The 122,759-nt window shown below is 38.0% G+C and overlaps 1 protein-coding gene across 3 annotated transcripts; it reads right to left on the bottom strand.

Moving 5' to 3' along the window:
- Positions 1-1,274: 1,274 nt before the first annotated feature.
- Positions 1,275-110,479, bottom strand: RASSF8 (Ras association domain family member 8). Of its 3 annotated transcripts, none has more exons than XM_017507032.2 (6): positions 110,370-110,479; positions 75,330-75,423; positions 16,933-17,143; positions 8,816-9,705; positions 6,510-6,654; positions 1,275-5,471 (listed from the first exon to the last, which is right to left on the bottom strand). In XM_017507032.2, exons 3-6 carry the CDS (start codon positions 17,033-17,035, stop codon positions 5,350-5,352), a joined length of 1,260 nt encoding a protein of 419 aa, XP_017362521.1. In that variant the 5' UTR covers positions 17,036-17,143; positions 75,330-75,423; positions 110,370-110,479; the 3' UTR covers positions 1,275-5,349. The 3 variants fall into 3 exon arrangements, with proteins under 3 accessions (XP_017362521.1, XP_017362522.1, XP_017362523.1); XM_017507033.2 differs by lacking the exon at positions 110,370-110,479 and adding an exon at positions 79,503-79,595; XM_017507034.2 differs by lacking the exon at positions 75,330-75,423 and having other exon boundaries at positions 110,370-110,455.
- Between the last annotated feature and the right edge of the window lie 12,280 nt (positions 110,480-122,759).

The following is a 122,759-nucleotide window of genomic DNA, read 5'->3' as shown; positions in this document are numbered from 1 at the left end:
AAAAAAAAAAAAAAAAAGAAAGAAAGACTGTAAACCACCTTGAGGTAGAAAACAAATATACACATCTCAGTCCAGTGTCCGGACAAAAATAGGAGCTCACTAAATGTCTGTGGAAAGCATAAATGCGCCCGGCATATTTATGCCCATTTTATAGGACGCCACTGGTCTTTCCTAATGGACATAGCACACATATGTGGAGTGGGCGGTGAGTGAAGACTTAACAGTAGTTCCTATTTCTTGTGCTGCCATTAACAAAACATGATTTTAGAGGAGGACAGGATAAATAATTAAAATTTTAAAAGTCCCCCAAACTGGGACATATAATTGGTATTTTGAATGACTTTATCATTTTATCTTTGCTTTTATAACGTAATACTATTCCCATGCATAATTTTTTTTTCTTTTTTTGAGAGAGAGTCTCTCGTCGCCCAGGCTGGAGTGCAGTGGCACGATCTCAGCTCACTGCCACCTCCGCCTCCGGGTTCAAGCGATTCTCTTACCCCAGCCTTCTGAGTAGCTAGGATAACAGGTGCACCACCATGCCCAGCTAATTTTTGTACTTTTAGTAGAGACTGTGTTTCACCATGTTAGCCAGGCTGGTCTTGAACTCCTGATCTCAGATGATCTGTCTGCCTGGGCCTCTCAAAGTGCTGGGATTACAGGCGTGAACCACCATGCCTGGCCTCCATGTATAATTTCTAAGTAAAGGTTTAACTTCTTATAAAAATATTCCTATAAATATGACAATTTATATACTTCCACATTAAAAAGTGGTTAAAATGCAGAAACTGGCACTGTAAAGCTCATGCATCTCCACCATGGAATACAGTACCATGGAATACAGAAAAGTGTCCTGAGGTCTGAAAGATCTAAGTGCAAATGCTGTGTCAGCTACTTAGGAGTTGCGTGATTTGGGAGCAGTTCCTTGGATGGCTATGAATGTTTAAAGTGTGATAAGTACCCCATATTGCACTTGGCACACAGTAGGGACTAAAAGGTTAGTTTTCTTCCTCTCACTTATGGTTTTAGGGAGATCTGGGAATACAGAGATTCATTAAGATGTTTTTCTTTCACTTTTGAAATAAAAGGCATAGTTTCTTAATTGTTTTACTTTGATGAAGCTACCTTTTAAGCAATAGATGATTCTTTAAGTACACATGAAAAATGTAATTTTGTGTAGTGATATGTGCCCCTATTCTCTCTGACATCTTTTAAAGGAAATAAAATTGTATTTAAAAATATAAAGGATGTAAAAAACAAACTGACAACTGTAATGCCCCAATGAAGCCTGAAAATTTATTATCTGGGAGAATAACCAATATTGATTCTTTGTTTTACAGCTCATAATAATCAGAAAATACACATTTAAAATGAAAGTCAAAGAAAAGAATAATTACATATAATATATATTACAGATTTATTTGTACATAAGCAAAGCAGTACTAAAAGCATATTTATGTGCTCACAATTAGTGAACATGGCAATTTTCTGTTTAAAGCTGCAGCAACTCAAATCCTCCTAGGGTCAATAAAGAAAAACATGTTGAGAAATACATTTAGGGCTATCACCATGTCTGGCTGTAAATCTATTTTTAATCTTCCCCCTCCCCCCATATATATGTATATACTTTATTGCCTTTATATTTTTGCTGGTTTAATATAATTAGTATACTAAATAGTTTTCTACATTTATTTGGTTTCTAAAAATATATAAAATGCATTGAAAAGAGCTCCTGCAGCTTTCAGGCAGTCACTGTCCTGGCATCGAAAGCTTATTCTGGAGATGTAAAGCAGCAATACTGAATAAATAGTGATTGTTTTGTCTTTTTGATACAGCTGATGGCCTTCACCCCAAACTTCAAAATACTGTAGCAAATAGTATAAACATGCAACTTAAAAAAATGAACATAATATAAAAGTAATACTTATGAGCTAATTTTAATACAATATGAAACAATAAAGACAACTTTACATAGAAGAGGGATGTGAACACAGCATTGTTATTTACATATAAATTAAGGCTCAATTTATAAAAGGCAATGCACAACGGGAACTGTCCATCTGCCCACACACTTGGCATGCCTGAAATCAAAAGTTTTTGTCTTTTCTGTGTTATTTCCTCAATCAATTACAGTTCTATCTTGGAAGATGTTCACAGAAATGGCTTCAAATGAACAGTTTGTTTCTCTAAAAACCATTTTGCTCTTATTCACAGAGAAAATTATCCTTTAATGCAGGTGTAAATTACATTTATGCTGTGGAAGCAAGTGCTTACATGTTCTTGTTACATATTGCTATACTTCACATTTCACACCAGAAATTGTTTTGTTTTGTTTTGTTTTTTTACTGTATTTATATAGTTTTTACTCTGTCAGTCTTGCTGTAGCTCTTGATTATGACTAATTTGAAGGAATTGACTATAGGAATTGATGATTGCTCATCGATGACTGGGAGAATTCAGTGGGTAACTCCTATTAATACCAGTTGAAGTCTCATATTATAAAAAGCCCCTGTGCATCAAGACAAAAAACCAAATGTTATCAAACCCAAATATCTCAGAAGGACAACAAAAGGACTATGGATACTATGTCCATAGGCAACACACTATGGGCCATTCTCTGAAGATGATAGACACTCAAAAAGTCAAATATACCAATGCTATTCTAAATTATTTCTTGGTAAGATAAAAAGATCTTTAAATGTATCTAATAATTGTAGAAAATCACAATAAAACAAGTTGCATTATGATTTTTTTTTAAAAAAACACAAAACATTGTAATCTAATTTAGTATTTAGAACCTGAATATTCCTCCAGAGGAAAATTTTGTATTTGGTATTTTTGTATACCATTGCCCACTACCCCTCCAAAATGTATCCAAGATATGGCACTTATTAACTCATTTGTATCTGCAATAGATAAAAATGATCATAAATATACTAAAATATCTTCAGATGTTTCTATGAAAATGAGTTTTTTCCCTCTGAGACTTAGAAAATATTCCTTAGATATGTGCTTCCAGAAGTAATATAACGAATTAAAAAGTATAGCTTATTAATGTACTCATCATATTCACATTTCTATACTTTCCTCATCTAGGAAATTATTTTTAACTTGTAATTATGTCTATGAAGATTATTTGGCAGCTTGGAAATTCTAATGAAGTTGTCAGAGAAGCTAACTGTGATACTATGCTGGGAACCCAGGACTACTACAAGTTGCTAGGATGCTGCTTGTCCTTCTTTAAAGTTATTAGGTTAATTCTGATAACAATTCATAATTAGTCAGATATTGACTGTGTTTTTCATGGTATGCCAAGGCATCTCTGCAATTTCTAATTACAAAGTTTAATACTGTCTCCAGTTTAACATTTTGATTTAAATAAAATATGATCAATTTATAAAATGTTTTTCTTTGTGAATAAGATCTCGATTTCTCTGAACAACAACAAAATTACTTCATATAGAATGACTTTTTAAAAAATAAGGCATATATTGAGCATATGTAAATCATTACTGTCACAAAAGCTATAAATCATTTTAATTTTTAATTATCCTAATTTTAAATATAGGTAGATAGAAAATAACTATTATAACTTGTGAACAAATGTGTACAGGTTGTAGTTATTTGGGTAAGAATCATTTACTTCTTATTTGCAAAGTAATATAATGGCAAGATAAATTTGATAACTCCAAGAACCCAAAGAAAATCGTATCTTCAGTTGAGGTCCGCCGCTAAGCTGCACTAGAAAGGCAACTCTGCATTATTACTTTCAGTTCTCTAGAAGCTTCTATACAGTCTCATAGTCATTCTTAAAATTTTTCATAAGAAACCTAAGTAGAGCAGCATTCTCAGCATTCACTAAACCAAAAATAAGTCAAATGTGTTAAAACATCCAAAGTTGCCTTCATGCATAAGACATATCTCTATTGTTACCAAGCATCACCATATCAATCCACTTTTATTTTGTTGCATGTAAATAATATAGAGGATGTAATTTCTTCAGAATTAAAACTACTTTAAATTTCAGATTAAAGTCTTAATTATACTGTACCAAATCTGAACAGAGGGAATGTAAGAATGGCTAAGTGGTGTCTGAATCAATCTGTCTAAATATTACTTGTAAATCTTAAGTCACTACTCATGAAAAAGGTGTTGATTCATTTTTGGTTTTACAAATAAAACAACATATGTACAAATGGAGATTAGTGTCTGGTAAAAGTCAAGCCTAAAAATAAAAACATATACTGAATTTGACTTTATTTCCTTGCTAAAACGTACCTAAGTTTAATCTCCTATCCATCTAAGTGACTGGAAGAAACCACAATGGTCCATAATATACATAGTAAATTATGTGTGAGGAATAACTTACCCATGGTGTGTACACCAATAGATCATACATATGAAGCGGGTTATTTTAAAATACATCACTTAAAAAGCAATGTTCCTGAAGTGGACCAATCCAGCCCTCAGATATCTATAACTTACATGCTAAATCAGTTCTGAAGATCCAGGAGTGTAAATGATAAGGCAGGGCAGAAACAAAAGACGTAATGTATCAGGAAACCCCATGCTTGTATGGATACATACTTAACAATTACATTTTTGTTCAACAGTGTCTGAAATATTGCAAATGTTTTATACATACAATTTACCTCATGAAAAATTTCTGTTATGCTATGTGGCCACACATATATTTAGAAATATTGTAATGGAAAGACTAAATTCCAGATTTTAAAAACCCCTGAATTATTTCACCTAATTAAGCAATGGCTAGGACAGTTTCACAAAATGAATGCAAGTGGGTTCTTCTGGAGTTAGTTTCGATGGTGGAGCACCCTAGGACACTTGTGTAGTGTAAATCAGCAATGCATGGATGGAGTCTGGCAACATGCACATAGTCATAATCACATAATATGTAACATAAGTCTGTCACAGAATAAGTCTTAATAAAAAATATTAAAACATCGACATTCATACATCAATTGATTCCATGAAATAAATTAACTAAGCCAGTCACAAATTTCTCTTCATTCTTACTTAAGTCAACGGTTTATTTACGTACACACTATATAATACTTTCCTAAAGCTCTCAAAATGCTACAAAAAAGGAAGGCTTTGCATTACAGCTGCTGGACAAAAATATCAACACTGTTGATGTGTCAAAACACAGTTTCTTTGTTCTTTAGCATCAGTGCACAGGGTATGGCTCCAAATGGTATGCAATTTAGAAGAGAAAAAACATACAGCGGCTTGTGGGATAGATCCTCTGTTCATCATTGGCACAAATCAAAAAGGAAGTTTACTGTCCTTGGTACCTCTGTTGGGTCTCCCCCCTAAAGACAGGTAATGTCATACATATATGCCTTCAGGATTAAAACCAGATGAGATAGGATTCTGCAGAATGCGGAGATTACTGGGGAGCTGCCGAGATGAACCAGGTCGCTTCAGGGACCCAGACTGGAATGTTGCCTCTAAACAGGAAACAAAGAAAGCCACTTGATGAGCTCGTCAACTTGGAGTACTTAGCAATATAAAAAATTAGACTCCTTCCTGCCCCGAAGAACCCGAAAGAGAAAACCACATACAGCAATAACTGCAACCCTCTGTGTGCCCTGGGCTGGGAGGAAAGGCTAAAACCCTCTCAAGTTGAAGTCTATTTGATAAATTAGTTTTTGATGATTTGAACAGTGAAATGATCTCTACATAAGGTGAATATTTTTGCTTCTTTTTCTTGGTTGTTCACACCATATGCATATACAGATTTGGAACTGTCTTTTAAATAACAGCACAAATTAATAATAACTTTTAAAAGAAATGGAAGGAAAGAAGGGGCATAAGGAACATAGAGAGGGAAGCAAAAATTCAAATTAACAGACTATGACTCATATATACTTCAGAAAAAAAATTTTTAATAAAGCAGTTTAAAACTAATGATATGACATCTGGTGATTACATGCTCACCTAAGTAAACAAATAACCTAAATGTACTGGTTTTCCTCCCAAAATGGGAAATATGAAAAAAAAAAAAAAAAAAAAAAAAAAAAAAGAATGTTTAAGTGTCCCACTTAAAAATTATCTATAAATGCTGGGGTAATATTTTAACTGAATACAAGCAGTTTATTCAAAGTTAAGCAGATGGCCAGGGATGCTGGTTCATGCCCGTGATTCCAGGACTTTGGGAAGCTGAGGGAGGCAGATCGCTTGAGCTCAGGAATTTGAGACCAGTCTGGGCAACATGGTGAAACCCCATTTCTACAAAAAATACAAGAAAAGAAAATCAGCCAAGTGTGGTGGCATGCACCTGTAGCCCTGGCTTCTCAGGAGGCTGAGGTAGGAGGATCACCTGAGCCCAGGAGTCTGAGGCTGCAGTAAGCTGTGGTTATACCACTGGCATTCCAGCCTGGGCGACAGAGTGAGACACTGTCTCAAAAAACAAAAAACAAAACAAAAACAAAAAAATTAAGCAGTGAGAATAAAGGGAAAATAAACCATATTTAGCAACATCTCACCCCTTTCAATGTCTGCATGTGAGGCCTCTATTTCAATGGGCTCCGCTGGCAAAACAGTAACTTTTGTCCCTGTCTGCTGGATGAATTGCTGGAGATTGACTTGCCGCAGCTCCTTAGTCAACTGCTCCAGTTCTTGTTCTTTGTCCTAGATGGAAATTATTATTATTTTAAATTTGAGGATTCACTATTGGACAGTGCAAGACAGTGACAATCTATCTGCTACAGGGGTTAAATGTGAGATATCTGCTTTCATAAAAGCACATTTAACAAATCTGGTTTATATTGATACAATGGGCTAAAGAGGTCACTTTCACTCTGTGGTATAGGCCAAGAAATAAGCTAAGGGAAAACAATAGTTTCTTTAGCCTGTCCTCTTAAATGTGATGCTTTCCTCTGGGAAACCATTATGCACCCTTATGAAATAAATATATTTCTATAAACTTTCATTAAAAACAAAAACAAAAACCAGTTTCTCAGCCTATAAACTCATTGTTAGAACATAAAACGAAAAAAACCCCACAGGTTTTTTACCCATCTCTGTGTTACAGCAATCTTGCTAAAGTGATCATAAATTTACATATTAATCAGTTCATATTAACATATGACTACAAAGTTAATTGTAATTTGGTCCATGGATTTAGAATTCTGGTTTTTTGTAAGCTGTTTCAATTTTCTTGGATACATTATTGAGATTTATCTTATATCATGAGGAAAGCAAGATTCCCACAAGATTCTTACTATGGGATTTTTAATCCTTGACAAAGATCTTAGAACCACAGAGCCCTAAAGGAGGAGATCAAGTTTGGACAGTTGAAAAGCTGTAAAAGCAAGGAAGGGCATTCTATTATTTAAACAGTTTTCATTTCTTTCTTTCCTCTACTGTATATAAAAGTATCCTGGCTCTACCCAGGCTGGGTGGGTCTCAAGGATTTGGTAGGGGTTGGGAAGAGATTAGAAGTGAACAGTTGTTTTCTTCACTTATTTGGGTGTAGGGGGTCCTTGGGGATATATCAATATTTGATTATCAGACATTTTTCAGTGGGTAGAGGGATTTACTAGTAATGACTGTGATAAGTTGGTGTTTCCTGTAAGTGACATCAAAAGCAACACAGCTTCCACTTGTACCTTTGTTAAAGGTTAAAATGAATCCCAACAGTAAAATACTGACAAATCAGAGGCTGACAACCTTCTATGGCATGAGAAATTCTTGATCTTCAAAATTTTGGTGGTAGTTTTATCTCTTACTACAGATAGTGACAGAGAAGGGAGATCACATCAGTTCTTCCTAAGACCTCAGCTTTCTCTGATTGTGGAACTGCTGATGTTCTAAAGCAGCTCTTCTCAAACCTCACTGTACACAGGTACTGCTTCGGCATCTTGTTTCAATGTAGGTTCTGAATTTCTTACAAGTGTACACTGAAGCTGCCTGGCATGGACTACACTTTGAATAGTAAGCTCTAAACCAGCACAGTCCAACAGAACTTCCTCTAATGGTGGAAATCTTCTGTGTCTACATGGCCAGCAGAGCAGCCAGATGTGCTACAGGGCACTTGAAATGTGACCATGTTTGACTAAAAACAGAATTTTAAATTACTTAATATTTTTAATTACCTTATTAATCATAATTTAAATATAAACGGCCATATTATAATCAATTATATGTCTTTCTCATCTCATCTGATTGATACATCTTTGCAATTTCTGCAACACAATCACAGGGTTTCAAAAATGGGCAAAGAAATGTAAGTTGAGTAGTTACGTGGCAAAATAGAAATTTTCTTGTACGTGAATTAGAAAGGAGGAAAATCAGAGAAATCTCTGTGCCCCTCTCAGGAAAGCAAAGGAGAGTACTGTGGAGAGGGGAGAAGGGCTGGGGTCAGTTTACGTGTCAGGAAAGAAGCTGGGATTGGCTGGCAACATGGAGAAGTGATAGGTAAGCAGTCAGCTAGCCACAACTATCCTGGCCAACCAATCAGTGGACAGCTCTTTTGGCTCTGGTTTCCCTATCTCTGAAAGGAGAAAGTGAGATTTACTATCTCTTCATTAGTGTCCATTACATCCCATTATCTAATGCTACAACAGCCACAGTTAAGAAAAAGCTCATCCATGGAGAAGGATCCGTGTGGCTATTGCTCTCATTTTTATTCTGATCTTACATCTAAGCTCACTCAGATACAAGTCACAAGAATTCAACAAAACTTTTAAACAAGGCTGGGTTTCTAATTCTTTGAATATAAGGAAAAATGGACAATTACGAAAAGGAGATTCCAAGAAGATATTCTTTTAAATGGGCCAAGTGTCCTTACCTGTAAGCGTCTGGTGGCTTGTCCAAGAGATCTTTCCACAGCTTTAATGCCATTCTCCAACCTCAGACTCTGCTGGCCTTGAATGTCAATTTCCCCTTTGACCTTACCGATCTTTCCTTTAACCTCTTCCTCATTGACCTGTGCCTCCTGAACTTCCCGTTGCAATTTTTCTGCTTCCAGACCACTTTCCATAGTCTGGATCTGTGCCAAATAGTCCTTTAATTTGTTTTCACATTCTGTTATTTTCTGTCTTATTTCTTGAAGTTGATCCTTCAGCTGTTTTTCATTTTCCTGTTCAATCTGTAATTCATTTTCCCAAAATTCTTCCTCCTCAATTTCTACATCGTTTCTTTTGATCTTTTGCTCTAGACGGACAATTTCCTCTTCAAGGTTGGAATTATACTTTTGCTCCCAAAATCGTATTTCTATTTCATTAGATTCCAGCTGTTTCTCAATGGACTGAAGCTTCTCTGTCTGCAGACGGATCAGCTTCTTCAACTCATCTGCTGTTGTTTTGCAGTTATTCAGCACCTTTTGCTTAAACTCAGTTTCTTTACCTTTTCCAAAAATGTCCATTAATCCTTTGGCACCTCCTGTAAATGTTAATGATTTCCTTTTAGGCTCTCTCCTTTTGATTGATTTGTCAATTTGAGGCCTCAGTTTAGCTAACGGGGGCAGACTCTGCCTGTATAAAGTTCTTTCAGGAATTCGAGCCACACTGTCTGAAGTGGGTCGCTCACTGAGAGATGGCCCGGTTCGTCGTAGAATGAGCTGCACATCACTAGCATATTGCCCCCATTTGTTTAAGGATATGATAGGATTTTCATGAGGTGCTAAGTGTCTTTCAGTATCTCTCCATTTCTCTATAAGGGTGTACCTTCCAGTTCGACCTAGATAAAAAAGGTAAGGATAAATTCTCAAAATGGGATACTGGGACAGTGAAAAAATGGAGTAAGAACACCATTTGATGATTGTGTATTTTTTATTAGCATCAGAGGGTCAAGTTTTATAGTCTAGTCCAGGTTGCCTTTAAATCCTTCACTTGAAGATACCAAGCCCCTCAAGACATGGAACAACACAAAATCAGAAGATGTGTATTGCACATACTCTTCAAACTTGCTTAGAAATTCAACTTTATATTTTAAACCTTGCCAAATACCTGACTGCCTAGAACTTCTCATTTGGGGCAAGACTGAACAAAGTTTATTCTCCAGCTGAAACAAAGGACAACAGAATCGCCATGTGAAGTATGAGGAGCTGGCCCTGGAAGTAAGTGGAACTTCAAAACTCAGATACACTTCCACTGTACAAATCCCTCAGCTATTTTTTCTGTATCAGAACTTGGGAGGGCTGGAGGCCCCATTTCTTCTCCTACAAGGAGACATGGGGACCAGTGGAGAACCTGTGACTCAGCCACAGGAGCTGCCTAGGCCTCCTCTCCGTCTCCACTTGAGTGCTCTGCCAACCCATTGCTCACACAGCTGGCATCTTCCTGGACACACATGGCAAATAAAAAATCAGCTCAATGAAAAAAACCCTTCAAAACACATTCATATAAAAAGAGGGGCTGGAAGAGAAGACTTGTTCAGTTTTGATAATAATATGATAGTATCAAAGATTCTTCTTAAAAAAAACTCAAAGCAAAATATTATTAAAAACAAACCAGTGGGCTGGGTGCAGTGCTCATGCCTGTAATCCCAGTGTTTTGGGAGGCAAGGTGGGCAGATTTCTTGAGCCCAGGAGTTCGAGACCAGCCTGGGAAACATGGCGAAATCCTGTCTCTACAAATAAAATATGAAAAAATTAGCCAGGCATAGTAGTGCACATCTTGAGAGTGGCAACTTCCAACTGTGTAAAGCTAGACAGAGTAGACAGGACAAGGGTTCTGGAGTAGAAAGGTTTGGGTCCAAATGTGGCTCTGGTACCTACTGTGCTTACATGATCTAAACAAATTAAATTAGCCTCAGTTTCCTCATCTGTTAAGAGTAGCATTTCCTTATCTGACAAGGTTGTTCTGAGAGTCAAGTGAGAATGTAAAATATAAAATGTTTGTGAAATTGAAAAGTACTATGCAATACTAGTTATGTTTATAAAAATGCCCAGGCTAATAAGGAGGATGAAAACAAAAAACAAAAAAAAAACTTAGCACATTAGATTAGCTTCTTGAAATAAAAAATGTTTCCAGTGATGTTGGGGTTAAAAATTACTCTAATTGCCCCCAAAGAAAAACCATATCACACATCTGCAATGTTAAAACTGTCCCATGCATACAAACTGCTTCCAAGGTCACAGCATTTTGTGCTTTTGGCTCTGCTGCCTATCAACGGCTTTTAGAAATCTTACTCTTCTCTAAACCTCTGTGTCTTCCTTCAGCAATAGGAGGGGTTAGCTAAACCGGCAGAGTCCTTTCCAATTCTATCAGGCCAATGAGTATCTTTAAAAGAAAAACTGAATCATCACATTATATGAACTAAACAAAAAATTTTAAAGGCCCAAATGTATTCATGATTAAAAATAAATCTGATTTTCCAGTGCTTAATGGAGCTGCTGCCCTCTGAGAATGTCTTGGTAGAAAATTATTTAGAATTGCTTTTACTGCCAGTATTTGTTTTTTGTTAAATAATGCACATTTAGTACTATTAGGCCAAAAAAAATCCATTTAGCAATATAAAAAAAGCCTTTAAAAAAAGGTAAATGAATTAATAGATTTGATTTTATTATACAAATTGGGTTTAAAATATTTTATATAGGAATTAAATTCCATAATCACTGTTTCTAATCCTTATAGCTTGGCAGCACTCTACAGATCTTCTTTCTTTCATTAACACAGATTCTGATTCCCCCTGCAAAACTCCTTTTAGTGTATTTGACTACATGGATATATTTAGTTATACTTTGTGTGCTATTTTGATATAATCTTAAAATGAATACAAAGGAATATCTATCTATCTATCTATCTACCTATCTATCTTCTATGGAATTTGGCACTGTAGGACTGTATGACATTGTCAAATAATTTTGATCCAATTTAGTGAGGTAAAAAAATATTAATTATGGCCAGCTGTGGTGGCTCAGGCTTGTATTCCTAGCACTTTGGGAGGCCGAGATGGGCAGATCATCTGAAGTCAGAAGTTTGAGACCAGCCTGGCCAACATGGTGAAACCCCATCTCTACAAAAAACACAAAAATTAGCCAGGTATGGTGGCAGGTGCTTGTAATCCCAGCTACTCGGGAGGCTGAGATGGGAGAATCACTTGAACCCAGGAGGCAGAGCTGCAGCAAGCAGAGATCCCACCACTGCACAACCACCTGGGCAACAAACAACAAAACTCCGTCACAAAAAAAAAAATTAATTATACTTTTAAATATTGAAGCAATTGAGACTAACCCCAAGAATCATTAAATTTCTATACTGAAGAAACTGACATACAGATTTTAATGCATTATTGAAATCTTATTGAATGACTGACTGCCATAAATTAAAAGAAAACAGGATAACAGCTTACTTTCATTTAAGAAAGCAGAATATACAACTATGAAGTAATATAAAATTTTTTAAAATACACACGAAAACTCGAACATGAGTCACCCAGAAATTTATGCCCTGAATTCAATCATTTTTTAATACTCCAACAATTTTTTATAATTTTAGGAAATTTCTCCTTACAGTCATAAATCAAAATCATGATTTAAGAGTTATATCTTATTATTTAGTTGACAAATGTATACTGAATACCATATATTTGTCAGAAACAGTGCCAGGCTGTAGAGATACAGATTCTACTAAACACCTTCATCACCAATCCTCTTCCTAAGTTTTCATTTTAACTGACATTTGATGCTCTCATCAGTATCAAATCCTCCTCACGCCAAAGATGCATACTGGACATTATTCAAAAGAACATGACAAAGAAGTGGCATATATTTTCAAGTTTCTGGACATATGAGAAATGATGCCCGTAACACCTGACTTATTCTTTATCCATGTAGGATAAGCTATCCAATAGCACCGAATTTTTCCGATAGTAGATGCTTTGCTTCTTGGGCTGTAAACATTTTCATGAAAATTTTGTAAAATATATTATACAGTCCAGGATGCTTATGCAAACTCTAGTAAATACAACTAACTTTTTCCATAATGACTTAGAATTCTTACAGTAAGTGTTGATCTCTGTAACAGAACTTATACTTTATTATCTTATAGCCTGTAAAATGCTTTTGATGCTTTTATGTATATAATCTTACTTAGTTCTGTGAGTTAAGCAGTATAGATATTACATCTTCATCTTATCAGTGAAGAAATAAAGAACTTAAAGAATTTAAAGTAATTTTCTGATGACATTTATTTTTTATTACATTATTTAAGTTCTGAGTGAAACTACTAAAATGACTCTTACCCTATAGTATTTCTCAGAATGACAGTGATACAATAAAAAATTACCTCTGAATATACCTGTCAGCCAGTTGTGCATTCAACCCATAGTTACATCATCCACAGTATATTTTCCCAGTGTGTTGATAAGGATATCATGTCAAATTACTGTCTACTTAGAATTATATAAGCTCGCTCCTACTAACCATAATAAAAACAGTAACAGAGTACCTATGATTTACTGGGCATTGTGCTGGTTACTTTAAAAAAATACAAACCAAAATAATAGAAAACACTTATCACTACAAACCAGAAGATTCTGAAAACTGTTCGCTGATGCAGCACAATCTAACCCATCTTGACTGATGCATTGCAATGAATTAACATGTATTCACGTTCATTAAAATAATATTTTACAGATGTGGAAAATACAGAAGCTCATTAAAACAAAAAATAATTAGACTATTGTTATAAATATTAAAATTGTAAATTAATATGTGGAAAATTAATTCACAATACAATAAATGAAATATGAGACAATGAGTCTCAAAACTACAAAGACCATATGAAGAGTATAATTTTTTAAAAGCTCATCTATGGGTACACAAAAAACATTGTTTATTGCTAGGAAGTAGAATCATGAGTGATTATCTTACCTTCTGTTTTCTAAATTTCAAGATAATCTACAATAAATAATACCACTTTGTAAACATAGAAAATCTATTCTTAAATTTCTAAAATTGATATTTTAAATGTGAAACTAAGAGTTGAGTGTGATGATATAAAATATATATTCCTTCCCTTGTCTTCTCAATGACACCAGGTATCAAAGTATTATGGATCAGAAATCCCTTCCCTCAATTTCCTTGATTTCTTTCTTTTCCTTTTTTCCTCTCTCATGTTTTGTTAGCTAGACTTTTATTTCTGTGTTAAGCTCTAAGCTACCTGAGGGCAGAAATACATCCTTGTCATATTTTTGGTTTGATATATTATAAAAGCAAATGCATTTTCTCCACTATTTGAGATAGATGATCTGTCAAAAGCTTTCTATTTCACTTAGATTTGAGAAGCAGTTTAGACCCTGAAAAAAAATGCATTTCTGAGCTATTTTACAGGGGAAACAAAGTAGAACATTTAAATTTGGAATGTTTCAGAAAGTTCAGAAGGTACAATGACAAACTCCCAGTGCACTCTTGCAGGGTAGTTTAACCACTTCATGCCAAGAAGAGGTTTCAACTAAAGTTTCACTTTTAGTTATTCTGTCATAATTTGAGCAAGTATCCTATATCCCTCAGCTAAATCTAATCTGTAAAGGTGGTCAAAGATTAGTGTAGAAAAGATTTCTTCCTACAGTATTAGATACATTCAACATCTTTCATCAAACTATCTTGTTTTTAGCTCTTTTCCAATTCAATTTGATTGATTAGTAGCACAAAGAAAACATTAGCTGTCATATATATATTTACAGGTTGACAACTTGTGTGCATGTTTTCATAGTAAGTCATTTTGATAGTTTCTACAGTTTCCTAAAAATAATTTTGACTACCCAGAAATACCCAGCAACTCCTAATCAAGAATACAGTGTGTGTGTGTGTGTGTAGTGCCCCCATGAGGCAAAGAGATGCACTTAAACCTAAGAAACCAGGCTACAACTTGCTTCACTATACATTCTTGACAGCCACCTGTGGTTCCATTCATCAGTCCATGCTCTACTAATAATCTAGATAGCCATTTACTGTGTTAGGCCTTGAAAGTTCTGGGGTTACTTTTCAAAGCGGCATTTTTCTCTAATTAATAAACTCTCACCACAGAAACCAGGATCCACAGCTCTTGGCTACTTGCCAGCGGAGTCATCTTTAGATGAATTCTGAATTCAAAGTATTTACGATACAGAAAGAGTTGTTTAGCCAAGTTTGGAGGAATATCATAAAACATTTATATTTGTTGACTTTTCAAAACAGCTCTTGAATTGAGTTATTGTGAAAGTAAAAATGAAAGGACAGATTTAGTTAAAATGTCTTTTTGGCTGGTTCATAAATAAATATACTCTGTAGTCCAAGTGGGCAAACACACACGTGGAACCTCTGGGCATTTTCCCTTGAAATTCTGTGTAAAAAGTGTGATTATGGACAGATGCAGCTTATAGCATTACTCAACTACTTTGACTTTTGTAAAAACTACTTTTTTTTTTTTTTTTTTTTTTTTTTTAAGGCACTGTCTATGGCTTAATTCTCAGAAAGCCTTTGACAAACAAGGATAGCTAAGTTTGACAATTAATAAACCTGTTCTTCACTAAGAAAAAAAAAGCTGTATATTTTAATTCAAATAAATTATGTGAGACTCTTAGGAGGGACAATTACTAAATAAGCTAGTAAAAAATATGAAAAGATTAAATGCCTTAAATTTCTCCTCTTCAATAATTAAACTTAAGTCTATGTGTATATTATTCCCAAATGCAAAAAAGTTTCATTGGATGTGAAAGCCCAGAATTTTCAGCATTGCTACAATATATTAGTGTGCTATAGTGTTTAAGGAAAAATCAAAAGATGTCAATATTAAAAGAAAGTCTTGCATAGGGCACTGTCAACCTCTAACAGTGCATCTGCCACATCACAGGTGGCACAATCATCTCTACCAAATGCGAAAGTGCCTTGGCAACAGTATGACTCATTTCAATGCTGGGCTAATTGACATGTTTCCAATATAAGCTGGCAAGACATAAAATCAACTTTTGATAAGGAGCTCAAAGACAAAGACACCCTGAGCACCTAGCATGGTGCTGGCCAAACAGCTTCCTCTTAATACATGTTTGTTAAATGAAAGATTTAAGACACAAACATAAACTTTGAACCACATTACTGCTTTTACTGATTGAGGTGTTTACGCCCTCATCATTTAAGGCAACTAAACATACATAAACTATGATGAAGATAAGCTCAAAATAAATAAGAAGAAAAGGTACAACACGGTAGGAGAATAAGATGAAGCCAAGAGCTGTGCTTCATCTTCACTGTATAATAAGATTTTATTTATTTATTTAGACTGAGTTTCGCTCTGTCACCCAAGCTGGAGTGCAGTGGCATGATCTTGGCTCACTGCAATCTCCGTCTCCTGGGTTCAAGCAATTCTCTTTCCTCAGCCTCCATAGTAGCTGGGATTGCAGGTGTGCACCACCATGCCCAGCTAATTTTTGTAGTTTTATTAAAGATGGGATTGCCAGGCTGGTCTCAAACTCCTGACCTCAAGTGATCTACCCGCCTCGGCCTCCCAAAGTGCTGGGATTATAGGTGTGAGGCACCATGCCCAGCCAATAATAAGATTTTGAAAGTATACGTTATCCTTCGAGTGAAGAATGATGTTACTTCATTTGTTGTATTTTCCAAAAGTATAGAGAAATAAACAATTGGTGGGATTTTTCCTAATGAGGGATTCTGGGAACTAAGAATCTAGATTTTGGCTCAAGAAAACATCATTAGTTTCGGAAGTCATTGTGTAGGCTGAACAACAGGAGAGGAGAAGGCGGTGCAGATGCTAACTCAGAGTTAGTAAAATCTGGGGGTGTCAGAGAACAAGCATCATCACAGATTTACCTAAACACAGACAAACTATAATAAGTACAAGTGTGCCTGTGATACTTATTATGGAATCAAATGAACAAAATCCATTAGAAACCTGTATTTAAAACAAACACATACAACGAAAGGAAGCATAATGTACTTTCCTCAGATACCCAGAGTTCACCTACCTATTGCCTGAGCTAAGGCTATGACAACCTCCTGGCAAGTTGTGACTTCAGTGACTCCACAAACAATCCTCTGAACTCCATCCACCCATACTTTAAGTTCCATGGTGCACCAACCAGTCACCTAAGGGCCCTGAGAGTGGTCATCAGGGTGTTAGGTCATGTCTCTAGCTGCAGGAACACGGAGTGGACAAGGCTGAGTCTGTGTAGTTAGCTAAAAAAAAAAGGACAAAAAAATCACTTTTAATAAAATGAATCAACATTTCTTCTAGTATTACACGAAACAAATTTTAATATATCATAATCTTACTACAGTACACAGGCCTACTTACTTTACAGAAATGAATTAAGCAACACAAATGCAACTATAGTCACCTATCATGACACTCTTTCATGTTACCACTATTTATATACTAATTTTAATTATGATCTCATGCTCCATTAGGTTAAAAATTCTTATTTACTTACCAAGCCCTATTCAATATATGAACTGTTTTTCTGTCCTGTTTTTTATTTTGAATTATTTCATTAGGATAATATCTGGAGTTAAAATAAAGAAAATGTTTGTCATTGTAGAAATTATCAATAAAATTGAACCAATGTGCAATGCTTTGCCAATATTGAGTATTAACAATTTTTAAGAACAATTGTCAAGGTATTTTACTCAGTTCACATTCCTGATAAAACAAAAACAAAAACAAAAACAAAAACAAAGCTGCTACTTGCCTGCCTAATAAAGTTTTTCCTTTATTAGTTCACTCTCTCTTCTCATTCTCTCACAGGAATGCAAACTAAGTTAGTTAGATGTCTTGACAACTGTTTTTAATGTGTCCCTTGCCTCCCTCTCCCCACAGGATGGAGAGTGTCTGCCCTGTTGAAATGCCAACACCAGGCACAGCATGAGAACAGGTGGGCAAAAAAATCTTAGTTGAATGAAATAATTCATTTGATGACCAAAAATTTCCTGATGTATAAACTTCTGATCCTTTTCTCATTTAACGGGTTTGCTAGTTTTCTTAAATTATGAGAGTTATTCAAAAAAGGTAACTTTTGTTCTACTTGCTGTGTTTACCCAGTGTTTGATTTTGTATTTGGCTGCATTATATGCCAAGCAGAAATTTTTATTTTATTATATAGTCAAATCAAATATTCTTTATTTCTTATATTGATAAGAATGTTATTAGCCTGCTAAAAATGATCACAATTCTTTTCCCTGTGGGCTTTAAAAAAACCTCAACTCTTCCTATGTAAATTCTCCAAACAATATATGATTTTTTTGTTTGTCCATTGTTTTGTGGTTTTCCCACGTACGTATTTGTTGTTTTAACAAACGGATGTCAAAATTCATGAGATGTAATAAACATTGATTTAGTTAAGAGAACATTTGGATATGTTTTTAGGTTTACAGCGGCACTGGTATTTCAGAATTAATAGCTTATTTAAAAGCTTATTTTTAAAACACTAATAAACTTTTCTTGTAAAATAGTAGTTACTACAAACAGTGGCTTAGTCCCTTGCACATTCTCTTAAAAGACCTAAGACAGTTCTAGGCCAGCTGGTCACCTAGGTAGATGAGTCAGGTGACCTCTCACGCAAGAGGAAGGAGAATAAACCTAATTACTTTCTCCAGAGAAGGTACACACATCCTTTTTGTCATCCTAAAAACAAGAAAAGCCTGGCTGAACATTAATCTCATAGCATGTTGCTTTAGTGCTCTGTCTACGAAGCAGTATAGGTTTCATTACCCTTTGTATGAAGAAAGAAGGGGTCACCTTGGCAATGACAAGCTGATTCCATAACTGTGCTCCTCAGTTATGAGGGCCTGTCAGATATTAAAGTTCCTGGGAATAAAAGTCTTCTAAAGTTAAAGAAATGTAAGAAAGCCAGTAAATAAAGTTTAAAAAGTTCCTTTACAGCTGGACTTCTCTGAGACTTTAATAGGCTGGTGTGGACTCTAAATTTCAGAGGAGAATTTTATATGCTGCCCAATCTAGAGCACATTTAAGGAAAGAAGACAGAAAAGTTCTGGCTTGTTTCCTCTTCTGCAAGGCACCCTATTTACTGAAAATAGAACATGTTTTGTTCTTTCTTGGGATAAAATTAAGATATCATAAATGGCCAAACATTAATATACTGCATTATTACATTTTTAAAGCTGGATTAAAGTCTATTTAAAGTATCTCATTAGTCATTAAAAGATCTTAAACTTGGAAAATCAAGCAAGAAAGCGTACAGATCTCATTAAAGCCCCCTGTCACCAAGAAACCCGTCATTTAAAAGAATCCTATGGAACATTATTTTTTTTTTTCAATTGTGGAAGAATACTTAAGATCTATCCTTTTAGCACATTTTTAATGACATGATACAGTATTATTAACTACAGGCACCATGTTGGACAGCAGATCTCTAGAACTTACTCATTCTGTGTAACTGAAACTTTACAGTCCTTCAACAACCAACTGCCTGTTTTGCCTGTCTGCAGCCCCCGACAACTTCCATTTGAATCTCTGTTTCTATAAATCTGACTACATTAGATATCTCGCAGAAGTTCTGTATTCCTTTTTAGACTTTAGCATACTGCCACATATTTTCCTATCTGAATTATCACTGGTTCACTTTGAACTTTTAATCATGAAATGAATACAAACAAACATACAACACATGTACATCTGTTAAAATATTACAGGACACAGGAATCTTATGAGAAAACACTGAACATAAATACAATTTCTTAGAAATATAAACGTGCAGAATATTTATCTTGTCAATCAGGCTTCCCACCATGTATGGCTCATCACACAAAGAAGACGGGTATTTGCATTTTTGTTTTAATACCACTAATAATACCTTTCAAACTGAAACTTTAAGGAGGGTAAGAAATGCCTTAATGGATCAGATCAATGGACCATCATGCCCCCAATTTTACGTCTACGAGAACATGGCTTCCATCAGGTTTTGGCCTGTACTGACAATCATCCCTTGCTTTGCTAAAAATCATGACATTCAGCATCATTCTGATACCAAAACCTGGCAGAGATTCAATATAAAAAGAAAACTTCAGGTCAATATCCCTGATGTTCATCCATGTAAAAATCCTCAATAAAATACTGGCAAACCAAATCCAGCAGCACTTCAAAAATGTATCCACCACAATCAAGTTAGCTTTACCCCAGGATGCAAGGTTGGTTCAACACAGGCAAATCAATAATGTGATTCATCACATAAACAGAACTGAAGACAAAAACCATGACTATCTCAATAAACACAGAAAAGGCCTTCGATAAAATTCAACATCCTTCATGTTAAAAACTCTCAATAAACTAGGTACTGAAGGAACATACCTCAAAATAGCAACAGCCATCTATGACAAACCCACAGCCAATATCATAGTGAATGGACAAAAGATGGAGGCATTCCCGTTAAAAATGAGTGTAAGACAAGGATACTCTCTCTCACCACTTCCATTTTATTCTCTGTCTCTATAAATCTGACTATGTTAGATATTTCATAGAAGTTCTATATTCCTTTTTAGGCTTTGGCATACTGCCACATATTTTCCTATCTGAATTATCATTGTTTCACTTTGAACTTTTAATCATATGTTGAATCATTAATTCAACATAGTATTGGAAGTTCAGGCCAGGGCAATCAGGCAAGAGAAAGAAGTAAAGGATATTCAAATAGGAAGAGAGGAAGTCAAATTGTCTTTGTTTGCAGATGACATGGTCCAATATCTTGGGGATCAAAACCCCATCATCTCAGCCCAAAAGCTTCCTAAGCTGATAAGCAACTTCAGCTAAGTCTCAGAATACAAAATTTATGTGCAAAAATTAACAGCATTCCTATATACCAACAACAGGCAAGCAGAGAGCCAAATCATGAACGAATTCCCATTCACAATTGTTACAAAGAGAATAAAATACCCAGGAATACAGCTAACAAGAGAAGTGAAGGAAAGAGGAATGACAAGCCATTGTTAAAGAAAATCAAAGAGGACACAAACAAATGGAAAAACGTTCCATGTTCATGAATAGGAAGAATCAATAGCATGAAAATGGCCATACTGCCCAAAGTAATTTATAGATTTAGTGCTATTCCCATTAAACTACCATTGACATTCTTCACAAAACTAGAATAAACTATTTAAAAATTCATAAAGAACCAAAAAACAGCCCAAATAGCCAAGAAAATCCTAAGCAAAAAAGAACAAAGTTGGAGGTACCATGCTACCCAACTTCAAACTATACTACAAGGCTACAGTAACCAAAACAGTATGGTACTGATACAAATACAGACACATAGACCAATTAGAACAGAATAGAGAACTCAGAAATGAGACCACACACCTACAACCAATTGATCTTCAACAAACGTGACAAAAACAAGCAATGGGGAAAGGATTCCCTATTTAATAAATGGTGCTGGGTGAACTGGCTAGCCATATGCAGAAAACTGAAACTGGACCCCTTCCTTACACCTTATACAAAAATTAAATCAAGATGGATTAAAGACTTAAATGTAAACCCCAAAACTATAAAAGCCCTAGAAGAAAATCTAGGCAATATCATTGAGGACATGGACACGGGCAAAGACTTCATGACAAAAATGTTAAAAATCAGTTGCAATGAAAGCAAAAAATGACAAATGGGATCCAACGAGACTAAAGAGCCTCTGCACAGCAAAAGAAACTATCATCAGAGTCAAAAGACAACCTAAGGAATGGGAGAAAATTTTGCAATCTATCCATCTGACAAAGGTCTAATATCCAGAGTCTATGAGGAGTTTAAACAAATTTACAAGAACAAAAAACATTAAAAGTGAATAAAGTACATGAAGAAACACTTCTCAAAAGACATACATGCAGTCAACAAACATATGAAAAAAAAGCTCAACATCACTGATCATTATAGAAATGTAAATCCAAACCACAATGAGATATTAAAAAGTCTAGAAACAACAGATGCTGGCAAGGTTGTGGAGAAAAAGAAACACTTTTACACTGTTGGTGAGAGTGTAAATTAGCTCAACTATTGTGGAAGGCAGTGTGGCAATTCCTCAAAGATCTAGATGTGGAAATACCATTTGACCCAGCAATCCCATTACTGGGTATACACCCAAAGGAATATAAATCATTCTATTATAAAGACACACACACATGTATGCTCATTGCAGCACTATTCACAATAGCAAAGACATGGAATCAACCCAAATGTCCATCAATGATAGACTGGATAAAGAAAATGTGGTACATGTATACCATGGAATACTATGCAGCCATAAAAAAGAAAACAAGATCATGTCCTTTGCAAAGACATGGATGGAGCTAGAAGCCATTATCCTGAGCAAACTAATACAGAAACAGAAAACCAAATAACTCATGCTCTCACTTATAAGTGGGAGCTGAACACAGGGGTAGGGGGCAACACACACTAGGGCTTGTTGTGGGGTGGGGAGAAAGAGTAACAGGAAGAATAGCTAGTGGTTGCTGAGCTTAATACCTAGGTGATGGGTTCATCTGTGTAGCAAACCACCATGGCACACATTTACCTAGGTAACAAACCTGCACATCCTGCACATATAACCCAGAACTTAAAGTTTGAAAAAAAAAAAAAAGAAAAGTAAAAAAGCAAGTTTAAACGACGAAAAAAAATCACAGCATTATTCACGAAGTCATCTGAAGACAGCCTATCTCTCCATCTTCCCAGCAGAAGCCCCCAGGGGTTGTAACCCTGATCTTTCCTTTGTATCAACTCCAACAGTTCAATGTCCAGCCCCAGAACCAGACTAGAGGGGAAAATGAAAGTCCTACACTGTAGGTGCACGTGATGGATAGTTCATCATTTAGATTAAAGATCTGGGAAGCAAACGACATTCCAACTGGAATTTGGAATAAATTTTTCCATGGAAACAGTGATACAGATAGAAGAAAGGCTCTACTGCAAAGGTTTTAATATAGTTATCGCTTTCATTATGAAGTTTCCATCTGCAAGTCACTATTATTTTAATTAATTTTTACAATGAAGCACGAAGCTTATTCACTAACATGCTACTAGGGCACAAGTATTCTTTAGCTAAGAACTATTTATTGTCATAATGTCCTCCTGGAATTGAGCATCTGCATTTGTAGAAATATTAACTCAAGATCAATGCTTTCTTAAAGGATTTAGAGCCAATCTTTATTGTTTGCAGATTCTAGATTTGTGAATCTGCCTACTTGCTAAAAATTTGTTTGTAATCCCAAAAATCAGTATTTGTGGTACTTTCAGAGTTATTTGTAGATATGCACAGAGTGTGAAAAAGTTTTGAGCTGCCTGACACACATGCTCCCAGCGGAGACTGAACAAGGTGACACTGCTTTTGTGTTTCAGCTCTCAGACTGTCAACATGCGTCTTTTCTCAGTCTACGTGGTGCCATATTTTCGGCAAGTTTTGTTGGTGGGATTTCACCATTTAAAATGGCCCCCAAGCATAGGTGCTGAAGTGCTGTTCAGGGTTTCTGAGGCAAGAAGGCTGTGATGTGACTCATGGGGAAAAATATGTAAGCTTTGTTTAGGCACAAGTTATAGTGCTGTTGGGGTGGGTTCAATGTTATTGAATCAATAAGCACTCAGTTGAGTTTCTTATTCAAAGCCCATCTCCAGATAGTTTATTGACAATTATATTTTTCTCAACCATATACAATGTTAAAGCTCTTTGACTTTGAAATAGAGACTTCTTTCATACCTAGAAGTATTAATCAACAATGCATAAAACAGCATTGGAAATCTTTTGGGAGTACAGTATTTTGCAGAATAACTAAAGAATAGCACTGATTTCTGAATTAATAATTTGGGTAAGTTTTGGCCTGTCAATATTTACATTTACTGTACACTAAATATAAATATAAATGTTCATATTTAATATATATTAAATAAGTTATCTTTAAACAGAAAAAAACACATAAAGCAAGGATATATATTAGTGAGTTACCAAAGATGTTGTGACCAGAAGCTTCCCCAAAACTAATAGGAATATTCTTTATTAAATTGAGTAAGTCCATGCTCTTTCTTCTACTTTTCATTACTCTCAAGTGGCAGCATTCAAACATGCCCAACGATTTAACACTCAAATATTACACACTTAAGTATTCAGCAACTATGGCAATAAATGGCACAAGTACTTATATGCTAAGCACCATGTACCATGTTTCATTTCTTCCTCACAACATAATTCATCAAGTTAGATATGATTAGCCTCATTTCAATATGAGAAAAGTGAGTATCAGAGAGCTTAAATAACTTTTCCAGTGTCAAAAATCTAGTAATTTAGGAACACATATTTGAAATTTAGCTGAATACAGAAACTAAAGAATAAATAAGGCTAGGATTCTCCAAAAGGATTCACCATACCCAAATAAATGTTTTTTTTAAAATGTCACGAGCCACCCTAAGAAATCTTACCTTAAATTACCTGGAAATTGACTTTTGTTAGTAAACAATGATCAGATAACGTATACAAACTTGCCATTTCAAAAGAAAGAAAAGAGGTGCTAAATCATGCTAAGAAATGGCAAATAATTAATTAATTCAAAGAATCTATGAAAAACACAGGCCAGGAAAATGAGCATCTGATACTCTGGTTCCTTTTTCAGCATCAATGAATTATTCCTTCAGTTTTGGAAAATCACATCCAGCTTTCTACAGAATCCTAAATAAAATATCTCTGAACATACACATTAATTTTAACTCCTGTCTTAAATACAAAGCAAAATTTCTTAGAGATTTCCTGCATTTTTGTTACATTCACACTATTAAAATATACTTTCTGGAATAAGCCATTTTGTTTGAGGCAAAGTTGATTAGTAGAAACAAGATGCACCAAGGTTCAAATCCCAAGTCTACTACTTCCTGTGTGATTTAAGTCAAGATGCATATTTTTCCAAGTGGCATTTGTAAGAAATTGAATGAAATAATATCTTTTCAAACTGTACCTTACCTAGCACAGAGCTTGGCACACAGTTTGAGTTCAAGAGTTAGGTCTGGGTATGAAAGTGAAAGTTCTAACTTAAAAAGTGTAAACTTAATTTTTATGGAAGAACAAATCAATAGCAAAGCAAATTGTCAGAAACACTTATATTAGTAGGAACATCTGAAAATAAAGACATTTTAGGTTTTTAATCCATGTACCTAAGAGCAGCAGCACATTCAAAAATTTTAAGTGAACATTAGAAATGCTAATTCATATTTTAAAATTTCAGTCACATCTAGTAAAAAACATGCTATGAATCAAGTTAAAATTCTTGGTATGAGAATACTGATCCTTTATTAAGAATTAGGTCTTTTCCTTAGGATAAACTTTTTAAATGAATATAACTAGTAACTTTAGTTTTTCATTTAGCATCAAATTTAACCTGAGTGCTACAAGGGCGCTCGGTTGAGCTTCTTACTCAAAGTCCATCTCCAGATAGCTTATTGACAATTATATTTTTCTTAACTATATACAATGTTAAAGCTCTATTACTTTGAAATAGAGACTTCTCTCATACCCAGCAGGGTTAATCAATAGTGCATAAAACAGCATTGGAAATCTTTTGGGAGTACAATATTCTGCAGAATAAGTAAAGGATGGCATTTACTTCTAAATTAACAATTTGAGTAAATTTTGGCCTGTCAAAGTTCACAGTAGGAATACAAGACTTTTATGTAATAATTGTAATTCAAGAAAAAGCAAAATCTTTATGTAAAATTACCTGTTTTAGAAAACCAAGAGATATGTTTTCAATAATCAAGGCTCATCTCAAAAATTACCCCAGATTCAGAATAATCTCGACACCACTAACAAGTCATTTCTTCCAAGTTATGTTTTGTAAAATCATTCTAATGCCCCATGGAAACATAAGAACATGCTTATTAGACTGAATTCTTCTTTGATGTCTATCTGACAGAAGAGCACTTACAAGGCAAGTATTTAGCTTGGGATTTTAAGCCTAGAACATCATACCTTAAAAAAGGTAAGGGAGGAAGAAGGCACAGAGAGGCTGGAGAGCCATGAGTGGCATGAGAAAATGACCACTTGGGAGGTATAAAAAATGGAAATAATGAAAAGGAATGGAAAGCAACATACAGAAATGTATAACTGGCCCCGTAGCCCTCATTACAAGCCAATTCCTGATGGGCCCAATCTCTCCAGTAGCAGCAGCCCTGAGTTAACTCTAGCTGGAATGCCACCATTCCACACAAATGCCATTATTATCAGCATATGCATCTTTCTTCTCTTTTCTTCCCTCCTCTCTACCACTCCAGCCTTGCTATATTCTTCTTCCCAGGTCATAACCCTACCAACAACATTAAAAAATACATTTGCTTCTACCTGGTGAAGGCTCTAAAGAAGCTGTTACTTCTCATGCCTAGAGATGCCAGGGACGGGCACATGACAGCACTTTCTCCAGGCATGGAAAAGGTTACTCATTTTAGAGTTCACAATAACCAAATGGATCAGCACAGTGCACAGTGAGTGCTTTTAAGTTTATGCTGCCTCAGCATCCATTTTAAAATATAAGTAAACCTGGCTCAGTTGCCCTTGATACCGTTTCCAATACGACAGCCTACCCAAATGGTTCCAGCCAGTAGCCAGAGATAAAAACTTGGGAAGCATCTCCCCACCTCATGGATCGGGCTTCCCACTTTCCAGCAGCTTCCTTGCTTCCTTCAAATGGACCGTGCAGGCACCTGCCTGTAACTCACATTTTATTGCCCAAAATAGAATGCTACTTACCAGCTCCTTTTCTCTCTCTACCTGCTTGCCACCTGACCTTCCTACATGTGGCCTCCAGGCATGCTGTGTACCCTCCAGGGTCTGTAAGTATTACAAACTCTTAAAGCTTTCACAGTATGGCTGTGTCTTTGAAGCCATGCCTACAATCTGACCCCTGATGGCAGGGTAGCCCTGAAGGGACCCAGGCAGGTGGATCCCCTGCCGGTACTCTTTTGTCCAGGCCTCTCTGCTGCTGGAGATGGTAGTTACCAGCTAAGGCAACGTAGTTTCATTCAAAACAATACATCTCACCTTTCACAGCTGGCAGACCACTGGCCATCAACTAGTATATTGAACACAGAAGGCTGAAGCCTGAGCAGGTTATACACGGGATCAAGGTCCAATGCACAGGTGACAGCAGAGCCGATCTTTGTATAAAACTGATTTAGATTATTCAGAAAACTGAAATTAAATGATTAAGTTTTACACATATTTAAATAAATGAAGTGCCCAGTACAGAAGATGTTGAGGGAGCTGCCCCTCTCAAGAATTCTAGTTAAAACAGACCATAAAATCAGTTATTAATGACATAAGAACATTAGCAAAAAAACCTATGTGTAGTCTGTTCTTGCTAATTTTCTTAAATGTTTATGGAAGGTGGAATAATATGGTACCTTACAATTTGACTTTACTGGCACAAAATCTCATAAATAAGAAACATAAAAGTAATATACCATTGGGCTCCATTTCTTGCTGCAGTATTATTAAAAAAGGAACATAAAAAGCCATCTGTTTTGCAATTATACTTTCTGTTAGGGTCCTAGACTACTTTGCAACCCTCCAGAGATAGTTTCACACATGTGTGTGGTGCCAAGTTCTATGATGGTTTAACTCCTGTTAAAGGTTTCAGAACCGGGATTAGAGACTACACTCTCAAAGTCTTAACGTGAAAATACCTGAAATCTGGCATCAGTGAAATCATGCTTTCTACTACATTTGCTATTTCATGGCTTTCTTTCACGAATCATGAGAAAACTGGCAGTGAGTATAACAATACACTCCTACAGAAAAACAGAATTAGTGAAAACAGTGATATTTTATAAGGTAGATTTAAGTATAAATACATCTGTGATATTTCTCCTTAAGTAGGCATACTTTGGTACCTTCATTGAAAACCAACTAGCCAAATGGTAACACCTTGCTTTTACTGAGTGTAGCAACAAGAATTCTTACTATGTGAAAGATGCAATGGTAACGTTTTAAATACATACTTTTTTTTTTTTTTTTTTTTTAAGAGATGGGGTCTCCTTATGTTGCCCAGCTGGTCTTAAACTTCTGGCCTCAAGTGATCTTCCTACCTCAACCTCCCAAAGTGTTAGGATTATAACCATAAGCCACCATGCCCAGCCACTCTTTTATTTAATCCTTTAAATATTTTTTAAAAATCTTTTTGGCTGTCACCATAGGAGAACAGATATTTAATCCTTTCAATACTTATCTGTTGCTCTATGTGACATAAATTATTAAACAAATGAGGAAATGGAGACATAATCAGTAACTTACTCAGGGTTACCCACACAGTAAGTGGCAGATGCAAATCTGACAACACTCATAACCACATACAGTTACTTCTATCTATGAAATAAAGTTATTAGCAAAGTTCGCAAGGGCATTTGTAATCACTAACTCTGGCTTAGGGGAGAAAGTAATCAAGTAAATGTGACCATGGGAGTTATAATTTCTAACACTAGTAAACCAAATGATACAAATTTAGTCAAATTATTGCCATGGAAATGAGGAGAAGCAAAGAGCTGGTGTTCAATAACCAAATCAGACTTAGGAACATACAACCCCTGAGGTTCCTGGTGAAAACTGCTCCTTCCAGCCTCTCTCAGCTCAGTAAAGCAGGAATAGAGGTCTGGTCTGAATCCAGATGTCATCTGGTCGCCCAAATTTATGTCCTTCCCATTAAAAGCTGTCTGCCAAAAATAGAATCACTTTTCTTCTGCACAACTGAATAGGTATGGGCCACCTGATTAGGGACTTTTTTCTATTTAAGAGATGGTAAATTAGGTTCATTATCTGCTAGTCACCATTCAGGTATAATGACTCTAATTCCTAAATTTAACATTTAAAAATCAAATTGCTTGAATTATTTACATATTTAATATTTAACATTTTGCAATGAAATCCACCATTTTACTTAATGGGGGATAAAAAGACATTTATTTTTTTACCTGTAAAGCCAAGATGACCATGGACTTCTCATTTATGGTATTGTAAATATTAAGCACATAAATTCTGACAAACAAGTACATTTCTATAATTACAATAAAGTAAATGTGAAAACTTTTCAACAAAACATTATCCATTGTTAGGACTACAGTGGTGGCTTTGAAGAGCCAAACCTCACATATCAAAGCATATTCCTCTCCAGGTATATGTTTCTAAAGCTAAGTTGGTATAGAAATACTTCAAAGACAAAATTTAAAAATTTTGTGATGTAATGGTAATAAAACAGATATATAGGGTTAAGGAAAATCTGAGCCCCTGACTCATGAGTCAGAATGGCTGCTAGACTATAAAACTTCTACTGGACTTCAATGGTAAAATTTAATGAGCACAGTGGGCAAAGCAGAAAAATTTTATGTTTCTTAAAATTTCTTTACTATACTTGTTCAGTTGATAAAGTACTAAATGCTTTAAGAGAATAGAAGCCAAAAAGAGTATCTGGCAAAACTAACCATGCATGATCCCGATGAGTCTTTGCTAAATTAAGGCTATTTCAGTTCATAGACAACAACAACAAAAAAGTGTCCATTCAAACAATTTGAAAAGGCAGTTTTTCCTTAATCTCTAAGGTTCAAGAATAATTCTGATTGTTCTATTTGTTTTCTGAAGAAAATCTAAGCCAATTAAATAATTAAGTCCCCACATGATATGCATAAATGGGTGCATCCTTTGGTGATCTTTCAAAGTAACAGGTATCTTTCACTGTGGCAAAATTTCAAGACAGGCTAATTATTCAATGTAATAAAACAAATAATGCTATTGTTCCAAACAGCCATACTTTATTCTTCTTATTCTCTATAGTCGTCATTCTGTTGAAAGAGATACTGTGTGCTGCTCCACAATTAGTTGGGAAAGATTTGGGCTTCAAACAATCTAGGAGGTGCTGTGCTGTTTAACAAGCATTTCATACTACTGGAGAAGACAGATACTAAATTTAAGATGTGCATCGTGAAATTCCAGAGCAAAAGACCTGATATTTATTGTAAATATCAGTGATAGTGATACTGATTAAAGTGGTACTCTATTTTACAATATTCTACTTATGGAATCGAGTTTAGGCCTGGTCCTTGCCCTTTATTGAAAGTATGTCATCAGGTGTAGATGAATGTGACACAGTCATCAGCAGTCAGAATGAATGAACTATATGCCTAACCTAGAGCACATGAATAATATAAATAGCTCAACTGCAGGGTACAGCTACTGAATCAACTGTATACAATTCTAACATACTTTCCAAAATAAATTGCGAGCTTAAGGCGGGAAAAAGCCCTGGTTTTTACTATGGTTAAATATATTTGCATTTCATTAGTATATCTGACTTCCACTAAGTGTTTATGTTCAAGTCCTACATTTTCAGAGTAAAAACCAAAACTCAAGCACTGCTATAGCAGTCACCCTGGCAGAGATTTCTTGCAGAAGTATCAACCCATGGAATGAAATGGGTTAAGCAAACTGGCAAAGATCACTGCAGCACTCACAAAAACTTCCAGCCTGCCTCAGTGAGCTGCAAAGTGGGAGGAAGTAGCAGCACGGCAATAGTGACTATTAAGATAGAAGAGGGCTGGGAATAGTATTGGGACAGTGTTCATGCCTAGCAGTGAAGAAAACTGGCTGGAATTTTAAAGAAACGTTTTAATTGCAATATAACACACAGAAAAATTCAGCAATTCTAAGTGTTACCAATTTTCACAAAGTGAAACACACTCGTCTAATCACCTCCAAGATTAACAAAAACCCCTCTCCTAGTCCCAATGCCCTCCCTTAAAGGCAACTATTATCTTTATCATCACATACATATTATTATGATCTTTATCATCACAGGCAAAACTACTTTTGGACTCTATACGTAAATGGACTGCATCATATGTAATGGTGCCTGGCTTCTTTGGCTTAACATTATATTTGCTGAACTTCATCTGCATAGCAATTGTTCATTCTTTTTCTCTGCAATTGAGATTTTGATTGTATAAACAAACTACAATTTATTCATCTATTCTACTGCTGATAGGCAAATGAGTTTCCAGTTTTTTGGGTATTACAAATAATGCTGCTTTGAGCACCTGAATCTAGGAATGAAACTGCTGCATTTTGCAATTGCCTGCTAACTGATCTCCCTACCTTCCCATCCTGTCTCCCTCCTTGCACATCTACTTTGCACATTACTGCTAGAGGAAAATGCTTTTCAAATACAAATTGGATTCCATTCTCCTGGTCAGAATCCTCCAATGGTTCTCCACTGCTTCGGGATAAAATCCAAACTCTGTACAGGTTACTGATGTACTTACCCCTTGTTCATCTTGCAACTCTCCCAGTTCCCCTCTACCCTTATGTCAAGACATTTCTGTTCTCTCAATCTAACACTCAAGTATCTCTGAGCTCCATATGCTGCTCTCCTTCCTTGGTAAATGCTTTGCATTCTTCTCTACTAATGTTTCTTAAATTTTCTTTGGTATACTTATTTTAGTTGATAAAGTACTAAATGCCTTAATGATATAGAAGCTGGCCGGGCATACTGGTTCACGCCTGTAATCCAAGCACTTTGGAGGCCAAGGCGGGCGGATCACCTTGCGATCGGGAGTTCAAGACCAGCCTGACCAACATGGTGAAATCCATCTTAAAAAAAAAAAAAAAAAGAGTATAGAAGCCAAAAAGAATATCTGGCAAAACTAACCATACATGATCCCTATGAATCTTTGTTAAATTAAGGCTATTTCAGTTCATAGAGAACAACAAAAGTGTCCATTCAAACAATTTGAAAAGGCAGTTCGTTTTTCCTTAATCTCTAAGGGCCAAGAATAATTCTGATTGTTCTATTTGTCTTCTGAAGAAAATCTAAGCCAATTGAATAATTAAGTCCCTAGATGATATGCAGAAACAGGTGCATTCTTTGGTGATATATCAAAGTAACAGGCATCTTTCACTGTAGCAAAATTTCAAGAGGCATCCTTCAACAGGCAGCTTTCCCCAGTTTTTTGGTCTGGAGGTGGCCACTCTCCCTGTGCTTCCAAAGCATTAGGTGGTTTTGTTTCATATGGTGACCCCCAGAGGTGCTTCTCTGGCTGCTCCTCTGATTCTCCTACTACCTCTGGAACCCCTCAGCATAACAGCTGGCACAGAAAGGGTGATCCATGTGTATTTCTCGAATAATATAGGCATGAATTGTACAAGACAGAAACAGAGTTTATGCTTAACTGGGAGGAGGGGGGTAAGGCACAATACTAACGAGAAAATGTCAGTGTGATCCCAGGGGCAATAAAATTGGCATTCAAGTATTTTAAGTAGACATTCAAGTATTTTAAGCAATACTGCAGTAAAGCCCTTCAGTATTGATTTAAACTCCTGAAGTAAATGTTAAATCTTAACACTAATTGATGCTACTGTGAATATTATACCACACTGTAAAACTCTTAAATATATCCCAATGCACTATCTCAAGAAAAAATGCTATTGTTCTAAACTACAATTTGTGATTTCCATATGATCTTAAATGAAACAGTTTATTGAAGAAATTTATAAATATTTTAAAAACAGTGACAGGAAATGCTCAAGTAAATCATATTTACAGAGGTAGAAAAGTAATTACAAAAATATCTAATAGAGGTTGGAAATGAAAAAAAAATCAGTACAGAATAAAATCGTCCTGACACGTTTCTTAATACCTTATCACTTAAGCAAAGCCTTTTCCTTCCTAAAAGCGAATTAATCAAAATAGACTGAATGCTACCAGGAAAGAAGACATGCTCCACCCTACACACTCAGAAGGTTTTAATAAAAAGAAAGTGGGCTTGTTAAACAATGCAGACTTTTCAAGCCATTTTCAGATTCTGGTTTATAAATTATCTATCTGAATAACTTGTCTTAGATTATGAAAAACAAAAAACAAAAACGCCCAGACCCATAGATAGGCCTAGACAGGCTGTGATTAATATTATCTCCCACTCCTAGGCTTGGGACGTATGGAGTGAACACAGCACAGCAGGTGCTCTCTTCCTAACCCTTCCTTCCAACGTCTTGTTTTCTCAGTTGACAAAATCTTAAATTGCTATGCTCCCCCTTTAACTGGAGAAATGATAAACCAACCTTTCTAATTTATAACTACATTTTGGAAAAGAATTATATTAAACATATACCTTGTTTCCTTTCTAAAATCAGACTGAAAATTCCAAAACATTTACAATGACTAGCAATTCATTCTCTCAGTATGATTCTGCCATAAGTAAGAACAGTTGTCAAGTTTTCGGTATTCTGAATTTGTAAGGACAATACATATTTCTGTAGAGCTATCCAGCAAACTTTAAAATTTGCATCTAGAATTAAGACAGATACAATATATTAAATTATCAGAGATGTGATATAAAGCTATAAAACTCATTTAAGTATACTCTATACCTTAGCATCTCCTTAGCATTATTATACAGATTCATGTCATATTGTCCTATGCTTCCACTTTAAGACTGATATAGGCTTGAAATTTAGTATTTTACTGTGTGTGTGTGTGTGTATACATAAAAATATATAGACTTACGTATGTAGATATATATGTGTATGTATACACACATACACACACACACACACACACACACCCACACACACACACACCACTGTTTATCTATCATTTAAGCTAGAAATCAGAGTTTCCCCCACTTCTTCACAATTCCTAATCTTGTGAACATAGTGCATACTCATTAAATTAACTGTATTATCCAGTTGACAAAACTGAACTCAAATAAAAACAAACTGAACTGAAATATTCATGTTAGTCCTATATGAATATATTCAATGTCCAGAAAACAGGAAAAAGCCACGGTCCAAGAAAGGGTAAGCAGTTACCTTGCTAATAAAATGGGAAGGGGCCGGGCGCGGTGGCTCACGCCTGTAATCCCAGCACTTTGGGTGGCCGAGGCGGGTGGATCACGAGGTCAAGAGATCGAGACCATCCTGGTCAACATGGTGAAACCCCGTCTCTATTAAAAATACAAAAATTCAGCTGGACATGGTGGCGCGTGCCTGTAATCCCAGCTACTCAGGAGGCTGAGGCTCGTGAATTGCCTGAACCCAGGAGGCGGAGGTTGCGGTGAGCCGAGATCGCGCCATTGCACTCCAGCCTGGGTAACGAGAGCGAAACTCCGTCTCAAAAAAAAGAAAAGAAAAAAAAAATGGGAAGGAAGTATTCAAGGACTAAGTAAGTTACTAATGAGGAGGCCAGGTGAAGTGGGGTGTTAGGAAAGATGTCAGCCCTGGGGCATGGGACAGATGCTTTCCCATCAGTCAAGAGATATCTCTCTATAAGTATTCAACTGAAGCACTACCAGGAGCTGCAGATTCTACTGACCTGGTTCTCAAACTCTGTGGCACAAGCCCATCAGAAAAAAACACTTCCTACCCTTTCCTTGCCTCTTCCAAACTTTAGATCAAATTACTTTTCCTCCTCCAGGTAAGATGCCACTTCATTACTCCCCTTGGCCACTATTACCCCTCAATAACCTTTACTGCATATCCCACCTCACTGACATTAGCCTACTTTGCAAGTTTTTCCACTGCTCAAAATTTACTTACTAATGGCAGAATGATAAGGGAATGAAATTGGGAAATTTTTTTTGGTTCAAATCCAAGGAGCCAATTATTTGTGTTTAGCTATCAAACTAAAAATCTTACGTTAAAGAGATAATTTCCTAATTTCTTCTTTAAAAGTCAAGAACACAAATATATTTCAAGTTATGATTCAACAATTAAAAAGGCAAAAAACAGATTACAAAAAGTAAAACAAAAGAGCCACAGTTTAAGTGAATCTTAAGGCTCAAATAAATGGTGCTGAGAGAATAAAGTCAAGAAAATGAAGTCATAATTTTAAATATGTGATTCATAAGCTCTATGTTAATTACAGTACTACCAGGGTCAGACATACAGAAACATAGATGATTATGTAGAAAAGTCACAAATTACAAATATTATTTATCTTTCTAAAGTTATTTATTTATTAAATCCAGGCAAATCAATTTGTTTACAGTAAGCCATTAGTTATATTTATTTAAATAGCTCCATTCAAGTAAATAACAAGTAAAAGCAAAAGTTTTCTCCTCAACTCCCAGGTCACAGGGTGATTCTTTCAAAAGTAACAAGTTAATAACATTGAATAAAAATTCATACTATTAGAGAAATCAATGGAAGATGACATAGGAATCACCAACTACTGGCACTGTTAACATACCACGAAGTTTATGCAACAGGCAATAGTTTAATAACAGCTCTGAGATAACACCTTCCGGGTTTTTTTCCTCTGAAAAATTCAAATAGTGTTGACAAGTGTTAGGTAATTTACATAAAGCTAGGCAAGGCATTTAACACTGTCATTTTGTAATACCCACTCCTTGCTCGAAAACAACAAACAGCTGAGATTAACTAATCTACCCAAGAGTTAAGTTATAAGAGCTGAATAAAGAAGTCCCAAATCCTCCATCCTCTAACACCCAGCCTCAATGGGAATCTACCACTGAAATCAGAACTCTGCCCATCTAGACCCCCTTTTATTCCCCACAGAGTCACAAGGAAACTATGAGCAGCAGACAAACAGAGACGTCACATTCCACCTGCCTAAGAAAAAAACAGGGAATGAAGACTGTCCTATCTACTTAGCAAAGTTAATTCTTTTGGCAATGCTGTGAAAGGTACCTTAAGAATTCGCCTTCTGGGCCTGACCTGAGCAGTATGCCAAATTTCATAGGAGAAGCATCCCCAATGAAACTCACTGCTGTGGACCGTTCCTTTCCCAATCACAAGGAACATCCATGATGTCCCTTCCAGTTCTGTGATTCTAACGCTTCACACTGTGGAACTATTAAAATAACTTTTTAAAAAAAGACAATTCAAAAGCAAACTTTAAAAATATAAGCATTTCTAGAAAAAAGGGAAAATGTCCTACAGTTATGTAGAAAGAATAAACATCTGTGAATGTACCACAAAGCTCTAAGTAGAAAAGGCTGATACAGACCTGAATGATAGGAAGGATTTGTCTTTGAAAACAAAGGAGTAATTTATTAGGGCTATAAAATTCATTGTGAGGACACTAAAGTCAAATTAAATAAAACCAACAAGAGACAAAACAATGTCCTAGCTTTGTGCATTGGGAGCTAAGGCTTCACTAAGCACTAATTATATCTGTTGGAAACCAAGCAAATTAAATATGTTCCCTTTTAAACGTGGGGTGTGTGTGTGTGTGTGTGTGTGTGTGTGTGTGTGTGTGTTAACAAGAACATTTCAAAGAACAAAGCATTTGAGTTATTTTCCCAAATTAATCTTGGGAATTAAAGAGTAGGTTATATAAGGTTTTTGGATTTTTTTCAAATGTACCCTGGGTAACAGTGTTGAATATGTATGCTGAAGATACATTTAAAAGCCAAATATCAAGTTTTGTAGTTTTGGGCTCTCCAGTATGCCTTAGAACCTAAGGTTCTTAACACAAAGAATGAAAACACATAAGCAAATTTGCAGGATCTAAGGCGTTCATAACTGAGAATGCAAAATACTTTCAAAGAAACAGTAGAAACCAGTTTTTATTTATTTTTGTGGTCTTCATTGTATTTCATCCAGTCAGCTCTATTTCCAAAAGTACTGAGGTTCTTTGAGTCTTTGATCTTGAAACAAGGCTTCATTCTAAGAATAAAGGAACAAAACAGTATGGAAGACCCTATTCTGAGAGCAAAGTATTTGAACACAGTGCCATTAGTTCACCCAAAGCATACACATCACGTGTAACCTGTATGTTGACTCCGGAAGTTTATAATTCCAACTCGACATGACTGTGATGGGGGTGTGTACAGGGTAGAAAGACAACACATTAAAGAGGAGGGGATGCCACGCAGGTACACACAGCACAGGAACTCAGCCCAGTCCCAGAACTGAGTCGGCCTTGGTTAATATATACCTGCTTTTCTCCCTTTCTCCACCTTTAAATTGTTTCACACTCAGGCTGGCTGGCTAGGGCACGATTTTGCTTCAGTCTCTGACTAAGAAAACAAGTTTGCTGTGTTGACCTTTTTGGGGAAGCTCTTGATTTCAGGACACAGCCACTCCTCGGAAGTTCTTCTCACTGCATCCCATACAAGTATCTCTTTAGCACCCACCTCCCAACAAAAGCTAGAGGGGCCCACGGAAGTAGTCATGAAGGCCCACCAGCCACATAAAGACTATCAATGCAACAATGAAATATATATGCTTGTGAAAATAACTACCTGAATTCACCCTTGTTGTTTCTATGCCAATCTGATTGCTAGTTATAAACATCTAATAATAAAACCAAAAACATTAACTAAACACAATTTGGTAATAAAATGTTTAAAAATGGAATGAAGATTTTGGTACAACTATAATAAAATGGGATCTTGGTAGTAAAATAATTATAAATTCTACCCTCTTTCTAAATATGCCCTAAAAAGCATACAAAATACAAAAACTACATGAAATAACTTGTGTGAAAATTTAAACTAATTTGTATAGAGTTTACTTTTTAAAGAGTATACCAAAGGGAGTGAGGGTGGTGTTTGGCAGTGGCAAAGATCTACGGAGGAGACAAAAGAGCATCCTATCACTGATCCTGTTTAAAATGTCTGGACTGGCCAGGCCTGGTGGCTTACACCTGTAATCCCAGCTACTAGGAAGGCTGAGACAGGAAAATCCCTTGAACCTGGGAAGCGGAGGTTGCAGTGAGCCGAGATTGCGCCACTGTACTTCAGCCTGGGCAACAGAGGGAGACTTCAACTCAAAAAAAGAAAAAAAATTCTGGACCATGGTGCTAAGGAAAGTAAGCTTTTAGGACTCTTAATTATTGTTAGGACTCTTTATTATTGTTTTCAAATTCTCCACAGACACTGCTGCCCTCCTTCCTCCTACTGCCCACCCCCCCCACCCCCCCAACCCCCGCCAAGGCCTCAGTACAGTACTGTCACGGGTTATCTGAATTTAATCTTTATGGCCTTTATATTCACTGTGTAGACTTTTTCATACAATAAAAGAAGGGAATTTCAAACAAATTATTAGGCAACCAAGCAATACTGTTAATAGTAAAATTAGATAAACTCTGAGATATAAAAGGAAAACAACAACTTCCTATCACTTAGATACTACTTTACCACAGACAGTGTAATAGACATACACTTTTTTTTTTTTTTTTTTTTTTTTGGTGATGGAGTCTTGCTCTTTCACCCAGGCTGGAGTCCAGTGGTACGATCTCAGCTCACTGCAACCTCTGCCTCCCAGGTTGAAGTGATTCTCCTCCCTCAGCCTCCCTAGCAGCTGGGATTGCAGGCGTAAGCCTGCAAGCCTGGCTAATTTTTGTAATTTTTTTTAATAGAGATGGGGTTTCACTATGTTGGCTAGGTTAGTCTCAAACTCCTGGCCTCAGGTGATCCACCCACCTCAGCCTCCCAAAGTGTTGGGATTACAGGTGTGAGCCACCATGCTTGGCCAGACATACACTTAAAAAAAAAAAAATCAAGTTACCAGTCATCTGGGCTATACTAAATATGAGTTTAAATATTAGTCTCACAGTCATCTTGGCTCTTTTAAAATAAAAAATAGTACACTTTACATTAAAATTTTAAAAATGAAACTGTTCCAAATAGGCTATATATAAAAATAACTTTCTAAAACATAATATTAAAATAAATACTAAACTTTTAAGAATAGCTTAATTTAAATTTTTGTGATATACCTTTCTATTTATTCCTCAGTAAGAATTTTTCAGTTCAAGAAACAGAAGACTTCTCTTTTTCTTGAAGGGATGAAGCAAAACAAAACAAAAAGAAGTCACTGATTTCCCCGGACTTGCCCTCCAATTATAAAGATACGATTCACAAAGAATATTCAGAGCGTCTCTGCCATTGCTGATCTTATCCTGAAGTTAATGAGGAACATGGATTTAAGCAAGAGAGGCTCAGATGTAGGTTAACATTAAAGAGATGAATGAGTGATCACTGGGAGTAAACTAGGTTGTTCTTGGATGGATTTGGGCTAAAGGAAAAAGCTAAAATGAAGACGCTATCATGGTATCTGCCCTTTAGACTGAGTTTGGGCCCTTGTGCTCAGAGGAGTGAAGTCACACAAAGAAACAGTTTTCATCTCCACAAAGAAACAGTTTTCATCTCCAAAAAGAAATACTCCATTAAAAAAATTTCAATACATGACTCTTTATGTTTCTTTCTAGAAGGCAGATACTATTGATGTTCATCTTATGTGTCTATCATTAAAAAAAAAAAAAAAAAACCAATAGTGTTTGCAGAATTTCTTTTTCCCTCTAAAATAACAATTTAGATAATATTAATATCATTTTTCTAGAGAAGCCATTTACATTCTAGAAAATGTTAATGTGCTTTCCTTGAAAGAATGAAAATAATACCTAAGCTTTAACACAAATAGAGTGGAAAAAATACAAAAAGATGTGGAATATCTCACTATTCTTGTCATTTTATATTGTGAAAACAAAAATACACTATAAAACAATGTGTGGCTTTTCTGTTATGACCTGAAAGATCACATTTCTTACTTAGTGCTTCAATACATACATGAGAAAATACCAAATTCGTTTGCTCAAAGGAGCTTCACCTTGTACAATACCTTGTAATGGCCTGAGAGCTGAGCCTCAGTTTTGGTAAGAATGTGGTCTCCCACTGATCAACTTGATCCCGTTTGGTCTCATTACAGAGTATTCATGGGTTCGGCTGAACCATTTAGCTACATTTAAAGCATCCTTAGTATTTACCTCAGGGGAAAAGACACATTTCAAGGATAGCTGACGAATCTAATATATTTAGTTGCTACTCTAAAGCAGACAGGCCTGCTTGAAAATAAGATCACAGCATACATTGCTCTCTGCAGGACCTCTGTGGGTAGGAAGCTCTTTCTTTTAACTGATTATGTAATATTTTAGCTTTGATAGTAAAAGATTCCAGATGTTTACTCTAACAGCTTTGTACACACATGGGGATTGATGTTAGACACATAATCACTGGTTTTGGAGCAGGGCCAATTGTGTACATATGCTGTTTAATTATGTCGACACTCCAGGCATTTCAAACATCAACAGAATTTCTCGGCTCATATTCCCATTATAATTTCTGCTTTAAATGATTATAGAGGGGTGTGGAAACTGGGCATTACACATGCTAATGAAATCTATCTAAATCTTTTTACTTTTAATAGATTTGGAGGTTTCATGGGTTAAAACTCTCTTAGGCTATAAATAGCAGGTAAATATAATACAAAAACTGCCAGGAAACATTTCCCTCAGAATTTTTTGCTGCACGCTAATGTAGCAATTTCAAAAGAAATTCTTTGTCATTGTTCTCCTTCCTAAAAATTCACATTTCACAAGGGAACCTTTGATTCAGTCACGAAACAGTCCTGAGTCCTACAACTTGACTTTGGGATATACTTCTGTATACAAACAGTGCTAGAAGTTCGTTTTGTATAAACATTCCAAAGTTCCTTACCTAGATGATTCTGAACAACCTGCTATGAGTACAAAAAAAAAAAAAAATACTCAGAATTTTGATTTATATTAATGGCTCAAATTACTCCCAATTCCTTTTGGGAAAAATGAAGCAGTGACATACACAATATTCCCTCAAACTTTCTAAAAGACATTTCAAAGTCTTATATGTGAAATTGCAAAATAAGTAGCTCATCACAAGAAAGGATAAACTGGGCTAAGAAACTGCTACAAACTGAAGGACTTTTTCAAAAAAGCAAGCTCAATGGAAAAATCCCTGATTGGTAAATTTTCCAGATACAAAATTTCCAAGCATCTCAAGACTATACTTATCCTAAGTCACTACTTCTCCTGGGATATGGGAAGTTTCCTTCATGTACTATAGGCTACTGACATCATGCACATAAATTTAAACTAAATACATACACCGAAACATATATTTCATCAAAGTAACTAACACAATGATGAGAAACAGGATATTTTCATAAATTTATTTGGGACATATTTATAGGCAAAACATACAGGTCAGATCAACCCCTTGAAGCATCTCCTCAGATTTTTCAGATTACTCTAAATAAGAAATATTTTCAAAAATGATGGAAATACTTGTAGTTTTACATGTGTGGCTGCTACTGAAATCCCTATTAAACATTTTTCTTTCAAGTTTTCCCATTCCCACTCTGATCCCTCAGAACCTACCTAACAAGAGGCTTTAGAAACAGGCAGGCATTTTCCAGTCCTTTACTTTAAAGTCTCTCAGACCACCAACAATTTACCATTCTTACTCCCAACAGCATTAGTTCAAAACCTTTATCATCTCTGTTCCTCATAATTTTATAGCTGCTTTTACCTCTCTGTGATCCACCTAGCACACTGCCACCAAATCCAACCCTGGCCTCAGCTGGGCTCAAATCCTGTTGGTACCTCTACTGTGCATCTGGCAGAAGTTTACAGAGTTCAAGAAGTCTACACTGACTTCACACCATCACAACGAGGACAGATGGGTCTCAAGGGTAATGAAGAACCAAAATATACTTGGAAAATCCAAGTTAAAGGATAGTGTTAAAAACAAATAAGCCAAAAAAATCTCAAACAATCTAGCATCTTGGGATGTTGGAATTTAAAAGTTTGGTGTGTGGCAATTGGCAAAATCAAAGTAATTCAGAACTCTAGCACATGTACTGGCAGAGATCATAAACTCCTATAATACCTGAAAAAGACTGGGGAGGGGAGGAGAGGAGAGTCTACAAGTTAATTTGGCACCAAGTTACTAGTTGTAAAAGAAATCTTATTGGATTGTTGTCTCAGATATTATATAACTGTAAAGAATCTTCATTTATACTGAAAGCTGCAGAAGTGACGCTGGTCAGAAATCAGACATATTTAAGAGGAAATCTTGTATTGCCTACCATTTCAACTCACTGTTCCTATGACCATTGTGAAGGGGTCTGCAACTTATGGCCTGCTGCCTGGTTTTGTAAATAAAGTTTCATAGAAGTCAGGTTCATTCATTTATGTACTGTCTATGACAGCTCATGTGCTACAGTGAAGTTGAATAGTAACAAGAGACCATATTGCCTGCAAAGCCTAAAATATTTATTTACCTGGCCCTTCACATAAAAAGTGTGCAGGCCCCTGACTAAGTGACAATATGGAAGAAGGTAACCCTCCTGGTCCTGGACCTACAGCTGATAACACCTGGCTACACATCTAGTCAGAAGTGTAGCCATTGGAGGCGGGAAAGCAAATAAGTAATTTTTCCTCTTTTGTTAATGAGCACAGATTTTCTAATGGTATCTTTTAATAGCAAATATTTTAATAAGGATAGAAACCAGTAGTGATGAAAATACTACAGTTATTTTTTAAATTTTAGTATTTCGATGTCTGTTTTCTGCATACTCTGTAATATTCATATTATAAACAAGATTTGTATTTTATAGATCATCTCTATGGTTTTGTAAAAACATACTTGTAAATATTGAGTGATTAGCACATTCTGTAATCAACTATAGAATATCTGTGTTGTTTACTATAGGACACTGAAATACTATTTCTATAGAAAATAACATTAAAATCGTGAAAATATTTCTATTAACTGATTTATGAAACAAAGATCTCTTAAGTTATCAAGTGAATTGGTGGTTTAGTCCAGGAAGGTAATAATTAAGCACAGTCTGGCCTTTAACTGCATTGCTTTGTGCCATGGTTGGAATATATTTTCTGATGCCTAAGTAACCCAAAAACCAGCCAATTGTCTGATACAGTATGGGTGAGGAAATACTTTTTGAACCTAACTTTGTCCTAGAAGTTAATATAGGATGCTTATCTACTAAAATCCAAGTTTAGGAAAAAAAGATAAATTCAGGCATGTCTATTTGGTTTGTAAAAGAAAGAAATTAAACATTATTCACTCGACTAAAATGTATTTCTACACGGAAATTTCTGTTGCACTGCAGCATCTCAGCATTTTGACAATGGCATTAGCAATAGCACTGCAGAGAATCACAGGCTGTAAAAACATTTCCGTGTGTGATAGACAAAAACTTAATATTGGATTAAAAGGAACAGAATCCATCTTACCAGGATAAGTGGTTTTAAAAAGTCATCCTACAGAGCCCTGCAGAGCTTTCATTGAAAACAAGCATAATAACATGGAATAAATTCATTTCTGCTTACAGTCCCTCTACCTGGGTTTACAAACCATCAGAAAGAATGAAGATTTACACTGTCACAGAAAATACTTAAAAACCACGGCTTTTAAACAAAACACGGTTTTATTTTCTCCTGAATAAAACATTCTTTGGATCATGGGGGAAAAAACTAAGAATTATTTTATCATTAAGTGTAACTAATAAAAGTGACAATGTTTATCAATTATATATTAGAAAACGAATGAATTGAAATCAACTTTGAGGCAATTTAGACATATGGTATCATAATCAAAATCCCAAGATACTTTATCCTTTTGCCTCATTTTTATTTCAAAATTTATTTTTACCCAAAATAAATTCACACAATAGCATGCTTCTTTGTAAGCTGCCTTAAACTCTTTTTAAATAAAGTGAGGCACAAATAAGCAAACCAGCAAAGATTAAACAAAACTGATGATTTGGCTGCCATTTACTGACAGACTAAACAAGTTAAGAACAAACATCTCTGAGGAAACAACCTAATTAAATGTTGGTTAGATGGCTGATTCAAAGATAAATAGTAACCAGGAGTATAACTCGGACGTCAGAGTTTAAGATTGATTTATTTTTTCCTTAACCAGTGGGTAAAACTGTTTTTCTATTATGAACCAACAGAGAACTTTTAAGTTTTAATAACAAAAGAGTGCCAAGGAGAAGGTTTTGTTCATCAGAACAAAAAATAATCTGTTAAGGAAGTATTTTGGATCTTCAATTAAGGCCAATCATGAGTACAGAGCACAGCTGATGATGAACAGAAGATGCAGCATTTAAACACGGTGGTAGAACATACTGATTTACTTCTAATGAATACATGGTACATTATAAATAGTGATAAAAATGAACATATTTAAACAACAGTAAAAGAAACCCTTTTGTTTCTTGAAATTGGGGCTTATGGTTTTAGCCACCAGAGGTCACCCTTCCCCAGAGAGATTAAAAATCAGGGCTTCTGAAGCACTGTCACTTATTGTGTATTTGTTAAAGGGATACAATGAAAAAATAACATGGGTTGGCAATATTCTTCTTTCCCCAGCTAAAACATATTTGAGGCTGGGCCTGCCCCACACTTCTCCTTAATGCAGACATGCTGGTAATGGAGAATAGGAGAGCTACAAACAGCCTGAGAGGCTAAAGTAGTCTACATGATAGACTTGAAACAGATTACTAAGGAGTGCAGGACAGGAAGTGCAGTTCTCTGGAAGAAGAGAGACTTGTGAAACAGCACCATGCTAATGAGGGATAATGGAGAGAACTGGAAGAGGTTTCCAGAGTTCTTATTGTATTGTAAACACAACCATTCCTGGACATCCTTCAGCTAACACTGCAGTAAAATTTTATATGGCTTTTTTCAATTAGTTTTGCATGTCAAAACTAATTATTGCATACCAAATTTGGCTTTTTTAAAAAAACAAATTAACCTTCAGAATTCAACACATACTTTCGAAATCGAATTGGAGAAAAAGAGATATTTAATCTCTCATGGAGCCTTGTATAAAATATACCCAGTACACTCTTCCTCATGCACCCCTCCTTACATATAATACAAGAAGGAGCAGACAACCCAAAGTTTCAACCTCTTTTGTTTCAATTGTATTAGTTAAGAGGGCCCAGTTTTCTCTATTTATTGTCACTTACTGTAGTTGCAAGAAGTAAAATTCAAAGGTTAGTGTGCTTTTTAATAGTTTCATGTACGTGGCCAAGGAACATACAGACGTTTATGATTATAACCTTCCAAAGCACAGTACTTATTCCATGTAGTACCAAAGGAAATCCCAAAGAAAATGTACTTAGTAGCCCAGAAGAATCCTTAGCAGTTTCTTTATGAAATACTTGGTTCGAATTCATTGTTTCACATTCCAACATACTAGCAAATAAGGTTATCACATATCATTGTATCTTTTGATACCTAACAACTTTTTCCCCCAACTACACAGGAAGAGTATGCTCATTAAAAAATATTCCAAAAATAAAAAAGGCTCTCAGAAAATAAAATCACCTATAATCCCACAAAATGCCGGGAAAGAAAATAAAGTTCTGAGTGAAACATATTTTTAAAACACAAATTAAATTTATACACAGTCTCAAATTCTTTTAATTATAATTCATCTACATTATCCCCAAATCAACTATAATCTGCTCCCACTTTACCAATGACATAGTTCTGACAGGTTCATCAAGAACCTGATGCTGCATGGGCTTTCTTCATATTGTTTCCTATTTCCTTGCACCTTCTTTGATGTCCCCAGAGCATCTGCATAGTTGACATTCCTCACAGACACTCTTCTGTCCTGACTTCTACATCCCATTTTCCATGGCTTCTCCCACCCATCTGGTCATGCCCCTCTGTCTTCTTCTGGGCTGTTCTTTTTCAGGCTCACATTACTAAATTTCTGGCCCAGTCCTCTATGCTTCTTATTCTATCCCCTCTCTCCCTAGGTGAAGAAAGCCATCCTTGTGTTATCAACTACTAAAACTACATGTTGAGGTGCCTAACACATAATAGATGCTTAATAAATGTTTAATTTTATTAATGGCTTAATGATTAACTATTTTCCAATCTAATCTCCAGGAAATCCTCGGCTTCAAGGCCACAACCACACCGCAGAAGCCTCTTACCACAGTTGAGACTGGTAACTGGCTGGTTAATCATAAAATCAGGTTAAAGCAGTGAATCATGAAGACATAAAAGTATTTTTACATTTAACTTTAACCAGACAAATGCCCATTCATCTGCCAGTAATTTTAGAGTCAAGGCCATCTCTTAAGTGAGGGCCTGCTGACCCTTTAGTGTCTTTCTGGTCTAAATCATAACCATGGTGAATTCTCGGTGCTATCCAGATTCTGTTTGTTTATTTAAACAACAGCTTTACTGAGATATCATTAACATGCCATACAATTCACCTATTTAAAGCATACAGCTTTGATAGTTTTAAATGTGTTCACAAAATTATGGAACCATCACCAATCACTTTTGGGACATTCTCATTACCCAAAAAAGAACCCACATATCCACTGGCATTCACTGCCCATTTCCCATCAAATCTCCAGCCATAGGCGATCATTTACTTCCTTTCTGTCTCTATGGATTTGGCTACTCCGGATATTTCACATAAATAAAATCACACATGTGGTCCAGACTCAGCCATATTGTAGTAAATATCTGTAATTCACTCCTTTTTATTGCCAAATAATATTTCATTGTATCATTATATCACATTAATTCAGATCACTTGAGTTGTTTCAATTTTGGGGCTATAATGAATAATGCTGCTAAGAACATTCATGTACAATGTTCTGCATGAACATGTATATTAACTTCACTTGGGTATGTAATTAGGAGCAGAATTGCTGGATCATATTATAACTCTATGTGTAACACTTTGAAAAACTGCCAGACTCTTTTTCAAGGTGGCTGTAACATTTTACATTCCACCAACAGTGTATGAGGGTTCCAATACTTTACAATCTCACTCACACTCCTCATCTGCCTTTTAAAATTAATATTACACCTGTAATCCCAGTACTTCGGGAGGCCAAGGTGGGCAAATCATTTGAGGTCAGGAGTTTGAGACCAGCCTGGTTAACATGGTAAAACCCTGTTTCTACTAAAAATAAAAAAATTAGCCAGGTATGGTGGTATGTGCTTGTAATCCCAGCTACTTGGGAGGCTGAGGCAGGAGAATTATTTCAACCCAGGAGGCAGAGGTTGCAGTAAGCTGAGATCACACCACTGCACTCCAGCCTGAGTGACAAAGTGAGACTCCATCTCCAAAAATAAAATAAAATAACTAATTAATATTACAGCCAACTTAGTATGAAGGGATATCCCATTTTCATTTTGATTTCCATTTCCCTGAAGGCTAATAATGCCAAGCATCTTTTATTTGCTTCTTAGCCATTTGTATATAGACATTTGTCTATTCAGATACTTTGTCTATTTTGTAATTGGGCTATTTGTCTTTTTTACAATGAAGTTCTTATATACTATAGAAAACAAGCTGTTTATCAAATTATTTGCAAATAATTGCCGATAAAGTTCGCATTTCACTTTTTGATGGCGTCATGTGAAACACAAACATTTAATTTTCATAGGGTTCTTTTTACCTATCTTTTCTTCTGTTGTTTGCATATTTGGTGTCATATCTAAGCAACTGCTATTTAATTCAGAATCAAGAGGATTTATGCCTAAGTTTAGTCTAAGAGTTTTACAATTTTACTTCTTACATTTAAGTCTTTGATCTACTTAATTTTTACATATGGTGTAAGATGGGGGCTAACTTCATTCTTTTGCATGTGGATCTCCAACAGATCCATGAACATGGGATATCTCTTATTTTGGTCTTCTTTAATTTCTTTCAACAATGTATTATAGTTTTCAGTGTATAACTTTTGAAATTTTTGTGAAATTTATTCCTAAGCATTTTATGTTTTGATATTATAGAGATATTTTCTAAATTTCATTTTTCAATTGTTTACTAATAATATTTAGAAATGCAATTGAATTTTGCATACTGATCTTGTATCCAGCAATCTTGAATAGTTGAAGTTTTTAATGGATTCCTCAAGATTTTTCCATATGCAAGGTTGTATTCTCTGCAAACAGAGGTAGTTCTACTTTTTCCTTTAAAATCTGAATGCCTCTTATCTCATGTTCTTTCCTAAATGTCCTGCCTAAAACCTCCAGAGCACAATGTTGAATAGAAGTGGTAAGCGTGAAACTCCTTGTCTTTTTTCTGATCTTAAGGAGAAAGCATTCAGTCTTTTACCATTAAGTATGATGTTGGCTCTGTGTGTGTGTGTATGTGTGTGTGTGTGTGTGTGTGTGAGTGTGTGTGTGTGTGTTAGATGCCATTTGCTAGACAAAGTTGCCTTCTATTCCTAGTTTGTTGAATGTTTTTATCACAAAGAGGGTTGAATTTTGTTAAATGCTTTTTTTTGAAATAATCATGTAGTTTTTGTTCTTTATTCTATTGATGCAGTATATTAAATTGACTTATATTTTGTGTGTTTAACCAACCCTCACATTCCTAGGAAAAAAATCCCACTTGGTCACAGTGTACAGTCATTTTTACATGCTGTTGAATTTAGTTTGCAAGCGTTTTTTGGAAATTTTTGAATCTATATTTATTAAAAACGTTGCTGTACAGTTTTCTTGTAAAGTTTTGTCTGGTCTTGGTATCAGGGTAATTCTCGCCTCACAGAATAAGCTGGGACATGTTCTTTCCTATTTTTGGAAGAGTACACAACGAATTGGTATTAACTCTTGCTAAAATGTTTGGTAGAACTGACCAGTGAAGCCATTATGAGATCTTTATTCCAATGAGATATAGAAATGTTACTCCAGGCTGGGTGTGGTGGCTCATGCCTGTAATTTTAGCATTTTGGGAGGCTGAGGTGGGAAAATTGCTTGAGGCCAGGAGTTCAAGGCTGGCCTGGGCAACAGAGCAAAACCTCATCTCAATTTAAAATTTAAGAAAATGAAAATAAAGAACTACTACTCCAGTACAAGTATTTCCTCTTCCCAGTTTTTGTGTCCTTATTGTGATACTTACTATGTAAGGCAGTGTCTACGGACCTTACAGGCCCCAAAATAAACCATCACACTTATTACTCTGCAGAATTCTTTTACTATTAAATAAGCTGAAGTAAGTAAGAATGGCAAGAGCGAACTTGCTATGTTAATCTTATTTACCATTCCTCATTCATTTCTTCCTGTGGATTTATCAACTCGTATAATTTCCTTATTCCAATATGTCTTTGCATCACCAGTCATCTCCTTTGTGTTGGCATTATGACATATATTATATTTCCATCTTCTGTTGAGCTTTTTGAGTGTATGTTTTCTATCAAATCTCAGAAGTTTTCAGCTACTTCTTTTCATGTTTTTTTTTTTTTTTGGTTCCTTTTTCTTCCCTCTCTCCTTCTAGTACTCCCATTATAAGGTCAGTGCCCTTAATGACATCTCATATTTTTCTCTAAGGCCATGTTCATTTTTCATCATTTGTTTTTATATTTTTTGAATTGCATAATCTCTAGTGATCTATCTTCAGGCTCATTAGGTTTTCTTCTGTCAGCTAAAATCTACTGTGGAGCCCCTTTAGTAGATTTTTTTCATTATTATACTTGTTACTCTAGAATTTCTATTTTTTAAAATATATATAATCTCCCTTTGTAAAGTATTTTCTCTTATGGTTGGGTTATTTTATAGTTATATTCTATTTTTACATTTGTTTCATTACAAAGTGTAGTACTTTCCTGGAGATGCAATAGCAAATTACCATACACTGGGGGAACATAAAACAACAAATATGTTCCTCTCACAGTTCTGGGGGCCAGAAGCCCAAAATCATTTTCACTGAGCTGAAATCAAAGTGCCAGCTGGGCCAGGGTCCTTCCAAAGGTTCCAGGAGAGAATCCTTTCCTTGTTCTTCAAGGTTTTGGTGGCTTCAGGTGTTCCTTGGCTTGTGACCATGTCACTCCAATATATGCCTCCACAGTCCAACTGCCTCATCATTTTCTGTCTTTAAAACTCCCTCTACCACTCTCCTATAAGGACCCACCAAGATAATGCAGGATAAGTCCCTCTTCTCAAGATCTTTCACTGATTTATTTTGTTATATACAGTAATATTCACTATTTTGCCATATAAGGTGACAAGAATACACGAGATATACACCAAACGTGATCCTTATATTCATTTTCTTCCTGTTACATCTTAGACAAATGCCATAAAGCTGCAAATTTTAAGCTGAGCTCTGAGTCACCTCAGAGACACATCGTTTGAAAATCATTATCAACCAATCAATACCCAGAAAAATTAGTTCCCCCTTATAAGAAAATTGTGTAAGTCACAGTTTAAAATATGCCATTAAAATCTTAGTAGTATGTTTTTGCCTAATCCAAACATTTCTTAAAAGGAAAAATAAATCCTACTGGTGATACAATATGACATAATAAAAAACAGTAATAATTTTTTAAAATAGCATTGTACCCTTCTGCAAAATGATAAATCTTTTTCTACAACCAGGAATCCTTTTAAATTTCAAGATTTCTTTTAAGTCAATTTAGTTACACACACACACACACACACACACACACACATGCACACACACACACACACACACACACATACACACACAGTGTGTGCACCCAAACTTCCACACAAGCCTATGCCTGAAGAACATTTATGTTTTTTAGTCTGTTCTGGGAGCCATAAGAAAGTTTAGATTTTGTTGCACCAAAGTTATTTACAAGAATTAATAGCTGTAATGTAATGAGATTACATTTTTATTTAATATATAATTTCATGCATGCAGATGGGTGCTGTACCTATTAAGGTGGGCAATTTGGGAAATACATTCTTTTTAATTTTTTGCTCCTTCTCAAAATATATTTGAACTCCCCTTTTAGAAATTTCTTCTATATTATTTTTTATGGTCACATGGTCTTTAAAAACAGCATTCCTAAACTCACTCATGAGCAAAACTTACCCCATGTGACATGTTTTTGCTATTACTAAGATTATTTTGAAAGAATATACCACAATAGAGTATATTCTATACTACTCATACTGCAGACACTCTCCAAGGGACAATTATCATCACTCCATAATAACCTGAGCCAACTAACTCCTCAGTCTCCTTTGTGCAATCCATCCCCATGCCACCTATGACCCAAAGACTTCCTCTAAATGCCTGTTTGCTTAAAAGACAGCATATCACACCACTTTACCACTGTGGCTAAACCAAACCAGGTGGAAGTCAATAATCTTACTGAGCCATGATGCATGGGAGGACCAGATTTACCAGAATTTAGACCAGTTCTTGAGAAAAGCTTACTGGGCAAGTTTGGATGCATCAACTCAAGCCACTCATGAAGTAGTTATTCTAAATAATTTATCTGATTGCCAAAAGGTCAACACCAGACATTGGGTTTGGGGCCATATCAAGTTTGCCAGTGTACTTCCTCACTGTAATGACTCCTGTGTTGAGTAGGTGACTATCCCTGGTTTGACCCAGTACTTATCTTCTTTCCTCTGGGAGCAGCATGGGGTACAATAAGAACATAGAGTCACTTACACCCCCTGTCTGCTGGTTCTCGAAACTATGTAATTTCTGGTTAGTGATTCCAAGCTGTAAGTGTTGTTTACTTACAACTTTATCATCCTCTAAGAAATTAAAATCACATTCTGCGGCTACTAATGCTGAGATCCATGTTTGGTTTTATAAAAATTCCTATTTTTAGTTTAGTTTTTTAGTGAATGAACTTTGTTGTCAATAAGAAATGTTAAAGTGACATGTTAGAAAATTTCAGTCTAGTTATATAATGTAAAGAATTTTTAAATTTAAAAAATTGATTTACTAAAAAAATAAATAACAAGGTTCTAGACCTATTTCCAAAAATATTTTAAGCAAGAATAAAATCTTCATAGGCAGCTCCAAATTTGCTAAATTCACTACACAAATTTAAATGACTTGTGTAGCATTTAAATTTATATCCTAATGGATATAGTTAAGAAACATGATTAAATTAAGTAATCCTTTAAAAAACGTAAACCAAAACTGGCTTTTACAGTGGCAAAGAAATTCTCAAAGATTCATCTCAAGAAGACAGATATCCTCCAATGAACAATATTAATGTTATTAGAAGTTGGATAAATCAATATGTCTAACAATCCATTTAACTCTTATAGACATTTCAGTAGAAACGAAATCATGTGATCTCAAACTATCATCGCCAATGGGAAAGGCAAAGTGGTTTTCACCATGAAAGATATTTCCGGTTATGTGGGCTATAAATGATTGCCTCTCGTCCAATTTCATCCTTTTTGCTTGTTTTATGAAAATGTATCTGGACCCTTAATTACTTTTTCTTAGTCACTCCACGTGAAGTTTTGCCAAGAGAGGGTACTAGTGAGACACGGGAAGGGCAAGAGGAGAGGCTTTTGCTCTCTGGGGTCCTCCTGTGGCATGGGGGCTTCCCCAGTGTGCAGGTCCTGCAGCAAATGCAGTTTCTCCTGTGCCCAGGTCCTATGGTGTACAAGAGAGAGCAGCAATCAGCAGGTTCCCTCAACACTCACCTTGGGTGGGTTTTTGGTAGAGTGCCCCTGGCAAGACACCTCCCTAGTAAGGTGGATTGCTGATAAATTCCATCAACAAGATAACTTCCCTACGACTTCCCTGCTTCCACTGAACCGGAGGCAGGCCCTCTCCAACATGATATGGATTTCAGTCCCAGGGGGCCTCTTCTTTGGGAATTCTATCTCAGCCTTAGAAGTAGTAGCTCTTAAGTTCATACTACATAATATTGTATCTGCTAGTCCTATATTCCTTAGAATTGTCTTTACCTCCTATTTATCAAACTCTAACTTCCAATCCCTGAGTATATTTATAGTCCTTTATATTAAACTTTCTCTATTCAAGTTATCATGCAGTTTCTCTCTCCTGATTGGATAAAGATTGATATCTGATTCTAGCAAATGAATGCAACAGAAAGCACTGTTTTCTAATTCTTCCTTGTGTACCTCAGGATAAATATTCCTACTTATAATTAACCATGATATAAAGACAAAAAGCAATCAAAATTTTTTTGTAAAAATATCTCATTTACTAAATAGCTTTTTACTCCCATATGAAAAATCAAAGAAAACCAAGTAAAAATGTTTCCTCATTTAATATTATTCATCCATAGGGAAAAAAAATTCCAGTGGAAAGTACTAAAAACATGAAGCAAATAAATTTGTGGAAAAAAATATTCGTCTAGTTTGTGCACAGCAGATAAATGAAAGAATTATGTCAATTTTACAACCACTAGAAATGAAAAGATAAAGATCTCAACTAGTGAATGAGCTTCAGATGTTATTTTTGTTAATGTGAGTAGAAAATTATGTAAATAACAGGACTGATACAAATCAAGTAACTTTAGGCAAGAAAGAGAGGAAGAAGAAAACATTTTCACACCTTATGAAATGGACTGACGTGGATAACTGTCAGCAAACTATAATTTTATAAGGAACTTAAACTCTGAAAGCAGTCTTTGATGATTTTTAGAAATTTTATATTTTATATTTAGAATTACCTAAAAATTAGTTTGCCCACTCAATATAAAATTTGCAATTTATAAAGCTCTTTCTCATAGATTCGTACATGTATCAACAAAAAAGGTCACTCCTCTTCCCATACCCCAGATCCCAAATTGTGAACTTCTAGAACAGACAGCAAAAATGTGCCTATTAATTAGGGCAACATGGCAAGAAAAAATCTGGACATGAGGGCTACAGTTAAAGATTACTGGGAAGATCTTAAAATCTCAGGCCAAGGGAGAAGCTAATTCTTTATTTAAAGGACCACTATATCCAAAGAAAAAGCAGCAAAGCAAAAGCACTGGTTACTAGACTTTAAAACCAGGAAGATCCATTATATATTCCAGAAGCAAAACAGAAAACCAACCAAAAAACACATTTTTTAAAAAATAGCCCTTAATAACTTCCAGGTTTTTTAATGTTTAAAACAAACAAAAATGAATGAATTTCCCATGCATTTTAAGGGAAAATCAGCCCTTCCTGCCTCTAAACAGCTCTTCCTGCCTCTAGTTAAACAAACTCTTTAGTTGAAGGTTCTGAGTCTCCAATTTTAGAAATTATGGCTGCTTGACAGGCAAAATACAGGTTAAAAATAAAGATAATTAGTGATTTGGTAACAAATTATAAACTCCAAATGGCCACAAGCACTTGAAAGTAACCATGAGTCAGAGTTAGTGGGGTCTGTGATCATGTGATCAGAGTTATAGAGATGTGCGGCCTTCTGTTCTTAAAGTATGCACAGCTAGGTCCTTATCAATAAGGAAAAAAGAGAAATGGTTAGTATGACAGGTTAGATTATTGGGGAAAAGAGAAATGGTATCACTGAACAAGTAAAGTAAAACTGAAAAAAAAATTATTAATGAGTTATTTCCTTTAATTTCATTTATTTTTCCACAGCACATTCAAATCAGCACTTCTTACAACACAACGATAGAGCTGCTAACTCTAGGTATTCTGTTTTCTTTTCCTAACAACAACACTACAAAAATAAGTAGGTATAATTTCTGTTTCTTTGAAAACTGAGATAAGTAACTTAAAGTATAATCTTACTTAACTTTAAAGACATACACAAAACATAAATAGTTTCCATGGCCTCACACATCAATTTGGATTAAACTTCACCTCAATTGCTTTGCTTGTCAGGTAACCTATCAACGGAAAAATATTTTGACATAAATTATTTCTATTTCTCAGTTCTCTGTTTCCGATTTTAGAGGAGCAAACTGAAGAGAGCATTTTCTAGAAATGTAAACACTAAGCAGTAGGCAGGAATGACAAATTGATTAGTCAGTTTTAGTGGTCTTTGGCTCAAACTTTCCAACCCTGATCTCCGTGACAAAGTACTTCTCAATAATTTTGCAGTAGGTGTAGCATCTTTTATCAAAGGATCAGTAGAGAGCCTAAAATACCTTTTGACCATACACAAAATTATTTTTTTGGGGGATGGGGTCTCATTCTGTTGCCCAGGCTGGAGTGCAGTGGCACGATCTTGGCTCACTGCAGCCTCGACTTCCCAGGCCAAAGTGATCCTCCCACCTCCGTCTCCTAAGTAGCTGGGACTACAAGTGTGTGCCATAATGCCTAATTTTTTTTTTATTATGTTTATTTTTAGAGACAGGGTCTAACTACATTGCCCAGGCTGGTCTCAAACTCCTGGGCTCAAGTGATTCTCCCACCTCGGCCTCCCAAAGTGCTGGGATTATAGGCATGAGCCACCACGCCCAGCCTGTATGGAGTATTTTTTTAATGCTGTTTTCAACTAAAGTAGATGGTAGCTTGTGGTCCCAACTACATGGGAGGCTGAGACAGAAGGACTGCTGTAGTCCAGGAGGTCGAGGCTCCAGTGAGCTATGTTTACATCACTGCAATCCAGCCTGGGCAACAGAGTGAGACCTTATCACCCCACCCCCCAAAAAAAAGAAAGAAAGAAAAGAGGACTCACATGGAAGGAACGTCATGCCCAAGAAAAAACAAATCTGGGTACTAATCATAGGCCTGCGTATTTTAAAAATTCAACTCACATAATTAGCAATGATATAAATAATATATGGATATAGTTATGTTTAGGTGTCACGAGTGATATACTGGTATGAGGCTGAATGGGAATATGATGTCTAATCCTCCCTTTTCAGAAACACAGGAAGCTGTTTATAGCCACTGAAAAAAGGCTAAATAATGACAGTTCACACAACCAACACTCAAATATTCACTGCCAGTTACACTGCTATTTGAGGAAAAAGAGGAAATTTGGTTTTCTCACTTTTTAAACATTAAATGCCTGACAGCTTTTGTTCTATCTGTTAAATTCTTACCATATGCTAGGAGATGTTCTGTTTTGAATGTTCTGTTTTAAATGCAACAATTTATTTTTCATAATAATCTCATAAGGTAGGTATGATTATTGTTTCTGCTTTTCAGAGGAGGAATTCAGCACAGAGTAGTTATAAAACTTGCCCAAGATCACACACCTCATTAGAGGAAAAGCCAAGACTTCAATCCAGGCATTGTGGAACCAGAACTTTAATTAATACTCCACTGCCTAATAAGATAAAGAAAAAGAATATACATTGCACCTAATTGCTTCAAAAAACATTTACCACAGGCCTATTATGTGCCATGCATATGTTATTACATATTATACATATATCATAGATATGATATGCATAAAGTAACAAAGCTTTAAAGACACTAGATTTAAACTGAAGTTCAGTGTCTTAGTCCCTTTGTGCTGATACAGTAAAATACCATACACTGGGTGGCTTACAAACAACACAGATTTTCTTCTCACAGTTCTGGAAGCTGTCAGACTCAGCGTCTAGTGAGGGCCTGCTTTCTGGTGGACAGATGGTGATGGTGCCCTCTAGCTGTCTCCTCCCATGGAGGAAGGGGCAAGACAGCTCCCTGGGGCCTCTTTTATGAAGGCACTAACCCCATTTATGATGGCCCTACTTTCATGACTCCTCATGACCTAATCACCTCCCAAAGGTCACAACTCTTAACACCATCACATTGGTGATTAGGTTTCAATATGAATGGTGGGCGGGGGGAGATGCACAAACATTTCAACCACAGCACTCAGTCTCAATTAATTAATAATGTCAAGTCATAATATTTACTTGACTCAGGTGTTTGTGGGACTGGAGGCAGAGAGGAAGCAAGGCCTAGAAGAGTAATCCACCACTATTAAAAATAATATTGCTCAACAAGAAGAGGAAAGTTCTTTTGGGAAACATCTGGCTAATCTTTTTGGAAAATAGGTTCTGAGGAAATTCTTAAAGAGGCCTGATTATGCAATTCTGGCTACAGTCAGTACCTACTATTTTCAATGGGGATTTCTTTCCATGGACACATGACTGACTCAGTTCTTAGGCATAACTGGGGCTAACACAAACCGAAATAGCCACAGGCCTCATCCCAAAGAAACTGCAATATAAACTTATGTCTCAAGAATTATTTTCCAGATGCTGTAGATGTTCCTGTAAGGGTTCCTTTGGTTTCTAAGGTACAAAGATGGACAATACCTCAGATGGCCTCAGGAGACTGCTCTTTGATCTGCCCTGGGCAGAACCCTGGAATTAACAAGGTGAGTGATATCTAGCACTTTTGGATTCCAAGGAAGGAAAGACATAATAGTATGAGGGCTCTTACAACACTGAAATATGACAAGGGTACTTAGGTGGAGAGGAGCTGTTTTTTTCTGGTCTTGGTGACCAGGATTGCCCTCATTTATCTCCTTTCTATCCCCCAGTTCCCCCTGGCCTACATCTTAGGTATCCAGAAGTCTCTCATGTTGTCCCTTGGTTGTGCAAAGGCACAGAATCAATCATTCCCTGCCCTCTCCTATTGCCAACAATAGAACTGTTCAGCCCAGAAGCATTTCTTTCCTATTCACCACGTCCTCCTCCTATTCCTTAAAGTGCCTAAAGTCAACTAAATACATAGAGTGAGGCTAGGCACTCACACCTGTAATCCCAGCACTTTGGAAGGCTGAGGTAGGTGGATCACAAGGTCAGGAGTTCAAGACCAGTCTGACCAACATGGTGAAATCCTGTCTCTATTAAAAATACAGAAGTTAGCCAGGCACGTGGTGGCACATGCCTGTCATCTCAGCTACTCGGGAGGCTGAGGCAGGAGAATCACTTGAACCCAGGAGGCGGAGGTTGCAGTGAGCAGAGATCGAGCCACTGCACTCCAGCCTGGGCGGCAAAGCAAGACTCTGTCTCAAAAAAAACGGGGGGTGGGAAAGGAAATATCAGATTAAAGTAAAGCACGTTCAGTTAATCTATAGTTGGTAACATGAGAAGAGGTAATTAGGGAAAGACCTTTCCTACTGTTTCTCTTAAACCACAGTGCCCTTCCCAGGGCTAGGGTCATCAGGCAGGTTAGGCAGTTGGGGCATAAATGTATGGAAGTGCCACTCTCATGTGCTGGCGCTGTGCCTGCATGACCCTGAACGATGCCTCTTTCTACTTTGTGCCCTCCTGCATGACTCACTTGCTTTCTTCTACAGGCTCTGTGCCATCTTGGTAAAGATGGTCTTAGGGGACAAGAAGGAAAAACTTCAGCTGCTGTCAAGCCATTGCTTACAAAGAAGAACCCATTGGTTCTATCTTTCCTTCTAGTTTATCACTAATTTCTAATTTAATTTCTGACTTAAAGCCCAAACTCTTTGCTGGTGTCTGACCAACTCTCCCACAGAAAGAGGAACAAATGTTGGACAGTAAGGGAGCCTTCTGGCCCCAAGGCCCCAGAAAGGATTAGGCATCTGTTAGTCATTCCAGGGCCATGGCACACAGCGGGCCTGGGCGCCGGTACTACTGCAGACACAGGACCCTGTGGGCATCAGGAATCCACCCACTTGCCCTCACTCCAGGACCAACACTCTCTCCATCAGTTTTTCTTTTGGATCAAAGAATAAGTAAGTGGATATTTTACCCATCTTAAACAAAACACCCCTCTTCTGATCCCTTTCCTCCCACTGATTATCTTCTTTTGCAGCAGAACTCCTTTCAAGAATTGTCTACACTCGCTTTCATTTTCTCACCTTCCATTCTCTATCAAGTTCATTCCTGCCAGGCTTTGGCCCCCACCATCCACCCAAACTACTGTTATTGAGATCACCAATCACCTTGCCAAATGCAAGGGTCAGTTTGTCACTCCTTTCTCCTGATCTACTTTCTTCACTCCCTTCCAGGACACAGCACTTTCTCGGTTTTCTCCTGTTTCACTAGGGTGCCTTCTCAGTCTCCTCTGCTCTAGGAATTTTTAATGTTTGAGTATCCCAGGTCTCAATTATTAGTCCTCTCCTTTTCTCTATTTCTATCCACTCCCTTGGTGATCTTGTACAATCTCATAACTTGGAAGTACCATATGCTTGACAAATCTCTATTTACATTTTTCTAGGTCAGACTCCTCCCTCACATCCAGATGCCTACTCAACATTGTCAATGCAACATCCACTAGCATCTCAGAATGAGCAAGTCTAAAGAACTCTTAATCTCAGTCCCCTAACCTGTGGTACCCACACCTTCTCATCTCAGTTCAAAACAACTAGAGTGCAACCCTTTAGTTGGTCAGGCCAAACGCATACAGTTATCCTTGACACCTCTCTCTCACAGCCCATATCCAATCTGTCAGGAAATTCTGTTGGCTCTACCTCTATCCACCCTAGTATTATCTTTTGGGAGTTACTGCAACAGCTTCCTAACAGGTCTTTCTGCTTCTACCCTTGTGCTACCCCCTCCCCCACATAGTCTAATTTCAATAAAGAAGCCAGAAAGAAAAGAAAAATGCTACAAGTGGCATTGCTGCCTGCAACATGGTTTTCCAAATTGGGGAACAACTCTTGTTCAAGTTCTGAATAAAAGACAATTTTTGCCTAATTTATATAATAGTTATATTACTAGAAAATTCATTACTATTAAGTCTATCCAGAAATACTTTGTGTATACATGGAAAAATTATGTTCAGTTGTGCATTTCTCATTAGGAAAGCAAAGTGGCTCATTTGAAAGTCATTATGTGGAACAGTACGGTGCACTATCGGATGCCCAGCATCTCTGCCACCACCCATCCACTAAATGCCAGTAACAGCCTTCCAATGATTGCGACAACCAAAAATTCCCTCACAAATTTCCCAAACACCCCTGATGGCAGAATCATTCCTGCTTAGAAACACTACTCTAGAAATAAGGTCTATGCTTCTGCAGGTATAGCTTTATTCTATGGCTTGGTCATAAGAAGTGTTAACAACATATTGAAAAGCACAAAATTCCATCTTGAGTGTGGAATTAAAATTTATTCAAGAATATCCTCATATATCCTTGGTTCTCAGCCCAGATAGTCCCTTATCCTAACACGTCAGTGAGCTTGGATTTCTTGTGAGAAAAGGATGGTGTTATGATAGCCGGCAGCTAAGCATCACATTACTTGAAACTTGGGAATGCTGCTATAGAAATCCATTTTGTGGTAGGAAAAAAGATGGGGAACTACCAGTGTGCAAGAAAAAAACACTGGGCTGACTTGGAAGTCAAAAGATCTGGGTTGTAATTCAGGCTCTGTGAATATACAGATATATGTGCTCATTCGACAGAGCTTTATCTACTGGCTATGCACCAAGACCACCAAGATGAATAAAAGAGTGACTTGACCTAGAAAAGAAGGCTACAGGGAACATGTCAGTCTCCAACAGTGTGTCTTGGTTTCTTCAACCTCAAATCTGAATCTCCAAAGTACCTTCCAAGTAAAAAACAAAATTAAGATTCTATGTAGATGCTTGCAATATGCCTTAGTACAGCATACGGAAAACACGAACAGAAGCAGACACTATGGTACCAGACAGCTGACTTCAAGCCACCTATATGACATTATTTTATGTTCAAATGAGAACAGAAATATTACTATATGAAATTACTATGTTATTAATGTAAAAATCACTGTATTTCTACTTCTTAAGATTGAGAATATACACTCAAATGATTCTTTGGAGCAAAATGGAATAGAAATGACAGTATCAGCCTGCTTTTCTGAAGGCATTATTTGTTGCACCCAAAATAGTATGATCTTTAATCACTGTATCCCTTACACAATTCCCACTCCAACAAGGCAAATTTGCAAAGAATTTACACAGTAAAATTGTTTAGTAGCTACAGCAGCTCACAGGAGAACATGCTAAAGGGAATGGAACAATATTACATCAACTGGCTAGAAATGGTATAGCTTTTAATATTATCTATCTGTATCTAACATTTAAGTGAGAACATTTTAATGTAATACCCTTTGAAGAATGAGGATGTATTAAATATTTAATTTCTTGAGATGATAAAGAAATGATCAGGAATTTAAAAATGTAAATTTTTCTACTTACAGAGATGTGAGGTTTAGGTTACTCCAAACTGTTAATACTTCTGCTTATCCTCCAACTAGAGCTTCATGTACTTGTATAAATAATTTTGATCCTTTCAATTACCATATGGCCCAGTGCCACTAAGAGGATGTTTCTATTAAACTAGAACAAGAATGCTGCTTTTAAGTCAGCCGTCCCCTGGCCACACTTGGCTGTACTTGCTTTTTCCCAAACACACTTATGCCCCTGTGCCTTTCTGGGCTTTACAGAGGCCACTTCCTGTGAGAGTAAGCCTCTCTAAAAAACCTACTCACCTTTACAAACTCAGCTATACTGACATCAAAGAAGCAGCCCTCCTTCATCTCTGCACAGTTGAAGGAGCTCCTTACGTGTTTCCATTCTGCTCTTGCACTACATATAACATGACTATTAATTACCTGCCTGTCCTTCCAGTAGATGCTGTAAGCCTCAAGTCTAGGTAATACCAGGTTTGAGTAAGGATTTGCTACTGAAGAGAACAACTTTGAAAGATAATGGTGAAAAAGCTTTGTTCCTTTTACAAAAGATCCAAATTTTGAGGCCTATTACTTCCTCCAGTCTAATGTTATGCTGAAATTTGATCCCCAGTGTGGCAGAGTTGGGAGGTGTAGCCTAGTGGGAGGTGTCACGGTCATGGGGGCAGAGTCTTCATGAATAGATAAATGCCCTCCCCTGATGGTGAGTAAGTTCTCACTGTTAGCTCTGCCAGAGCTGGTTGCTGAAAAGAGCCTGGCACCTCCTCCCTCCCGCCAACCCCTCACTCATCAACCCCCACAGCACATGCTGGCTTGCCTGCACTTTCCACCATGAGTGGAAGCAGCCTGAGGCCCTCACCAGATGCCCTCACCAGATGCCCAATCTTGAACTTTTTGAGACATCAGAATTGTGAGCTAAATAAACCTTTTTTCTTTACAAACTACCTAGTCTCAGGTATTCCTTTACAGCAACACAAAATGAACTAAGTATTGTTAAACTCCATTTAATAAGTAAGAACTAAAGCTCAGAAAGGTGAATGTGACCTCATTTTGTCCCATCTTCCACTATTCCCACACTGTCCCACTCAATGGACAAGGGCTCTTGCTCTCTGAGCGCACACTGAGTCAGAAACGAGGCGTGTATCTAGGGTGACTGTGGGTCCTGGCTGGAACGGAAACAGTTTAAACTGTTATTCTGGTGTAACCATCAACAGTGTCCTGGTTCACTCTCCAAAGAGTGGTTTAAACAACTGCCCGTAAGTATAAAAGACTGAAAGTCCACTTATACAGACAACTTATATGTAGTCTATGCCTTGAACAAAACGAGCATTTGGGAAAAACAGTACTATTTAAATAAAAAGGATGAGAGTTATCATTCACTGAATTGTTTATATGCTAAGTCCCTTACATATATAATTTAATCTTCAAACATCCAATAAAGCAGGTATCATTATATCCAATATTCAAGTAAGGAGACTGGAGGTCTTAGAGACCTAAAAGAGATCTTAGAGAAACCAAGTCCTCCAGGGCACACAACTAATTAGCATGAGAAGCTGACTTGCACCCAGATTAATCATTCCAGAGGATACCTGGCAATTTCTGAAACTACAGAACACAGACACAGTTCCTTGAGACATCCTGAAAGGAAGAAGAAAAAGATGAAAGATAAGGATGAAGTCAGGGACCAGGAAGAAATCAAGGCTGCGTGTGTGTGTATGTGCGCATGTGTGTGTGCGTGCGTGCACATATGTACCCACATTTGTCTTAATAGAAACCAATGAAAGAAAAAAGTTTTAACATTTAAAGCTTTAAAGGGCAAAATCGAAGACCATACATTGAAATAGGTGACAAAAGCAAATGAAAAACTATTCAACTGATACAGAACTCTGGTCTTAGGAAGACCACTGGGAAACTGTCACAAGTATTTTGAAACTGGAGGTTCAAGACAAGTTTCCCTACAATTTCGAAGGAGCAAGTATAGCCTAGCTGAAATCTGGGAGAAAGTAAAAGAAAGTAGGTGAGAGAGAGTCAGGGCATTAGTTGATATAATACGGTATTATGTGGCAATAAAAGCTGTATTTTTCCCATCTGATATGAACCTTAATATGGTGAGACTACATGTTCCTCAAAGGCAGAAACAATGGATTTCATCCTATTCCAATATAACTTTCACAAAGCTCACTTCAGATAAAAGAAATTGCCTTTACAAAATTATTTTAGTAGAGCTTAAAAAAAAAGATTTTATGTTCTAACCTTGTCTTATTTTTATATATTTCTCTACTGCATTCAGGTCGATATAGGCACAGTCTCAATATCCAGGTATTAAAACCAGTTCATAGAGAATGACTTGACTAAGATGATAGTCACCAGTACAACGAAGAGTAGAATCAGTTGCACTCTCACACCTATCAGGTAATTATATACTGACCCCATTTTTACAAACTCAGACAAATGAAAGAATGCAAGTCAAAAATAAATGGTCACCAAACTCTCACCAATTCAACCTGCAATCTAATAATCTTATCTGCCTTTAAGATTATTCTGGCAATTAAAGAAATCAATCTGTAAAACAAAATAAAAACCTAGCATAAAGCACACACACACAATATCCGTAAAAATTTAAAAAGATATAAATACACACCTTATATGTACACATTTCCTTTTTCTGCAGAGAAACCCAAGAAATTGCTAATACTGATTACCTTTAGATAGAGGAAAAACAATGAGAAAGGAGGAAATCTTATTTTTCATTTCATAACTTCCATTTTTTTTTTTTTTTCACTTTTTGTAGAGACAGGGTCTCCCTTTGTTGCCCATACTGGCCTCAAACCCAGGTGATCCTGCTGTTTTGGCCTCCCAAAGTGCTGGGATTATAAGCATGAGCCACCTCATTTTATACCTTTCATTTATTGTATTACTTTTTCAATGAACAATTTAAATATACAATGAATAGTACTTTGATTTTGCTAAAAACCTATTTTCCAGAGCTTCAGAAAAATAAAAGGTACCAGACATGTCATGTCAGAAGAGCAATTTTCTTCAGTAATCCATCCTTGCCTTTTAAGGAGGGAATTAAAGCTGAAAACTTTTTCAATAATATAAAATCAAATTTTATTTGAACTTAAAAGTGGTTCATTTGTCATTAACTACAACTCTTTCAAAAGCAGACCAGGATGCCCCTTGTTGCTGGGAATTGTCTGATCATGTTCCCTGGGTGACCTGTGTCTCATGATAAGACAGGTCCAAGGCTGCGCCATAGCAATACAGTCTGACCTTTCCAGAATCTTGAGTGCCACAGAGACCAAAGTTAATCCTAGTCACGAAAGGGTTGTGGAAGCCCACAAATTCATATATACTGCTAGAAAGAAAAAAAGTCCACCATAAGAACTGTGTTCAGGAAGAACAGCACAAAAACAAAGTAGTACTTAGTCTTCAAAGGCACAGTATCTCACCCAGGGCAATTTTCCCAACTGCTAATCAAAACAATAGTATCCAGGGGGAGGAGGTGGAGGAGCAAATAACAAATCAAAATGGCTGTGGAATTAAAATAGCTGTCCTAATTATCCCATTTAAGACTTGAGTAAATTTGATTCAATGTCACTGACAATCAGTATTTGAACATTTAAACTGCAGTGGCACGGGATACGATAAGCATGCGGGAAGGGGATGAGATTTAAGCGTAGGGACTGTCATGGTTTGAATGTGTGCTCCCCACAAAACTCATGTTGAAATTTAATTCTCATTGTAAAAGTATTAAGAGGTGGGACCTTTCAGAGGTGATTAGGCTGTGAAGCTCTGTCTTCATGAATAATCACATTATCTTGGGAGCGGGTTCATTATAAGAGAGTGAGTTTGATCCTCTCTTTGTCTTCCCCTCTCCCCCAACCCCTTCCTCTCTTACCCTCTCCCCCTCACTGTTTACCATGTAATAACACAACAAAAAGGCCCTCACCAGATGCCAGCATTTTGCTGTTGGTCTTCCCAGCCTCCAGTGAATTTCTGTTCATTAGGTATTCTGTTATAGCAACACAAAATACAGCTGACCCTTGAACAATACAGGTTTGAACTGTGCAGGCCCACCTATACATGGATTTTCTTCAGCCTCTGCCAACCCCGAGAAAGCGAGACAAAGCACTCCTCTTCCTCCTACTCCTCTTCCTCAACCTATTCAACATGAAGACCTTTCTGATGATTCATTTCCACTTACTGTATAGTAAATATGTTTTCCTTATGATTTTCTCAAACTATCTTTTCTCTAACTTACTTTGTTGTACGAATACACTATATAATATATAAAACATACAAAATATGTGTTAATTGACTGAGTATGTTATTGGTAAGCCTTTTGGTCAACAACAGCAGTTAAATTCTGGGGTAGTCAAGAGTTATATGCAGAATTTTGAATGCACAGGAGACTGGCGCTCCCTAACCCTTATGTTGTTCAAGGGTCAACTGCAGACTAAGACAGGAACACACTGTTCTTTCTCATTCCCAGAGATGCTGATCACTGCACCTCCAGGAAGCATGGTACTGATAATCCAGGCATACATCTCAGTCAAATCATTCATTAATAATAGTGCAGAAGTTCAGTATATTCAGCCCTGCCTAGAAACTGTGATATGCCCCTTGTTATTCAATTCTGTGTACAGTCCAGTCTCAAGAAGTTTTGTTTTGTGTGTGTGTGTTTGAGACAGGGTCTCCTTCTGTCAACCAGGCTGGAGGGCAGTGGCACAATCACAGCTCACTGCAGCCTTGACCTCCCAGGCTCAAGCAATCCTTTCACCTCAGCCTCCCCAGTAGCTGAGACTATAGGCATATGCCACCACACCTGGCTAATTTTTGTATTTTATGTAGAGGTAGGGTTTCACCATGTTGCTCAGGCTGGCCTCAAACTCCTGGGCTCAAGTGATCCTCCCACCTCAGCCTCCTAAAATGTTGGGATTACAGGCATGAGGCACTACACCTGGTTCCTCAATACATTTATCCTTATGGTAAGTGTATTTTTTACTGTAAATACATATGTATTTTAAAAGGCATATAATGAAATCATAGACAACAGGTCAACCTTAGACTTTAAAAAATATAACCTATATTAAATTTTCTGATTATTAATATAGTACATACTTGATTTACATAATCTATGTTTTAAATGAACACAGCAATTATTTTCCTGTAGTTTTGCCACTTGGAGAAAAATCATCATTAACACTTTACTGTGTTTCCACCCAGGATTTTATTCCCCCATCTAGTTTTTTTTTCTAAAGGTTATATTATGTCCTGATATTGTCACTTTCCAGGTTATCACTTTTTTTTTTTTTAAAGAAAAGCAAGCAGATACTTCAGATTATCATTATTCCATTTCATTAAAGAGTTAAAAAAATCTATAGATAGGTAAACTCTTTTAGTGGCTGCATAATAATTTGCCTTCTAGTTGTACTATATGAGCATTCTTATCTTACTTCTCTCACTGCCAGAATTAGGAATGACAAAAGTCTTCAATACCCCTGATGAACAGATGCAAAAGTCCTCAACAAAACATGTGCCAACTGAACTCAATAGCACATCAAAAAGATGATCCATCACAATCAAATGGGTTTTATACCAGGCATGCAAGGATGGTTCAACATAAGCAAATAAATGTGACACATCACCAAAGCAGAATCAAGGATGAAAACCATATGATCATCTCAATAGACAGAAACAGCCTTTGATAAAATTCAATATCCCTTCATGATAAAAACACTCAACAAACTAGGCAAAGATGGAACATAACTCAAAATAATAAAGGTCATATACTATAAACCCACAACTAACATCATACTAAATGAGGAAAATGGAAAGCATTTCCTCCAAGAAGTGGAACAAGACAAGGTTTCACCACTCCTATTCAACACAGTACTGGAGGTCCCAGCCAGAGAAATAAGGCAAGAGAAAGAAATAAAGGATATCCAAAGGTGTGCATGGTGGCTCACGCCTGTAATCCCAGCACTTTGGGAAGCCAAGGCTGGTGGATTGCTTGAGCTCAAGAGTTTGAGACTAGCTGGGTAACATGGTAGAACCTTATCTCTGCAAAAAATACAAAAATTAGCCAGGTGTGGTGGCATACCCTCGTGGTCCCAGCTACTCAGGAGGCTGAGGCAGGAGGACTGCTTGAGCCCCGGAGGTCAAGGCTGCAATAAGCTTTAAGTGTGTCACTGCACTGTAGCCTGGCTGATAGAGCAAGGCCCTGTCTCAAAAAATATGAGGGCCAAATTAAAAAATTAAAAAATAGGAAGTCAATTTATTTTTATTCGCCGATCTGATCTATATCTAGAAAAACCTAAAGACTCCACCAAAAACCTCTTAGATTTGATAAATGAATTCATAAAGTTACAGATACAAAATCAATGTACAAAATCCAAGAGTGTTTCTACACATCAACAATGATAGAGCTGAGGAAGAAATCAAGGCAAATCCCATTTACTATAGCTACCAAGAAAACAAAATACATAGAAATAAATGTAACTGAGTTGATGAAAGCTCTCTATTAGGAAAACCATAAAAATTGAGGATGGCCCAAACAAAAACATCTTATGCTCATGTATGAGAATAATTAATATTACTAAAATGATCATACTGCCCAAAGCAATCTACAGAGTCAATGCAATCCCTATAAAAATACCAACATAATTTTTCACAGAACTAGAGAAAACAATCCTAAAACTCATATGCAACCAAGAAAGAGCTTAAATAGCCAAAGCAATCCTCAGTAAAAATAACAAAGCTGAAGGTAGCACATCGCCTGACTTCAAAATATACTATAAGACTATAGTAACCAAAACAGCATAGTACTGGTATAAAACCACACACAGATCAATGGAACAGAACAGAGAACCCAGAAGTAAAGCCACATATTTGTACCCAACTAATCTTTGACAAAGCCAACAAGGACATACACAGGGCAAGATACCCTCTTCAATATATGGTGCTAGGAAATTAAATAGTCAAATGTAGATGAATGAAACTGGACCCCTATCTGTCACCATATATACAAATCAACTCTAGCTGAATGAGTTACGTTTATGTATAGGTTATTTATATGTGTGTCATAGATATGTTTTTGAATCTTCAATATTATAATGTGCTAAATATATTTCTTTGTTAAGTATTAAAACTGAACAAATCTTTAAGCCTACATTGGTGTGTATTCTCTCTTAAAAGGTCCACTAAGGGCCACAAGCAAATTGTTTTAATTAAGTACTGATTTTTTTTTTCTGACTTGAAATATTTTTTTACATAACACAGGTATTAACTCTATTTGGGTTTTTTGTTTGTTTGTTGAGGAGTTTTGCTCTTTTACCCAGGCTGGAGTGCAGTGGCATAATCTCTGCTCACTGTTACCTCCACTCCCTAGGTTCAAGTGATTCTCCTGCCTCAGCTTCCTAAGTAGCTGGGATTATAGGTGCCCGCCACCACACCCAACTAATATTGTATTTTTAGTAGAGACAGGATTTTGTCACGTTGGCCAGGCTGGTCTCAAACTCCTGACCTCAGGTGATCCGCCCAACTTGGTCTCCTAAAGTGCTAAGATTACAGGTGTGAGCAACTGTACCCAGCCAACTCTATTTGTTATATATTGTAATTAAATAATACAATGTCATACAGGCATGTACTGCCTAATAATGTTTTAGTCAATGATGTACCATATATACTCCTGTTAGATTACACTGGATCTGAAAAATTCCTATTGCATAGTGACAGTGTAGCCATCATAACATTGTAGTACAATGCATTCATTACTCAAGTGTCAGTGGTAATGCTGGTGTAAGCAAACTCCTTGCACTGCCAGTCTTAGAAAAGTACAGCACTTATAATTATTTACAATACATAATATTTGACAATGATAATAAATGACTATGTTATCAGTTTGTGTAGTTACTATACTTTGTATCTGTACTTTAGAGGGTATTCCTACTTATTTTTTTTAAAAAAGTTAACTGTAAAGCAGCCTGAGGCAGGTCCTTCAGGAGGCATTCCAGAAGGCATTTTATTGCCCCTGAAGACCTTCCAGCATGACAAGACGTGGAGGTGAAAAGTGATTTTGGTAATCTTGACCCTGTGTAGGTGTAGGCTAAAATGTGTGTTTGTGTCTTAATTTTTAACAAAAAATTTTGAACACAAATAATTTTAAAAATAGAAAAAACTTTATAGAATAGAAATATAAATAAAACATATTTGCACAGCTGTACAATGTATTTGTATTTTAAGCTAAGTTTTATTACAAAAGAATCAAAATATTAAAATCTAAAACTTCATAAAGTAAAAAGATTATAAAGTGAGCTACGATTAATTTCATATTGAAGTACAAAAATTATTAACAGTCTGGGCACAGTGGCTAAAGATTTTTCATTTTTAAAAATTAAAAATAGGCCTGTAATCCCAGCTCTTTGGGAGGCTGAGGTGGTAGACTGCTTGAGCCCAGGAATTCAATACCAGCTGGGCAACATAGTAAGACCTTGTCTCTACCAAAAAAACTTAAAAATTAGCTGGGTATGGTAGCATGCACTTTAAAAAAATTAAAAATTAGCTGGGTGTGGTGAAATGAACTTGTAGTCCCAGATACTCGATAAGCAAAGCGGGAGGGGCACTTGAGCCCAGGAAGTCCAAGCTGCAGTGAGCTGTGATAATGCCACTGCACTCCAGCCTGGGTGACAAAAACTCTAGTCTAAAAAAAAAACAAAAGGTAAACTTTTAAAGTAAAATTTAAAATAAATGTGCAGCTTAAGTGCACAGTGTTTATAAAGGCTACAGTAGAGTGCAGTAATCTCCTAGGCCCTAACAGTCACAAAACTCTCTCACTGACTCACCCAGAGCAACTTACACACCTGCAAGCTCCATTAAAAATATTGTATAAAAGTGGTACACCTGCATGGGGTAATACCCGCTTTTATGCAGTATTTTTACCCTACTTTTCTATGTTTAGATACACAAATACCTACCACTGTATTACAATGGCGTACAGTATTCAGTACAGTCACATGCTGTACAGCTTTGGAGCCATGGGCCATCACATACAGCTTGGGTGTGTAGGAGGCTATATCATCTAGGTTTGTAGAAGTATACTCTGTAATGGTCACATCTCAACAACAAGCACTTAAAGGCACATTTCTCAACATGAATTCCTGTTAAGTGACAGACGATTGTACATTACCAATGTAATATTATAATGTGATTATATGCTATGTAAAGAAAAAAATTTGAATGCGACTTGAATATTTTCCCCAGATGTCTACCTTTTTATGATCTGATATAAGCAAAATTAAATTATTTTAATTTTTAACATCATTACACATACGAATTATTCAGTAATTTTAACCTTTGTTTCTGTTTTAATACATTCTTTCTCCCAAACCCAAGACCAGATATTCGAATACACTCTTTTCTGATAAATGTATTCTATATTTACATTCATTATTTGCAGTGGCACCTTTATCAATACAACGTTCTTCTGTACTTTCCATTCTGCTCCAAGTATTTGCCTATTTTATTAACATCACACAACTTTCAAATTAATATATAGCATTACAACTCTCCATTATTCTTCTTTACTGTATAAACATTTATTGGCTCTTGTTTATTCTATAAAAATGTAAAATAATTCAAAATCACTGATATGTGAGAAATTCCTGAGATTTTGATTGGAATTATATTAAACTTACAAATCAATATAAAATATTAGAAGTAACTAAAGAATTGTCTTTGTATCCAGAAACAGAGTCTCGTCATCATCCTCAGAGCAAAGTTTACTAACTTCCTTTCTACAGGCGATTCGCATTTCTTACCAAGTTTAATCCCTAGCATATATCTTGCTGCTACTATCAATGGGCTTTTTTCTCTATTTTTAAACTGGTTATTATTACTATACGCAAAAGATCATGATATTTACATGATTTATAGTGGAATCCTACCAAATTCCATTTTAGTTTATTATCCTGGGAACCTTCTATTATCTACAAATAATTTTTATTTTCCCTTTCAATGGTTCTCTGTCTCTGTCACCCAGCGGGGAGTGCAGTGGTGTGATCCTCCCACCTCAGCCTCCCGAGTAGCTGGAACTACAGGTTGCAATACTGTGCCCACTAATTTTTAAAAAATTTTTTGTAGAAATGAGGTCTTGAACTCCTAAACTCAAGTGATTCTCCTCCCTCGGCCTCCCAAAATGCTGGAATTACAGGTATGAGCCACCATTCCTGGCCCATCAGTGTTATTTTAGACAGTACTGATAACAGCAACTATGTTGCTAATTTTAATAAAATTTTAGATCAAATTCACCATTTTCGTATCTTGGCTGCTGACAGCTTGACCTCAATGTTGTTTACAAAATTATAGATACTTCCCATAAAATGTTAACAGTAAATAACTCTAAATATTGAGAGAAGCGATGTTATTTTCCTTCACATTTTCCCAGTAAACACATTTCTGATTTTTTTTATTAGTTAGACTAGCCATGAACTCTCCCTATTTATTTTCCAAGTTTCCTTAAATGAATAGACACACATCGTGCTCATATACATTCATCCTTTTCACTTTATTTCTCCTAGTGTTCTTTGTTTCAGAATTTTTAACTTCAAATAATTTTGATTAGCAGTCAATATCTTGCAGAAGGAAAGAGAATCAAACCTTAAAAAAAGCTTTCTCTTCAGAAACAACATTCTATAGTGAAATATAGGATATCTAAAAATGATGTCTGGATACACACTTCTCAAAGTAAGCTTACTTCACTAATAAAAATGATGTCTCATCCTTTTTACTAAAATACATTTTTACCCAATTAAGACTGCAGTATGAGACGCCATAAAATAAAAATATTAGCAAACTGATAATAGGGAAGTCATAACATTCTCAAGTCAGAGCTCTATGAAAACCAAATTCCAATATTCTTAATATTAGACTTGCACGTTAACCAATGAATACGGCAATTTCTTCAATCCTTATCAAATCCTGTTTCTTTCGCATTTCATTAAGTAAGCATCACACCAAACCTATCTCAAAATCTGAAATAACTGGTTTGTGATACATTATCAGAAAATGTCAATCTCAAATATAAACAGCTGAACTTTTCATTTTTATTCTACTAGGGAAGTTTCAAAGTGCTGAAACATGCAAACCGTTACTCATCTTCTAAAAACAGAAATAAAATAATTAGATCACAATGGATGGCTCCTTTCTTGGCCAAAAAAAGGACAATGAATGCAACTGGAATGTTTATTGTCACTGAAATTCTTCAGGCCTGGATTCCAAGTATGCGTCCTGATGCAGGTTACTATGACAACTTAAAGAAAATTTGTCCCCCTCGTACCAAGTAGTTTTCTCTGCGAGATCATTTCAAGCCTTCTAAAACTTACATGCACATATTATCTGTAACAACAATGAACAACTCATTACAAGTTTTATTCAAAAATGCCCCATCTAAACCCGTACAAACGGGTGTAAGCATATAAAAATAATTCCATTAAACCTACACGGGATAGAAAAAATAACCTGAAAACACACACACACTCACACATACACACACCCTTTAAAATATAAAACATTGAGAGTATTTTTAAACTACTTTCCATTACCAGAGGCACAGTACATTACTACCATATGTTTCATTCCAGAAACTATGGAAAATTACTGGCAGTTTTGAACTATTACAGAACTAAGCCCTGTTTATCATTATTTTCCCCTCACTAACACATTTTATGGGAAGGTACCAGAAAGAGGAAATAAGGGAAGACTGTAGTCCTATCTAGAACAGAAAGAGAAGCAAATAAATAATCTGTAAAATTTATTGTTTTACCCAATCTGTCTATTTACACAAAATATGAGCTTTAAAGCTTCTTTTCACACAGCCTAACAAAGGTGTCTTGTGATAAACTTGTGAATTATTCTCTAACATCACATGCTCTAAAAGAAAAACGGCTCAAGAGAAACAGCATCATTATGGAAAAAATGTGATTTAGTAGATATGCTGATTGCAAGAAATTAATTTTTTTTTTTTTTTTGAGATGGATTCTTGCTCTGTCACCCAGGCTGGAGTGCAGTGGCGCGATCTCACCTCCTCCTCCCAGGTTCAAGTGATTCTCCTGCCTCAGCCTCCTGAGTAGCTGGGACTACAAGCACATACCACCACGCCTGACTAATTTTCATATTTTAGTTGAGACATGGTTTCACCATGTTGGCCAGGCTGGTCTCAAACTCCTGACCTCATGATCCATCCACCTTGGCCTCCCAAAGCACTGGGATTACAGGTGTAAGCCACTGGGCCCAGCCAATAAATTAAAATTTTTAAGTAGCTCCATGAAAAAAAATTAAGACTGGCTGGGCGCGGTGGCTCACGCCTGTAATCCCAGTACTTTGGGAGGCCGAGGCGGGTGGATCACGAGGTCAAGAGATCGAGACCATCCTGGTCAACATGGTGAAACCCCGTCTCTACTAAAAATACAAAAAATCAGCTGGGCATGGTGGCACATGCCTGTAATCCCAGCTACTCAGGAGGCTGAGGCAGGAGAATTGCCTGAACCCAGGATGCGGAGGTTGCGGTGAGCCGAGATTGCGCCGAGCCGAGATTGCGCCATTGCACTCCAGCCTGGGTAACGAGTGAAACTCCGTCTCAAAAAAAAAAAAAAAAAAAAAAATTAAGACAGTTTTACAGTGTAGCAATACCAAGACTTCAAAGCTGGTTTTGCTGCCCATCAAAGTTAACATGACTGAAATTGGATGTTTCATTCAGAAAGGTTTAGGGAAGTCCCTCTGCTGTAAACTGGGTTCAGTCGTCAACATAGGCAAATACATTTTCTAAGTTTCAGGTATAGATATACCTCAGTGCTAGGCAGGCCCTTCATTTATTTAAAACATTTTAAAATAACACTTCATTCAAAAAAGGGAAACAAAGCAATAAGCTAAAGAAGTCTCTTAGCACTGTAAGTCAAAGATCAAAGGCTGCTGATCTGGGGAATATTGAATGTTTGAAAAGAAACTGCAGGCCGGGCGCGGTGGCTCAAGCCTGTAATCCCAGCACTGTGGGAAGCCGAGGAGGGTGGATCACGAGGTCAAGAGATCGAGACCATCCTGGTCAACATGGTGAAACCCCGTCTCTACTAAAAATACAAAAAATTAGCTGGGCATGGTGGCACGTGCCTGTAATCCCAGCTACTCAGGAGGCTGGGGCAGGAGAATTGCCTGAACCCGGGAGGCGGAGGTTGCGGTGAGCACAAAACGCGCCATTAAACAACAACATGGGATAAAAAAAAAAAAAAAAGAAAAGAAACTGCAAAAAAATAAAAACTCTTCAGCAGCAAACTCCAGGCAACTCATACAACCCCACCTGTATTAGCGGATAACGACTAATGATCCAGAAAAACAAAATAACTAAAATGTTCAAACCCAAATACACAAAATCCCCAAACATTAACCCTGAACCACAGTTCCTCTTAGTATAACTTACTCATAGATCCTCCTTAATAAAAAACAATTAATGTATAAAAGAAAGCTTTATAGCATAGCTTCATCAGTAATGGTGGCCAAAAGTAAAATTTAAGTGACCATCAGAGAGAACTTTAGTCAGCTGTATTACCTAGCACATTTTTTTTTCTTATGCTTTTCTTTTTTAGACCATATTACAAATGGCAGTACCTTAAAAATAGGGTCTAAAAAAGGCCTTTTTGGCTCTCACATGGATATAACAAAATTGCCTTATAAGAATCAGGCTATCTTTTTACTTTCAACATCCGTGGCCTTCTAGTCATAGTTTTTGCTAATGCTGCAAGCAACATAGCAGGGTCTACAAAAGAGCAACTGAACCGGTGAGGATATGGATTTGTGGTTTTAGCAGTCCAGCCTCTTCATACAATCTAGGAATTATTAAAAGGCTGTAAAGTTAAAGTTTTTTATTTCGGGGGAAATCAGTTTATGTGAGTCCTTTGAGATCCATAATCTAGTTTAAAATGCACGCACATAACGTTTGGAAATGAGAGATTAAGGAATTTATGAGACATCAGGCTGGCTGGGGCCCTTACAGAGTTTATTCACCTGTAGAGTGTGAACAATTTATGCATAAGTGATTTAACTACTACAAACAAGGTCAAATTATTTTCCCTCCTGGGACCAATAAGTCATTTAAATACTCAAGAGACAAAAGATGACATACAGCAAGCATTCTAAAACTGAGATGTAATTTAGCTGCATATTCTGACCTAAGGAGATTTTTGTGTCCCCCCCTTGACTTAATGAAGCAATAACAGACATTATTAAAGAAACAGAAACACAAGCTATAGGATTTTTCAGACTTATCAAGATTATTATAGAGAAAAGTCTGAAAAACTAGTTAGCCATCAAGATTTTCTAACTTTTCACTATTAGAATTACTTCTCTGCTTTAAAAGAGGCTGCCAATTTATAGCATTAGAATTGTGCTCAGAAAGCCCAAGAGTGGTGACATACAGCTTTGAAGTATTTTGCTTCAGACTCCAAATCTGAAACCTAAGGCATGTTTTATGATGCTTTTAGTGTCAACCCAAATTTGGACCTAGGAGTTATATTGCAGTAGCAACAGATAGTATCACCAACTATACTCAGTCCTTCTCTAAATAAAGGGCTTACAAATGATGATTCTTAAGAGTTTACTAATAAACACGATCTATAAAAGTGTCCTGAAACTTTTGAAGGTTTTTTAAAAAGTCACTGAAAGTGCACTCTTCTCGAATGTAATGCATGTGAGGAGTACACCTCCGCACCACTCACCTCAGCATGCGGGAGTCTCTGAGCCAGTGAGTACGAGGTAGTCTTGAGGAAGGACGGCACCACACAGGTATTCTAGGAGGATCTACACAGGTACCTGCAAAGGTACACAGGGTTCTTACAGTGCTGGCTGAATTTTTATCTTAGAAATCCTAAATCATTCCATTTTAACTTACACTCAACAAAGAGCAAAACACAAGGGTATGGCTTCAAATAATTTTCCCAAGAATTTTCCTCCCCTGTCCCCACTTTCCCTCTTAGCCATCTGAATTGTAGTCCTTGTGGGGAGGGTTTGTTTTCTGTTTGGTTTCAATTAGCATTTTTGTGCTTTTGAAAGAGGAATTTCAGTTGTTTCTATAAAAGGTCATTTGATGGGCCCATGGAATTCTAGGAGAGACTTTGTGTCTTCTTTTTCTACTGACCCCAGCTCTCTGTGATACCACACTAATTTCTTGAAAGCAATTATACATTTGGAAAACTGACTAAAGCCGGGGCTAAAACTGAAGTTGAAGGAGACCTCTCAGGTCTTCAGTCCTAAAAAATAAAAACAAAAACACACTGCACTTTTCCTTGGTAAGTACAAATTCCTTCTACTGAATAACCTAAGAAAGACGGTAACTTGGCAGCATTTCTTTTGACCATTTTATTGCCTAATGCTCTGAGAATGTGAAACTTTGCCACAACATTAGCTATAAAGAAAGTCCAAGGAACAAATCTTGGCCACAAGATGGGAATTGATGCAATTCATATGTCTGCCACATTCAGACTATGCCCTTCACAGATGTTTCTGCATTTATTTATAGAAAGATTTACTTTAGCAACAAGACCAGCTTCCATCAACCATTAAAAAAAAAAAAAAAAAATCTATCCAGACATCAAACTACTTGTATTATATGAATAGAAAATACTACCCCCAAATGTTAAAATCTGTAAATTTTTAGTCACAAAATAATATGAAATATCAAATTAGAGCATAAGGAGAAAAAACTGGCAGACCCCAAATCTGATGCAAATGTAAGAAAACATACATATTTCAAACACCACTGAGGAAGGGAGAAGTTAATCCAAAGTTTCCCCTTTCAGAGCTGGCTCTCCCTGCACAGCTGCTATATCCCTGAATGAAGACTTTGTCTCCAAAGCTGGTTACTACACTCACACTTCATATAACTTAATAGTTGTTATTAAAATGCCAATGCATTTCTGATTATTTTTTTAACTGCATTTTAGGTTTTGGGGTACATGTGAAGAACATGCAAGATTGTTGCATAGGTACACACATGACAGTGTGCTTTGCTGCCTTCCTCCCCTTCATCTATATCTGGCATTTCTCCCCATGCTATCTCTCCCCAACTCCCCACCCTCGCTGTCCCTCACCTATTTCCCCCCAGACAGACCCCAGTGTGTAGTGCTCCTCTCCCTGTGTCCATGTGTTCTCATTGTTCAGTTCCTGATTATTTTTTACATAATGTTACAGTTGCAACACAAAGGTGCATTAGTGCCTGCTTCAAAATTTTAAAAGAAAGTAGCAGTTACATTTTTGTTCTAATAAAAACACACAGATTTAAGCTAGCTAGGTATCACAGAATTTCTACTGCGTCTTCTTATATCAGATGTTGGGTTAGAGTCTTCTGGCTTCAAGTAGACCTACCTACTTCCTAAAGAAGCTAGAAGAAGCAGACACATCTGAGGGTGATAGTACTTGGCAAAAGAGCTTGTCTATGGAAGGTGTCATCCAAAAAGCAAGGAAGGGTTAACCCTGCTGGGAAAGAGGGCTGGGTGACAAATTCAAAGCCAAGTAAGAAGAGGTTAAATAGACTAACAACCACCCGAATTCCCATCCTTGGGCCTGGGAGCTGTCTGGAATCTAGCCTAGCTGCCAAAAGTATTCTTAGTTAAATAAATCAAAACCTCTTCCTAACCAATTTTTCTTCACTAAAGCCTCATCTCTCTTTTTAGTTGTGTTTTCAAGAAAAACTTTTGAGAATGGGAAGTGGACAGTTGAGAATGAGTTTCTGAAACTGACATATCATTATCTTCTTTGTCTAGTTGTCATTAGAGCTAGAGATTTAAAGGCCAAAAAGATGATGGTGCTTATTCTCTCATATGTAATTCAAACTGACACTAACATATATGCAGAAAGTAAAATCTCTCCTTCTTAGATTTTTATAATTGCAAAATTCACTTTGAGATGAGTGGTGCGGGAAGGGCAGGGGGCAGTTCTGCGGGTACCCTGGGACTGTAATGTGCTCAGGATATCTCTGGGAAAGGCCAAGCTTGGCAAAAGTCCAGGCTTGGGCTCTGGTGTACCTGCCCCGCTCCCTAGCCCCCTGTCGATTCCTATAACCTCCTAACTACTCAACTCATTGTTCACTCTTCACCAGGTCACTTTATAGAAACAAACAAACCAAAAGATCCAATCCTATCATCCTACTGCTTTTGAAAGGTCTCCACAAAAAGTTCAACCTTCTCTTGTTTGTCAGTTAACTGCAGTGACAAAATGTTCCTAACCACAAATACAAACATGAGATCTGGCAAGCGTGGGACTATCTACAAAGGCAATGAGAAACAACAGGTTTAAGTGAAGATGGTCTCAGGAAATTGCATGCACTGCGTTTTTTCCATGAGCCCCTTCACATCCCTTGAGGCAGCTGTCCAGGCAGGCCCACCTCCAGTGCCTCCCCTGAAGCCGCCACGTGGCATGCACGGCCTTACTCCACTTCAGATTCCCTGCCTCTATCTACTTCAGGTTGGCATGCCAGGTGTAGGCCTTACCAAATTTTTGTGCTGCCCAATCTCCAACTTACTCTCCAAGACTCCACTCAAATGTGATCTCATCACCCCCTGGAAACTTCCCTTATCAAAACTAGTCACTCCAGGTATTCTCAAGTGGCTCACACTTAGTACTTGCTAGTACTGTTCATTGAATTCTTATAACAACCCTGTGGGGCAGGTAATCTGTAATAAGGAAATAATTAGAAAAGAATCGAAATAACTGGCCCAGGGTCATACAGCGATAAACAGGAGAGGCAAGAACTGAACTCAAGCAAATTGACTTCACAGCCCATAATCTTCAACAACTGTTTGAAATGTTTGCTTCTTCTTGAGGGCAGAGACACTTTGCACTGACACCTGCATTCACAATGCCTAGCACATAAGTGGTGCTAGATAAATGCTGAAGGCTTGATAAATTCAGAGTTTTACAGAATGGCGGCAGGTTGTACAGTGGTTCTGAACTTATCCTCAGTGAAAGTCCTGCTAACCTGAATGATTCCTTTTACCTAGATATAATACTCCCAGTATCACATGTCTGAAAAACAGATTTCTATTATATAAATACTTGAAATGGCCATAAATCAATGAACACTGACATGTAATTGTGGGGAAAAGGAGAGGATAAAAATTGGAAGTCCCACTAATAATTATATTATTTTTGGTAAAACTTAAGATTACTCAAACATTAATTGGACACTTATAAAAATGCACCAAAGATTAAGCAGTCTTTTATTTTGGTAGCTAGCCTCCACAATGGCCCCCAGAAATCCTCTCCTCCTGGTTTTCACACCCTTGTGTATTATTCTCCTACAATGAACAGTGGTAACCTGTACAGCCAACACAGTGTTGTGGAATGATGTCATAAAGACATGGTAGCTTCTATTTTGCTTCCATCAGACGCTCAAGCAGCCCTATGAGGTCCATGTGGCGAGGAGCTGAGGCCTCCAGCCAACAACCAGCAAAAATTTGCGAGGTATATGAGTGAACTACCTTGGAAGTGGATTTTCCTGCCCCAATCAAACCTTCATGCAGACTATGTACAAAATGGACTGACACCTGGGTTGCAACCTTATGAAAGATCCAAAATCAAAACCACTCACCAAGACATTCCTGGATACCTGACCCAAAAAAACTAGGTGAGAGTTTAAAAAAAAAAAAAAAAAGTTACTGTTTTAGGTCCCTAGGCATGGGGTAACTTGTTATGTAGTAATAAGTAATTTATTTAAATTAAATAGTTTATAGCAATGCAAATAGAAGTTATTAATGTTAGCACAATATCAGGTTATTGCAATTCCTAAACACTGAATGCAAGCAAAATAGAATGCTCAAGAATAACTCAAGAGCAAAATAAATCCCAATTTCCAAGAGGCTCTTTTTTTTTTTTTTAAACAACAGAATACAAACCCTTCATTTCCTTGTAGTTGTCTTTTAATGACTGCTGATTAATTGTTGGGTATGTTCCCTTTCTCCAAATTAAGCCCGCCAGGAGAGATAATCAAAAGACAATATTGTTGCTTATACCCATTACTGGAGATGGATGGATGGAAGGATGGAAGGAGGGAGGGAGGGAGGGAGGGAAGGGAGGGATGGAGGAAGGAAGAAGGAAGGAAGGGAGGAAGGAAGGAAGGAAGGAAGGAAGGAAGGAAGGAAGGAAGGAAGGAAGAAAGGAAGGAAGGAAGAGAAATAGACAATATTGGCATTTCTATAACTGTAAAAATGAGAAGAGTTTATTGCTCTTGTTATTTAAGTATTATAGGTCTGACAAAAAGTCTAAAAGTTTTGGAGGAAACCAGCTACTCTCTACTCTGTGATTCCAAGATCCCCAAAATATTTTTCTGTGTGTTTTCTTGAAGCACATTTCTTTTTATTGAAAAAAGAAAACTCATCTGAAATTCTAAATATTCAACTACAAATAAACTATGGTAGCACATTTTTATAAGTGATATAACTGTGTATCCATAAAATAAACTATAAATATTACAGAACTCTAAACTACTCCTAAATTTTTGTTTCTCTAGTAAGAGTGGGAACATTCAATGTGGTTTTTTTTCCTTCTGTGACATCAAAATACATAGCAACACACAATATTAGTAAGGAAAATATCAGGTTTTTACAAAATCCAGATGAAATGTTAGCAATATGATCACAGAAACAATAAGGTAGATATTCTGTGGAAATAAATCCATTATGATGCTATTAAACTATGTTAGTTTGCAAAGCAGAGAGCAATGGTAATACTGAAATTAATTATTTATATAATAAACCTTTACCAAGCTCTTATCATATTTGAAATACGATGGGGATTACAAAGATGAAGATACGGGTTTCATTCCAGTAACTGCAGTATTTGTGAAATGTAACTAATGTCTAGTAACAATATCAAATGAATGTTTGGTAAACAACAAAGAGACTTGGAAAAAAGCTACAGCAGAGTTCATACAAGAGAAACCACTAATGGCTGGTGGATATCTGTGAAGACTTCATGAAATTAAGCCCCTTATGCTTGTATATGGCTGTAATTTTTTTTAGCTTTTTCATATTAATACATCAATATTCCCATTATATAGGTTATATAAAGTTGAGTTTAAGATTAAGTGACTTGATCAGGATGCGGTTCCTGGCTTTGAAAAGTGATAATTGGCACTCAACAAATAAGTGCCAGGCATCACTCTACGTTCAGTTCAGGCACGGTTCATGACCTTATTACAGTCTCCATTTTGCACATGAAGGAACTAAGATTTCAGATTTTGTACTTTCCTAGGTTCAGGTGGCTGGTAAATGGTGGAGCTCTGATTTGAACTCAGATATACTTGATGTTAAAACTTCTGCTAGTCTCCCATACTGGGTAAATTCACCTATCCCATGCTGCTACTAGCAAATGTTCATACTCTCTACCATACCTCCTCCCACACCCGTGCCCCATTCCACCCTTGGCCTAATAAACTGATCCATAAACCATAAAGAATTGAGATGCATTCTTGTTAGTCTTACGATTTCTTAACTGTTATGTAAGAAATCAGAAGAGTGGCAGAGAAGGGATAGGACAAGAAAGAAATATGATCGTTTTTTAAATAGCTAAGTAATCATTTTTTGTTTAAAGCAGTTTGGAAAGCAAATTTTATCAATTTTAGTAGATAAGCTATAAGATGATCATTTGCATAAAGTCGTCTTCTCCTGGATAACACTTCAATATTTCACACAAAAGAGAGCTATTTTCAGAAAGCCAACTTCAGAGTTTTGATAAGTATTCATCATATTATTTAGGTGTCTTTTATTATTGAAGATCCATTATTCCAATTTGAATCAGTAAGAAAGAGAGGGGTGCGGGGAAAGAAAGAAAGACACTGTTAAAGGCCTGTAGATTAAAAGACAAACCACATTAGCAGTAGAAACTGTTTCACTAATAGAACACACATCAGAAAATGTGAAATCAGGACATGTAAAGGCTTACATCAAGCAATCCCCGAGAAAAGAACAGTATGGCTCTGGGTGTGGCCCGGTGATTGTAAGAAAACATAAGGTTAGGCCACAGTTTTAAGAGGAAACCATTCCTACAGACAGAAATGATGGGAGGGAAAGAAACCCGAAGAACAGACAAGTAGAATCATTCTGCAAAAGAGACATCGTAAATCTGTCTTTACTATCACTTGGATCATTTGGTAAGTACAAGGCTTCGTTGGAGGCACAGTGAGTTTACAGATGAATTCTGGCAAGATAGGTATACCCCTCAGAGATGCTTTCTAAAATCAAGATAAAATCAAAAAAGTTAACTAGTTTTTAACTTAAGTGAAGAAAATTACAAAGGTAATTAAACAGATGCTGTGAACCATCCTCCAGGAGATACAGTCGCTCTAAACATACTATAGGGATTCTTTGGAGGTTTCCATACTGTTTTGTGTTACTTGTTTATACCTACTCTCCCACTGCACCATGGAATCCCATCCCATTTCTTCATTATGGTCCCACCACCTAGCACAGGATCTGGCAAACTCAATAAATGAGGACCAGAGGAAGGCCAGGGGTGGCAGAGTTCCTGATAAAGCAGGAATTTGACACGTTATTTCCTGGACTGGCAGTGCAGGCAGCTGATACAAATCTCTCTTCTTCTCCCCTGCAAGAAATGATTGTTTGGGGTGGGAAGAGGGCTCTTTTCTAAATGAAAGAAAAAAAAATTTTTATCAAAATGACTTGTGACTTTAAGTTGTATTTTTGTATTAACAGAAACAAATCCCAAATAATGACTGCAGTCACCATTACCCAATCACTCTGGCAATTTTTCTAAATACTACAGATTGCTCTAGTTAACCCCATCTTAGCTTATCAGATTTGATTATCCAGCTTATTTTTCCAATTAACCATCTGTTCAATAATGCTGCTACCAGACAATAATAAAAGTTCCAAGACTGCTTTTAAAGACCTGACAAATCTGAGGTGAAGGTTGTCTACATGGATGTTTTATACTTTTTCCCATTTTTCCCCCTTTATAGTCTCAAAAAATCTTATTTTAAAAACAGCCTACTTAAAAAAAGTAAGCTCCACAGGAAGGAATTCATTTTTTAAAAAAATAACATTAATTTCAAGCAATAATGACCTTCATTCTCTTTTTAAAACAAGAGCTAGTAGAAATTTTTAGCATATATTTTTAAAAGCCAAAAAACATAGAAAGTGAATAATATTCTACTGTTGGATAGAAAGTTAATACAATATGTTGGCATGTTCAAGTATGTTTTAAACAACTAATTTCTTAAACTGATCTGTTGCATAATGTATGTTAATTCTGAATATTGTCCTTATTTCAGTTCAAAAAAAGCATAAACAATAAAGCCACTTCAAGTTGAAGAAAAAATATTTAAATGTAAACACCACTTAAGCCAGGCAGTTGTATAGATTATACTTTACCTGTTTTTGAAATCTTACCATTTCCTGCCTTAGTACAGAATTAAAGCATCCTAATTATTGGCTCGATTTTAGTAGACTCTTCCCCTTGATGAAAGCATATATTGGCTGTAATGCTGTTTTAATAACATTCAATTTGGTTCCAGCCTAGTCAGAAGAAAGCTAAGAGGCAAGACTGCCCAGCTCACAAGATGTACTGTGGATTTTGGTCACTTCACATCATGAACATTCACTGCCTAGCAATGGCTCCAGAAGTCAAGAGTTCAATCCTGCCCCAAGTTACAAGAAAAATGGTAGAAATACACAAGTGACAGCATGTACGAATACATAAGAGGGGAGAAGAGGATAAAGAACGGAAATTAAAGTAAAGAGAAGAAGCAGCAAAAGAAGAGAGAGGCGGCAGCAAGTAACTAGGAACCTTGTCAGTGTTGTGAGAAGCCAATGGCCACTGGAAAGAATAGGTAAGATTACAAGAAACACATGGAAGGAGTCAATGAATGTCTAGTCCCTACACAATTTAGAGGGAAACTGGATTAAGAGGAGCAGCCGAAAGAGGTGCTCAAAGAAGAAGTAAGCTGCTCTTGTGGAGCTTGAAAGCTGGGAGCAGCCTACACATCTTAGAACCCAAAAGGGCACAGAGAACCTCCAAGTCTTGATAGTACAGTGGACCAAGACATGTGAGGTCATCCATATTGTATGAAATTAAGGTTTCAAAGGGAAAACTGTCCTTCTCCTCTGTACATTCTAGAGGTAATACAGATAACAGCAAACATTCTAATTTTAGCTCTTCTGTCATGTGAACTTGGGACAGTCACAACCTCCCTGAGCTTCAGTTTCCTCATCTGCCAAGCAAGTTCTTGGAAATAAGTACACCTGGTATGTCTTTTAAAAATTGCCACTGGTAGGTCTCTATAGCCCTGGGAGGTGCAGGATCCTGGAGGAGGAAGATCTAATGAATGTAAATCAAGGCAACACCTACTCTCTGGGTGTGTCAGAACCCAAGTTTGGATGCTGGGAAACTAACGGGATATAAAAATCTCACTCTTTTAAGACTGAGGACAGACTCTGCTACAGGGTCACAGAGACCAAGAGAATCACTTGCTACAAGCCAATGTAGAAAAAAACTTCACCAGACTCTTCACTTTTAAAGCCCTATGTGCCAAGCCACTGTTCAAAGTACTTTATGTATGTTAACTCATTTAATTCTCTTAATCTCATGAAATAGGGATTTTCCTTATTTTCTGATGACGCAAGAGGCACAGGTAATTAAAGAACATATGTCCCAGGTCTCCCTGCTAGCAAATGGCAGACCATATAGAAATCCAGCTCTGCCTGCTGCAATCTGTGCTCCTAACCACCCTGCACACTGCCTTTAGCCAGGACTCCACAGCCCTAGCACTGCACTGCTGAAAGCTTGCTCTCCTGCCCTTCTTCTCTCTCCCAAATATTAATTTTGGCGACCCCTCCTTAAATTCCACCTCTGTAAGATATGGGTAAGACCACTTCGTTTCCTATGAAGTGGAATATTTTTATGAAAACACCTAATATTTGGCACATTGCAGATTCTTGATAATTGATGATTTACTCATTTACCTCAAGTAATTATTATCCAGACAAATGCTGCCATCTGCCTACCCCTCCTCGTTTATAAAAAGCTAAGACCCTGGTCAGACAAACTGGATCCCTGCACTGCCATAAACAGAAAACCACAGGATTGAGCCCATCTTTCCTCTGAAAGGCTCCAAACTAAATTTTCCCCATGTATGTCCCTGCAGTGGATACTACCTGAATCTAGTGATGCCTTTGGGAGCTGGGGATAGCAGAGGGTTTGTTTGATCCCAGCAATGAAAGATCCCTTGTTTCTGGGCTATTATTTGGTATAATACAGTAACATGCCATAGGGTCTACAGTTACCGCATTAAATGCCTCCTCCCTCCCACACAAAACCTTTAACAAATCATCATACTAAAGAACATCTGTGGAATTTCTTAGAACACATTTCTGATTGGTGCAGCAAAAAGTACAATACCCTGGGAGTTAACAAGGTTTGTATTAAGCACTAGCAGGCCAACCCAGGGAAGTTAAAACCACTAATAGAATGCGTGTGAATCTGCATTTGAAAAATGAAAGGCTCAAGACCAGGTTGGTGGTTTATATCACCACCCTGGATGTTTTCCTCTGGACACATTCCAGTTTGTTGATGGCCATAAAATTTAAAATTTGGCACACAAAACTAAAAATAAGTTTCTAAAAATGGGTTATCAGCATAAATGACTTATTGCCTGTGTTAATCCTGCCTTGACTTTTTAAAATTAATTTTACTAAATGTTGAACAGGCAAAAGAGTAACCATAAAATGAGTAAGGTATAAATAATTAAAAAGAAATGCTCATGTACCCACAATTTTAAGAAAAGGTAAATGACTATCACCTCTGAAGCTCCTTTTGTGATCCTTCTTAATCCACCCTCTTGTCCTCCACTAAGAGGTAATAACTCTTCTTAATTCTGTGTGTACCCCTGCCTTTTAAAAAATAGTTTAGTCCAGGCACAGTGGCTCACACCTGTAATCCCACCACTTTGGTGGGCTGAAGGAGGAGGATGGCTTGAACCCAGGAGTTTGAGACCAGCCTGGGCAACATAACAACATTGCATATCTACAAAAGAACAACAACAAAAAAGCTAGGCATGATGGTACATATCTGTAGTCCCAGCTACTAAGGAGGCTGAGGCAGGGGGATTGCTCAAGTCTAAGAGTTAAAGAGTGCAGTGAGCTATAATTATGTGACTGTACTCTAGCCTTGGTGACAGGGCCAGACCCTGTCTCCAGAAATAAATACATACATACATACTTGTATCCCTAAACAATATAAGTTTTGTCCAAATTTCTGAAGTTCATATGAATGGAATCATACTACACAAAATCTTTTAGAACTTGTTTTTCTGTTGTTGATGCATGAACTGATAGTTCATTCATTTTCAAAGGTGTAGAAAGGGCTGTTAGTCCCTGGCATGCATAGGTATGAGCTGAGGCTCGCTGTTTATGGGCAGCAGCCATACTAACTGCATGGTGTCTACACACTGATTGCTTACTGTTTTTAATATCACTCCCACCCTACAGTAATCCACTATACAGATAAACCACAGCTTATGCTTTCTACAATCCATGTTTTTTTCCCCCCATTTTCTTAATTTTTTCTTTTTTTGGTGCCACACAAAGTGCTCTGAACTATGGTAGACATGTGCTGGGTTGTAGGGTACATGCATTTTCAATTTTAATAAAATCAGTTTTCTTCGAAACTATGGTCATGACCCACTATAGTTTAACAAATTTCCTGGGTTGGTTCCAACATTTTTAGTAAAAAAGAATAAACAAGAAAAGCAAAATAGTAGAGAACACCGCCTTTAGTAGAGAACTAATAAGATCAGTTCCTAGACACTTTGGCTTAAATCATACACGTGTATCATATACAGACACATGTGTCAATAAGTGAATTTCTTTCTGTGGGTCACAGTCCAAAAGCTCAAAACTGTCTTCCAGTTGATTAATTCTTCCTCTGGCTATGTCTAATTTGCCATTAAACCTATTTGCTGATTTTTAAATTCCAATTATATGTTTAATTTCTCAAGCACTATTTAGTTTTTTTCAGATCTTTTCTGTCATTTTTATATTCATTTGCTATTTATTCACATTTTTATATGCTTAATATACTTTATATGCTTAATATACTTTCCACTTCTTTAAAGGTTATTTTACATTCTGTCTGACAACTGTAATATCTGAGATTATTACATGCCTAATTCTGTTATCTACTATTTTGGCTGGTTCTATTGATGATGCCTTGTTTAATTTGTTTTGTGATTCTTGACTGTCATTAAAATTTCTTAAAAATTTTTGAACTCTTCGAGGCTTGCACTGAAGAAAGATCCCTCCAGAAAGGACTTGCACTAGCTTCTGCCTTGTGCTACTATAGTGGAACCATTCTACAACTACATCTTTGTCTTTTCTTTGGACCACCCATAGATCTAAATTAGAAGTGCAAACTTCCATGAATGCTGATTATTATTGGTTATAAAATACTAGGTATTTTTTCTGAGATTTGCTGCGGATTGGGAGGTAGTCAAGGGAAAAGTTATATTTCTAGTTCTACAATACACTATGAAAGTAGTCTTTAGAGGTCCCAGCTCTATGTGGAGACATTGTCTACTAAACTGTTTTCCCCAAAGCAGGCTCTGGGCTTTGTCTCGTCTCTAGATCAGCAAGTGACCAAAAAAATCCAAGCTCAATTGGACTAAGCAAGTGCTCTCTTATCACTCTGATTTCTTGCTTTCACTTTCAGGCCAATATTTGGTCTTTTATTTTCATGTTTTCTTGCCATTTAGAGATATATTTTATATAATTTATCCAGCATTTTTATTTGTATTCATTTTTAGTGGAGGAGTAATTCAGAGTATCTAGTTTCACATACCATTAGAAATGTAAATACACTGACATTCTAAACAGCCATTATTATACTGATCTTGTGTTCAACTAAAACCATTATATCTTTTTCATATGAACTACGTTGTTTCCTTATTCCTGTACTTGCATAACTGCATAACTACTATTTTAATCTAAATGCAAAAATTAATGTTCTGACCTATTCAACTTACATCTTATGTTTCAGTCATTGTTTTAAGCTATTAAAGAATTCTCAATCTCATTTAAAAATATTATTTACTTCAAACTTTTTCATTCACAAACTTGATTAAAATGTCTTCTATAAGGCCAGGTGTGGTGGCTCATGCCTGTAATCCAGGCACTTTGGAGGATAAGGCGTGCAGATTACCTGAGGTCAGGAGTTCAAGACCAGCCTGACCAACACAGTGAAACCCCATCTTTAAAAAAAAAAAAAAAAAAAAAAAAAAAAAAAACTTTTGAAAAAAAAAAAAAAAAAAAAAAAAAAAAGTCTTCTATATTTTATTCCAAGTTGGTAAAAATGTGGAACACTGTATAATTCAGCATATAAGTTATTTTAAGCTTTTAAAAAATAAAATGGATCCACCTGCAAAGTAGTACACAGTACATTCAATTTCATATCCCAAAAATGTTTGCCTGAAAATATGCTTTTAAAAAATTCGTGTTATATTATCTTTACTTCAGTATCATTTAAGGACGATTATGAAAAAACACATCCTTGAAATAAGGATTGCTATGCCTCCCTCATAGACCACAAATTAAATTTGATATAGACATAAGAGTAGGTTAAAGTTAATAGGATGGATGGCTTTGAAAGCTGTAATACGGAAATAATCAATCATGCTTTTGATGGTGCTGACAAGTTAAAGCCCTGACAGCAACAGTAAAGATCATTCAGGGAAGGCTAAGAGTCATTCTGAGGTTTAGCCTTTGCTTCAGTGATTAATTTTATAGGAAATAGCAAGGGCATTCAGCATACCTGCCTCATTCCACCTCTGTGAAAAGGGGACCAGCAACTAGAAATCATATTAACATTATGTAGGGTGACCATACAATTTATCCGTGCATGGTAAATGCATCTGATAGCAGTAACTTCAGCATACCATGAGAATAACCCTGTATGGCAGGAGCCCCTGAATATTCCAAGTTAGGGAATCCTGGAGTGGCCAACCAGGAGATTCATTTTTTGTCTATGAGGAACATCAGAACCCCTAACCTCGCAACCTCCGAGGTCTGGTGGAATGCAGGCCAGACAGAGGATCAAGGCCCTTAGTTGTGGGTTGAGGGAAGACTGCCATATAGAGATTGTTGAGGGTGGAGGGGCTAAGTGAAAATGCTATATAAACTGCATGCTTTTGAGGTTGCAATGAGATTCTCTCAACAGCCTTTCTGGTATCTACATCCCTTTTTTGGCTTCACCTGCTCATAGCTCACTGAAATTCCGTCTCACAGGACTCAGAACTTAGTACTACCCCAACCCTACTTGCACCAGCTAACAGGAGGATACCGATACAACCATAAAGCACAAATCCAGCTTCTGTAAGTGTTTTATTTGGCCAACACAATGTTTTGATTCTTTTAAAGAATGGAAATCATCCCCCAAAATCGCAATCCTTGAAGAAAATCAAACTCTGTGTTTGGAAGACGCAGTTTCTGGATGTCCAGTGTTTGGTGAAGGCACAGAAATGATGATGGAGGAAGGGTCTTCCCTGCCCCAGGCAGAAAAGATAACAGTTACTGCATTTACTCTTTAATCCCTTTTAAAAACCAAAGATAATGACCATTTTGTTGTATATATGGTTTTTATCTTAGAATAGATTATGGAAAGAGTCTAATTTCCCAACTCTAAAGCAAATATACAATTAAATTACAAGTATTCCAGTATAATGGCCCACCTGTGGGTTAGGTACCTTGTTAAGCTAAACCCACTGGAGACTTTTAAAAACATGGTATATTTGCTTAAATTGGTTTTTAACCATGGAGGGTGATACTTAGAAAACCTGATGAAAGCACAAAAAAGTAGCCCTTAAGGATGGGAGCTAGCTTCTCATGCCTAAATTTTCATAACTATCACTCTGAATGTTGTCACTGTGAACCTCTACTTAAGGGTCACCTTTTCTGAGAAACCCTTCCTGAGGCCTCCCTTCCTCTCCCAACAGTAAAAGCTAGCAGCTGCCTTCCCTACCTGCTACATCCTTCACCCACCCCAGCAACTGAAACACTTCCTGTGCTGCTGATTCAGCTCCTCTAATGCACTTGTAAAAATTGCTCAAGGGTAGGGATTGTCTCTTCCTCCCCATCACCTATACAATACCAAGAGGAACATGGATACTCAACCTCTCTCCTCTATGGTGAAGCATCAGCATGGAATGGTAGTTAAAACCAATAGTTGGGGAGCTGCCTTTGGCCTGAAATCCTAGCTCTGCCCCAGCTCTTCCTACCTATGTGAGTTTGGGCAAATTATTCTGTCTCAGTTCTTGCAGAAGTAAAATGGGGAATAAAAAAAATCAAGTTATTTTAAGATTTAAGTGAGTTAATACATGTAAAGTGCTTGGGACCTCACACATCACAGATACTCAAATACAGATTATAAATTAGTTTTTTTTTTTTTTTTAATAAAAAGTCTCCAATTCTTCAACAATCCTCAATTCATTGCTAACCTCACTGTTCTTTAGAAGATCCTCATGATTTCCTCACTGCTAAAAGTCAAGCTTTTATCTACATGATTTCCATCTCAGCTTTAATACTGCTGACCAACTCTGTTCTTGAGACTCTTTTCTCCTTTGTTTCTAGGGAGGGCACTAATCTCATTTTCTCTCTCTTGGCTTCTCTTCTTGCCTGGAGCCAGCTGCCAGAGCTCCCTGCTGCTTGATTCTCTCTTTATACTACCTGCTGCAGGACAAGCTTATCTACTAATTGGTCTTCAACTATCAACATTTTGTCTAGTCTGTCTTAGGACTGATCATGTTGAATGAGTGACTGGAAAAATGATTGGGCTATATTGCTATTTCCAGCCCAAGCTTCCTTTTGAGCTTCTAATTATCTCTGTTTCTTACTGACTTCTAGGTAATATCCATCTAGAACTGAACATACTACCTTTTCTTTTTCTACTCCCTCAAATGTGCTATACTTAATTAGCATAAGGTACTGTGAAATCTTTCTCTCCCCAGATCGGGTACCCTATTAACCATTAAATCCTACCTATTCTAACTTCCAATAGCAGACAAGAAACATCCTCTCTTCCCTGTCACCGTAATAAAATCCTTTCATCAAGGTTTCCATGCTCTCATTTTTATTACTGTGCTACCTTCTGGTCTCCTGATTTTCAGTAATCCTGGGTTGAAGACAGGGAAATAGGTGCCTCATAAATGATGCCACCAGAATGACCAGCCTATCATGATCTGATCCCATCATTCCCTAATTTTAAAAAAAGTATTAACCTACATGTACACATTTGAATACAGTCCATTTACTAGCGTATATTTAATGAGTGCCGCCCATGCTGAATAAAGCCCTGAGTCCCAAAGAGTTATAATAAGAAACAGTTCCTGCCTCTAAGGACCTAGTTTGGCAAAAACTATTTTGTTGCTTATAAGGTACACACACACATGCTTCTAGTCTAAAATCTAAAACACTCTAGACTGGAAATGAGATAAGCAATACCTTTATTAACATAATTATATGTAGCCCATATGTAATTAACATAATGTCAAGAATTAATAAAGATAGGAATGAGGGAACATGGAGGTTTGTGACTGCCACTGCAGGTGCTCTTCTTAGGCGCAGTTGGCCAGTCTAACTTCCAGAATATATAAGGGTGTTATATCTAGGCCCAGTCCTAGTTATTTAGGAACTTAAAAATAACTTGATTTGACCTGATCTGGAACACCTAAGTGTTCCAGATCGGCTTTCTGTATCAGAATCTCAGAAGCTTCTACATATTCAGCTAAAGTATATTGTACTCTAAAAAATTGTGTTAGAAGAGCTCCATCTTTGTTTCCATGACAGGCCTGAACCCACTGTCATTAATAAAATGCCATCAAAGTGTATTCCCTCAGCACAGATAAGCAAGTGGGTAGAAGGGCCAGGCCAAGGAGTAACCCTCTCAGCAACAGAGAGCCACTGAGGATTAGAACAGAGGAGTGTCACAAGTTCTATGCCCCATTTTACCACTAACTATGACTTTCCACTTCCACTCTTCAGTGACTGCTCTTCTGAAGATGGTACAATGACCTCCCAAGCGTCTCTCAGTGTCGATATCACCTGTCACTATGGAATTCCACAGACTGTTTGGTGTCAGTGGTCCTTAATTATAAAAACTAGTATATTTGCCCTTACTGTAGCTGCCTCACAACCTTAATGTTCTCAACAATAATTTTTAAAAGGCCAACTTGGTAACTACTGGCAAAATCAAAGTATACTTATAAAGCAAGATTCTCAATTTTTTTTGCCTTGCAAATTTCATATTGCCAGCTAAATTCACTAAATTAGTACACACTTAACTTCATTAGCTTGCTAAATATTTGAAAGATGGAAAACAATTTTCCTGTTAAATACATGAGGTCAAGAACAAGAACTGCAAGTTATTTCCAGAAAAATAAAAATAATCATGTAAATGAAAGAGACTTGCCAAGAGGTTAGGTTGTCCCTTAAATTGAGGAAAAATGAATAAGACAATTATGGGCAGGCTGCCATATAAGCCAGTAAGTTTCTCTCTGTGTAATGGTCATGGATATGGCCCATAATCTCAGCCATTTCAAAATACTTAAGTCACAGCTCAAGGATGAATCCATGCAAACTTCTCAGTGATGCCATAACGACACGGCTGGTGTGCATTCACTGGTAATAAGTCAGACATCAGTGAGGTGGAAGGCTGTGGTGTAATGACTTAATGGAAAGAAGCCTGAAACAAACAGGGTCATAATGACAGTGTTGTTAATCTCATCTGCAGCTATTCGCTTAGGCTTTGCGGGATTCATTTTCCTACCTGTAAAATTGCCAGACCTCATTATTTCTAATGACTGTTAAGAATCAAATTAGATAATGGACACAAAAGTGGTTGAAAACTAAATAGTGCTCTGTAAAAATCTAAGGTGAGGGGAATCAACAATGAGGGGATAAACTGTGGACTAGGGAAACATCATGAAATTGTAGGCCAAATTCACAACTTTTCTTGGCAATCTGTGCAAAACCATGAGAGTCCCAGGCATGTGGTGGTAGGCTCTGGGAGTAACACACTGGGCTTGTTCTTCATCCAGCAGAGGGAGGAAGAGAGGCTGGAGACAGCTGTGTCACTGGTAGAGGGTCCTGACTGCAAGTTGTCGAGGTTCTTGGCATTTTGAACAAAGAACTGGACAAAACACCCAGCAAAGCAAAGAAAGGATAAAGCACCAAAAGACCAAGGCAGGGATTTATTGAAAACAAAAGTACACTCCACAATGGTGGAGTGGACCCAGGCAGCAGATCAAGGGCCCAGATGCAGAATTTTCTTGGGTCCAAATACCCACTAGAAGTTTCCCATTGGCCACTTCATGCTTACCTCATGTAACTGAAGTGGTAGTCCACAATCAGTCTGATTGGTTGCAGAAAGCAGCCAACCAGGAGCTGAAATTACAAATGTCACACTCAGAGCAAAAAACAACCAATCAGAGGCTAGGGTGAAGTTACAAAGTTATACTTCTGTGCAAACCAAGACTCTGCTGGCAATCAGTCTGATTGGTTGAGGACAGCAACGATTCAGAGGCTGGACTGAAGTTACAAAGTGGCAAACGAAAACTCCACCTGCACTCAGTATGATTTCTGTGGAGAGCCAGTTTCCCATCCTCTAGACAGAAAAGGTCAAAGGGAGTAGCCTATGGTCCTTTTGTTACTGAAGCGGAAAAAGTTAGGGTTTTCCTTTCAATTTAGTTCTAGGAAGTCAGTGTGAAACAGCCTTCGGTTCCCTGCCTCCAGATCCTATTCTCCTGCCTCAGTGGCATCCTGGGTGAGGAGAAGAGACCAGAAGACCTGTTCATAAACATCTACTGGCTTGGAATAAGGTCCTTCTTTGGTGCAGCATCTAAGACCCTCTACACCTGGTCCCAGTCACATTATGGGCCCCATTTCTGTCTACTCCCATCCCATGCTGAGTGACTCTAGATAATGTGCTGCCTCCCAAAGGTACTCTGCACATCTATGCTCCGGAGCCAGCCACCACCATGGTTTTCTGGCTGTGATGGCCTCTCCCCAGAGCACTCCATCACCTCTCGTCCCCCTCTGTGCCACTGTCCTCAGGTATACCATTTATTCTGGTCCTTTGGTCCTTGATCAGTATGTACTACCTTCTAAATAGCTTTCACTGTTTCTCCTTCCTCTTTCCTTTGCATTTATCTCTATTTCTAAAATAAGTCTTCTGAAGTTCAACTTTTGCTTTGCTAGATTGCAAGCTTTTTAAAAGGCAGAGGCCATTTCTCATCTTTGTAATGCCAACCACCATAAGTATCGTTCCTTTGACTTAATACACTCCATAAATGTTTGTAGAGTGAATAGAAACATGTCAATCTTAATACCACCGGAAGGCACTCAGCAGTATGCTGAACCCAGGTTATTCTAAAGCAATCCCAACATTCTCTAATATAAAATCTGAATATGTTGAAATCTTAATTCAGGACAAAGACAGGAAAAACTGCATCTCACAACCAAGCTTGCTACCAACTGAAAGCTAAGCAACTCTAGGACAGCATGACATCCTTTACCCTGGTGGGGTAGGTAATTATTCCTAACCTCAGCTCCAGCCACTCCCCCAGCCCACTGTGCACATCTAACGTTAATGATATCAAGACTATTTGTTCTCTGGCAGACCACATTCTCCCTTACACTCTGTGCCTTTGGACTTGTCCTATTTGTATGGAGTGTCCTCCCAGAAAATGCCTTTCATCCTCAAGTCTTAGTTCAAAAATGAACTTTCCTCATTAACATTCCCCGATTTCCTCAGGTGGACCTAGGAAGATCTTTCCAGAAGCACTCACTTCCAATCCCACCCTAGGAACCTACATCTCTATTGATCCATTATCACACTTCACAAATTATTTGTTTAAAGGCCCCTCCTCTAACAAAGTGTCTAAAAGATAAGATTGGTTCTTACTGTTTTTGCATAGCCAGTTTGCAAGCACTCAACAGATACTGAATGAATCAATCAATGACGAATAAAGGTACCACCCAATCTACCAACATGAATTATCTACCAATAGTTAACCTACACACGCTGCGTTCAGGGTTGAGTGCCCACCCGTCAACATGACTGGAAGAGGCAAACAAACTCAGAGTGCAGCCCCAACAGTTTCCACCTACCTGAGCAATATTCCCATAGAAACAATACTACCATCAATGTACAGTTTTCCAAGCTGGCCCATCAAGCCCTGTTCAATTTGAAAACTCCAAAATAGTTAAATCTGTATTGAGGAAAATTAAGATTTCAGTTTTTCAGATTGTCCACTAGGAAACGTTGGGATTGCTTTAGAACTAACTTGGGCTTAGAGTACTGCTCAGTGTCTGCCAATACAGCGCTGTGGCTAAAAAAAGTATTTTAGTAAAAGTCCCTGTCTGCTTTGTAGACTCTCTTGGACTAAACAAAAAACCTAGTCATCCCTTGTAGGATAAATACCTTTGGAAAGACATGTTCCAATTCACTGTGGATCTCTACATTGCTCACATTTAAAATCAGAGGCTTCCTTTAAACGGAATCGCCATTCTCTTTGCAGATTAGCCGTAGCACTTCTCCTGTGTTGGCTGAGCTTTCCTCCTCCCTCCATCGTCTTTCTTTCACCTCTTCCACTTGCATGATCAGGAAAAATTAGTTTAATATTAGCCAAAATAAAAAAATAATAAATAAATCTTCTAGGGAAAAAAATACACTCCGTTTACATTTACGCTCCAACCTCAGTGGGGGCCCCAACACTGCTGAGCACCACTCCTTTCTCCCTGGACCACCGAGCTTGCTCAGAACTTAGCCACTGCTTGCCCCAAGCTTCTCTGTTTTGCTCAAACTCCAACCTCAAAGCCATGTTTTTACTTCCAGATAACACCCTTCCCTCATCCCTCACTTCACAGAGAAATTAATGGCAGCTGGGCAAGGGTTGTCTTACTCCATCTGGGCTGCTCTAACAAAATACTATAAACTGGGTAGCTTATCAATAACAGAAAGTTGTATTTCTCACAGTTCTGGAGACTGGAAAGTCCCGTGATTATGGCACCAGCAGATCAGATGTCTGGCGAGGGCCCACTTTTTGGTTCATAGATGGCACCTTCTCACTGTGTCCTCATATGGTGGAAAGGAATTGCTGGTTCTCTTTTATAAAGGCACTAATCCCACTCATGAAAGCTCCACCTCCATGACCTAATCACCTTCCAAAGGCCCCACCTCCAAATGCCATCATCTTGGAGGTTAGGATGTCAACATATGGACTTTAGGGAGACACAAATATCCAGACCATAGCAGTCTCCCTCTCTAATTTTTAAATGAAGGACCTCACTGCCTGGCAGTCTGTCTCACAAACTCAGTATCTCAAGTTAACCCTCACGGTCAGTTTTTAAGAAAGATACCATCGCACCCAGCTGGCCAATGAATGATGAGCAAACTGAGAATCAAAGAGATTAAATCATGTGTCCACAGTCCCATGACTACTAAGTGACAAACAGAACCTGGTTATCCTGACCTTCAGTTCACACAGCATGCATATCTGTTTCAGTATAGTCCCAATTTATCTTTTCAATTTCCCCTCCTATGTCCCACGGTCTAGCCAAACTGGCCAATTGAACCTACTCAAGAATGCAAAAAAATAAACGAGAATTTGCTTGTTAAAAAAAAAAAAAAAAAAAAAAAAAAAAGTAATCCATAAAAAAAATAAAAAGAATGAACAATCTACAGTTACACACAATATGAATGAATCATATAACCTTGGGTGCCAGAAACCAAGACACCAAAGAGTCCATGCTCTATGATTTCACTTACACGAGGGAACACAAAACAGTCAAAACTATGAGATGCCATTAGAAGTGAGAAGCATAGGGCCTATGGAGATGCTGATAACGCTGTATTCTTGATCTGTGCACTTGGTGCATAGATTTGTTCAATGTATGAAAATTCAATGAACTGTATATTTATGCATGTGCATATGCATGTATGCACAGACATACTTGAAGTCAAAAAATAATGTTAATATTTTGTTGTGTCTTCATTCTGGTGCTTTTTTTTTACTTTGGTATTACTGTTTCAAAAAATAAAAATTGTTATCACATTATATGCATAATTTTGTATTCTGTCATTTCACCTTATGAAAAGTAAAGCATTTACCCAAAGTACTGTAAATTCTTTCTAAATACTTATAATGGCTATATAACAGCCCATCTGGAGTCAGTACCATAATTTACTTAACCAGTACCCTGATACCAACCATTTAAACGTTTCTAATGTTTATTATTATAAATATTGTTGAAGTAAATACCCTTACTCTTTTAGTTTTAGCCACTCTCTTCTCTTACTCTGCTTTACATATTTATAATATTACATATTATAGCTTATATTTATGTACTTACTGTATACTCAATGGTTGATATAAACTTCCCTAAATCATAGACTACTTCATTCTCCCTTGTAATCTTATGTCAGTCTCCTGAACATGGTCAGGTACTTACTAATTGTTCAAGTGTTTTCAGAAGCCAAGTAAAATTTCCATTCCTATTAATCTAGATTTTGGTATCACCTAAGTCATCCATGTAATAATATGAATGACTAAGTCAGTTATATTCCAAATTCTTCACTTAGTGTTCATACCTAATGTCTACAGGCAGTTTGGGATGGTCCTGCTTGAGGATATAAATTCACTCAACAACCAGATGTGCTGGGTCCAAGCATCCAGTGAGAATCAGACAAGTGCTTGCCATCAAAGAGCTTGCAGTCAGTGGATAACTAAACATGGATCCTGCTTTCCAGGAGACCCAAAGTCTAGCAGGGAAGGCAACGCTAAACCAATCTGGACTCCTCACTCTTGTGACTAAAATCACAAATGCTCAGATGGGAGCAAATATCAGTTCCAGAGCCAAACTCTGAAAACTCTCCCTGGGTGGCTACTTTTATGTTTCTTAGTCTGTGGATGAATGTGCCTGCTGTATTTACAATACATTTTGAAGTGTTTTACAAACATTACTAATGCCATTGTATCTGCCAGTGCAAAGGCACAGTACATTTTTTAAGTGCTAATAAAAAGAGACACGCTATAACAGAAACAAAAAGAAAGCCCATTGGAAACAGCTGAGAGTGGTGAAAAAATATTTTTCTTTCTTTCTTTTTTTTTTTTTTTTTTTTTTTTTTGCATATGGAATGAAAATTGGGAAGATCCCTGAAGGGCAAAGGATAAAATACAAGCATTAATGACTAACCAGAACACAGAAGAGAGATCATCAGAAGTTTCTCCATTCTGAATGTGCAACAGGATGATCAGTGCCAACGGGGGGAACTTGGCCCAATGTTAGTTCAGGAGGCCAGAAAATTGTTCTACAACAGAAAGGCTGTGCACAATCAAGGCTCCCACAATCCCAGAGGTAATGGGTGAACCTGGATATCAAGAGCTACTGAGAGGCTCCCCAGGGCACCACAAAAATCATTAAGAAGCCATGTGCTTCAAGAGATTTTTAATGCAGACAAAGTTGTTCTATTTTAGAAAAAGATACCCCTAGAACATCCAGCAGCAAGGATATAACCAGTTACAGAGCTTCAAAGAACCAACTTGCATTCCTTGAACTGCATCGAGGACTACAAGCTTAAAGAACTCTTAGTCACTTGAAACTCGTGAATAAATGCGCTTAAGAAGAGCCTCTCAGAAGCTTACCTGTTTGAGGTAGAGGTAATTTTAGACTCTAAAATTACAGCAAAGGAATAAGAACTATGTATGCATACGGTATAGAAGGAAGGCATGATCATTTCCTAAGGGAGTGAACTCCTTCCACAGGTGAAAGCGACAGCCAGGCTGGTTTTAGTGCTATCGAGTATTCTGGCAGGCAAAAAAGAGGATGAACCATTTCTTCATGTCATCAAATACCATGTTCAGATGTTTCAGCATCAATGCATGGGAAGTCTTATTAATGTAGTCCTGCTGGCATCTGGTGCCCAGCCCCTGAGAACATTCAAGGGATGGGAGGGCAGACAAGCAGTAAGGCAGGGCAGCCACGTGGCCAGCCCAGGGTGTGGGACCAGAGCCAGATGTCAGAGGTCCTGTGTACCATAAAAGTGTCTGAACTCAATCCTACCGGCACTGAGAGTTGGACTTTTGGCAGGTCAGTGACATAGTGAGATTTCTGTGTCCAAGAGCTCATCTGGAAACACGGAGGATGGATTTCAGGCCAGGAAACCAGTTAAGAGGAAAGTCTAAATGAGAGATGATAAATCAGGGCAGTGAATGATGGAAAACAGAGAAAATTTCCTCAGCTGTCCTGGAGGTAAAATCAGAAGAACTAGATGAATTAATCAAAGCAAGGTGGCACAAGAAAGGCAACATTAGGAGTAAGATGGATGATGGTCCCACAACAGCCGGCAGGAAATCAAGGAGGAAGTTAGGTGATGCACTGATCCCGACACATAGTTCAGTGGGCAGGGGCCTGGAACTCAGGGCACAGAGCACTGCAGGAGCACAGGCTTGGACATGCAGCACCATAAAGGTTGGAGTAAAAACAATGAAAGTAGGTGATGCGTGAGATCACTCATAACAGAAATTCTTACATTCTTAGCATGTGAACTCCCTTCAGAATTTGATGAAAAATTCTGCAACCTCTCACCAAAAAAAAAGGGGGGGGGGCAGGGGGAGGAACGAAAGACAAAGGGTGTAAAAACACATGAACGTTTGAGAAAAAAATATTAGGAAGCTCGTGGGCTCTCTGCTGCCCACACGGGGATGGTGGGTTAAAAAGTCTTGAGGAGGCAGGTGGGCAAGGGTAGAGGGGTACAGGGACAGGAAGTGAGTGGGAGGTCAGGGGAAATAACGGTCTAAAGCAGCATTTCTCATCCAGGATGCCACTGGCACATTACGAGGAAGAAGTCTTCACCAGGTAGGATGCTGAGGACCCCTGGCCCAGCGACTGGCCACTAAATGCCAGAAATACCCATATCTCCAGTCTCTGTGGCAACCAAAAAATGCCCCCACATATTCTGGAATGGCACCGCCCCATTGGAGAACCCCTGTTCAAGAGGGAGAGGACAAGGCAGCAAAGAAAACTTGGAAAGATCCAAGATGAAAAGCAAAGCAGATCCAATTATCAAGCCACCTCTCCAAAATATATGCAGGATGTGACCCTTCTCTTTGCTTCTCACCTCCACAATCAGCACCTCATCTAAGCCATCTGCTGCATGGATTGTTGCAATTATCTCCTATCCCCTAACTGGTCTTTCTACTTCTATCCTTATTTCCCCTTGGCAAACACTTTCAATATGGCAGCAGAGTGCACCTTTTCAATTTTACCAATTCTATTTAGCAAACACTTTTATAATACTATCTGCCATGCTCTGTTCTTCACAAATATTAACTCATCTAATCCTCATGACACTGTAAGACAGGTATCATTACTACCTCCATTTTACCAATAAGGCACACAGAAGTTATAGAATTAATCCATCATCCTACAGTCAGCACGTAGGGGGTTGGGTTTTTACCATGGGAGCCAGCTCCTGAGTCTGTGCTCCTGCTTTCTACCCAGGCTGCAGGAAATCAAGGAGGAAGTTAGGTGATGCACTAATCCTGAGAAACTGACACATGGTTCAGTGCGCAGGGGCCCGTAACTCAGGGCACAGAGCACTGCAGGAGCACAGACTTGGACATTCAGCATCGTAAAGGCTGGAGTAAAAACAATGAACGTGGGTGATGGGTGAGATTACTCGAGTTTATTCATTCCGCTATTCAAGACCCTCAACTGTCTTCTCACTCAGAGTCAAAACCAAGATCTTTGTAATAAAGATCTAGCCAATAAAGCCAGGGGTATAGGGACCCCCACTACCTCCTCGGCCTCATCTCCAGCTCTTTGCTCCCTCCAGCCTTACCCGCCTGGCCACTGGGATGTGGACACACCTGTGAGCACCAGCTCCAGGGTCTCTGCACTGTATCCTCTATCTGGAGCATTGTTCCTCCAGGCAGCTAGAGAGCTGGCTCCTTCATTAAGTTCTCTGCTCAAATGTGTTCACATTAGCAAGGGCTTCCTATCCATCCAATATCAAATAACACCTCCACTATCACCCACAGCATTTTCAATCCCCCCACCTTTTTTTCTCTAAAGCATTTCTCATCATATAAAGTGAAAATACTTGTTCATTTATTATATGTCTCCCCCAGTAGCATATGCTCTCCGTGCAAACAGGAGCTTTGTGTGTTTTACTCCTGCTATATCCTCATTCATGGAAAGGCGTGCAGTTCAGCTTTGAATGAACAGAGAGTGATGCCAAGGAAGCAATGTTTCAGGATGGACGGGATAGCCCAACAGTGTGAACATGTTGCAAACAACTTCAGCTATATGAGGGCTGAAAAGTTTCCACTGGTTTAGGCAATTAAGATATGGATGCCTGTGGCATGAAATGTTTCTAAAAAAAAAAAAAAAAAAAAATGGTACCTGGCTAGGGAATGAGTTGGCAGGTGAAGTAACAGAAGCAACAAACACAACCACTGTAAGAAGCTGCCTGAGAAAGGAGGCAGCTAGAAGCAGCAGCAGAATCAATGGACTTGGAACACATTGTTTCCAGGCCCAGGGCAAGAAGTCAAGGAAAAGCGAGACTGAATTCAAGAGAGAGAATGAATTACTGACAGAGAAGGGCTCTGAAGACAGCCGGCTCCTTGGTGTGCACAGTGAGGATCTCTTCTCCCACCCTTGCATGACTTAAACAGACGGGGTTGTCTCTAACTCCAGTTCTCTTCAGAACCACTTGCCTGGACAGACTGCAGAGGGTCAGTGCCTGTCCTCCCCAGAGAGCACTGAGGCCTGTCCTGCCTCCCAGTTCAAACAGAACGATTATTCAGACCTCACGGAGTTGGGTAAGGGGAAGGCACGAGCTGTCTACTGAGGTACTTCATATCCATTTGTTTCCACATGTGGACATACATAAACATCTTTATTTTAAAACAACCCACAGGGAAGAATCAGTGGCCCCATTTAGATATTAGAAACTTGAGGCTTGGTAAGGCTCACAATTTCTCCAAGGCTATACCTGTGTAGTCAGGCTTTAACTTAAGTGGGCATTCTTTCCAAATCATGCCGTTACCCAGCAGAATACAATAGGGGAAGAAACACATAATCAAGACTAGAAAAATTAAAATGAAGCGAATGATCTAGGTTGAGAGATTTTCAACAAAAGAAAACTAATATAATTATCAATAGAAAAGATAAAAAAAGTGTATTTGAGATTAGTTAAAAGGGGCAAGGTATGTATGTGCCCTCATCACCAGACATTATTATTATAACAGCATATAACAAAAAGAGAAAGGAAAAGAGGGAGAAGGAACGTGTGAGCAGAAAAGCCTTCCAGGAAGGCTATTGAAAGGAAACTAGACATGTGATTAAACATGACAAAAACACATTATCAAGTACTTTCTTGGAGACAGCTGCTTTTCATTTAGTTGGTTATCCAGCTGTGATACAATATCAATACTGTATGATATGATGTATATATCAACTGATACAATAAAAAAGGATTTAACAGACAACTGATTTTTGACAAAGGTGCAAAAGCAATTCAGTGGAGAAAGAACAATCTTTTCAACAGTGTCGGAACAACTGAATTTACATATGCAGGCAATTAACTTCTATCCATAACTCACACCATATAAGAAATACAAAATGCATAACAGATCTAAATCTAAAACCTAAAACTACATAAAACTTGTAGAAGAAAACATAGGAGAAAATCTTTATGACCTTGGGCTAGGCAAAGATTTCTTAAATACTATCCCAAAAGCACAATCTATAAAAAACAAATTTATAAGTTAAACATCATCAAAATTAAAACCTTCTGCTTTTTAAAAGTCACTGTTAAGAAAATAAAAAGACAAGACCCAAACTGGGAGAAATCCTTTGCAAATCATGTATTTTATGAAATATTTGTATTCAAAATATATAAGAATTCTCAAACATTAACAATAAGAAAACAACCCAATAAAAACACCAGCAAAAGATTTGAACGGCCACTTCACCAAAGATACAAAGATAGCACAAAAAACACATAAAAAGATACTTATCATCACTAGTTGTTAGGGAAATGCAAATTAAAACCACAATGATGGCTGAACATATGGCTCATGCCTGAGATCCAACCACTAGGAGGCTGAGGTGGGAGGATTGCCTGAGGCCAAGAGTTCAAGACCAGCCTGGCCAACATAGCAAGACCTCATCTCTACAAAATATTTTTAAAACCAGCTGGGCATGGTGGCACATGCCTGTAGTCCTAGGTAATTGGGAGCTATGGACTGTAACACTATACTCCATCCTGGGCAACAGAGTAAGACCCTGTCTTTAAAATTAATAAAAATTTTAAAAATCTAAAACAAAATACCACAAATGACTAATAAAAACCAACTATGGCAAGTGTTGACAAGGATGCAAAGAAAGCAGCATGTTTATCTGCCATTGGTTAAGAATATAAAATGGTACAATCATTTGGGAAAACAGTTTGGCAGTTTCTTAAAAAGCTAAGCATACACCTAACCATATGATTCAGCCATTTTGAATCCTGCGTACTTACCCAAGACAAATGAAAGCATACGTCCATACAATATTTGTATGCATGTATTCATAACAGCTTTATTTGTAATAGCCAAAAATTATCAACAATCTTGGCGTTCATTAATAGGCAGATTAATGAGTTGCTGTATACTCACACTATGGAAAACTACTCAGCAATGAAAAGGAATAAACTACTACTACATACATCAACATGAATGAATCTCTAAATAATTATTCTGAGTTTAAGAAGCCTCAACAACAACAACAACAACAAAAGTACATACTGCATGACTCCATTAATCTAAAATTCTAGAAAATCTGAACTACTCTATGGTAACAGGAAGTAGACGAGTGGTTTAGAGGAAAGGGGAGAATGGAAGGAACAGAAGTTACCAAGGAGAATGAGAAGATTTGGGGCAGGGCATGGTGGCTCATGCCTGTAACCCCAGTGCTTTGGGAAGCCAAGGTGGGCAGATCATTTGAGGTCAGGAAATTAGCCTGGCCAACATGGCGAAACCGAGTCTCTACTAAAAATACAAAAATTAGTCTGGCATGGTGGCACAAGCCTGTAGTCCTGGCTACTCCAGAAACAGAGGCAGAATTGCCTGAACCTGTGCTGCAGACGTTACAGTGAGCCCAGAACATGCCACTGCACTCCAGCCTGGCCAACAGAGCAAGACCCTGTCTCAAAAAAAAAAAGAAAAAAGAAAAAACAAAGAAAAGAAATAAAAGAAATTTGGGAGGGTGATGGGTAAGTTCATTCCCTTCATTGTGGGAATGATTTCATGTGTATACATAGATCAAATCGCATAAAGTTGTACGGTTAGGTATGTGCAGTTTATTGTGTGTCAATGATATCTCAATAAAGCTGTTTTTAAAAAGAAAAAAAAGGGAAGGAAGTCATTATACACTAAAAAAAAAAAAAAGAAAAGAAAAATACAGCACAAATAAACTATAAGATTTTCTGACAATGTATCAGGTATTAGAACTTCCTGTAGAAATGGCCAAATTTTACCTTCAACATTACAAAATATCCCTAATCTACTTCTCAATGGTATTTCTACAGTAGAGTTTTATAGATTATAAATCCATTCAAATATTTTAAGCAAAAATAAGGGCAAAATCTTACTTTCTGCCTGATATCTATCCATTAAGAGAACGCTAATTTCTTTTAAACATATGTACAGTACGTGTATCTGGAAGAGTAATTTAGTCTTAAGTTATTTTCAAGTAGCAAAATTACTAGAAGGAAAACATGATTTAGCACTCACAAGCGAATGATAGCTAACAACAGTGACAAAATATAACAACAGTGACAAAATATATTACCCACATAAATAAAACCTGGTGGCAAATTATCACAACTCTCCTCCTGTTGTAACCTGCATTTACATCTGATTTCTTTCCAAAACAAAGAGTAAAACATATGCTAATGAATAAGAAAATATTTTTTGCAGGGAGTGGTGGCTCACTCCTGTAATCCCAGTACTTTGGGAGGCTAAAGCAGGCAGATCAAGAGTTCGGGAGATCGAGACCATCCTGGCTAACACAGGGAAACCCCATCTCTACTAAAAATACAAAAAATTAGCTGGGCATGGTGGCACATGCCTGTAGTCCCAACTACTTGGGAGGCTGAGAGAGGAGAATCACATGAACCTGGGAGGCGGAAGCTGCAGTGAGACGAGATCACGCCACCACACTCCAGCTTGGGCAACAGAGTGAGACGCTATCTCAAAAAAAAAAAAAAATTAATTTCGACGGCCCTACAGTTCACTATAATATTTTGATACAGCTGAATGTGATAAAAAAAAAAATTGCTAAGAATAGCCTTCTAAATCCCATAGGAAGGATGTAAAATAAATATTATTGGTATTAAAAAAGTTCCAGGGAACTTGTTCAAGGTCACCCAAATAACCAGTGGACATATATACATGATGGAAAAAAAAGTAACAATGACTCCCAACCATAACTTTCCTCTCCTCCACAGTGGCGGCTACTCTTGATGCGAATGTCCTGCGGGCACAGAGGCCCTGCACAAGGCAAATCACATGGTGTGTCCCTCTCAGTCCTTGCTCCCAACATTTTTTTAAATCGGGTCTAAATAAGCATCAGGGTAAGAGTCTGGCTAGCAGGGGCATCTCTCTCTTCTCATACCTTCCTGACTAGAAAATCAGGGGTGTGGAAATGTGGGAACAAAAGGGACAATTTTTTTGAGTGAAGCAAATGTATGGAAAGAAAGATTCACTTTTCCAATTCTGACCAGGTAAACTACTCACTCCTCATCTATGAGAGCACCTAACAGGGACTCAAAAATGCTGCTTTCCTCCTCCTTGCTCTCCCAACCCAAGAGCACCCAGGCTTGGGAAAGCTCAAAGTCAAGACCACTCAAAGGTGTCACAGTTTGGGAACCACCGAGATGGAGTAGAGGAGTACATTCTGAAGGACTCAAATCAGCTCCAAAGTGCTCCTGCACACTCAGTGCTCTACAAGGTACAAAACTATGAAAGAACCAGAACCACATTCTAAAGGTATGAGGGAATAATTCTTAAGGAATACTAAAGTCCTTAAAAAAAAATCAAGAGAAAAACACAGAATTATGTAAGAAATAGAGATTACAAACATCACTAACAGACCTAAGTACTTCAGAGTTAGAGGACATCAAGCCAGTATTTCATAAAGAGCAACCACATGACAAAAATACTCAAAGCTGTAAGCCTTCCTTGTCCTTGGAAGGTCATGAGACTTTTTGGCTAAAACAAGGAATGCTTTAGTGAGAGAGAAGAAAAGAACTTCCAGGCTTCTAGGTGGCTCCCACTTTTTTAAAAAACCTTCTCCTCTCTCTTAAGTGGATGGTCCAATGATGTCTAGTTACCATGCCAGTCATATCAACAGCGGACCAGCACTGAGCATCCTTAGAACTCTAACTCTTGGCCGGGCGCGGTGGCTCACGCCTGTAATCCTAGCACTTTGGAAGGCTGAGGTGGGTGGATCACCTGAGGTCCCGAGTTCAAGACCAGCCTGGTCATCATGGTGAAACCCCATCTTAAAAAAAGAAAAAGAAAAAAAAGAACAAAAAAAAGAACTCTAACTCTCGTTTTTCTTTTTTTTTTCTTTATTGTACTTTAGGTTCTGGTTCTGGGGTACAGGTGCAGATCATGCAGGATTGGTGCATAGGTACACACCTGGTAATGTGCTTTGCTGCCTCCATCCCCCACACTCCCGCCTCCCCCGGCTCCCAACCTTCCTTTGATGTCTGGCACCAGTAACCAACAGCAGCTGACTAACGTATTATCATGTGACACTGTGTAAAATAGTGAGGCACAGTAAGTTTTTTTTTTTCCTTTTCAGTAATCCTGTGCTGGTAAGAAAGATAATTATTTTAATGATGTACTTAGAAAAAGGATTATGTACAACAGAAAGTCACAAGGGTAACACTAATTAAAAGGTGTCTCAATTTATTACTATGATTCCTTCACAGAGCCTAAATGCATTTTTACCTGATATTTGCCAAGGCAATTTAATATTACACATATAACCAGCAAAGAAGGAATACAGAAGTGTGGGTCTGGCTTTTCTATCATGAAAAGCAAATTTCACAGTGATAAAGAAAGCAATCAAGATACAAATACAGAAACTGGGCAGGGTGGCACATGCCTGTAGTCCCCGTTACTCAGGAGGCTGAGGCAGGAGGATCACTTGGGGCCAGGCATTTAAGACCAATCTGGGCAACACAGTGAGACCCCATCTCAAAAAATAGATACAAACTGATATTACGATCTTACTCATTATATCAGCATATTTATTGAGCACATACTACATATACCAAGCACTGGTGAATAAATCAGGTATTATTAACTTCATATTAACCTCAAGGGCAAGAAAAGGACCCTAAGTGATTAAATAATATACGATTGTAAATAATAAGAAGGAAAAAATAATTGTGCTATGAGGGAGAAAATAAAGGGCCTCTAATTCATATAAGAGTGGCCTTGTCAGAGATGACCTTTATGAGAAAGGATATTTGAGCTAGCACCCAAGGATGGGAAGTTACTCAAGAGATGATCCTAAAATAAGGAGACCAACAGCATGAGCCACAGACCTGAAGCTAGCCTGCTGGAGAACTGGCCAAGATGACAGCAAGAGATGCAGGTGGAGGTAGGGACAAAGTCATGCAGGACCCTGAAGTAATGTCGAGGATTTCGTATCTTATCCCAAAAGTAAATAAATGTGTTTCCTGAGAGCCTTGAAAACTTTAAAACAGCAAATGACTTTTTTTTTTTTCTTTCTTTTTCAGGCTGCTGGTAGGAAAACAGACTGGAAGAGGTACCGAGTATGTGCAGGAGGCACTGCCCCAAGGAAAGATAATACAGTAGAGTGGCTTGCATTGGAACAGTGGAATAGTGGGGACTGAAAATCAGACCAGTTTGAAAGAGATTTTGCAATAAAAATGGACAGCAGGACTTTGTGATGAACTGGTTTGCTAGGGCTAAGAGAATAGAAGAGAGAGTGGTGTGAGCTACTTCTTGGGTGGATGAGATGAAAAATGGAGGAGGAACATTTTTGAAAGTCTGAGTGATCAAGAGCTCAATTCTGAAGGAGTCTGACATGTTGCCATTTATTGGCTGAGCTGACCAAGCACATTTAATACATACTGGATGTTCTACTCACCACGGCATCCCTTTTAGTAGTAGTATCCCTATTTTCCAGAAATCAAACTGTAGATCGCAGAGACTAATGTGTCATGGCCAAGCTCACTCATCTTGGGAGTGACAAAGTCACAAGTGCAACCGAAGGTTGGCTGGCAGTGGGGGTAAACATTCTTTCCACTATAGAGAATACTTGGAAACTTTTCACTTTGAATTTTTAAGCCCATTTAGGGTTGGCGCAAGTTAGCATCAAAGAAGAGTAAACAGACATTACATTATTTTTTTAATCAAAATCTTTAATTTATGATGCATGTTCTTCTATCCAACTCCCTATCCACTCCGCTTTTACCTGCAAAGAGTTTTGTAATGTTTGGAACACTAGCAAGAGATCTAAGATCTTAATGTTTTACAATAAACGAGCAGTCATGCCAGGAATTAACCATAAGAAAAAGGCAACAATATCCCACAGCAAACAATATTTTTACTTCCAAGTCATTATATACATCAATATAAAACAGACCAATTAATGAGTCAGAAACCCTCAAGAACTAATCATTTCTCAAAACACAAGACAGCGAGGTCAATAACTGACATAAGTCACCACTATAGAAGGCTACAAGAGCCAAGCACTGAAGATTCAGATTAAAAGGTTGCAACCTCAAAAAATAAATAAATAGAAGGCAAAACAAATTATACAACCATGCAGAATTTTAAATCTGTAATTCCCAAATATCTGAACCAAATGCCAAACTCAGGAAGAACGCATCCTATAAACAACTTAAAATACTCTCTGTTCTTTGTAACTGCTCTTTCCTGAAGAACACTGACACTTTTGCAAAGTGAAATGCCTTCCCTACCTGCACAGCCCCATGATTTGCTCCCTCTCAGGGCCATCTAATGCACCCCTAAGCTACTAAAGTCCAGAAATAAGGTTTAAGACACCTAGAAAGAACTCAATGCATAACTGCCAATTGTGTCCATTACAGAAAGTACCACCCGGAGACTCTTGAGGAAAAAATAAGGAAGGGGAAGATTTTTGAAAGGTTTTATCATATGTATTACAAATTATATTTTGTGGCATTTGATCCTTCAATAGAAAAATCATCAAACTATGTTCAGTCTTCTTCAAGCGGAGGATGGTCATGTGTAATTTTATGGTTTTGGGAGACTTCTTCATGGAGATAAATAAAATTGAAAGTACCACTGGTATGCCCGCTAAAAGGTAAAACTCACACAAACAACTTCCTTGAATGATAGTGCTGTCTCCTGCGTTCTGATTCTTGCGTCCACCCTGCTGCACTTCTCCCTGCAGAGCTGGCTGGCATTCACTACTGCCTCACTCAGGCAAAGGATGGGATGTCGAAAACCCATTAAGAAAGCTTTTCATTTTCTGTTCCTTCATAACACGATCGTAACTCCTGGCAACTCCAAGATGAAAGGCAAATGAGAAAATAAAAACTACCTGGGGCCCCCTACCAGAACGAGTGGTTAATCTAACGGAGAGAAAAGCAGAGATTTATCCATATTCAAAAATGCTTCCTGGGAACAAAGCAGATCTAATGAATTGCTGAGCCACAATCTACTGGAAAATCCATAAATGTTCGCCCCTGCTGTCACAGGGCTAGAGGATTTTTAATGCAACGCTTTAATGCTAACCAGACAGGACTAACCTGACAGGTTAAGTTAGCTATGAAACGTGCTTTGCATTTATTTCGCTTCTAAATCCCTAAAGATCAAGAGCAATACTGACCCGCAATTATATATCCTACGTTGCACTGCTCAAGATGCCATTTGATGCTGGGAAAGTAGTGGTTTAGCAACACCAGGCGGCTCTATGATGCTAAAATAACAACGCAACACTGGTTTCCGAACCCAGGTACTCATATTTTATAACCCAGTGCTGCACCAGGACCCACATTCAAAGCTCGCATCCTTTCAAGTTGAATCTTCAGGGTTTGTGCAATTTACCCTCTCAAAGTTTCTAGTTTGCAAGACAGAATTACTCTGAGCGTCCTCTCTTGTTGACTTCCCTCCCCAAAGGGACTGACGACAAGGGGGAATAAGAACGCAGATGGTTAACAGTTCAAATGAAATTTTAAAACATATAAACCAATCTTTTTTTCAGAGGAGAAAATAAGCATTCACCAAACCGCCACCCGGCAAGCGAGCATCCGATTTCCATCCGGAGGGAACAAACATTTAAAAAGCCAGACATAAAATTCCCTTCTCAACAAAAGTGGCCTCTAAACTCCCTTGCCAAGGACACTGAGAGGAAGCAGAAAAGCAACGACCAAGCTTGTACTTTTCAGTCGGCTGCATGTGTACCGCGGGCAGACGCGCAAAGGGTGACACACCAGAGAAAGGTGAACGCAGAGGGAGCAGGAGCCCGCCGCGGGCAGGGTGGGGGCGGAACGGACGCGGGACCCAAGGTGCTAAGAGAGGGGCGATGGGGCGGAGGGCAGCCCCGAGGCTGCAGGCGGGGAGGGCGGGGTCCCCAGCGCAGCCCGGATCGCCGCCTCCGCCGCGGAGTAAAGTTAATACTTACTCAGTTTCGCAACTGCGCCGCCCCCGCAGGCCGCCCGGCGGGGCCGGCAGGGGCGCTGGGGACGCGGCGGCACCCGGAGCTCCGCGGCCGCCCAGCGCCGGTCTGCAAGCAGCACACCCCGGCGCTCCCGGCGCCGCGCGCCCAGCACGGGCAGGAGGCCACGGCTCCCCGGCGCGCCCTTTCCGCGCACCTCCCGCCCCGCGCTAGGTGAGTGTGGACGCCCTGGCGAGGGTGCCGCGGTGCGCGAGCGCTCGGCCAGCGGCAAAGACGCCGCGGTAGCCGCCCCCAGAGCCACCGCCGCGGCGGGAGCGAGCGGGCGAGGCTCGGCGAGGCTAAGCGAGGAGCTGCGCTGCGGACGCTGAGCGGGGCGCTGGGCGAGCGCGGGCAGAGGAGTCGGCGGCCCGCTCGCTCCCGCGGCCGGTGCCTCTGGGCTGGGGGCCGGGCTGGGGGCCGGGCCGGGCCGGGCGGCCGGGCGACTCCGCCCCTTCTCCGGGCCGCGGCTGAGCGCGCGAGAGGAGCGGCGCGGGGGCGCCCCCCTCGGCCAGGCGCTCGGGTTTCAGCCGCCGCTCCCCCGCGCCCCGCCCGCGCCTGGCCCGTTCGCCGGCGCCGGGAGAGACCTCTTAACGGAACTGGGACGCCAGCGCTGCATTGTGGGAGCTTTTAAAGCTGCGGGAAGCGCGGCGCGACCCCGGGCCCACCGGGCCACGCTCGCCAGGCCCGCGACGCACCAAGGCCTGAGGACCCGCAGGCCGGGCGCGGGGAGATGACCAGTGCCTCATGACGCCCCCACGGGCAAAACCTTCCATCGCCCGGGGCTGAGACATGTCAAACTGCCCTCTACGGTCACCCGGAAAGTAGGAGGCTTTTTCCGCAGAGGGAAAAAAATTGTTTTTAATTTAAAAGAGCCCTTCCATCCCCGCCTCCAAGGACTGGGTTTGAATTGCTTTTCATCTGCAGTGGCAGTGATTCAGCGTCCCTCTTAGCAGCAGGCAATGACAGAGGCAGGAGACGGGGAAAAAAAAAAAAAGAGAAAGAACACACAGCAAATGAATCAAACGGACATGAGTAACAAAAGTTTAGAAAGAGCTGGGCTCGGGTTCAGAAAAACGCCTCATCCCCACCTTCCTCCCTCCCCTCCCCCAACCCTTTTAAAAATAGCAGATAATCAAGGAAGGAAACACTGCTTTCATATGGAAATACAGATGTGTATGTTGTTTTCACTGTTCCACCATTCTTTGTGTGTGACATGCAATTACTCAAGGAACTGGACAGAATTCAACCTTTGGATTTTGTGCTCACACACACCCCAACTCCGCAACAGCTATTAATTTGGAGGGCGATGGGGTGCAGATAGTGTATGAAGCACAAGAAAGCGTTCTAGTTAATATGCCTCCCCTTTACTTTTCCAGACACTTGTTTTTTTTTTTCTTTTATTAAACATCATCAAAACAAGAATATTAAACTTGAAGCAGAATTTGTTACAGCGTATCTGACTCAGGACCTGATTTAAGGTTTGGGGTTTTTTTTTTTTTTTTTGTTTTTTTTTTTTTTTTTTTTAGGTAATCTATAGTTGGTGGAAGAAGCAGGGACTTTTTTTTGGCCCTTTGTTTCTTCCTCTTGTTTTTTGACCTTTAGTTACTCCACACCTCATTAGTTCCTTGACCTGCAGGTGGACTGAGGAGAGAGTGATGTTAAGACTTATATTTGTCAAATCAACATTTGGAGAGGAGAAAGTTCTTTCTGATTCAAATGCAAAACCTAAGAGAATGGTATTTAAAAGCCAACCTGTAGGGCATGGATCCTCCCTTAACCCTACTAGGAAAGGAGTTGCCTAGCCTTAAGGTGAATGTTTCCTAACCTCTCATTCCTTTGTCAGCCTTTCACTCCACTGAACATCAGCCATTGCTTAATTGCCAAATCTTATGGAAAAATTTAATCCCCATCTTGTGCTCTTTGAAGCATTTGCCAATGTTGACCTCTCCTTCTTAGAAGTTTCCTCCTTTGGGCTGTGGCTCATGCCTGTAATCCCAACAATTTGGAAGGAGGAGGCGGGTGGATCACCTGAGGTCCGGAGTTTCAGACCAGCCGGACCAACGTAGAGAAACCCCGTCTCTAAAAATACAAAATTTGCCGGCCATGGTGGCGCATGCCTGTAATCCCAGCTACTCGGGAGGCTGAGGCAGGAGAATCGTTTGAACCCGGGAGGCGGAGGTTGCAGTGAACCAAGATCGTGTCATTGCACTCCAGCCTGGGCAACGAGGGCGAAACTCTGTCTCAAAAACAAAACAAAACAAAACAAAACAACAACAACAACAACAACAAAAAAAACCTCTTTTCTTTGTGGTAGTCATCTGTTGTGTAGGTCTTGAAGCAGGGGTGAGTGATAGCAGGCAAGAGTGTGGTTATCGTTGGACCAGGATTCAGGATCTGACCAAGTAGCTAACTCTTAATCCAGTCTGTGTTGACCACCAGAACGATCTGGACCTCGGTGTTATCACACCTAGAGGTCAGCAAGTTGACTGACTCCTGACAACCAACTCTTACATGATCAGCATTTAAACAGGAACCGAACTTCCTGATTGGATAACAGTATCCACTATTTAGGAGAAACCTTTCCTAAAAATCCAGGCATCTGGTGAGGCATCCTCACCTCCAGTCTTACTTTGGTAGCTGCCAAAGTCAGTGAATTTGCCTCCATCCAGTGCTGAATAAAAGCATTATTTCTTCAGGGTATAGTACAATTTGTTTTAGGCTTTTTTAGCCATGGTCACATCCCTAGTAAGCCTTCCTGAGATGACACCAAATGTCCTTGGTGAGATTTGCAAACAGCCCTTCTGGTTTCTAATGATATTCCAGAAAGGAGCCTAACCAGAGTCAGTGAGTATTCATGCACTTAAAACCCTGTGACATAGTTAGATTTGATTTTTAAGAAAACAACGTGTGAGGATAGATTCAGAAAAGAGGCAAATCCAAAGGGAGAGTCTAATCTGGAGAGCAGTGGGAATGAACAGGAGGGAGCTGTATTGAGAGATGAATGTATCATCTTACAGACCTGGAGGTCATAAATCTAAAATCAAAGTATAGGCTGTGTTCCTTCTGGAGGATCCCAGGGAGAATCCATTTCCTTGCCTTTTTCAGCCTCTAGATGCCACCTGCATCCCTTGGCTTGTAGTTCCTTCCTCTATGTTCAAGGCCAACTGCAAAGTCTCTTCCCTGCTCTTTCTTTGTAATTTCTGCTTCATGCTGATGGGGACATTTCTCTCTAGTAGGAATTGATTTAGATGCTTTGCTAGCCGTGTATATTACGAACTAAATGCAATTGAATTACTTATGGGAGGAGATGACAGGTGACCTCATTGTTTGTCAGATCATCGTTTTATAACTGACTTGACTGTTTGCTGAAGCAGTGATTTATTACCTCAGCTAAATCTGTATCAATCTGGTGACCCATGTAAATGAAACCAAGATGTTAACACCCTAAGAAAACCTGGCTTATGTCTGCAGCTCATGGGGATAAATACCTTTATCTTGAAATACCTGGCAACCCCTTTTTAATGTCCAGTGGAATCACATTGCCAAGTTTGAGACACGTACCTAGACCAGCATTTTCCAAACAAGCCACCAGGGAACACCAAGCTGTAAGATGGTGATATTGCTTGGATGTTTTTCCCCTCCAAATTCCCTGTTGAAATTTGACCGCCAATGTTGGAGGTGGACCTGGTGGAAGGTGTTTGGTGATGGGGCGGATCTCTCCTGTAAGGCTTGGTGCCCACCCTGCAGTAATGAGTTCATGAAAGATCTAGATGTTTAAGAGTCTGGGATCTTCCTCCTCTCTGTCTTGCTCCTGCCCTTGCCAAGTGATATGCGAACTCTGCCTTTGCCTTTCACCATAATTGGAAGCTCCCTGTGGCCTCACCAGGAGCAGATGCCCATCCCATGCTTCCTATACTGCCTGCAGAACTGTGAGCCATAATAAACTGAATTATAAATTGCCTTTATAGCAATGCAAATGGACCGGTACAGACGAAATGCTGGGAAGACAGTTGTTCCATGTTCAGTAAAGTCCATGTAACACAGTTGTAACTATATTCTAGGCCAGCCAAGTTGCTTGTACTGAGAAAGAGATGGTGTCAGGACCATAGGAAAGGGAAACAATAAAAATAAGAAAATTTTAAAAAGGGATTGTCAGTGAATCAGAATTCATCAAGGGCAAAGTCTTAGGAAATTCCTTCATGAGGAAGTTTAGGGGGACAATGGAAATGAAAATTTTTAAACAAATAGGTATGTGGTGGTGGCAGGAATAAATTATGGACTTATGAATGTAACATAAGGTTCTTTATTACCTGGACTCACCTGTCTTTCCAGCTCTGTCCCACTTCTTCACCAATTCTGTGTTTCACCTATAATAAGCTACTTACAGCTTCCACGTGTTAAATTTAGCCAAAAGCTGCCTCCTTATGTATTTCCAGTCAAACTAAAAGTTCTCCATATATAGTGAACTATAACCTAATGATAAACAGATTGTAACCTACTCGTGTACCAGTCACCAAGTTTCAGCCAGTCAGAGAGGTGGCCTACTTGTTCAAACCATGCTCAAATAAGGGAAATGTCATGGTGTAACCAATCGAGCTGTTTCTGGACCTCGCTTCTGTTTTCTTAGGTTACTTTTCTTTTCTCTTTTTTTTTTTTTTTAGACGGGGTTTCACCATGTTGGTCAGGCTGGTCTTGAACTCCTGACCTCAGGTGATCTGCCCACCTCGGCCTCCCAAAGTGCTGGGATTACAGGCGTGAGCCACCACACCCGGCCTACTTTCCTTTTTCTGTCCGTAAATTCTCTCCAACCACTCAGCACCACTGGAGTCACTCCAAAGCTATCCTGATCCAGGGGTCTGATTCACAAGTCGTTCTTTGTTCAGTTGAGCTCTGTTAAATTTAATTTGCCCAAAGTTTTCCTTTTAGCAGAAGGTGTCAGAAATGGACCCCAAAGTAGAGCTCCCAGTGACCCCTCAGGAGCACTGACCAACCAGACGAGGTACCTGCTGGGCCCGCTCTCTCTCAGTGTCCACTGCTCTCTTGCAGCAACTGGGGATGGTGGCTTCGTCCTCTCTCAGATTCTGAAGCTCCATACATTGTTGTTTTCAGCTATTCGAGCTTGCTTGAGCAAATTTATCTTAGCTGGGTTTAGAAGTCAATAGACATTGGACCGGGTCCAGGATTTGATTGGATCTGATAATTAACTGGCTTGGATCCAGTTAGATGCCTCGGGTATCTGACTGGGTCAGACAGAAACCACCACTAAATATTTTAATAGCAATACTGCAGAGGTATAAACTCCAGCTCCAAGAAACTCACAAGGATTTCTGTGTTCTATCCCCTTTTTTTCTTTTTCTTGTGTGCTTTGGTAGGGAAAAATCATTAGCCAAGTTAATCAAGGGGATCTGAGAGCCAAAGACAAGATTCAGCATAAAAATGGGATCTTTAATTTCTGAGGAACGGAGTACTCTACCTTCTAGCTACACCTACCTATACCTGTATAAAGAATAGGCCCTGGAAACAGCAAACACAGAAATGGTGAAATCTTACTAATACTTAAAGTTATGGTGGAACATCCCAAATGAACAATCCTGCACTTTAAGAAGTGCATTTAAAAATGAAGTATCCCAATTTAGTATCATCCAGGGATGCCTGTTAATGTTCAGAAGCTTCTAAAAAGATTTTAATATTTTTACAGATTCTTTTAAAAGATTCTTTATAAAAGGCAAATAAAAAGCTTAAGTGACTAATTGATCAGAAAAATTAGGTCTTCTAACCTTTTGTCATTGTTACTGTTCTGCCCTGAAAGAGAAAAGAAAGCTGGATAAAGGGTTTATAGAACGTAGTACGTGTGGTGGCTCATGCCTGTAAGCCAAGGTGGAAGGATCGCGTGAGGCTAGAAGTTCAACACCAGTCCAAGCAACATAGTAAGGCCCCATCCCTACAAAAAATGAAAATAAAAGCCGAGCATGATGGTGCATACCTGTAGTTCTAGCCTCGAGGGAGGCTGAAGCAGGAGGATTGCTTGAGCCCAGGAGTTCAGGATTGCAATGAGTTATGGTCGCACCATGCACTCCAGCCTGGGTGACGGAGTAACACAGTCTCAATAAAAAGAAAAAAGAAAATAAAAAGATAGGCCCTTAGGTAAAGTAAGCTTGCTTCTTTGTTAGAGCTATCCATGCTGAGTACAGGCAAAGAAAATGCTTTCTTTGCCCAGTTCAGTAATGAGCTCTGCCCAGAACTTCAGTAATTTTAGCAAAGAAGCAGTAGCTAAGTTAAGAAGGCCACCCATTGAACTAAATCAGTCTTCAAAATATACCTTTCTGGCATTTAGCTGGCTACTTTAAAACCCTTTTGTAAATGAAATTTATAAAGGAACTCACCATTTGTAAGGGCATCTGCACTGAAAAGAGGATAACTGGGTCGCTAGAAACTCTTAACCATTCATTTAAATTAACATAAATCTTACCATTGTTTAAGGTGCTTTTCCTTGCCATCTTGTCTTAATTGGGTCTTTACCTACACTTTTCTTTCTTGGTTTGGGGAACCGATGTTACAGTATTTAGCCTGGAAGTCTCAGCTCTGTGCTTTTGAGATATAAATTTGTCACCTTGTTCCACCTAGGAGTCATCCCTTTAGAAGTACAGATTTAGGATTGCTTAGGGGAATGAATCAGGCATTTGGAAGATTGTTAGTCTAAATGGGGAAAAGAGACTATTTGAAAGCCAGCAAATGGGAACTGTTTATGAAGGTTATAAGATTTGCTTCTGTCTTTGTGTCTGTATGTCTATGTGTGTTATGTGTATGTGATAATATTTGGTAACTGAAGATAGCATTTAGATTGTTAGCAAAATAAAATAGAATTGAAAACACCTTTGCAAAATTATGACAGTAAGAAAAGTCTGACATAGTCAATTCCATCTTGCTTCTGACCCCTAAACTGTCTTTGGTCATTTCATAGGCCAAGCTAACTTTCTGAGGATTTTAGTTTATAGTTTAACGTGAAAGCAAGGATAATAGTCCCTCCCTAAAATGAATCCCTTCCTTGCTCAGGGACCAAAAACCCCCTTTGTAAGGCTAAGTAAAGGCCACAAGAATAGGATTATGGGAGGGCCTGAACTCTGCTAACAGGTAGGCATAGTTTCTATAACCTCATACTGCCCAGGAGTCATGTGGCCAGAGGTCACCAGACTTGTGACTTCCCTGATTGCCCCTATAGATAACATTCTATTGTAGAAACGAAGATGGTTTTTTTGAGATGTTTTTCAGACTGACCCTACCCAGACCCATAACTCATGACTTAGCTGGAAGTATAGACTCGGCCTGAGGACTGTTTTCCAAATCCCTATGATTTCATCTCCAACCAATCAGCAGTATCCATTCCCTAGGCCCCTGCACACCAAATTGTCCATAAAAACCCTAGCCTCCCAGCCTTCAGGGAGACGGATTTGAATGATAACTCCAGGCCTCCTGTATGGGCTGGCCTCATGTCAGTTAAACGTTTCTCTACTGCAATGCCATGGTTTCAGTGAATTGATTTTGTCTAGGCTGTGAGCAGAAAGAACCCATCAGGCAATTATAGAAATAGCTTCAGAATTGTCAGTTAAATATACTTAAGGCATTTTTGCTTTATAGCCTACTGGTCAGACAGGTCTTTGCTATCTCTGATACTTGTTTTAAGGTCACAGAACTGCTAATTCTGCAGTGTTTTAGGGACAAGGTTTTCCTGTGTCACCTAGGCTGGAGCGCAGTAGTGTAATCATATCTTACTGCAATCTTGAGCCTCCTGGGCTGAAGCAACCTTCCCACCTCAGTTTCCCACGTAGCTGGGACCACAGACACATGCCACCACACTCAGCTTTTTTTTTTTTTTTTTTTGTGTAGAGACCAAGATCTCACTGTTTCCCAGGCTGGTCTTGAGCTTGTGGCCTCAAGAGATCCTCCCACCTCAGCCTCTCAGAGTACTGGGATTACGGGCATGAGCCACCATTCCTAGACTTAATTCTGAAATATTTTTAACACTTACTTGATTTGCACTCCAAAGTCTTGCACACATTTTACTGTGAGCAAGTAAAATGTCTGTTGTTGTTGTTCGTTTGTTTTGTTTTGAGCTGGAATCTCACTCTTGCCACCCAGGCTGGAGTGCAGTGGCACGATCTCAGCTCACTGCAACCTCTGCCTCCCAGGCTCAAGCAATTCTCCTGTCTCAGCCTTCTGAGTAGCTGAGATTGCAGGCACCTGCCACCACACCCGGCTAATTTTTATACTTTTAGTAGAGATAGGGTTTCACCATGTTGGCCATGCTGGTCTTGAACTCCTAACCTCAGGTGATCCACCTGCCTCAGCCTCCCAAAGTGCTGGGATTATAGGTGTGAGCCACTGCAACTGGCCTGTGAGCTTGTCTTTGGTTTTGAGCTTCTGGAGTCTGGACAGGTGGCCATGGTAAGGCTTAGAGTCATGTCCTCACTGCCTAGACCAGCAACTGCAAGGCAGAGTCATGCCCAAGAGTCACCCCTTCTTCCTGGCCATTCTGGGAATGATTAGATCCTCCAGGCATCTTCTTTAAAGCTCTATACTCTGTCCTGAGTTGTATACCTAGAGCATAATATCAAAATTCAGAATGGCCCAGTCCTCATAGCTGTCCTAGGTACCATGTGAGTACTCAGAACCCAGGACTTGAAGGGAAGACATTAGGGAGTATACCTGTATTAGTTTCTAAATTATTTTAAGTAATTTAAAATCTTAAAATGATGTTATATTATAATAAGTAATAGATGATTATGAAATAACCAAGTCATTTCTAAGTAAGTTAAAATTCTGAAACATTATTAAACATAAGTTTAATTTCATACATGTTGGCATCTTATTTTCGCATGGCATAGAAAAGCTAGTTATATTCAGATCTGTTAATAAAAAATTGAGGAAACATATGTTTCTAAAAATTTATGAAATGATTTTCATCTATAAATACTTATGGGCCAGGTGTGGTGGTTCATGCCTGTAATCCCAGCACTTTGGGAATCCAAGGCAGGTGAATCATTTGAGCCCAGGATTTCAAGACCAGCCTGGGCAATATGGTAAAATCCCATCTCTACAAAAAATGCAGAAAATTAGCCAGGAGTGGTGGCACATGCCTGTCCCTGCTACTGAGGAAGCTGAGATTGGAGGACTATTGGAGCCCAGGAGGTCAAGGCTGCAGTGAGCTGTGACTGTGCCACTGCATTCTAGCCTGGGCAACAGAATGAGACCCTGTCTCGAAAACAAACCCAAAAAACTTAACAATAAAACAGTTCACTTCTAGATTTTCACAAGAAATAAGGTTAACAATTCTGCATATGAAGTTTATTTTTTTAAAAAAGCAAGATACGTTTTTGGTGAGGAAAGTGGTAAAGGCATAAAAAGGTATGTTGGCTGGGTGCAGTGGTTCATGTCTGTAATCCTACACTTTGGGAGGCCGAGGTGGGGGGATCATAAGGTCGGGAGTTTCAGACCAGCCTGGCCAACATGGTGAAACCCCGTCTCCACTAAACATACAAACATTAGCCAGGCATGGTGGCACATAACTGTAATTCCTGCTACTAGGAGGCTGAGGCAGGAGAACTGCTTGAACCCAGGAGGTGGAGGTTGCAGTGAGCCGAGATTGTGCCATTATACTCCAGCCTGGGCAACAGAGTGAGACTTCGTCTCAAAACCTACCCCCTCCAAAAAAAAGCCGGGTGTGGTAGCGAGGGTGTGCAATTCCAGTTATTCAGGAAGCTGAGGCAAAAGAATCTCTTGAACCCAGGAGGCAGAGGTTGCAATGAGCTGAGATAGCGCCACTGCATTCCAGCCTGGGCAACAGAGTGAGACTCCATCTCCAAAAAACAAAATAAAAGGTTTGTTGAAAAAGTGTTGTGAAGTTACTTAAAGCTTGTTTGAAATGGAATAAAGAAGGCATAGATAAAACTAAATATAGGAAGTTGGGAAAATAGAAGAAAAAATGTTATTAGATTATAAAAGGTTTATGGAAATCTTGTATGGTCAAAAGCTGACTGAAATTGAATGAATTTGTTTATAAGGTTTTATTAAAATTGACTTTAGTGTTTGTAATACATTAATATAAAAGTAAAATTGGTTTTCTTTTGCATAAGATTCTCATGTAGTATTAATAAGAGTTAGTAAAAGATTTTTTTTCACCTTTTACATAAACTGTAAAGAGAGAGAAGAGAGGAGAGACCAATTCTGTCTTAATTCTGCCTCTTGCTGTCTTTGGTAGGTCTTTTGATTATTTAAATGGATTCTCCTCTCTATCAAAGGATAAAGGTTTTTGCTATTTAAAACCTTTTCATTATCAGTTTGGCTAAATGAATGACAATTTTACAGTGACCTGTGTTCCTATTTTAGTTAAGTGTTCTAAACTTTGATGTGTTTGACAGGCTTTCCAAAATTAAATTTCAAGTTCAAAATTAAGTCTTTTTGACCTCAAACCAACTTTGGGATGTTACAGAGGTCCCTTGCAGCATCCAAAACAGAGATAATAAACAAGATTATTTGATATATTAAATTTTATGGGAAGCATTGTCAAATAAGAAATGATGTTTAACTTTCCTTGAGTTATATTTTTATGGATACATTCTTTTGTATTTCAAAATTGTATGAGATTCCTAAAATTCTGTTATGTCTTGCTATATGTTATTAGTCATAATTACAATTATGTTAAATTATTATAGGCTGGCCAGGGGCAGTGGCTCATGCCTGTAATCCCAGCACTTTGAGAGGCCAAGCTAGGAGGATTGCATGAGCCCAGGAGTTTGAGATCAGCCTGGACAACATAGAGAGACCCATCTCTACAGATTTTTTTTTTTTAATTAGCTGGGCATAGTGTTGCACACCTATGTTCCCAGCTACTGGGGAGGCTGAGGCAGGAGGATCACTTGAGTCCAGGAAGTTGAGAGGTTGAGGCTGCAGTGAGCTGTGATTGTGCCACTGCACTTCGGCCTGGACAACAGAGAGAGACCCTGTCTCATAAAAAACAAATAACAAAAAAGCCCAACAACAAAACAAAAAATCATAGGCCACAGAAATAAACTTTTTTGTCAATTATATCTTTAATCATGACCATTTTAAGTCATTTCTATAGTCAGTTGTCTAATTTTGATGCATTTCTGAAAACTATTTATAAGCAAGTAAAACCCTAGAGAACTGTGCCTTCAAGGAGATTCATGGCAAGGATGGAAAGAACTCTTGAATGCATGTTGCTGATAGCTTTAGGATCATATCATTTGGACTGTGTAAGAATTCCTGGAACTCATTAAGAGACTGATGGTTTATAAAACTGTTAATCCAAGCAGGAGAAGAATTAATTTAATACCACAGAAATACTCTGCCAGAGATTTTCATGCTAAATCAGTCAGCACTGAAATCATTAAGATGTGCAGTTTGAATGAACTCCATGATCCTAGTCAAATTGCCTATGATGACCCATTTAATAAACAGGGCTGTGCACCTGAATTGGAGAAACAGAATTGATACTTAAATCTAGTGTTAATCATAGATTCATGGAAAGCCTAGATGGCTGCTTGGGTCTTCCTGAGCCCTTAAAGCTTCCATTATTAAAAGATCTGCACTTTATGAGTTATCATTAAAGAGAGGAAATAATCCAAATTTAAAATATACACAGTGTGGTGACTGTTCTAAATTATGAAAATGGTTTGCGACCATTTGGTTTGTCATGCTCATAATCCTGGAAAGACATTAAAAACTTCAGGTACATTTCTGTTACCCAATGGGTTATTTGAATATATATAGAGAGATTTCATTCAATTGCCATTTTCAGTGCATGTTTTCTGGTTGTATAGAAGCTTTCCATTGCAAGAAGGCTGATGCTGTAACAGTAGCTAAAAGATTAGTAGGAATCGTGTTTTCCCCCATGGGGCATTCCTGGAGAAATCTCTAGCAATAAAGGTACTTGTTTGACTGGACAAGTTATAAAACAAGTAAGGTTTTTTTTAGGTGCCACAGCATTAGGCAAAGCTAACTGAATTGACTGGATTGTCATAGTCAAACATGCTGCAGATCTGCCTCTAATGGAAGACAACAAAATAGTCACTGGAAAGCCTGTGCCCCTAGTATTAAAACCTCATCTATCTTCTGCTCCTAAACTCTGATGTGACTAAATACTATGAGGTTTTAATTCATTATGTCAGTGTGTGTTTTCACCAGGTAAAGGAACCTTTACCTGATCCACTAAGTGAGGACAATCAAACACTTCATGATCTAGTATCTGGAGACTGTCTTCTAAAAATAATATCAGAGAAAGACTGCCCTTACTGCTCATACTGTAGCAAAACTTTGAAGCTTTGAATTATGGGTCCATAA

This window comes from Cebus imitator, unplaced genomic scaffold (assembly GCF_001604975.1).
Source record: "Cebus imitator isolate Cc_AM_T3 unplaced genomic scaffold, Cebus_imitator-1.0 Scaffold367, whole genome shotgun sequence".
Lineage (NCBI taxonomy): Eukaryota > Metazoa > Chordata > Mammalia > Primates > Cebidae > Cebus > Cebus imitator.
The sequence above is the reverse complement of the archived record's forward strand: the minus strand, read 5'-3'. Positions and strand labels throughout refer to the sequence as shown.

Coding starts and splice junctions, on each gene's coding strand:
- RASSF8 (XM_017507032.2), bottom strand. CDS start 17,035: ATGGAACTTAAAGTATGGGTGGATGGAGTTCAGAGGATTGTTTGTGGA. Junction 9,706..16,932: donor AGCCTTAGCTCAGGCAATAG/GTAGGTGAACTC, acceptor TTTTTTATCTAG/GTCGAACTGGAAGGTACACC. Junction 5,472..6,509: donor ACATGCAGACATTGAAAGGG/GTGAGATGTTGC, acceptor TTTCCTGTTTAG/AGGCAACATTCCAGTCTGGG.